The sequence below is a fragment of the Aquarana catesbeiana genome, linkage group LG06, assembly GCF_042186555.1.
Source record: "Aquarana catesbeiana isolate 2022-GZ linkage group LG06, ASM4218655v1, whole genome shotgun sequence".
Classification (NCBI taxonomy): domain Eukaryota; kingdom Metazoa; phylum Chordata; class Amphibia; order Anura; family Ranidae; genus Aquarana; species Aquarana catesbeiana.
This window is the reverse complement of record NC_133329.1, coordinates 390,647,088-390,791,266: the sequence shown is the minus strand read 5'-3', so window position 1 is coordinate 390,791,266 and position 144,179 is coordinate 390,647,088. Positions and strand designations below refer to the sequence as shown.

The window sequence follows — 144,179 nt, the reverse complement described above, 5'->3', positions numbered from 1 at the left end:
GTGCTGAGTGCAGCCCCTCCCAGGCAGGATTGTGTTCTCTCCACAACACACAATGGTGTCACCTGCCCCAGGTTCCCTCCACCTCCCTCCTGTTACTAAGGATGCCACTGTCACTAACTCCTATATATATATGGAGGAGAGGAGAGAGAGGGGACAGTGACCACTCCACACCGAACACCTAACCCTTTGGAACCAGGAGAGACCAACCTTATTCACCATCATGGTGAGCGACCGACCGCACTCTGCCAATCTATACGTCCTCTATGTGTGACTGCACTCTGTCATCCTATACATCCCCCTATGTGTGACTGCACTCTGTCATCCTATACATCCCCTATGTGTGACCGCCCTCTGCATCCTATACATCCCCTATGTGTGACTGCACTCTGTCATCCTATACATCCCCTATGTGTGACTGCACTCCACTCTGTCATCCTATACATCCCCCTATGTGTGACTGCACTCTGTCAAACTATACATCCCCTATGTGTGACTGCACTCTGTCACCCTATACATCCCCCTATGTGTGACTGCACTCTGTCATCCTATACATCCCTCTGTGTGTGACCGCACTCTGCTATCCTATACATTCCTCTACGTGTGACTGCACTCTGTCATCCTATACATCCCCCTATGTGTGACTGCACTCTGTCATCCTATACATCCCCTATGTGTGACCGCCCTCTGCATCCTATACATCCCCTATGTGTGACTGCACTCTGTCATCCTATACATCCCCTATGTGTGACTGCACTCCACTCTGTCATCCTATACATCCCCCTATGTGTGACTGCACTCTGTCAAACTATACATCCCCTATGTGTGACTGCACTCTGTCACCCTATACATCCCCCTATGTGTGACTGCACTCTGTCATCCTATACATCCCTCTGTGTGTGACCGCACTCTGCTATCCTATACATTCCTCTACGTGTGACTGCACTCTGTCATCCTATACATCCCCCTATGTGTAACTGCACTCTGTCATCCTATACATCCCTCTATGTGTGACCGCACTCTGCATCCTATACATCCCTCTATGTGTGACTGCACTCTGTCATCCTATACATCCCCCTATGTGTAACTGCACTCTGTCATCCTATACATCCCCCTATGTGTGACTGCATTCTGCCATCCTATACATCCTTCTATGTGTGACTGCACTCTGCATCCTATACATCCCTCTATGTGTGACCGCACTCTGTCATCCTATACATCTTTCTATGTGTGACTGCACTCTGTCATCCTATACATCCCCCTATGTGTAACTGCACTCTGTCATCCTATACATCCCCCTATGTGTTGACTGCACTCTGCTATCCTATACATCCCTCTATGTGTGACCGCACTCTGTCATCCTATACATCTTTCTATGTGTGACCGCACTCTGTCATCCTATACATCTTTCTATGTGTGACTGCACTCTGTCATCCTATACATCCCCCTATGTGTTGACTGCACTCTGCTATCCTATACATCCCCCTATGTGTTGACTGCACTCTGCTATCCTATACATCCCCCTATGTGTTGACTGCACTCTGTCATCCTATACATTCCTCTATGTGTGGCTGCAATATGTCATCCTATACATCCCTCTATGTGTGACCGCACTCTGGATCCTTTACATCCCATATGTGTGACCGCACTCTGTCAATCTACACATGTAACTGCACTCTGCTGGTCTATGCTATGGGCAACACAGTGGCTGAGTGGTTAGCTCTTCCACCTAGCAGCACTAGGGGTCATCGGTTTAAATCCCAACCACGGCACTACCCGCATGGAGTGTGCAAGTTCTCCCTGTGCCTGTGTGGGTTTAACTGGTTTCCTCCTACTTTCCAAAGACAGGCTGGTGGGTTAATTGGCACTAGTATGTGTGTGTATGAATGAGAGCTAGGGACCTTAGATTGTAAGCTCTTGAGGGCTGGGACTGATGTAAATGTAGAATATATATGTAAAGTGTTGTGTAAATTGATGGTGCTATATACTGTATGTACCTGTAATAATTATATACATTGATGTATATGATTGCCCTATACATCCTTGCCCTGTGTGTGCCTGCACTGCTCTGTCCTAATCCTAACTGCATGTACCATTTACCCCACACAGAGGGAATGCATCTCAGTCCACGTTGGCCAAGCCGGTGTACAGATTGGCAATGCCTGCTGGGAGCTGTACTGCCTGGAACATGGCATCCAGCCGGATGGACAGATGCCCAGTGACAAAACCATCGGAGGTGGAGACGATTCCTTCAACACCTTCTTCAGTGAGACCGGGGCTGGAAAACACGTCCCCCGCGCTGTCTTTGTGGACCTGGAGCCCACTGTGATTGGTGAGTAGGTCGCCTGTTATGTTGTGTGATTAAAAGGTGTGTGAGATGTCCACCAAGTGTTGTCACCTGTAGCAACGTTCTGACCCATTGCCGTCACATTTCTATAGATGAGGTGAGGACAGGAACCTACCGGCAACTTTTCCACCCTGAGCAACTCATCACTGGCAAGGAAGACGCCGCCAACAACTATGCCCGAGGTCACTACACCATCGGCAAAGAGATCATCGACCTGGTGCTGGACAGGGTCCGCAAACTGGTGAGTGGTTTCTGACCTAGACCTATGTTGATTATAATAATAAGACATACAATGTCATTGTTCTGAGCCCACTAGTCAAAGTCTGTCATCAACAGTCATAGTTGTCAATGGACCTTGATAACCATTTTGTTATATTGAATATCTGGCCAAACAAATAAATCATCTTTAATCCTAAGAATTTAGACCCCTTTCACACTGAAGCATTTTTCAGGTGCTTTTGCGCTAAAAATAGCGCCTGAAAAGCGCCTGAAAACTTCTTCCAGAAGTGCATTTGTGAGGTCAGGCACTGATGTTGGATGAGAAGGCCTGGCTCACAGTCTCCGCTCTAATTCATCCCAAAGGTGTTCTATCGAGTTGAGGTCAGGATGCAGGCCAGTCAAGTTCCTCCACCCCAAACTCGCTCATCAATGTCTTTTTTTAAGTTTTTCATAAATAGATCCCAACGTCTTAAGGGGCTAGGTTAAAGCATAGCTAAAGGCATAACTTTTTTTTTTACATTTTGGATGAAGTGGAGAGGGATTAGAACCCCTGTCAGTTTTTATTGCTGTCTGTGCTCCCATTAAGGAGATTCACCCTCTCTGTTTGTCCTGTTTACCATTATCGTTGAAAGTGAAAGTAAAAGAGAATCCCACATTTTAGGTTGTCCCCAGAAAAGCAATAGATGGGGAAATTTTCCAATGGGGACACTAGTTCTGGTGACCTGGGTGGTCCCCAAGGAATTCCCTAATTTGCAGAGATTTCCTCTCACTTCCTGTTTGGCTATGGGACAGGAAGTGAAGGGAAATCTCCCCAATGGAACACAGATGGCAAAAAACAAATCTGACAGGGGTTATAACCTCCCCTTTCTCTATCCAAAATTAAAAAAAAAAAAAAAAAAAAGTTTTGCTTATAGTTCTACTTTAAATTTTAGGAGTTAGGTTAGGGAGTGGTTAAGTGTGAGGGTTGGCTTAAGGGTTAGATCAAGATTGGAAATTAGAGGGTATGAGGCAGTCACTCTATTATTAGACTTGTTTTTGTTGCTCAAACACTTTCACTGGGAACTACCTGGTCCCGGGTTCTATGTTCAATGTTCCAATATTCCATCCATAGTGTAAGGATAGTTGAACAAAAAATTCAGGAACCGTAATTGATCACATGATACCTCTAGCTTTAAAAAATATTATTTTTTTGCATTTTGGTATATTTTTGCAAGGTTTGTACTATTCTCTTGTAACATGATATGTTCCTCTTGTGTGATAGATGTAAAACTTTGCTATATGAATGTAGACCCACCAATATAATTATTGCCTGGCTTTACTTGTATGTTGATGTGGCCTTGCAACCATTCCCTATTATTAATGGCAGACAGTGGCAGAAACTATACATTCCCTAGCTACAGTATATATAGCACGTTAGTCAAGAGTATAAATATAACATTATCCTTAGAGATGTCTGTGTCTTTTCTCAGGCTGACCAGTGCACCGGTCTCCAGGGATTCCTCATCTTCCACAGTTTTGGTGGTGGCACTGGCTCTGGTTTCACCTCCCTCTTGATGGAACGTCTGTCTGTTGACTACGGAAAGAAGTCCAAGCTGGAATTCTCCATCTACCCAGCTCCTCAGATCTCAACAGCTGTGGTTGAGCCCTACAACGCCATCCTCACCACCCACACTACCCTGGAGCACTCAGACTGTGCTTTCATGGTGGACAACGAAGCCATTTATGACATTTGCCGCAGAAACCTGGACATTGAACGCCCAACCTACACCAACTTGAACCGTCTGATTGGCCAGATTGTGTCTTCCATCACCGCTTCCCTTAGGTTTGATGGAGCTCTGAATGTGGACTTGACAGAATTCCAGACCAATCTGGTGCCCTACCCCCGTATTCACTTCCCTCTGGCCACCTATGCTCCTGTAATCTCTGCAGAGAAAGCTTACCATGAGCAGCTCTCTGTGTCTGAGATCACCAACGCTTGCTTTGAGCCAGCCAACCAGATGGTGAAATGTGACCCCAGACACGGTAAATACATGGCATGCTGCCTGCTGTACCGTGGTGATGTGGTGCCCAAAGATGTTAATGCTGCTATTGCCACCATCAAGACCAAACGCACCATCCAGTTTGTGGACTGGTGCCCAACAGGGTTCAAGGTTGGTATCAACTACCAGCCACCAACTGTAGTTCCTGGTGGAGATCTGGCTAAGGTGCAGCGTGCCGTGTGCATGTTGAGCAACACCACAGCCATTGCTGAGGCCTGGGCTCGCCTGGACCACAAGTTTGATCTGATGTATGCCAAGCGTGCCTTTGTGCACTGGTACGTTGGTGAGGGTATGGAGGAAGGAGAGTTCTCTGAGGCTCGGGAGGACATGGCCGCCCTGGAGAAGGATTATGAAGAGGTTGCCACTGACAGCGTTGAAGGAGAGGGTGAAGGAGAGGAGGGAGAAGAGTATTAAATTTTCTGTACAAAGATAGTTAAAGGGGTTGTAAACCCTTGTCTTTTTTCACCTTAATGCTGCATTAAGGTGAAAAAACACCTTGCACTCTCCGTCCCCCCCGAGCCCCCGTTTTACTTACCTGAGCCCCAAACCTCTGTGGGCGCGATCCCGGTTTGCTCTTCATTGGATGATTGATAGCAGTGCAGCCATTGGCTCCCGCTGCTGTCAATCAAATCAATGATGCGGCGCGCCGGGGGGCCGGGCAGAGTGATACAATCGGAAGCTATGGCCGCTGAATGTATCACACGGGAGCGCGCCCGCAAGCTAACCCCCTTGGGAGAGCGTTTCCCAGAGGGGGGTTAGCTCTTGTGGGGAGGAGCCGAGACAGCCTCCCAGGGACTCCAGAAGACGAGGATCGGGGGGCCACTCTGTGCAAAACGAACTGCACAGTGGAGGTAAGTATATGTTTGTTATTTTTTTTTTAAAAAGTCTATGTTTGTTATTTTTTTTTAAAAAAGAAAAATGAAACCTTTACGACCCCTTTAAATAAAGTCTATTTTTCTCAATAATATTGCTTTATGTATTTTTTATTGTGTTATGGCAATTTTACACCTTATTATAATTTTGAAAAATGGAGTACAAGTTTCAATACTGTGTTTATGATACTCATGTAAACACAAGATGTCTCAACAGAAAAAATACAGTTTTCATGGTTCATAGCTACTCTGTGTAGGATATATACAGAGGCGGCTCTAGGCTTTGTGAGGCCTTAGGCAAAACTTAGACATGAGGTTCCACTCACGCCCATAATAGGACAAATAATTAAAGCGATAAAAATTAACTGTGTAAGGAGGGTACAGGGGGAGGGTAAGTGGACACAGTACAGAGGGAGGGTAAGTGGACACAGTACACGGGGAGGGTAAGTGGACACAGTACACGGGGAGGGTAAATGGACACAGTACAGGGGGAGGGTAAGTGGACAAAGTACGGAGGGAGGGTAAGTGGACACAGTACAGAGGGAGGGTAAGTGGACACAGTACATGGGGAGGGTAAATGGACACAGTACAGGGGGAGGGTAAGTGGACAAAGTACGGAGGGAGGGTAAGTGGACACAGTACAGGGGGAGGGTAAGTGGACACAGTACAGGGGGAGGGTAAGTGAACACAGTACAGGGGGAGGGTAAGTGGACACAGTACAGGGGGCAGGAGGGTACAGTACAGGGGGAGGGTAAGTGGACACAGTACAGGGGGCAGGAGGGTACAGTACAGGGGGAGGGTAAGTGGACACAGTACAGGGGGAGGGTAAGTGGACACAGTACAGGGGGCAGGAGGGTACAGTACAGGGGGAGGGTAAGTGGACACAGTACAGGGGGCAGGAGGGTACAGTACAGGGGGAGGGTAAGTGGACACAGTACAGGGGGTAGGAGGGTACAGTACAGGGGGAGGGTAAGTGGACACAGTACAGGGGGCAGGAGGGTACATTACAGGGGGGAGCAGGAGGGTACAGTATAGGGGGGAGCAGGAGGGCACAGTACAGGGGGAGGGTAAGTGCACACAGTACAAGGGGCAGGAGGGTACAGTATATGGACAGTAATGTATAATACAGAGCTGCTCTCGCAGATCCTAGCTATTCTGGCAGGCTGTCACTGGGGAAAGAAAGAAAAGGAAAGAACATCCATAACATAAGTGTGTACCACAATACAATGCTATAGTGTGATAGATATCAAGAATAATTAATATATGTACATTCCAAAGCGCCTACCTTCAATCGGACCCAACAAAAACAAACTGAAGGGGGATCCATTATCCTCTGTCTGAGCTGATCAGAACGAATGCCAGTTGGGTATAAACAGACAGGTGGTCTATTACACCTGAAAGCCCATAGAGCAGTGTGGGCTGTGTCTGTGTCCGCTTGGCATAAGCGGAGCAGACGCGGACCTGTTAACCTCTTGCTCTGCTCAGAGGGTATTCAGCAGACAGATGCCCTGCAAAGCAGAGTCTGTCCCATGTGAAAGGGGGCACATTGATGTTTTGTTTTGTCCCATCACCTTTGCTCTGTCTGTCCCCATGTACTCTCTAACTGCCATCATCTCTCTTATTCCCTTGCTCTGTACGTATATACCCTTCTCTGCCCCATCTATCTCTCCTCTATCTCTCTAGATGGTCCCTATTATGTACATGCAGCAGGCTGTGTAATAAGTACAGTCAGACATGATACAGCACCTTACCTCTACCTTCCTCTGAGGATCCATGCCATTCCTGCTACTGTGTCTGCTGGCCCCTCCCCCTGGTCTCACTTGGCCCCTCCCCCCTCCTCTCACTTACCTCCAGTTCACCAACGAGTATGCTGGAATGGAGGCGGTTCTGGTACCTCCCACATGGGAGGAGATTATCATGGATAGAAGCAGCAACTAAATTCCTGGTCTATGTCATTTCCACTGCTGGTTTTTCGATGGACCCAGAGAAACTTTCGGCATTCCTACAGTGTCCTCGACCCATGGGGTTACGTCCTCTGCAGCGTTTCCTGGGTTTTGCCAACTATTATCGGAAGTTTATTCGTAACTTCTCGTCTCTGGTCAAGCCCCTGACTGATATCCCACAGAGTTGGTCTCCGGAGTCCATTAAGGTCTTTGAAAGTCTCAAGGCTGACTTTGTTTCTGCTCCTGTGTTGGCACATCCTGATCCTACGTTACCTTTTATCCTTGAGGTTGATGCTTCTGAGACTGGTGTTGGCGCCCTTCTGTCTCAACGTCCTACCACTGAGAGTGCTATGCATCCTTATGGCTACTTTTCCAAGAAATTGTCACCTGCCGAGTGCAATTACGAGATTGGTGACAGAGAGCTGTTGAAAATCAGTTTAACCCTGAAAGAATGGAGACATCTCCTCCAAGGTACCACTGTGCCGGTTCTCATTCTTACTGACTATAAGAATCTCACATTCTTGTCTGAGGCTAAATGCCTCTCTCCCAAAAGGGCGCGATGGGCTCTTTTCTTGTCAAGTTTCAATTACATTGTCTCATTCTTACTCAGTACTAAGAATGTAAGGGCTGTCGCCTTGTCACGACAATTTTCCTCCACTTCCAAGTTGGAGTCGGTTCCGGTTCCTATGATTCCTCCTGATCATATTCTGGCTATGGTTCGCACCAGTCTTACTTCTCCTTTGGGTGACAAAATTCTTGCTGCTCTGGTCAATGCTCCTCCTGAGAATCCTTGTGACCTCTGCTTTGTCCCAGAGTGTTTCCGTACTGCCGTGCTCCAGACTTACCATTCTCCCAAGGCAGCTGGCTACCCTGGTAACAATCAACTCGTTTGGGCCATTTCCCAACAATTCTGGTGGCCTAGTCTACGTGCTGATGTAACTGCCTTCATAGCTGCCTGTTCCGTGTGTGCTTAGAGTAAGACTCCACGACACCTTCCAGTGGGCCTCCTACAACCCATACCCAATGGAGAGAGACCCTGGACCCACCTGTCTATGGATTTCATTGTGGCGTTGCCCAACTCCCAAGGCAACACAGTTATCCTTACGGTGGTTGACCGGTTCTCAAACATGTGTCATTGTATTCCACTTAACAACTTCTAAGGAACTGGCTTCAATTTTTGCTCGGGATATCTTTCTCTTACATGGGCTACCCAAGGTGATTGTCTCGGACAGGGGTAGTCAGTTTGTGTCCCGGTTCTGGCAAGCCTTTTAGCTTGCTTTCTCCTCTGCGAATCACCCGCAGTCTAATGGGGCCGCAGAACGAGCCAATCAGTCCTTGGAGCAATTCCTACGTTGCTATATTTCTGACCATCACAACAACTGGTCAGACCTATTACCATGGGCAGAGTTTGCTCACAGCAGTGCCTTGAATTCTTCTTCCCGATTGTCTCAGTTTATGGCGAATTATGGTTTCCAACCTTCCACGTTGCCTGACTCGTTTGTTCCGCAGAGTATTCCTGCGCTAGAGGAGCATCTCTGTGGTCTTCATTCCACTTGGGCACAAGTCCAGGAGGCTTTGCGTCATGCTAATGATAGGTACAGACTCCATGCTGACCGCAGACGCCTGCCTGCGCCTTCCTACCAGGTTGCAATGAAAATATTTGCCAGCACACCATGGAACGACGTAGATAGCGTCCAAACGTGTAATTTATTGCATGATCACAACTCCTTGTGTCGTGATCATGCAATAAATTACACCTTTGGACGCTATCTATGTCGTTCCATGGTGTGCTGGCAAATATTTTCATTGTGACTTGCACCAGTATCCAGCTGGTTGTTGCTGCAGCACCCATATCCGTGAGCTCATCCAGGAATGTGTACGATGGGAATATGAAGTATTCCTACCAGGTTGGGGACAGGGCCTGGCTGTCATCTCGCAACCTCTGACTTCGTGTTCCCTCACTGAAGTTCTCACCTTAGTTTATTGGGCCTTTCCGTATCCTTCACAGGGTTAACCCAGTGGCTTACGCATTGGACCTACCTCCTAGTATGCGCATCTCAAATGTTTCATGTCTCCTTATTGAAACCGTTGGTCTGCAACCACTTTACCACCTCGGTGCCACGTCCTCACACTATACAGGTTGAGAACCATGAGGAGTATGAGGTACAATCCATTGTTGACTCCCGTAGGTTCCATGGGCGCATACAGTACCTGGTGCATTGGAAGAGGTACAGTCCAGAGGAACGCTCCTGGGTCTCATCCTCGGACGTACATGCTCCTGCCCTCCTCTGTGATTTCCATAGACGTTTTCCCCTCAAGCCCGGTGGTCCTCCGAGGGGAAGTGGTCGTTTAGGAGTGGGGGTACTGTCAGGGCTGGCTCAGCCCTTTCTTCTCTGAGCTGGCCACTCAGCTGTCGGCTAATTGCCAGCTCTCATCTCTCTCCACAGTTAACCAGCTGTTGTGGATCTGCTCGTCAGTCCCATCTACTTAAAGATCTCCAGCTCAGTTCATTCCTGCCTTCGCCTTGGTCACATCACAAGAAAACATCTGCGTTCCTGTTTAAAGACTGGCTTTGCTGACATCCCTTCTGGCTCCTTATCCTGCTTGCTGTTCCTCTACATGGATCCCTGACTTCTGGCCTGTCTGACTACCCGATCTGGTTACTGAACTCTGGCTTGGCTGATTACCTGATGTGGTTACTGAACTCAGGCTTGTCTGACTACCCGATCTGGTTACTGGACTCTGGCTATGCTTTGACTACGCTTACTCTATTTACCTTTTATTTTAATTAATAAACAAGTGTGATTTTACTGTACTTCTGTCTCGGTCTGGTTCATGGTTTCTGACAAGCCCTGTGTATACAAAGGAGCATGGGGGAGCTCAGGTCCATAATGGGGGTGGTAGTGACACAGCCCCAAATGATCCACAATGGTTCAAAAGTTATATGGTCCAGAAATATTTAGACAAAATGAAGGTGGATAAAACACCTGGACCAGATGGCATCCACCCACGGATCCTACAAGAATTGAGTTCTGTAATTTCAAGGCCATTGTTTCTCATTTTTAGGGACTTTTTTTAGGGACTCTTTAATGACTGGAATGGTACCACTGGATTGGCGTAGGGCCAATGTGGTGCCTATATTTAAAAAGGGATCAAAGTCTTTACCAAGTAACTATAGACCTGTTAGTTTAACTTCTATAGCTGGGAAGATACTGGAGAGTTTAATAAAAGACCACATAGATGAGTTCTTGATGGAAAAAAATATTTTCAGCAACAGACAGCATGGATTCATGAAAGACAGACGTTGTCAAACAAACCTGATTTCTTTTTATGAAGAGGTAAGTAAAACCTTGGACAGAGGGGTGGCTGTGGATGTGATATACTTGGATTTTGCAAAAGCATTTGACACAGTTCCCCATACACGGCTCATGTGGAAGGTAAAGTCTACAGGCTTGGAAAGATCAGTTTGTAAATGGATAGAAAACTGGCTAAAAAAACGAATTTAGAGAGTAGTGGTGAATGATTCTTACTCTGAATGGTCTAAGGTTATCAGTGGTGTACCCCAAGGTTCAGTGTTATTAGTGGAGTACCCCAAGGTTCAGTGTTGGGACCCTTACTTTTTAATACTTTTATAAATTATATAGGGTCTTGGAATAAAAGTACCATTTCAGTGTTTGCAGATGACACCAAGCTATGCAGTGGAATAACATCCTTGCAGGATGTCTCCAATTTACAAGCAAGGTATAATGTTTACAACAAGGTGTTGGAAACATTCCTCAGAGATTTTGCTCCATAGTGACATGATAGCATCACACAGTTGCTGCAGATTTTTTGGCTGCACTTCCACGATGGGAATCTCCCGTTCCACCTCATCCCAAAGGTCCTCTATTGGATGAGATGTGGTGAGTGTGGAGACCATTGGAGTACAGGGACCTCATTGTCCAGTGGTGAGATGATTGGAGCTTTGTGACATGGTGCATTATCCTGCTGGAAGGAGCCATCAGAAGATGGGGACACTGTAGTCATAAAGGGATGGACATGGTCAGCAGCAATATTCAGGTAGGCCGTGGGGTTTAAACGATGCTCAATTGGTACTAAAGGACCCAAGGATACACCACCACCAGCCTGAATCATTGATACAAGGCAGGGTGGATCCATGCTTTCATGTTGTTTATGCCAAACTTTGACCCTACTATCTAAATGTCGCAGCTGAAATCGAGACTCCTCAGACCAGCAAAATTTTTTCAATCTTCCATTGTCCAATTTTCGTGAGCCTGTCCGAATTATAGCCTCAGTTTCCTGTTCTTACCTGACAGGAGTGGCACCCGGTTTGGTCTTCTGCTGCTGTAGCCCATCTGCTTCAAGGTTCGATGTGTTGTGCATCCAGAGATGGTATTCTGTATACCTTGGGTGTAACGAGTGCTTATTTGAGTTACTGTTGTCTTTCTATCATCTGGAACCAGTCTGTCCATTCTCCTCTGACCTCTGACAGCAACAAGCCATTTTCCTCCACACAACTGCCACTCACTAGATATTTTCTGTTTTTCGGACCATTCTCTGTAAACCCGAGAGATGGTTGTGTGTGAAAATTCCAGTAGATCAGCAGTTTTTGAAATACTCCGACCAGCCTGTCTGACACCAACAACCATGCCACGTTCAAAGTCACCTAAATCCCATTTCTTCCCCCTTCTGGTGCTCGGTTTGAACTTCAGCATGTTGTCTTCACTACGTCCAGATGCCTAAATGCATTGAGTTGCTGCCATGTGATTGGCTGATTAGCAATTATTGTTACCAAGCAATTGAACAGGTGTACCTAATAAAGTGTCCGGTGAGTATATATTGCGCCTTCAACCTTTTTTCCCACGTACCTTTCTGCTACTTTCTGTGCACTTCAATTCATATTTGTGCCAGTTGTGCACTCACAGTCATCCATGACAGAATAATTACTGGCATTTTCACTGTCATGCTAATTAAAGTGTATATATAAACACATTTTCTTTGTCTTGAATACAGTAGCAAGGGGTTAAAACTGCTGCCCATTATTTTTTTTTTTACTGTCTCTGTCCCATTGGGGATATTTCTTTTCACTTCCTGTCCCGGAGACACCAACAGGAACAGATGAAAAAATCTCCACTATGTGAGAGGAATTCTCCATTTAGACCAGTGATAGCGAACCTCTTTGGGCCCCAGTGCCCAAACTGCAACACGAAACTTATTTTTTTCAAAGTGCCGAGTGGCGCTATGAAAAAGGTATATACCGGTCAGTGCAGGGATAGGCATGGACCAAGGCTGTGGCAGACAATGTTTCCCAATGACACTAATAATGAGGTTCAATGATGAGGCACAATGTTTCCCAATGACACTAATAATGAGGTCCAATGACACTAATGATGGGGTACAATGTTTCCCAATGACATTAATAATGAGGCTCAATGACACCAATGACGGGGCACAATGTTTCCCAATGACACTAATAATGAGGCACAATGACACCAATAATGGGGCACAATGTTTCCCAATGACATTAATAATAAGGCCCAGTGACACCAATGATGGGGCACAATTTTTCCCAATGACAATAATAATGAGGCCCAATGACACCAATGATGGGGCACAATGTTTCCCAATGATATTAATAATAGGGCCCAATGACACCAATGATGGGGCACAATGTTTCCCAATTATACCAATAATGATACCAACAGGGGCGGACTGACAACTCATGGGGCCCCCGGGCAATAGGAGATTATGGGGCCCCCGGGCAATAGGAGAAGATTATGGGGCCCCTGGGCAATAGGAGATTATGGGGCCCCCAGGCAATAGGAGATTATGGGGCCCCCAGGCAATAGATTATGGAGCCACACAGTATACACACATACAGTATACACACACAGACACACAATATACACACACAGTATACACACACAGAATACACATACACACACTGAAAAGGTACTGGAGGGGTGGGGCAGCTATATTCTTGGGATTTTTTAAAAAACACAAATTTTTACATACTGTTCCTGGTTTTATTGAGGCTGGCAACCCTGATGGGGCCCCTTAGTGGCATGGGGCCCTCGGACAGTGCCCGAGTGCCCGAATGGTCAGTCTGCCCCTGGATACCAATAATGAGACCCAAGGACACCAATGATGAGGCACAATTCCCAGAATTGCTGTTTAAAATGTATTTTTTTTTTTTAGAAAAACTATAAATTTAATCCAAATTTTGGGGGTTAATCTGGATCCTGACCTAGAGACAGGGCCAGGATGAAAGAAGTGAAACCGGACAGGAAGGAGTTGAAAGGGGAAGGTACCCACCAGCAGGTGAGCAGCTTGAGCCTCTGCCTCTAATGCCCTGTACACACGAGTGGACTTTTCGACCGGACTGAATCCGGCGGACAATACGTGTGTGGGCTTCATCGGACCTTCAGCGGACTGTTTCTGTCAAAAATCTGACGGACTTTAGATTTGGAACATGTTTCAAATCTTTACATCGGAACTCCGCCGGACCCAGTTCCTATAGCGAAATCCACTCGTCTGTATGCTAGTCCGACAGACGAAAACCGACACTAGGGCAGCTATCCCTATTGGCTATGAACTTCCTTATTTTAGTCCGGTCGTACGTCATCACGTACAAATCCGTCTGACTTTGGTGTGATTGTGTGTAAGCAAATCCGTTCATTCGAAAGTCCGTCGGAAATCTGTCAAAAGTCCGTCGAAAGTCTGTCAGAAAGACTGTCGGACCTTTGTTGCAGAAAAGTCCACCCGTGTGTACAGGGCATAAGAAGCGGGACACCACGGACTGATAAGATACTCAAGAAAGTAGCTGGGCGGCCGCACATCGAATTAACAGCTTTATTGTGCAAAATTGAGTGAAATCCAGAACAGTCAATCCATGGACAGAAGAGGTACAAAAAGAACAGCTAGCTATAGCTAGTTGTTCTTTTTGTACCTCTTCTGTCCATGGATTGACGGTTTGGGATTTTACGCAATTTTTCATAATAAAGGTGTTAATTCCTCAATGTCCTTTGTGTACCTCTTTTGTCCATGGATTGACTATTTTTGACTTTGCTCAATTTTGCACAATAAAGCTGTTAATTCGGGGGGCGGCCGCCCGGCTACATTTCTTGAGTATCTTATTCAATGTTGCACAATAAAGGTGTTAATTATTCAATTTTGCACAATAAGGGTGTTAATTCGGTCCATGGATTGACTGTTTTGGATTTTACTCAATTTTGCACAATAAAGGTGCTAATTTGGTGTGCGGCCGTCCAGCTACCTTTCTTTGTTGTCTGCACGTTTGCAGAGCTAGCACCTGATGTCTGAGAGTGGAAGAGTGGTCTGTGTCAGCAGCGCTGAATTAAGGACTGCTTTTGGCTAATCTATGCTAATGTATCCACAGTCTACTACAAACTGGTTCATTTTCCACAAATAGTCCTTTCCACCACTATTGGCCTCCTGGACTAATTTACTTAGTACCCACGTCCTTGTTGCATACATACCATATTCCCCAATTGGGGGTAGTTGGTAGACAGTGTGGTGATATGTGCATATCCTGAAGGTACGTGGTACCAGGACCTACAGTATGTGCCTATCACAATTCTACTCTCTGCCTCACATGCTGTTATATTCTATACCTGTGCATATTATGTGTGCTCATAGTCTGATCTGATGTGATGTTCTTAATAGACAATGTTGTCTTAGTTTTAATATTATTCAGATGTTGGGGACTGGTACCCAGTTTCTGCATACCTACTAGCAAATGTATGTAGGCATAGGACACACCCCCTGCCACACCCCCCCTTAAAGGAGAATTAACCAAGAAAAAGGTTAATTAAATCTACAAGGGCTTTTTTACCACTACTATTCCTTTATATTGGCTTTTAAAATTGACAAATGCAGCAATTTAGAATTTGGATGAAAAGTTTAGCACTGGGAAACACGTTCTGAAAGATAAAAAGTGCATTTTATATATATATATAACTATATAGATCAGATCAAAATGAGGGGCAAATGAGGAGGAAAGAGGGACAGAGGGACATTGCTCCAAATCAGGGACAGTCCCTCGAAATCAGGAACAGTTGGGAGCTATGGTTTCTGTATTTTGATATTTTTGTGCAATAAAGTATTTTTTTCCTATTTAAGCTGCTTGGTCTGCCTGTGACTTCCTTTTCAGGGGTACTTTACCCCTGAAAAGGAGAGATTTGCAGATTTCTGCCCGCACGTCACCGCCGCTTCTTCTTAGTCACGCTGGGAGATGTAGTTTGCGATGGGCGGTGCGGTGTGGACGATTGGATGTCAGTGTGTGCTTTTCTAATTTTTTCCTGGTGTGCCCACAGAGAGGGCTCGGCGGGCCAGCTATGTGTCCTAATAAAACAAAAAAGATTTCCTGATTGCAATTAAATATTTTGAAATGAATATAGAAAAATAAAAACAAAAAAAGTGTGCCCAGCATTAATGAACTACATAGGTGTGTGCAGCCTATTGCATTAGGGTGTGCACTCCAAAGCTCAAACACACGTGCCTTTCTCTGCAGCCTCAGGTGCACAGGGCAGGGAACAAATGGTAGGTGCTCTGTGCTTAGCGGCTTCCTGTTCATTCAAAAACACAGTTTACTATGCTTCAGTTATAATGGAACACAGTGAGTATGTTCACTGTGTTCATAAAGAAAAGGAAGGGGCCGGTATATCATATGATTAGCCCCTCCCCCCACTCTCCATCCTGAAACATCCCCGCCGCAGCCGGTGGGAGAGGAGAAGAAAGGGGGGGGGGGACATCACAAGGGGAAGCCTGGGTGAATTGGCTCTGCTCAGAGTGATTAGGGTGTGCCCAGGCACACCTGGCACACCCCCTACGCACGCCTATGATGAACTGTTTAAAATCCAGAATACCTTTAGTTATGTACACAGCTCAGAGTGACAGAAGTGATCTCAGTGTGTTTTGTATATTTATAAATAAATAGTTACAAAGAAAGTGTAACAGTAAATATTGTGTTTCTTCTTTCCTGTTTATCATCACATATGTAACATTCTCTTCAACGTTCCCAGTGATCTTCCCTCCATGTAATCAGCTGTGTCCCCTCTTCTCTGGGGGGTGGGGGGGGGGTCACTCTCTGTACCTGGTAACAGTTGTATTGTGCTGAGTGCAGCCACTCCCAGGCAATGACCAGGCAGGATTGTGTTCTCCCCACAACACACAATGGTGTCACCTGGCCCCTCCCCTCCTGTTACTAAGGACGCTGATGTCACTAACTCCTATATATATGAAGGAGAGAAGAGAGAGGGGACAGTGACCACTCCACACCGAACACCTAACCCATCGGAACCCGGAGAGATCAACTTTATTTAGCATCATGGTGAGCGACCGACTGCACTCTGCCATCCTATACATCCTTCTATATGTGACTGCACTCTGCCATCCTATACATCCCTCTATGTGTGACTGCACTCTGCCATCCTATACATCCCTCTATGTGTGACCGCACTCTGCTATCCTATACATCCCCCTATGTGTGACCGCACTCTGCTATCCTATACATCCTTCTATCTGTGACCGCACTCTGCCATCCTATACATCCCCCTATGTGTGACCGCACTCTGCTATCCTATAAATCCTTCTATCTGTGACCGCATTCTGCCATCCTATACATCCCCCTATGTGTGACCGCACTCTGCCATCCTATACATGCCCCTATGTGTGACCACACTCTGCCATCCTATTCATCCCTCTATGTGTGACCGCACTCTGCTATCCTATACATTCTTCTATCTGTGACCACACTCTGCCATCCTATACATCCCTCTATGTGTGACCGCACTCTGCTATCCTATACATCCCTCTATGTGTGATCGCACTCTGCTATCCTATACATCCTTCTATCTGTGACCGCACTCTGCCATCCTATACATCCCCCTATGTGTGACCGCACTCTGCTATCCTATAAATCCTTCTATCTGTGACCGCATTCTGCCATCCTATACATCCCCCTATGTGTGACCGCACTCTGCTATCCTATACATCCTTCTATCTGTGACCGCACTCTGCCATCCTATACATCCCCCTATGTGTGACCGCACTCTGCCATCCTATACATGCCCCTATGTGTGACCACACTCTGCCATCCTATTCATCCCTCTATGTGTGACCGCACTCTGCTATCCTATACATTCTTCTATCTGTGACCACACTCTGCCATCCTATACATCCCTCTATGTGTGACCGCACTCTGCTATCCTATACATCCCTCTATGTGTGATCGCACTCTGCTATCCTATACATCCTTCTATCTGTGACCGCACTCTGCCATCCTATACATTCCTCTATGTGTGACCGCACTCTGCTATCCTTTACATCCTTCTATGTGTGACCGCACTCTGCTATCCTATACATCCTTCTATCTGTGACTGCACTCTGCCATCCTATACATTCCCCTATGTGTGACTGCACTCTGCTATCCTATACATCCCCTATGTGTGACTGCACTCTGCTATCCTATACATCCCCTATGTGTGACTGCACTCTGCTATCCTATACATCCCCTATGTGTGACTGCACTCTGCAATCCTATACATCCCTCTTTGTGTGACCGCACTCTGTCATCCTATACATCCTTCTATGTGTGACCGCACTCTGCAATCTTATCCTATACATCCTTCTACGTGTAACTGCAATCTGCAATCCTATACATCCCCCTATGTGTGACTGCACTCTCCCATCCTACTGTATACATCCTTCTATGTGTGACCTCACTCTGCCATCCTATACATCCCTGTGTATGATTGCACTTTACAATGCTTTATCTCCCTTACCTCCCCTCACATTAGCAGAGACCCTAGAGAATAAAATGTCGATTGTTGCAATTTTTTATGTCCCATGGTATTTATGCAGCGGTTTTTTAAATGCAATTTCTTTGTAAAAAATATTTTTAATGTATTTTAATGCAAAAAAAACACAATATATAACCCATTATTTTGGTAAAATTTAAAAGATGATGTTACGCTGAGTAAATAGATACCTAACACATCACGCTTTAAAATTCCGCACGCTCTTGGAATGGCGACAAACTATGATACTTGAAAATCTCCATAGACGACACTTTAAAGTATTTACAGTTTACCAGTTTAGAGTTACAGAGGAGGTTTTGTGCTAGAATTATTACTCTTGCTCTAACGTTCTCGGTGATACCTCACATGTGGTGCGAACACCATTTACATATGTGTGTGCGACTTACGCATGCGTTCTCTTCTGTGCGTGAGCACGGAGGGATGGGGGCACTTTACAATTTTTTTCTTATTTATTGCATTTTTTTACTTTTATGCCCTGTACACACGGTCGGACATTGATCGGACATTCCGACAACAAACTCCATGGATTTTTTATGACAGATGTTGGCTCAAACTTATCCTGCATACACACGGTCGCACAAAGTTGTTGGAAAATCCAATCGTTCTGAATGCGGTGACGTAAAACACGTATGTCGGGACTATAAACAGGGCAGTAGCCAATAGCTCTTAATTTATTGTGAGCATGCGTGGCACTTTGTGTGTCGGATTTGTGTACACACGATCGGAATTTAACCGATCGGATTTTGTTGTCGGAAAATTTTATATCCTGCTCTCAAACTTTGTGTGTCGGAAATTCCGACGGAAAAAGTACGATGGAGCCCACACACGATCGGAATTTCCGACAACACAATCCGATCGCACTTTTTCCGTCAGAAAATCCGACCGTGTGTACAGGGCATTACACTTTCCCTTTAATTTTCTTTTACTTTTTGATCACTTTTATTCCTATTAAAAAGAGTGTAAACATCCCTTGTAATAGAAATAAGGGATGATAGGTTCTGTTTATGGAGAGATCTGGGGTCAATAAGACCTCAAATTTCTCCTCTACCTTTAAAAGCAAAAGATAAAAAAAAAAAAAAGTTTACTTCCGCCCTTGTCCGGTGTTCTGCCGAGAAAGTTCCGCTCGGCGGATAAGTTCCCCCCTCTACTGCGCCTGCGCAGTAGGATCCGGCGGAAATAGCTGAAGCGGAACAGCTGAAAATCAGCTGTACACGGCGCCTGTAAGAGGGCCCCTCGCGGGCTCGCTTCGCTCGCCACGCTTCGGGCACGGCCTCGCTGCGCTCGGCACTTTTAGATTCCCCCTCTAGGTCCACTTGGATGGTGGGGAAGGAACCTGGACCCAGAGCGCAGGCGCCGTGTACAGCTGATTGAAGCATTTGAGCTTTGGCTATCTCCGGCGGCTGACAGTAGTACGTACTGCGCAGGCGCTGCGCCTGCGCACTACAGGGGGGGAACTTATCCGCCGAGGGAACTTTCTCGGCAAGAGACCGGAAGTGATGTCATGACGTCTCTCCAGTCCTCCAAGATCATAGAGGCAATCAAAGAATATCTGGTCTCCGGTAACCTCTATAGCCAGCCATGTAAACGATTGGAAACACCGGCCAGCGGCAGTAGAGGGGGGAGACCCCTCCCGTTGCTTCTGAAAGTGATCCAGCAAGTAATTAGCCACTCTGACTACTTTCATGAGAAAAAAAGAAATACCAGCGTTATGGCTGATGCCTTATACATGCTGCATGTGACTGCATTTTGCCAATCTATGTATTTCTGTATGGTACTGTGCTCCGCCAGTCTATACATATCTGTATGACTATACACTCTGCCTGTCTGTACATCCCTGTGAGTGACTGTACTTTGCCAATCTATACATCCCCCTATGTGTGACTGTGCTCTGCTGATCTTTACATTCGCATATGTCACTGCCCTGCCCTCTACCAGTCTATACATCCTGACCCTGTGTGTGCCTGCACTGCTCTGTCCTAATCCTAACTGCATATACCATTTACCCCCCACAGAGGGAATGCATCTCAGTCCACATTGGCCAAGCTGGTGTCCAGATGGGCAATGCCTGCTGGGAGCTGTACTGCCTGGAACATGGCATCCAGCCGGATGGACAGATGCCCAGTGACAAAACCATCGGAGGAGGAGACGATTCCTTCAACACCTTCTTCAGTGAGACCGGGGCTGGAAAACACGTCCCCCGCGCTGTCTTTGTGGACCTGGAGCCCACTGTGATTGGTGAGTAGGTCGCCTGTTATGTTGTGTGATTAAAAAGCGTGTGAGATGTCCACCAAGTGTTGCCACCTGTAGCAACTTGCTGACCCATTGCTGTCACATTTCTATAGATGAGGTGAGGACAGGAACCTACCGACAACTTTTCCACCCTGAGCAACTCATCACCGGCAAGGAAGACGCCGCCAACAACTATGCCCGAGGTCACTACACCATCGGCAAAGAGATCATCGACCTGGTGCTGGACAGGGCCCGCAAACTGGTGAGTGGTTTCTGAACTAGGCCTATGTGGATTATACCAGTGTTTTTCAACCTTTTTTTTAGCCAAGGCACCCTTTAGAATCGCAAACAATCCCAGGGGACACCAGCCTGAGGGTTCGTTCACACCAGGAGGTGCATCTGAGCACACACGCTTCTTTGCACGTTCCCATCCTAGCACAACCCCCCCACCCCCACACACACACACACACAAATCCCCCTCCCAGCACAAACCACCACAAATCCCCCCTCCTAGCACAACCCTCCCCCCACACCTGCTCCCAAATCCCCCAAATAGCACAATTACCCCTTAAAACCCCCTCTTACTAGCAGTAGTGGCAACAGCCAAGAGGGAGAGAGCCTTCCTGAGATCCTCTGTTAACTGTTAACAGGAGGGAGAGCGCACAGTTAATTCCTGTGTACAGAGGAGGCAGAGAGCTATGCCCGCACCTACCCCCCCCTCCTCTGCTCCTCTCTGTACCCTTCCCGGCAAGACCTTAGCAACCGATAATGTCATCGGTTGGCAGGACGCGGTCGGGCGGCCAGCTCAGCTTTCTTTTTTGCTGATGGGGGGGGGGGGGGGGTGCGAGCATAGCTCTCTGCCTCCTATTTGCACAGGAGTTAACAGTGCGGTCTCCCTCATGTAGCACAAGAGCTAACAGAAGATTACTCTGATTGGGCTGTTTCCATAGCACCCCTAAAGACTCCTCACGGCACCCCAGTTGACAAATACTGGATTATACTAATAAGATATACAATGTCATTGCCCTGAGCCCACTAGTCAAAGTCTGTCACCAACAGCCATAGTTGTAAATGGACTTTAATATTTGTTCAAACAAATTAAAAAGTTTATTATCTTGAATCAGTTAAAATGCAATTAATGTAAGTGCTAAGGGCTACATTCCAGGTTTAGGCTGAGGGCTAAATGTAGCTTAATGTGTATAGCCCCATTTTTTTTTTAGCTTTGGATGGAGTAAGGAAGGGTTAAAACTTCCATCTTTTTTTTAAATCCAGAAGTGACAGAAAACCAATCAAGTGAGGAGAATTCATCCCTTAGATGGTTGTCACTGGAACAGGTGTCCCCATTGGAAGGTTTAAAGTGGTTATGCATTAAGGTAAAAAAAAAACCTTCTGCACTACAGGATGCCCCCTCTCAAGTGAGACTGTTTCTTGGACATCAGGCGCTCCTCTCCAATCACCCAATTGTATCAGTGGGAGGAAAGGTGCCCCAAGGGCCAAATAAAGGCAAGCAAAGGGCCCCAGTTTGGAGACCCCTGTTTTAGGACAGGGGTCTCCAAACTTTCCAAACAAATGGCCATTTTTTGTCCTTCAGACTTTAGAGCGGCTGGACTGTGGCCAACAGAAATTTTCCTGGTATCAGTGGGGGTAAAGATCACATTTGGTATTAGGTGGAGGAACAGTGTCCTATTGTTGGTATCATTGGGAATAATAGTGCCCCATAGTTGGTGTCAGTGGGAGAAATGGTGCCCCATTGTTGGTGTCAATGGGAGAAATGGTGCCCAATTGCTACTGTCAGTTGGCAGAATAGTGTCTCATATCAGTGGGAGGAATAGTGCCCCAAAGGCTGAATAAAGGCAAGCAAAGGGCAGCATCCGACCACAGGGACACAGTTTGGAGACCACTGTTCTAGGAGATAAAAACACCAAAGTTCATTTATTTCATCCATAGTGTAGGGGCATCTCTAAAAAGTCCTGAGCCATAATTAGTCACCTGATACATTTTCCTCTAAAATTTTAAAAGCATTAGAATTTGATACAGAGTATATTTCTACAAGGACTGTGCTATTCTCTTGTCTATATGAATGTAGACCCGCCGATATGATGATTGCCTGGCCCTTTTTGTGTGTTGAAGTGGCCTTGCATCCTTCTCTTATTATTAATGACAGACAGAGTCAGAAACTATATATTAGCTAGGTGAACATAGCATGATAATTGAGAGTATAAATAGTATAAGCATTATCTTTAGAGAAAAGTTATCGAACCCTGTGTTTTTTGCTTTTTCTCAGGCTGACCAGTGCACCGGTCTCCAGGGATTCCTCATCTTCCACAGTTTTGGTGGTGGTACTGGCTCTGGTTTCACCTCCCTCTTGATGGAACGTCTGTCTGTTGACTATGGAAAGAAGTCCAAGCTTGAATTCGCCATCTACCCAGCTCCTCAGATCTCCACAGCTGTGGTTGAGCCATACAACGCCATCCTCACCACCCACACTACCCTGGAGCACTCAGACTGTGCTTTCATGGTGGACAATGAAGCCATTTATGACATCTGCCGCAGAAACCTGGACATCGAACGCCCAACCTACACCAACCTGAACCGTCTGATTGGCCAGATTGTGTCTTCCATCACTGCCTCCCTTAGGTTTGATGGAGCTCTGAATGTGGACTTGACAGAGTTCCAGACCAACCTGGTTCCCTACCCCCGTATCCACTTCCCGCTGGCCACCTATGCTCCTGTAATCTCTGCAGAGAAAGCTTACCATGAGCAGCTCTCTGTGTCTGAGATCACCAATTCTTGCTTTGAGCCAGCCAACCAGATGGTGAAATGTGACCCCAGACACGGTAAATACATGGCTTGCTGCCTCCTCTACCGTGGTGATGTAGTGCCCAAAGATGTCAATGCTGCTATTGCCACCATCAAGACCAAACGCTCTATCCAGTTTGTGGACTGGTGCCCAACTGGATTCAAGGTTGGAATCAACTACCAGCCACCAACTGTGGTTCCTGGTGGAGATCTGGCTAAGGTGCAGCGAGCCGTGTGCATGTTGAGCAACACCACAGCCATTGCTGAGGCCTGGGCTCGTCTGGACCACAAGTTTGATCTGATGTATGCCAAGCGTGCCTTTGTGCACTGGTACGTGGGTGAGGGTATGGAGGAAGGAGAGTTCTCTGAGGCTCGGGAAGACATGGCCGCCCTGGAGAAGGATTATGAAGAGGTTGCCACTGACAGCGTTGAAGGAGAGGGTGAAGAGGAGGGAGAAGAGTATTAAATGACTGTATAATAATACTGAAATAAAGTCTATTTTTATGAAAAAATTATTGCTTTATGTATTTTATTGTTATTGTGATTTTGTGCTTTATTAGAATTCAGGTAAAGTACAAAATTCAGCACTATGTTTATGTTTCTTATGTGAACACAACTCAATAGAAACACAATACAATTTTCATGGTTCACAGCAACTAATTATATTTACATTTTCAGATTTTAATTGCCAGATGGTATATGAAAGTTTAAAACATAGGTGCCTATTATGTGGATAGGGACAATTAGGCGTCCTTGACAGCAGATTTGTTCCAGGTCTAAATACCTTAAATCAAGGTATTGAAACAAGAGGATTAGCAAGACAGTCAGAAAAATAGCATTTTTAGGTCTGCACTCTTTCAGTAGCCAAATGGGCTCCCAATTCTCCTTTTAAACTATCTAATAAATACACAATCCCCGCTCTTCTCCCACTTCTTTCTGCAGCATTTCCAGGGTGGATCAGAGTGATGCTCTGGGCTGGCGCTGACCAATCAGAAATGCTCTGATCTTTCCCAGAAGCACTGCAAAAAGAAGAGCGAGGAGAGCAGGGGTTTAAAATCCCTCAACCACCACGCACCCATGGAGGTAAGTACAGCGAGGACCGGAGTGGGGGAGGGTGGATAGCGTTAGTTCAAATTTTTCTAAAAAGGTGAATTACACTTCGAAGAAACCTTAGGGCTCTACAGAACCTTGGTTAAGAGCAGCTGACACTCTAGTGCAAAGCACAATTTAAAGTGTTAATAAACCCACAACAGTAAAATCAGTCTGTAAATGTAGTAAAGCGTGCTTGTTATACTCACTGTGGAACCTAAGGGGTTAATCCTCTGCATTGTGTAAAAAGGGCTGTTTGATCCTGCCTTCTATGATCCTCCCCTTCTTCCACTGTCCCCAATCCATCTGCTGATAGAACAGAGCCCTAGGAGGCACTCTGCACATGCTCAGTTTGATGTGCATTGCTAGAGATTTTTTTTTTTGGGGGGGAAAGTGCATGTGATCAGCACAGGGCCAATCAGCACTGTTCAGACAGGGGGTCAGGGGTCCTGCAGCCACATAGGACAGTCAGAGGAGAATGAAAACTCCTCCTACAAGCTTTAACCAGACACTGATAGAAGTCACAAGACTGCTATATACTGCTGATGAGAAAAAGGTATTTAGCAGTTTATATGTAATAAAATAATTGCATTTCCATGTTCTGTTTTATTTTCTTTAGCTTTTCCCTCTGTTTTAACCTAGTGATCTGGCCAGTAACACCTCCTGTATTAGTGGGACACAACTTTGGAGGAAGGAGCACATAAAGCACAGCAGACAGAAGCATTGTCAGTCCGGGGGGGTTTAAACATATTAGCAGAATTACATACACTAAGAAATTAAAGCTAAACTCCAGCTCACACTTTATAGTCAGTTATATAAAACAGTTTTTTTTCCTTTTGATATAAATGATTGTAAGCACCCCTGTCAGTGTTAAATGGTTTGTCTCATTCTTGTAAACTGATACATTCTGTTGGAGAGTTTGTGCAGACTTGCTGGCTGAATCACCAGATGAAAACAGAAGAAAGTCTATGAAAAGAAAACTAATGCAGCAAACACATCAAAGAATTGGTAATCTGCAATAAAATAAATATTTGCTTTTGGGTTTAATACCGCTTAAGGCTCGGTTCAGACCAATGTGTTTTTTATTACTTTTGTAGAGACGCACTACAGTCCATTTAACATGGTTTCCTATGGGATACGTTCACATCTTTGCTTTTTTTTCAGCCGCTGTATTTTTGGAAAGGATCAGGGACTTTTTTAATAGCAAAATGGTGCGTTTTTGGTTCAATAAACATCAATGGAGAAGCAGCAGAGTAGCATGTAGTGCTTTTTTGCCGTGATTTGCATTTTGCATTCTTTTAATCCACCCAACAATAAATTGGCCAAAAAAAAAAGCATATAAAATGCGAAACGCAAAACGCATTAAAAAACGCATAAAATTGTGTAAAAAACGCAAAATGCACCACAAACAGCACTGCAGAAATGGATCAAGAGCAAACTGCATAGGTGTGAACCAAGCCTTAAGAGGCTTTCCACTTTAGGAAACAATATAAGGATGTAAAGGCAAATGATCATCAATCTTTGATTTCCACCATCCGGCTAACTGAGGCTTTACTTTAAAAGAGGAGCCAATGACAGTAATTGAGTTTAAAGTGGAACTAAACTTTCTCAATCAACATTACCTATTATTATTTCTTTTCTTTTTTTTCATATTTAATATTATTTTTATTTTAAGATAAAAAAAAAAAAACACTTTCCATAGAAATCTATAGACAAAAAAAAGAGAGGCCTATCACTCGTTATATACCTTTCACTTAAGGGGGGGTTACAATCCTGGTCTATGCTGGCGTGGTATTCTCCTGCAGTAGGACTATGGTAGATGATAATGGCAAATATATTTTTCTACAATGCAAGCTGGATGATCTTGAGTTGATTCTTGCCGCTATATATATACCTCCCCCATATATTCCAGAAATAATTTGTCAGCTTATTTCCTTTGCAGGGGTCTCTCCTCAGATACCAATATTTGGTACTTGGGGATTTCAATAGTGTTGTCGATATGAGGTGGGACAGATGCCCAGCTCCAAGGTCAATGACCAATGGGCGCCTCTCCCCCTTTGGACGACTATGTCGGGAGGTAGGACTGTATGATATGTGGAGGAAGCTACACCCTGAAGAAAATGCCTATAAATGCTATTCTAAAACACATAACACACTATCAAGAATAGGTTTGGCTCTGTGCTCGGCTGATTTTATACCATATGTGTTGGATGTGAGTATCGAACCTCGAGGTATCTCAGACCATTCTCCTCTGTTAGTTACTTTAATATCCGGGCGTCAGGCGTCTAATATGTCTTGGCGGCTGAATCCCTTTTGGTTGGAATTGTTTCCTAAGGAGGACGTCATTCCTAACCGTATCCTGGATTTTTGGTCCCTCAACTTAGGCTCCACTTCCATTCAAGTTGTATGGGATGCGCTAAAGACCCATCTTCGGAGATTGTTAATCCAGAATATAAGCATTATCAAAAGTGCTTCCCATAGAGAGCTCAAGTTGGCGAAGGCTGACACCTTGGCGGCGAAAGCCATATAGATTCAAAATCCTTCTTCCGATATCCAACAGAAATGGCTTTCATCTCAAAATAGGCTGAACGAACTATTGGAATCTAGGGCCAGGAATAAACTCTTTTTTCAGAAGAGACTTAGCTGGGCAGAGGGAGAAGCGAACGGTAGATGATTGGCTCAGATAGTAAGGTCCCAATCTAAGCCTACACATGTTTCAGCTTTAATGAATGTAGAGGGGGGGAGGTTAGTAACCAGACTAGTTCAATTATATCTATCTTTAAGTCCTATTATCAAGATTTATATACTTCCAGGTCAGAATTTACCCTTGCAGAGCTATCTAGTTACATGGCCAGTGTTGATCTCCCAGCTATTTCAATAGAAGAGAGAGAAATTCTCAATGCCCCGCTCACTTTAATGGAAGTAGAAATTGCAGTGGCTAGTTTTCCCAATGCCAAGGCCCCAGGGACCGATGGCCTCCCTATTGAGACCTATAAAAAATACAATAAAGGATTGCTTCCAGCTCTTCTTAGCACACTAAATGAGGCTTTTCATACAGGCCAGCTCCCAGACTCTATGGGACAATCCGTAATAGTAGTCATACCAAAAAAGGATAAAAATTTTCTACACCCTAAATCTTATAGACCAATTTCTCTATTATCTACAGACGTTAAAATTCTTGCGAAGATACTTGCAACTAGACTAAATACGGTTATTAACAGTATAATTAATCCAGATCAAGTAGGATTTATGTCCAACAAATCAACTGCATTTAATATCAGAAGTTCATATTTAAATATGCAGGTTTCGGCCCCGGGCCATTTAAACCGTGCTTTCTTAGCACTAGACGCAATCAAGGCCTTTGATTGTGTCGAATGGCCATATTTGTGGGCCATTCTTGATAAATTCGGGCTTGGCTCTGGTTTTTGTAAGTGGGTCCGTTTGTTATACACTGCTCCGGGGGCATCGGTTAGGATGAATGGCTTTCAATCTCCTAGTTTCAGACTTTTCCGGGGCACTAGGCAGGGGTGTCCGCTGTCTCCCCTGCTTTTTACCCTGGCCATAGAGCCTTTGGCATGTCTTATACGGGCCTCTCCTGATGTTACTGGTCTGATTAGGGGAGACATGGAGGAAAAGATATCACTATATGTGGATGATCTTCTCTTTTTCATGTCTAATGTCTGTTCATCACTGCCGGTATTATTGGAACACGTTAAAGAGTTTGGAAGGTTTTCCGGTCTAGGTATAAACTGGGAGAAATCCATGTTAATGCCCTTAGACCCCCTTTCGGATCCACTACCACCTATACTTTCTCATTTTAAGGTTGTACCATCTATAAAATACTTGGGTATAACTATGTCGGACTCCCCACAGTCATATATTGTAGATAATATATTTCCATTACTTATTAGATTTCAAAATCAGAGTAAAACCTGGACTAAGCTCCCTTTATCGCTATTAGGTCGTATCAATTTAATAAAAAATGATATGGATGCCTCAGCTTCTCTATTTTTTACATAATGCCCCGATTTGGATGCCTATCCGGATCTTTATTAAGATAAACACTATATTTAGGCGATTAATATGGCGGAACTTGAGACTTTACAGCATCCGACAAATGCTGGCGGCCTGGCAGTTCCTAATCCAAGGCTATATTTTCTCGCCTCCCACTTACAGTATTTTGCCGGATGGCAGTCTGAACAGATATCCTTTCCTGCTCGACGATTATTTTCTTTTGCATTTAAGGGTCGGTCTCCACTCTTTGTCCTCGATGGTGCAAGAGGGGGTGCCTCGCTTGCTGATATGCCTAATTGTATGTTAATTTGTAAAGTATGGGATACAGTTAAAAAAATGTTGGGTGTCTCATATCCCACTAGATACACTCCCATTTGGGAAAATTATAGACTTTCTCAAATTTCGGCTCTTAGAGGCTTTCAGAGATGGGCAAAACTAGGAATAACTACTTTTGCTCAGCTATATCAGAATGGTATACTTAAATCCTTTGAAGATCTGAGGCTAGAGTTCTCTGTAGAATCCAACTGGTTTTACCAACTCCTTCAATTAAGACATGCTCTACATGCCCAGTTTTCTTCTGCTAAGATATTTTTCCCCTCTATCCCTGTCTTAGATAAAATGGTTCGGGCAGGGTCAACAAAGGGTCTTACCTCAGTTACTTATAGGGTGGGCAGGGTCAACAAAGGGTCTTACCTCGGTTACTTATAGGGTGGGCAGGGTCAACAAAGGGTCTTACCTCGGTTACTTATAGGGTGGGCAGGGTCAACAAAGGGTCTTACCTCGGTTACTTATAGGGTGGGCAGGGTCAACAAAGGGTCTTACCTCGGTTACTTATAGGGTACTGTCAGATGGGTTCCTATTGAACTTACCCATCCGTTCTCGGGTTGGCTGGGAGAAAGATATTGGTACCATCTCTGAGGAGGTTTGGGACGATGTCCTCCAGTCCCCGTGCAGGGTGTCTCTTTCTCTATACAGACTGACCCAGATTTTTATTCTCCATACGGTCTATAGAACTCCGCAGTTTCTCTGTGCAATTGGACTGAAATCTGAGCCAGCCTGTGCTAGATGCGGTAACACAGGTACATTAATACATCTTTTGTGGCGATGTCCAAAACTTCAAAGATACTGGGTGGAGGTGATTGGTACCTTAACCCCTTCCCGCCAACTGTACGCAGATGTGCGTACTCGGCTTTCGGGGGTTATACCGGGATGATGCCTGCAGCTGCTGTACTGTTTTTTAGAGATGGCGATCGGCTTTCCTGGTATAACAAAGCCGTTCGGCTTTCGGGAGGCCCGATGACCAATCCGCCGCCTCCGGCGGCTAGGGACAGACTGGAACGAAGCCGCGAGTGGCTTCGTTTCAGCCTCCTAATAGTAAACACAGAAGCAACGTCATGACGTCACTTCCTGTTTACTCGGCTGCCAATGGCGCCGGTTTTAAGAAAGTATACAGTATTCAGAATCGCCAAAAATGGCGATTTGAACACTTTCAAGTGCAAAGGAGGGATCGGGGGTCTAAAAGACCCCCGATCCCTCCATAAAGAGTACCTGTCACCACCTATTACCGTCACAAGGGATGTTTACATTCCTTGTGACAGCAATAAAAGTGATCAAAAAAAAAATATTTTTTTTAAAAACACAATTTATTAATATAAAAATAAATAAAATAAATAAGAAAAAAAAAATTCCGCGCAGCAAAGAAAACGCATACGGAAGTCGCGCCCGCATATGTAAACAGTGTTCAAATCACACATGTGAGGTATCGCCGCGATCGTCAGAGCAAGAGCAATAATCCTAGCACTAGAGCTCCTCTGTAACTCTAACCTGGTAACCATGAAAAAAATTTGAAGCGTCGCCTATGGAGATTTTTAGGTACCGTAGTTTGTCGCCATTTCACGAGTGCGTGCAATTATAAAGCGTGACATGTTAGGTATCTATTTACTCGGCGTAACATCATCTTTCACATTATACAAAAAAATTGGGCTAACTTTACTGTTTGTTTTTTTTTTTTAATTCATGAAAGTGTCCCTTTTCCCAAAAAGTAAGTGGTGATTGCGCTGTGATAAAAGGGGAAGGAAGGAAGGAAGAGGAAGGGGAAGGGGCTAGCTCAAATGTATAGAGAGGTAAATGAAAAATGAGAAAATCATACAAAATATAAAGGTATAATGAGCATGAGGGCTAGTATCATACTAGTACATAAAAAATATTGTAAATACTGAAACAGAAGAAAAGAAAAATCTCAGTGCAAAAGGGCTAGTATCATACTAGCACATATGTGGTAACTCAACAAATACTTATCAAAAGAAAAATCTCAGTGCAAAGGGCTAGTATCATACTAGCTCATATGTGGTAGCTCAGCAAATACTTTTAACGGTGACTCCAAGTAAATAAATAAATGGTGAACAGTCCCACCGCCTTGTAGTACAAAGTGCTCAAACAATGAGTCATCAGTTCCAAAAGGCAAAATAAAAAAAATTATACAAAATATGAAAGTATAATGAAATGTAATAAAGTGCAGTCTCATGAGCACTAAATCCGAATAAACTGAAGAGACAAAATTGCCTAAAACGTGTAAAAGGCTATCGAATGAGTGACAAATACAGTGTGGGTACAAAAAAAAATAATTGAACCAAATAAAAATATATAAATCAAACAAAGTCCATGTGCATGGGGGCTAGTGTCATACTAGCACATAAAAAATATAAATCAAACAAAGTCCATGTGCATGAGGGCTAGTATCATACTAGCACATAAAAAATTGTAAATACTGAAACAAAAAGAAAAGAAAAAAAAAAAGAAAAAATCTCAGTGCAAAAGGGCTAGTATCATACTAGCACATATGTGGTAACTCAGCAAATACTTATTTTACAAATTCCTAAATACACTGTATTGTACTGAACTTATTGAACTTATTTTAGTCCAGTCGTACGCAGAGGCGGCTCTCCAATTAGGCAAATTAGGCGATCGCCTCCGGCCTCGCCATCATAGGGGCCTCGCCATCGCCGAATTTGCCGGCAAATGACAGGAGCGGGTCCGAGGAGACCTCCTTCACCCCCCTGCTCGAGCCGCTGCTAAAAGACTGCAGGGCATTCCCTCTCTCTCTCTGCTTCCTGCCCATCCCCCCTCCTTCCTCCTGTCAGAGTTGAGCAGAGCAGCAGAAAAAAGGAGCAGCTGTCTGTGTCTGTGTGGAGAGAGAAGCTGCTGAGGGCTCTTCTCCCCCCCTCTCCTCCTCTCAGCACTGTACTGTGTTTCTTCCCCCTCCTTCTTATTGGACAAGGGGAAAAAAACACTAAAATGAAACAGAGGAGGATTGTGGGAAATGTAGTCTCGAGTGGTGGACATTGCAAAACTAAGGGAAGAAACTGCAGCCCCCAGCATGCCCAGCTGAAGAGGAGGGAGAGAGATCCAGAATCCCGGGGGAATTTTGGGGAAGTGCACCCAGAACTCCATCAGAGAGAGAGAGAATCCCACTGCACTGCACCACCACAGAGAAATCCACACTGCCTATCACCATCACTTCTGAAGAAAGGCATGAAGTTATTTCCAGAATACAGATCTGGGCACCACCCACCGGAGTCGCCACAGGCAACCCAGAATGAGCTAACTCCTGATCAGAGGAACCATTGTTGCTGTATCCCCAGGTCAGGTAAAAAGGCCAGTCGGCCATTATCTTCTGCCATCTATAGGAACTTCCCACCCTGGTATTCTTTGGCCCTAACGCTCGATTCACACATGGGCAACACGACTTCAACGCGACTTTGCAACGCGACTTCAACCCGACTTCAACACGACTTGTGGATCCGACATTCAATGAACGGGGATCCGACTTGGATCCCCGCCACTGTGTTTGGTATGAATCTTTAGGGGGAACTCCGCGCCAAATTTTAAATAAAAATCCGGCATGGGTTCCCCCCCCAGGGGCATACCAGGCCCTTGGGTCCGGTATGGATCTTGAGGGGAACCCCCCTACGCCGAAAGGACGGCGTGGGGGGTCCCCCCAATCCATACCAGACCCTTATCCGAGCACGCAGCCCGGCCGGACAGGAATGGGGGTGGGGACGAGCGAGCGCCCCCCCCCTCTTGAACCGTACCAGGCCGCATGCCCTCAACATGGGGGGGTTGGTGCCTTGGGGGAGGGGGGCGCGCTGCGGACCCCCCACCCGAATGCACCTTGTCCCCATGTTGATGAGGACAAGGGCCTCTTCCCGACAACCCTGGCCGTTGGTTGTCGGGGTCTGCGGGCGGGGGGCTTATCGGAATCTGGGAGCCCCCTTTAATAAGGGGGCCCCCAGATCCCGGCCCCCCACCCTATGTGAATGAGTATGGGGTACATGGTACCCCTACCCATTCACCTAGGGGAAAAAAGCGTCAATAAAACAAACAGTACACAGGTTTTTTAAAATAATTTATTAGGCAGCTCCGGGATCTTCTTCCGACGGGGGTCTCTCCGCCGTCTCCTCCCGGTGTCCGCATCTTCTGCCGGCTCCTCCGCTATCTTCTGCAGCTCAATTGCTAGCGGTGGTCCGGACTTCTGCCTTCTTCTTTTCTTCCAGAGATGTTGACACGACGCTCTCTCCAGCTGGAATGGTCTCTGAACGCTCCGCAACGGACTTATATAGGCGGTGACCCCGCCCCCTTATGAGGTCACTGTCCCAGGGCATGCTGGGGCTGTGCCGTCATAAGGGGGCGTGGTCATCACCCGGTGACCACGCCTCCTAAAACGTCACAGACCCAGCATGCCCAGGGACTGTGACGGCATAAGGGGGCGGGGTCACCGCCTATATAAGTCCCTTGCAGAGCGCACAGAAACCATTCTGGCTGGGGAGAGCGTCGTGTCAACATCTCTGGAAGAGAAGAGGGAAGAAGATGATCCAGAGGTCCGGACCACCGCTGGCAAAAGAGCGCCAGAAGATAGCAGTGGAGCCGGCAGAAGATGCGGACACCGGGAGAAGACGCCGGAGAGACCCCCGGAGTCGGAAGAAGATCCCGGAGCTGCCTAATAAATTATTTTAAATACCTGTGTACTGTGTTTTTTATTGACGCTTTTTTCCCTAGGTGAATGGGTAGGGGTACCATGTACCCCATACCTATTCACATAGGGTGGGGGGCCGGGATCTGGGGGCCCCCTTATTAAAGGGGGCTCCCAGATTCCGATAAGCCCCCCGCCCGCAGACCCCGACAACCAACGGCCAACACTTAGGCTCGGTTCACACTGGTGCGATGTGAGAACCCTGTGAATCCACTGCCGGTTCCTGCATCGCACCTGACTCGGTTCACACTGCCTTATGCGAACCGCTGAAAGTGTCAATACAAAGTTAATGACACCCCCAGATCGGTTCACATATTGCTGTGTAAACTGTCAATTTAGACATGAATCGGGAAGAGGCCCTTGTCCTCATCAACATGGGGACAAGGTGCTTTGGGGTGGGGGGGGCCGCAGCGCGCCCCCCTCCCCCAAGGCACCAAACCCCCCATGTTGAGGGCATGCGGCCTGGTACGGTTCAGGAGGGGGGGGGGCGCTCGCTCGTCCCCACCCCCATTCCTGTCCGGCCGGGCTGCGTGCTCGGATAAGGGTCTGGTATGGATTGGGGGGGACCCCCCACGCCGTTTTTTCGGCGTAGGGGGTTCTCCTCAAGGTCCATACCAGACCCAAGGGCCTGGTATGCCCCTGGAGGGGGAACCCATGCCGGATTTTTATTTAAAATTTGGCGCGGAGTTCCCCTCAAGATCATTTGAGCACAAGTCGCATGCCGAAGTCGGATCATGCGAGACGGCGATCCGACTTCAATGATAGTCAATAGGCTGAAGTCGGATCAAAGTCGGATCAAAGTAGTACAGGGAGTACGCTCTGAAGTCGGAGCGACTTCAGTAGTGTCTATTAAGACGCTAGCGTTAACTCCCATTGAAACTATTTCTGGAGCGACTTGGGGCGACTTGAGGACGTACAAGTCGGATCCCAAGTCGCCCCAGTGTGAACCGAGCCTAATACTGCCCGCAGGCCCTATTCACAGCTGCAAGAGATGAAGATTTAGGACTTAGTGCTAGTTCACACTGCAGCGATGTTCAACATCGGATGTGATTTGTACCACACTGCAGTGCAAATCACATGCGACTTCTATGCGATTTCAGCCATACACATTGTATGGCTGGATTTGTATCGCATTCGGACCAAACTCGCACAGGACCTCTTTTCTGATCTGCAGCAGAATCGGAACGCATGGGTGTTCACATCCACGTGATCTGATTCCTGTCCGAATTCGCAGTTTACACTGCGATATGCAAACTGATTTGGGGGTGTCATTAACTTTGTATTGACCCTCCAAGCAGTTCGCATAGGGCAGTGTGAACTGCCACCGGGAGACATGCGATGCAGGAACCCGCAGCGGATTCGCAGGGTTCCCACATCGCTGTAGTGTGAACCAACACTTAGGCTCGGTTCACACTGGTGCGATGTGAGAACCCTGTGAATCCACTGCCGGTTCCTGCATCGCACCTGACTCGGTTCACACTGCTTTATGCGAACCGCTGAAAGTGTCAATACAAAGTTAATGACACCCCCAGATCGGTTCACATATTGCTGTGTAAACTGTCAATTTAGACATGAATCGGATCGCATGGGTGGGAACACCCATGCGATCCGATGCTGGTGTGGACCAAAAAAGGGTCCTGCATGACCTTGGTCCAAATGCGATGCAAATTCAGCAATACTATCTGTATGGCAGAAATCGCATAGCACAGTGTGGTGCGAATCACATGTGAACCGAGCCTAAAGACTGCCTTATAACTGTAGTGGCCCTAGGGCTATGGCCAGCACTACCATATGGTGGCTTAAGCAGCCACCTCAGGGCACCAGGATAGGGGGGCAGTAAAATCCTAATCCCAAGCCAACATAGCAGCTCGAAGTGTGTGTACTATAGTAAAGCTGACTGTCGCCTTTCATCTGGAAGTGTTACAAGTGGCTGGGAAGCCGCCTATCACTTCCACCACTGACACAATGTGCAACCCCCTTCACCATGTTTACCGGGCACCACTGTCCCACCTGCGGGCTCGGTGCTGTCATGATGGGTGGCACTGGGAAGGGCGGCCGTAGCTCAGCAGACCTTCATCCACTCAGCCACCCTCCTGTACACAGACCGTGAAGTGTCATGTATGACGTCAGGGGCAGGCTGGGCCGGGGGGGGGGGCAGAGTGCCCCCTAGGCCACTCTAATCTATGTTGAAAACAGCTGGCAGCTGCTGCCCGCTGCCTTTTTTTTTTTCTTCTGTAGGAAATTGGGCCGGCGGCCCATCCGGCTGCTGTTGCATTCCAGGAGTTGTAGTCCGCGCTCAAGCTCCCGAGCAGGGCAGAGGAAACTACAACACTGGTGAGTCTGCATTGATGGGCACTGATGAGGCGGCACTGGTGAGGCTGCATTGAAAAACCAGGTGGGCATGGATGAGCTGATTTGGTGGTTCAATTGGCCACTTGACTGGACAGGCTGCCAGCCCTCCCCTGTATGACATCACTTCTTGGACCAGGGATAAGTAAACAAAAATCCTTGCACTGGCCCTGCACAGTTTGTTGTTGCCATTTAAAGGGGGACCCCACCTTCTCTCATTTTTTCGAGTGCACTCGAAAACAATTAGGAAACTGCTATTCCTTTAAACATGTTTAGATTACAGTTGTGTTGCTAAATATTGATTTACCTTTTCTCGTATTGATTTTTTTGCTATTGATATAGAGCTGCTTTTATAGATATATTTGTTTACCTTTATTACCTGAGGGTAGTTCTACTCTGCTTTGTGAACTGGATTTTTTATCATTTATGCAAGTTCCTAATTCTAGACAAATAGTGTCTACCACTAAACACGTGTGTAATCCTTTATTGCCTATATCCTACGGTAAGGTGAAAGGTACTATACGCTATGTGTGTCTGTAGTGATTCAATCAACCAGGTGTGTCAGAGGGGCTGAAGGTGTTCTTGGAGTTGAGGCGCAGAACAGGGAACCCAAAATTACCAAGCGGCTCCTTCAGGGGTAGTGCAACACACATTACCCCAGTTTTGATTGACAGGGGACCTTAACACTGCTGTGCTCAGGCAGCATTAAGAGCCCTGTCTCACTTAAGTGTGCCGAACATCTGATCTGCGCCCTTTATTTTAGAGATGACAGGACATCTTAATGCCTCTGTATGCAGGCAACGTTAAAAGCCCTGTTACACTCACTTCTCGCGTAACCTAAGACTCCTGATGTTCTGCCTACCACCCAATGAGGAGTGATGTTGCGTCTGCGCACGCCACTTTTCCCATCCACCGCACGAGCATCTCAATCTGGGAAGGACTGCTGCATAGTTCAAGGGCATCAGTGGGACCTCATGTCGAAGTTTTGCCTAAGGCCTCACAAAGCCTAGAGCCGCCTCTGGTCGTACGTCATCACGTACGAATCCGTCGGACTTTGGTTGATTGTGTGTAGGCAAGTCTGTTCATTCGAAAAGTCAGTCAAAAAGTACGCCGGACAAAGTCTGCCGTAAAGTCCGCTCGTGTGTACGCGGCATAATTGTAAGGAGATATGTAGAATAAATGTGTAGCGCTAAAAGGATGTCTTGATCGTGGTCACCTGATACTAATGATAGACAGGTAGCAACACAATCTGTAAACACAGTGACGCATCACTGGTGTGCAATAATGAAGTTATATGCAACTAAAAATAGTGAGCATATAAATATAGATGATAAACCCATATGTGATCCCAAATTGCAAATTATCGTGTCAAAAGTGTATACACACTAAAAAGGTGAAAAAGGAAAATGAAAATGGACAGGTGATCATATACTGACATATCATCAGTGTCCTCATTAATTGCAAAAAGTAATACAATACAGTGACATAAATAATGTGCAAATGAGTATATCTTAAATGTAAACCATACAAGCATACATATGAGGTAAAATGTTCATAATACATACACAGTGATGTGAATGAATGAAAAATAGTAAAGGTGAAAACAAACAATAGCAATCCACCACAAAAAAGTTAAGACAGTGGTCTTATAGGCAATGGTTGTGCTTCATGCAGATGTCTAATGATCTTAGAAGTAATCAAAACGATCAGCTGTTATGACAACACCCGGGATTGTGCCTCCACCTTCTGGGAATGGGGGGATTTAGTACTCTTACCCTGAGTATTGGATCCACACGCCAGCAGCGGTGAATCAAACAGGCATAGACAAGGATGCAGCAGGCATGAACCAAATTCCAAGGACGAGGCACTCCAACTCCTTCTCTGATGACCGATAGGAATCAAGGGTATGCCTCACCAGCCACGCTGTCAGGGCTGGGCTCAGCCCTTCCTTCTCTGAGCTGGCCGCTCAGCTGTCGGCTAATTGCCAGCTCCTTTCTCTCCACAGTGACTCAGCTGTTGATGATCTGCTCATCAGTCCTGCCTACTTAAAGTCGTCCAGCTCACTTCATCTCTGCCTTCGCCTTTGGTCACATCTCAGAGACTTTCTCCTGTGTTCCTGTTGAAGACTTGCTTGGCTGACATCCCTTCTGGCTCCTGATCCTGCTTGCTGTACTACTACGTTGATCTCTGGATCCCTGACATTGGCATTGGCTGACTACCCGATCTGGTTACTGAACTCTGGCTATATATTGACTACGCTTACTCTGTTTACCTTTTTATTATTATTAAACAAGTGTGATTAATTGTACTTCTGTCTCGGTCTGATTCATGGTTTCTGACACACGTTTCTCCAAACAACGATGATTAGGGTATAAAAGAGAAAAAAGGCCTCCACATAGTGTAAATCAAAATTGATGGGGTTTATTTAGGTAAAAAGTCCAACATCCAGACAGATGGGTACTATAAAAAGTGGTTCAATTGAACAGATCAAATGGCGCGTTAAAAGTAGCTTGACAAGCGTAATAACCCTACGCGTTTCGTCCACAAGGACTTCAACTGGAGTGTACAAATGCCAGCCACCACTGTGCTTATATATTAGAACTGTAATTACTACATTGAATAAACCGCCATCCTGTATGTCCAACATGGAAATTCACATCCTGGAAGCATCAGCGTGCGTTCCAAACCTCATAAGGAACAGCCAATAGGGAAGAGAGACTAGGTGTGCGCAGGTGCAGGGGTGCACCATGAAATCCAAGCCTCGTTTTTAACAGCCAGTCAATATCGAAAATACTAAGCACGTGGCGCAAACGTCATGGAAGGGCATCCAGGACTCTCTTGACGACTTTATGATGAGTTTGAATAGTAACAATATTGGTATTAAGTTGTCATATGAAGCCAGCCCTTCCAATATACATTTCCTAGATTTGGAAATCTCAGTGGTTAATCAGCAATTGGTGACCAAAACCTTCTTTAAACCTACTGACCGGAATGGTTACATTCCGGTCGATAGTTGTCATCACTTAATATGGTTAAAGTCAAAATTCAGCCAAACTTTTAGTTCTCCATGTCGACACCAATCTATCAAGCGACCCAAATGGGCCGCTTGGTAGTATTTATATAGACCGGGGGGACAGCCAGACCACCAATACAATTGGGAGGAATCAACAAAGACCTCCTAATCCTTGGATGTTTATACTCCCAAATAAACCCATTAAAGAGTACATTGGCCTTTTTAAAGAAGTTCATAGGTATAACAATAGGCAGGGCACGAAATAAATACAAAAACTTCGGTAAAATACTAATTTTGATAATATTACACCTCCCAAACCAAGAATGCAATTCCGTGTGCCACTTTTCCAACTGAAGACCTACTCTATGAAGAAGTGAGGGAAAATTAAGGTCAAAAGTATGCGAAAGTTCCGCAGGAATTGAAGGTACCCAGATATTTCAAGGCTAAGTCCATCCATTTGAAATTACAACTAAGTTATTAATTCTTATGCTGCTAGCATTAGTAGATAGGAAGGTACTGTATATTATATTTACTTGTTTTAAACTTTTTTTTTTGTTTTTTTTTTACATTTCTTCAGTTGTTTTCTGGTTTCTGGCCAAGGTAAAAATGATATTATACATCCCTGGAGTCTTCGTGGACAATTTTTTTTCTTTCATCTGAAGGGGGGAAGGAGGGGCTTTCTCAGCTAAAGACACTCTCCTGCCTGCAAGGGCAGATGAATTCTGGGAAGTAAATGCTGCATGAATCATCTGCCCTTACTCAAGATGGCCGTGGCTAGAAATGCTAGAGAGGTGTTTTGCAAAGTGATTTCTCAACAAAATAAAGCATGGAGACATGAATGGATGGGTGAGATTGCTTTGAATATTGAATATGAATGAAATAGAGTTTTCAGTTTGTGGTGCTCAGATACAGTTACATTCCGCTTTAACACTACAGGGATAAGCCAGGACTATGGACAGTTAACGTGTCCTGGATGGCCTACCTCTGCTTTACTCAATCATATCCAGTCCAAGAATAATGAATAGAAAATCTAGTTAAGACTTGAATCTGTGCGCCTGGTCCCGCACCACCACCATCTTCCTCTTTTACATCATTGGAACCTGGATATTTCTTTCTAGTTATTTTAACTGACCACCCGATGAAGATTGTGCTGTGGTGCATCACCAGGTGGCAGGCTACAAGAACCAGGAAGAGACAGCTGGCCCCCTGATTATGCTTTGCTCCATGATGCTCCTTGCTGGCCCCCTTGATGATGCGTTGGCGCTTTGCCTCCTGGGATAGTCATGTCATGTATCCCAAGAGTCTGGGGGGCAATCTACAGGACATGTGCTGTGATGCATCATCAGAGGGTTGAAGGCAGTTGGGGGTATGTCATTTTTTTGCTGGGGCAAGAAATTTATTTTATTTTTTAATTATTCATTACAGGTACTTATATAGCACCGTCAATTTACACAGCACTTTCCATTTATAGATTATAGATAAAAAAAACATATTTACAAAAAATTATATATATATATATATATATATATATATATATATATATATATATATATATATATATATATATATTTAAAGTAGTTGTTAAGCCACTTTATCTACTTTATCCCATCCTGTTTGTTGAATAATCCTATGTGCCCCTGTGTCTGTGTTTTTCTTTTGCACCGATCACCGCTCATGTGACCCATGCTCTCTCGTTTCCCCCGTCTGACAGCTGCAGTGGATGGGGCAGAGGATTCCCGCTGATTTCAGTCGGGAGGGGAGGAGGAGGCGGGGAGGAGAGGAGGAGAGAGGCGGCCAGTCATGTGAGTGGCGATTGACGCTCTGAGATATGGTAAAGAACAGCTTATTTTAATAAAACACAGACACAGGGGCACATAGGATTATTCAACAGACAGGATGGGATAAAACATTAAATGAAACTTCAGCAGTAGGAGGGGAGGGGGGCGGTAACTGACACAGGAGCAGACAGGCAGGGAGGGAGGGGGGAGAGACTGAGAGAGCACAGAGGAGGACATGAGAGCTGCAGATGACGGAGGCACGTAAACCACAGTGTTAGGACTCAGCAGCCATGATTCACCATAGTCAGTTTCCGGGGGGGGGGGGGCTGAACCAGGCAGGATCAGCCAGATTTCTTTAGGTGATAGAAGGAGCCAAATGACACAGCACAAGCACTGTGCTGTATAACATGCTTTAAGGGAAGGGGATCAATATTTTTTTTTTTAGGTTAGCAAACGCTTTAACTGATTGCCGACCGTATACTGTATACCATATACAGTATATATATGATGGCAAAGCAGCTCCTCTGCGCAGGATCACATACCTGTACGTGATCCTTCACTTCTGGGGCTGGGGCACGCACGCACTCTGCCGGCGACCCGATCCTGCTGTGATTGGACGCAATGTCTGCCAGGACCCGCCGATCATTCCCGGGAGAGACAGAATGGCGGTCTGCCTATGTAAACAAGACAGATCGCTGTTCTGTGAGAAGGGGAGGTGGTGATCAGTGGCATCACTAACGTGGGGCCAGAGGGGGCCCTGACCCCCCCAACATAATGCTGTGCCCCTCATGTGCCCCCCCAATTAAAATGCCTTTTGTTGCAATGGGTGCCCCGAGGCCCTCATCTTGCTCAGGCCGCCGTCAGAATAAAACAGGCGCTCCTGAGAAGGAGAGCATCCTGTCACTCCTGCAGGAGATCCCCCCCCTCCCTTCACTTCCTCCCTCTCCATCCACGCTGACACTCTGCAATCTGCAATCTCTCACCAGCCACGGCCGCCAGACTATAGAGCAGCCCTCAAAAAATCCACTCGCCTGCTCGCATTTTGCGAGTGGATTTTGAGGGCCGGCGAAGAAGGGCTGCCTGGGAGCGGGGGGCGAGCCGGCAGCCTGTGTGGAGTGGGAGTCTTTCTCCCAGTGATCATGGAGCGGTAGAAAGAGAGAGAGAGAGAGACGCCCAGGTGTTCAGAGTGCAGCATGCGGAATACAGCTATAACAGCTTTCATTTCAATTGCCGTGTTCCCCGCTGCTCGCTGTCAGATACAGCCCCTCCTCCTGGTCCGTCCCAGTGACGGGTGATCTGTCAATCAAAGTTCCCCGGCCAGAGGGCGGGGCTGTATATGACGTTGCGCGGCGGGAACACGCAATTGAAATTAAAGCTGTTATCGCTGTGTTCCCCATGCTGCGCTCTGAACACCTGGGCGGCTTTCCTGTTCCTCTCCTCCCTGCACAGGTAGGCTGCATGGTGGACACAAGACTGCATTGGTGGGCACAAGGCTGCATGTTGGACACAAGACTACATTGGTGGGCACAAGGCTACATGGTGGGCACTGAGCACAAGGCTGCATGGTGGACACAAAGCTGCATTGGTGAGCACAAGGCTGCAGGGTGGGCACAAGGCTGAATTGGTGGGCACTGGGCACAAGGCTGCATTGGTGGGCACAAGGCTGCATGGTGGAAACAAGGCTGCATTGGTGAGCAGAAGGCTGCATTGGTGGGCACTGGGCACAAGGCTGCATTGGCGGACACTAGGCACAAGACTGCATTGGTGGGCACAAGGCTGCATTGGTGGGCACAAGGCTGCATTGGTGGACACAAGGCTGCATTGGTGGGCACTGGGCACAAGGCTGCATGGTGGACACAAAGTCGCAGAGGAAGACGGACAGGACGAGAAGGGCAGGTGAGCTTACACTTTAATGGCCACTGGAGCGATACTAAAAAAAATCCATTTAGTTAAATAGGCAGAGGGATTTGGGATAGTAACTTTCTCCTTTGTTTTTTATTGCATGTATTGGGGCATTGTTGCAGGAGTACAGGGCTTAATATTGTATATTTGTATGCATTTTATACCCATTGTCATGATATATAAAGTGATATACAGTCAGGTCCATAAATATTGGGACATCAACACAATTCTAATCTTTTTGGCTCTATACACCACCATAATGGATTTGAAATGAAACGAACAAGATGTGCTTTAACTGCAGACCTTCAGCTTTAATTTGAGGGTATTTACATCCAAATCAGGTGAACGGTGTAGGAATTACAACAGTTTATATATGTGCCTCCCACTTTTTAAGGGACCAAAAGTAATGGGACAATTGGCTGCTCAGCTGTTCCATGGCCAGGTGTGTGTTATTCCCTCATTATCCCATTTACAAGGAGCAGATAAAAGGTCTAGAGTTTATTTCAAGTGTGCTATTTGCATTTGGAATCTGTTGCTGTCAACTCCCAATATGAGATCCAAACAGCTGTTACTATCAGTGAAGCAAGCCATCATTAGGCTGAAAAAACAAAACAAACTTGTCAGAGAGATAGCAAAAACATTAGGTGTGGCCACATAAACTGTTTGGAACATCCTTAAAAAGAAAGAACGCACTGGTGAGCTCAGCAACACCAAAAGACCCGGAAGACCACGGAAAACAACTGTGGTGGATGACTGAAGAATTCTTTCCCTGGTGAAGAAAACACCCTTCACAACAGTTGGCCAGATCAAGAACACTCTCCAGGAGGTAGGTGTATGTGTGTCAAAGTCAACAATCAAGAGAAGACTTCGCCAGAGTGAATACAGAGGGTTCACCACAAGATGTAAACCATTGGTGAGCCTCAAAAACAGGAAGGCCAGATTAGAGTTTGCCAAACAACATCTAAAAAAGCCTTCACAGTTCTGGAACAACATCCTATGGACAGATGAGACCAAGATCAGCTTGTACCAGAGTGATGGGAAGAGAAGAGTATGGAGAAGGAAAGGAACTGCTCATGATCCAAAGCATACCACCTCATCAGTGAAGCATGGTGGTGGTAGTGTCATGGCGTGGGCATGTGTGGCTGCCAATGGAACTGGTTCTCTTGTATTTATTGATGATGTGACTGCTGACAAAAGCAGCAGGATGAATTCTGAAGTGTTTCGGGCAATATTATCTGCTCATATTCAGCAAAATGCTTCAGAACTCATTGGACGGCGCTTCACAGTGCAGATGGACAATGACCTGAAGCATACTGCGAAAGCAACCAAAGAGTTTTTTAAGGGAAAGAGGTGGAATGTTATGCAATGGCCAAGTCAATCACCTGACCTGAATCCGATTGAGCATGCATTTCACTTGCTGAAGACAAAACTGAAGGGAAAATGCCCCAAGAACAAGCAGGAACTGAAGACAGTTGCAGTAGAGGCCTGGCAGAGCATCACCAGGGATGAAACCCAGCGTCTGGTGATGTCTATGTGTTCCAGACTTCAGGCTGTAATTGACTGCAAAGGATTTGCAACCAAGTATTAAAAAGTGAAAGTTTCATGGATGACTGTTAATCTGTCCCATTACTTTTGGTCCCTTAAAAAGTGGGAGGCACATATACAAACTGTTGTAATTCCTACACCGTTCACCTATATTTGGATGTAAATACCCTCAAATTAAAGCTGAAAGTCTGCAGTTAAAGCACATCTTGTTCATTTCATTTCAAATCCATTGTGGTTGTGTATAGAGCCAAAAAGATTAGAATTGTGTTGATGTCCCAATAGTTATGGACCTGACTGTGTGTGATATATATATAATCTTAAATTGCGTTTTATAGTTGGCCCCCCTACTTTTGTCCCTGTCCCCCAATGTGCCCCCCCTAAATATGAAAGCGGAAGATGCCACTGCTATTGATCCTGTGTTTCTGCTAAGCAGGAACATGGATCTCTGCCTTCCCTACTATGGGAAGGCAGAGATCCATGTTCCTGCTTAGCAGAAACACAGGATCAATAGCAGTGGCATCTTCCGCTTTCATATTTAGGGGGGGCACATTGGGGGACAGGGACAAAAGTAGGGGGGCCAACTATAAAACGCAATTTAAGATTATATATATATCACACACAGTCAGGTCCATAACTATTGGGACATCAACACAATTCTAATCTTTTTGGCTCTATACACAACCACAATGGATTTGAAATGAGCGACTTAAGGCATGACTGCAACATTGCTGCGGACAAATCAGACACTAACTGACACTTTGTGGGAACCGACAATACAGTAATACAGTGATCAGTGCTAAAAATATGCACTATCACTGTACTAATGACACTGGCTGGGAAGAAGTTAAACATCAGGGGTGTTCAAAGAGTTAAATGTGTTCCTAGGGAGTGCTTGCTAACTTTGTGGGAGGTGCTTGTACTATCAAGCACCTCCCACAAAGTTAGCAAGCACTCCCTAGGAACACATTTAACTCTTTGAACACCCCTGATGTTTAACTTCTTCCCAGCCAGTGTCATTAGTACAGTGATAGTGCATATTTTTAGCACTGATCACTGTATTACTGTATTGTCGGTTCCCACAAAGTGTCAGTTAGTGTCTGATTTGTCCGCAGCAATGTTGCAGTCATGCCTTAAGTCGCTGATTGCCGCCATTACTAGTGAAAAAAAAAATTCCATAAATCTATGCCAAAGTTTGTAGACACTATAACTTTTGCACAAACCAATCATGATACGCTTATTGGGAGTTTTTTTTATCAAAAATGTGTAGCAGAATACATATTGGCCTAAATAAATGAAGACTTTTAATTTTTTAATTGGATGTTTTATAGCAGAAAGTAATATATCTCTATCTATCTATCTATCTATCTATCTATCTATCTATCTATCTATCTATCTATCTATCTATCTATCTATCTATCTATCTATCTATCTATCTATCTATCTATCTATCTTTTAATTGACAGTCTTTTTTTAGTTTTGATAATAGCGCAAAAAATAAAAACCGCAGAGGTGATCAAATACCATCAAAAGAAATCTCTATTTGTGGGGGTAAAAAGAACATCAATTTTATTTGGGTACAGCGTCTCACGACCGCGCAATTTTCAGTTAAAGTAAAATAATAATAAAAACAAAAAATGTGTGCCCAGCATTAATGAACTGTTTAAAATCCAGAATACCTCCACAGCTCAGAGTGACAGAAGTGATCTCAGTGTGTTTTTAAAGAGGAGTTCCACCCAGGGGGGCCATTAAAAAAAAAAAAAATTAAAAGTCAGCAGCTACAAATACTGCAGCTGCTGACTTTTAATTGGACACTTACCTGTCCTGGAGTCCAGCGAAGCGGGGGATTGAAGCCCCGCTCGTCTCCCCCTCCGTTCAGCGGCGCCGGCACTGCAACTGTGGGCGCCGGGCTGTGGCTTCACAGCCTGGCACCCACTGCGCATGCGCGAGTGTCGCCACTCGCCATGATTGGCCGCTCAGTCACCTGGGACCTGTAATGGGTCCCAGATGATTGACAGGAGGGAGGGAGCAGAGCTGAGCCCTTCCTGTGCCGAGGGGGAAGTGATGTCACCAGCCCAGGCAAAGGAAGGGGCAGACTATGAGGGACCACCTAGCAACAGGCATTTAGAGGTAAGTGAAAAAAAATATCCAAATTTTTTTTGTTTTTTTGTTTTTTTTAGGATTTTTTATGTATTTTTGTTTTTTTGGGTGGAACCCCACTTTAATACCTATAAATAAATACCGGTAGTTACAAATAAAGTGTAACAGTAAATATTTTGTTTTTTTCTTTCCTGTTTATCATCACATATGTAACATTCTCTTCAACGTTCCCAGTAATCTTCCCTCCAACATTCCCAGTAATCTTCCCTCCATATCTGCCCTCTTCCCTCCTTCCTTTCCCTCTCTATCTCCCTCCATGTAATGATCTGTGTCCCCTCTCTGGGGGGGTCACTCTCTGTACCTGGTAACAGTTGTGTTGTGCTGAGTGCAGCCCCTCCCAGGCAGGATTGTGTTCTCTCCACAACACACAATGGTGTCACCTGCCCCAGGCTCCCTCCACCTCCCTCCACCTCCCTCCTGTTACTAAGGACGCTGATGTCACTAACTCCTATATATATGAAGGAGAGAAGAGAGAGGGGACAGTGACCACTCCACACCGAACACCTAACCCATCGGAACCCGGAGAGATCAACTTTATTCAGCATCATGGTGAGCGACCGACTGCACTCTGCCATCTTATACATTCCTCTAGGTGTGACCGCACTCTGCTATCTTATCCTATAATGTGTGACTGCACTCTGCCATCCTTTACATCCCCCTATGTGACTGCACTCTTCAATCGTATCCTATACATTCCTCTGTGTGTGACTGCACTCTGCCATCCTATACATCCCCTATGTGTGACTGCACTCTCCCATCCTACTATATACATCCTTCTATGTGTGACCTCACTGTGCTATCTTATCCTATACATCCTTCTATGTGTGACTCTCTGCCATCCTATACATCCCTGAGTATGACTGCAATTTACAATTCTTTATATCCCACCCCCCCCCCCCCCCTGTGACTGCACTCTGCCAGTCTATACACCTCTGTGTGCATATATACATTCCTGAGTGTGACCACACTCTGTCTTCACATCCCTATGCATGATTGCACTCTACCAGTCTATAGCCACTTGCCAGCCAGGCCTTTTCTGGAACTTTTTAAATCAGTATTTTTTGCTAGAAAATTACTTAGAACCCCCAAACATTATATGTATTTTAGCAGAGACCCTAGAGAATAAAATGTAGATTGTTGCAATTTTTTTATGTCCCATGGTATTTGTGCAGCGGTTTTTCAAAGGCAAAAAATGTCTTTTAATGTATTTTAATGCAAAAAAAACACAATATATAACCCATTATTTTGGTAACATTTAAAAGATGATGTTATGCTGAGTAAATAGATACCTAACATGTCACGCTTTAAAATTGTGTACGCTTGCGGAATGGCGACAAACTTACGATACTTAAAAATTACCATAGGCGACGCTTTAAAATTTTTACAGGTTATCAGTTTAGAACTACAGAGGAGGTCTAGTGCTAGAATTATTACCCTTGCTCTAACATTCGTGGCAATGCCTCACATGTGGTGCAAGCACCCCTTTATGGAGAGATCTGGGGTCAAAAAGACCTCAAATCTCTCCTCTACCTTTAAAAGGAAAAGATCCAAAAAAATAAATGTTTACTTCCGCTCTTGTCAGGAAGTGATGTCATAAAGTCGCTCCAGTCCTCCAAGATCATAGAGGCTATCAGAGTCTCTACCTCTATGGCCAGCCAAGTGAACCATCGGAAACACCGGCGAGCGGCAGTAGAGGGGGATGACCCCTCCCGCTGCTTCTGAAAGTGATCCAGCAAGTAATTAGCCACTCTGACTACTTTCATGAGAAAAAAAGAAATACCGGGGTTATGGCTGATGCCTTATACATGCTGCATGTGACTGCAATTTGCCAATCTATGTATTCCTGTATGGTACTGTGCTCCACCAGTCTATAAATATCTGTGTGACTATACACTCTGCCTGTCTGTACATCCCTGTGAGTGACTGTACTTTGCCAATCTATACATCTGCCTATGTGTTACTGTGCTCTGTTGATCTTTATATTCCTATATGTCACTGCCCTGCCCTCTACCAATCTATACATCCTGACCCTGTGTGTGCCTGCACTGCTCTGTCCTAATCCTAACTGCATATACCATTTACCCCACACAGAGGGAATGCATCTCAGTCCACGTTGGCCAAGCCGGTGTACAGATTGGCAATGCCTGCTGGGAGCTGTACTGCCTGGAACATGGCATCCAGCCGGACGGACAGATGCCCAGTGACAAAACCATCGGAGGAGGAGACGATTCCTTCAACACTTTCTTCAGTGAAACCGGGGCTGGAAAACACGTCCCCCGTGCTGTCTTTGTGGACCTGGAGCCCACTGTGATTGGTGAGTAGGTCGCCTGTTATGTTGTGTGATTAAGTGTGTGAGATGTCCACCAAGTGTTGTCACCTGTAGCAACTTTCTGACCCATTGCTGTCACATTTCTATAGATGAGGTGAGGACAGGAACCTACCGACAACTTTTCCACCCTGAGCAACTCATCACCGGCAAGGAAGACGCTGCCAACAACTATGCCCGAGGTCACTACACCATCGGCAAAGAGATCATCGACCTGGTGCTGGACAGGGTCCGCAAACTGGTGAGTGGTTTCTGACCTAGATCTATGTGGATTATACCAGTGTTTTTCAACCTTTTTTTTTTAGCCAAGGCACCCTTTAGAATCGCAAACAATCCCGGGGCACACCAGCCTGAGGGCTCGTTCACACCAGGAGGTGCATCTGAGCGCACACGCTTCTTTGCGTTTGTTCCCCTCCTAGCACAACCCCACCAAATCCTCCCTCCTAGCACCACCCTACAAAATCCTCCCTCCTAGCACCACCTTTCCCACCTAAATCCCCCTCCTAGCACAACCCCCACCACACACACACACACACACCCAAATCCCCCCCCCAGCACAAACCACCACAAATCCCCCCTCCTAGCACCCTCCCCCCCCCACCTGCTCCAAAATCCCCCAAATAGCACAATTACCCCTCAAATCCCCCCTTTTACTAGCAGTAGTGACAGCAGCAAGAGGGGAGAGAGCCTTCCTGAGATCCTCTGTTAACCGTTAACAGGAGGGAGAGCGCACAGTTAATTCCTGTGTACAGAGGAGGCAGAGAGCTATGCCCGCACCTACCCCCCCCCCCCGCTCCTCCCTGTACCCTTGCCGGTGTCTTGTCGAATACTGTCCCCTATCCAAAAGTGTCCGCCCTGTACTGCACAGGCGCAGTACAGAGGACAAACGAGAGCCGAAAGTCTCCGAAATTCAACAGCTGATTGTCAACTGCACACGGCGCCTGCACTTTTATTCTTACCCTGTGTCCAGGTTCATTCCCTACTATCCAAGTGGACATAGAGTAAGAATAAATAGATGCCGAGTGCAGCGAGGCCGTGCCCGAAGCGTGGCGAGCGAAGCGAGCCCGTGAGGGGCCCTCTTGCAAAGCCATCACTAATAAGTGCCCAAGCGCCATGTACAGCTGATGGTCAGCTGATCAACTTCGGACACTTTCGGCATCTCCTTCTTCTCCGTACTGCACAGGCACTGCGCCTGCGCAGTACAGGGCGGACACTATCTGATAGGAGGACACTTCTCGTCAGAACACCGGCAAGCCCTTAGCAACCGATGATGTCATCAGTTGGCAGGATGATAAGTGGGGGGAGGAGGGGGGGTAGTGAGCATAGCTCTCTGCCTCCTATTTGCACAGGAGTTAACAGTGCGGTCTCCCTCATGTAGCACAAGAGCTAACAGAGGATTACTCTGATTGGGTTATTTCCATGACAACCAACAGCCATAGTTGTAAAAGGAATTTAATATTCGTTCAAACAAATTAAATAGTTTATTATCTTGAATCAGTTAAGATGCAATTAATAAGTGCTAAGGGCTACATTCCAGGTTTAGGTTGAGGGTTCAATGTAGCTTAATGTGTATAGCCCCAATTTTTTTTTTTTAGCTTTGGATGAAGTAAGGAAGGGTTAAAACTGCCATCAGTTTATTAGATCCAGAAGTGACAGAAAATCAATCAAGGAGAATTCACCTCTTAGATGGTTGTCACTGGAACAGGTGTCCCCATTGGAAGGTTTAAAGTGGTTATGCATTAAGGTAAAAAAAAAACCTTCTGTACTACAGGATGCCCCCTCTCAAGTGAGACTGTTTCTTGGACATCAGGCGCTCCCCTCCAATCACCCAATTGTATCAGTGGGAGGAAAGGTGCCCCAGGGGCTGGATAAAGGCAAGCAAAGGGCCCCAATTTGGAGACCACTGTTTTAGGACAGGGGTCTCCAAATTTTCTAAACAAATGGCCATTTTTTTGTCCTTCAGACTTTAGGGGGCCGGACTGTGGCCAACGGAAATTTTCCTGGTATCAGTGGGAGTAAAGATCACATTTGGTATTAGGTGGAGGAACAGTGTCCTATCGTTGGTATCATTGGGAATAATAGCACCCCATAGTTGGTGTCAGTGGGAGAAATGGTGCCCCATTGTTGGTGTCAATGGGAGAAATGGTGCCCAATTGCTACTGTCAGTTGGCAGAATAGTGTCTCATATCAGTGGGAGGGATAGTGCCCCAAGGGCTGAATAAGGACCGCATCCGACCAACGGGATGCAGTTTGGAGACCACTGTTCTAGGAGAGAAAAACACAACACAAGTTCAATTATTTCATCCATAGTGTATGGACATCTCTAAAAAGTCCTGAACCATAATTAGTCACCTGATACATTTTCCTCTAAAATTTTAAAAGCATTAGAATTTGATACAGTGTATATTTCTACAAGGTTTGTGCTGTTCTCTTGTAACATATGACTGTGTACAGAGGAGGCAGAGAGCTAGGCTTGCACCTCTGCTCCTCTTTGTACTCTTGTCTGTATGAATGTAGACCCGTTGATATGATGATTGCCTGGCCCTTCTTGTGTGTTGAAATGGCCTTGCGTTCTTCTCTTATTATTAATGACAGAAACTATATATTAGCCAGGTGAACACAGCATGATAATCAAGAGTATAAATAGTATAAGCATTATCTTTAGAGAAAAGTTATCGAACCCTGTGTTTTTTGCTTTTTCTCAGGCTGACCAGTGCACCGGTCTCCAGGGATTCCTCATCTTCCACAGTTTTGGTGGTGGCACTGGCTCTGGTTTCACCTCCCTCTTGATGGAACGTCTGTCTGTTGACTATGGAAAGAAGTCCAAGCTTGAATTCGCCATCTACCCAGCTCCTCAGATCTCCACAGCTGTGGTTGAGCCCTACAACGCCATCCTCACCACCCACACTACCCTGGAGCACTCAGACTGTGCTTTCATGGTGGACAACGAAGCCATTTATGACATCTGTCGCAGAAACCTGGACATCGAACGCCCAACCTACACCAACTTGAACCGTCTGATTGGCCAGATTGTGTCTTCCATCACCGCCTCCCTTAGGTTTGATGGAGCTCTGAATGTGGACTTGACAGAGTTCCAGACCAACCTGGTGCCCTACCCCCGTATCCACTTCCCGCTGGCCACCTATGCTCCCGTAATCTCTGCAGAGAAAGCTTACCATGAGCAGCTCTCTGTGTCTGAGATCACCAACGCTTGCTTTGAGCCAGCCAACCAGATGGTGAAATGTGACCCCAGACACGGTAAATACATGGCTTGCTGCCTGCTGTACCGTGGTGATGTGGTGCCCAAAGATGTCAATGCTGCTATTGCCACCATCAAGACCAAACGCACTATCCAATTTGTGGACTGGTGCCCAACTGGATTCAAGGTTGGAATCAACTACCAGCCACCAACTGTGGTTCCTGGTGGAGATCTGGCTAAGGTGCAGCGAGCCGTGTGCATGTTGAGCAACACCACAGCCATTGCTGAGGCCTGGGCTCGTCTGGACCACAAGTTTGATCTGATGTATGCCAAGCGTGCCTTTGTGCACTGGTACGTGGGTGAAGGTATGGAAGAAGGAGAGTTCTCTGAGGCTCGGGAGGACATGGCCGCCCTGGAGAAGGATTATGAAGAGGTTGCCACTGACAGCGTTGAAGGAGAGGGTGAAGGAGAGGAGGGAGAAGAGTATTAAATGACTGCACAATAATACTGAAATAACATCTATTTTTATGAAATAAATATTGCTTTATGTATTTTTAGTGCTATTGTGATTTTGTGCTTTATTAGAATTCAGGAAAGGTACAAAATTCAGCACTATGTTTATGTTTCTTATGTGAACACAACTCAATAGAAACAAAATACCATTTGCATGGTTCACAGCAACTAATCATATTTACATTTTCAGATTTTAATTGCAAGATGGTATATGAAAGTTTAAAACATAGGTGCCTATTATGTGTATAGGGAAAATTAGGTGTCCTTGACAGCAGATTTGTTCTAAGTCTAAATACCTTAAATCAAGGTATTGAAACAAGAGGATTAGCATGACAGTCAGGAAAGTAACATTCTCGGGTCTGCACTCTTTCAGTAGCCAAATGGGCTCCCAATTCTCCTTTTAAACAATATAATAAATATACAATCCCCGCTCTTCTCCCACTTCTTTCTGCAGCATTTCTAGGGTAGATCAGAGTGATGCACTGGGCTGGGGCTGACGAATCAAAATTGCTCTGATCCTTCCTGGAAGCACTGCAAAAAGAAGAGAAAGAAGAGCAGGGGTTTCAAATCCCTGAACCACTACACACCAATGGAAGTAAGTACAACGAGGACCAGAGTGGGGGAGGGTGTATGGAGTTAGTTCACATTTTTCTGAAAAGGTAAATTACACTTCAAAGAAACCTTAGGGCTCTACGGAACAATGGTTGAGAATAGCTGACACTCTAGTGCAAAGCAAAATTTAAAGTGTTAATAAACCCACAACAGTAAAATCAGTCTGTATATGCAGTAAAGCATGCTTGTTATACTCACTGTGGGACCTAAGGGGTTAATCCTCTGCATTGTGTAAAAAGGCTGTTTGATCCTGCCTTCTATGATCCTCCCCTTCTTCCACTGTCCCCAGTCCATCTGCTGATAGAACAGAGCCCTAGGAGGCACTCTGCACATGCTCAGTTTGATGTGCATTGCTAGAGATTTTTTTTATTTTTGTTGGGAGGGTGCATGTGATCAGCACAGGGCCAATCGGCACTGTCCAGACAGAGGGTCAGGGGTCCTGCAGCCTCATAGGACAGTCAGAGGAGAATGAAAACTCCTCCTACAAGCTTTACCAGACACTGATAGAAGTCACAAGACTGCTATATACTGCTGATGAGAAAAGGTATTTAGCAGTTAATATTTAATAAAATAATTGCATTTCCATGTTCTGTGTACTGTGAGAGAGCAGATATAGTGAATGCAGGCTCCTGGGTTTAGTAACATGTTAAGCACTGCAGTCTTGTAGTGTACAGTCAGGTCCATAAATATTGTGACATCAACACAATTCTAATCTTTTTGGCTCTATACACCACCACAATGGATTTGAATTGAAACGAACAAGATGTGCTTTAACTGCAGACCTTCAGCTTTAATTTGAGGGTATTTACATCCAAATCAGATGAACTGTGTAGGAATTACATCAGTTTGTATATGTGCCTCCCACTTTTTAAGGGACCAAAAGTAATGGGACAGTTGACTGCTCAGCTGTTCCATGGCCAGGTGTGTGTTATTCCCTCATTATCCCATTTACAAGGAGCAGATAAACGGTCCAGAGTTCATTTCAAGTGTGCTATTTGCATTTGGAATCTGTTGCTGTCAACTCTCAATATGAGATCCAAAGAGCTGTCACTATCAGTGAAGCAAGCCATCATTAGGCTGAAAAAAACAAAACAAACCCATCAGAGAGATAGCAAAAACAGGTGTAGCCAAATCAACTGTTTGGAACATCCTTAAAAAGAAAGAACGCACTGGTGAGCTCAGCAACACCAAAAGACCCGGAAGACCACAGAAAACAACTGTGGTGGATGACAGAAGAATTCTTTCCCTTCACAACAGTTGACCAGATCAAGAACACTCTCCAGAAGGTAGGTGTATGTGTGTCAAAGTCAACAATCAAGAGAAGACTTCACCAGAGTGAATACAGAGGGTTCACCACAAGATGTAAACCATTGGCGAGCCTCAAAAACAGGAAGGCCAGATTAGAGTTTGCCAAACAACATCTAAAAAAGCCTTCACAGGTCTGGAACAACATCCTATGGACAGATGAGACCAATATCACCAGAGTGATGGGAAGAGAAGAGTATGGAGAAGGAAAGGAACTGCTCATGTTCCAAAGCATGTTCCAAAGCATACCACCTCATCAGTGAAGCATGGTGGTGGTAGTGTCATGGCGTGGGCATGTGTGGCTGCCAATGGAACTGGTTCTCTTGTATTTATTGATGAAGTGACTGCTGACAAAACTGAAGTGTTTCGGGCAATATTATCTGCTCATATTCAGCAAAATGCTTCAGAACTCATTGGACGGGCTTCACAGTGGAGATGGACAATGACCCGAAGCATACTGCGAAAGCAACCAAAGAGTTTTTTAAGGGAAAGAAGTGGAATGTTATGCAATGGCCAAGTCAATCACCTGATCTGAATCCGATTGAGCATGCATTTCACTTGCTGAAGACAAAACTGAAGGGAAAATGCCCCAAGAACAAGCAGGAACTGAAGACAGTTGCAGTAGAGGCCTGGCAGAGCATCACCAGGGATGAAACCCAGCATCTGGTGATGTCTATGTGTTCCAAACTTCAGGCTGTAATTGACTGCAAAGGATTTGCAACCAAGTATTAACCACTTGACAACTGGGCACTTAAACCCCCCTCGTGACCAGACCAATTTTCAGCTTTCAGCGCTCTCACACTTTGAATGACAATTACTCAGTCATGTAATACTGTACCCAAATTAATTTTTTGTCCTTTTTTTCATACAAATAGAGCTTTCTTTTGGTGGTATTTGATCACCTCTGGGTTTTTTATTTTTTGCGCTATAAATGAAAAAAGACCGAAAATTTTGAAAAAAAAACAAATTTTTCTTAGTTTCTGTGATAAAATTTAGCAAATTATTAATCTTTCTTCATAAATTTTGGCCACAATTTATACTGCTACATATCTTTGGTAAAAATAACCCAAATTAGTGGATATTATTTGGTCTTTGTGGAAGTTAGAGAGTCTACAAGCTATGGTGCAAATCATAAACAATTGATCACACTTGATGTGCTGGTGGTAAAAACAAAAATTGCGCTTACACTAATATATATAAGCAGCGACTAAAAAGTAGTAAACCATAAATCATATATATATCAAAAAAGTCGCGCTAAAAATTAGAGGTAAAAAACTTCATAAAGATATGAAGGTGAATAGTGATCATTAGGTAGATGAGTTTCATAAGAGTGCTGAGCAATGTAAATACACGCTTTAAAAATAAATGCTGTTGGTTAAATAGGACACAGAAATCATTGACTATGTCCGTATGAAAAGATCAATATTGCATGACCCAATCGGTGACAAGTGAATATCTCAAATAACTGTAGGGATAATAATGTGACAAATCTGTGACTAAAAAACTGAACCGTGATGAATGAAGAAAAAAAAAAAAATATAAATGAATAAAAAAAAAAAAAAATAAAAATACAATAAACCCAAAATCAGTCCGTGACTCAACAAAAACAATAATAATGGAAGTCCATCCGTGCTAGATTGATATGCAAAGAAAATAACTTGTCTCCCAGTGCTCTGTGAAATAATGTAACAAAATCTTGCTGTGGTAAAAATTAGAGTGCGTAGACAGACCTCCACCTCTTGGAAAAATTGCTGCCTCTTACCAGACAAAAATGGTCTCTTAATTACAGGAGACCCAGGGAGCGGATGGCTGCAACCCCAGCCAGGGATCTTAAAGGCAGGCACTCAGCATCCAGATCCAGGGACTCTCTCCCACCAGCCTCCGCAAACAAGGAAATGTCACCATGCAAAAAACAGAAGTGCTTTGTGGTCTAGTAAGGCTGCGCTACACCAACGATGACAACCCATAAAGTATCTTCATATCTCTCTGATACCAGCTCGGCGAGGACGAGCGGTATCAGAGAGATATGAAGATACTTTATGGGTATCTTTCTTGCGACCCGAGCAAGTCAGGAAAGTACAAATACCCCCCAAATGACCCCCTTTTTGAAAGTAGACATTCCAAGGTGTTTGGTAAGATGCATGGTGAGCTTTTTGATGTCATTTTTTACCCACAATTCTTTGCAAAAATGAAGATTTTTTTTTTCCCCACAAAATTGTCATTGTAATAGGTTACTTCTCTCACATGGCATGTATATACCACAAATAACACCCCAAAATACATTCTGCTACTTCTCCTGAGTATTACGATACCACATGTGTGGGACTTTTTCACAGCCTGGCCACATAGAGAGGCCCAACATGCAGGGAGCACCATCAGGTGTCCAAGGAGCATAAATTACACATCTAACTTGTTGACTACCTATTACATTTTTGAAGGCCCTGGAACACCAGGACAATGACACGTGACACTGACGTGGCACTGATGACAGATGGCACTGATACGTGGCACTGATGATACGGATGTGGCACTGATGATAGATGGCACTGATACGTGGCACTGATGATACTGATGTGGCACTGATGACAGATGGCACTGATACGTGGCACTGATGACACTGATGTGGCACTGATGATAGATGGCACTAATACGTGGCACTGATGACAGATGGCACTAATACATGGCACTGATGACGGATGGCACTAATACGTTGCACTGACAGATGGCACTAATACATGGCACTGATGGCACGTGACACTGATGACAGATGGCACTAATATGTGGCACTGATGACAGGTGGCACTGATGACAGATGGCACTAATACGTGGCACTGATGACACGTGGCACTGATGACAGATGGCACTAATACGTGGCACTGATGACAGATGGCACTAATACGTGGCACTGATGAGAGATGGCACTTATACATGGCACTGATGACACGTGACACTGATGACAGATGGCACTGATACGTGGCACTGATGACATGTGACACTGATGACACGTGACACTGATACGTGCCACTGATGGCACGTGACACTGACAGGTGGCACTGATGACAGATGGCACTAATATGTGGCACTGATGACAGATGGCACTAATATGTGGCACTGATGACAGATGGCACTTATACGTGGCACTGGGGACAGATGACAGTGGGGACAGATGGCACTGACGTAACTTTTTTTGTACTCCCCGCTGCAGCGGTTCGCTCTCCCTCCTCACACGCTGTCTCTGTGTGAGGAGGGAGAGCCGGCGATGAGAGATGATCTCATATGTTTACATATGAGATCATCTCTCATTGGCACCGCCGATCGCGCTGAAAACGGCCGCTGTGATTGGCCATTTTCAGAGATCTGTGACTGGCTGTGTCCAAGGGATGCGCGCTCCCGCTCCAGGGACGGCCTCCCGGCAATTAGCGTAGCCGTCTTTCGGCTATAGCGCGGGCGCGAAGAGGTTAAAAAGTGAAAGTTTGATGGATGATTGTTAATCTGTCCCATTTTGGTCCCTTAAAAAGTGGGAGGCACATATACAAACTGTTGTAATTCCTACACCGTTCACCTGATTTGGATGTAAATACCCTCAAATTAAAGCTGAAAGTCTGCAGTTAAAGCACATCTTGTTCGTTTCATTTCAAGTCAATTGTGGTGGTGTATAGAGCCAAAAAGATTAGAATTGTGTTGATGTCCCAATAGTTATGGACCTGACTGTATATCTATGTTGACAGCTCTCCCGCTGACTGTCCTTGTGTCTGGCGTACATTATGTGAAGATCAATTACATATTCTTACAGCTGCTGCAGCTGGCCAGGGAGGGGGATACATGGGGTGACACCGGCCATGCAGCACCCAGGTCAGTGACAGTCCCTGTTCTGTATAGAAGGGCATACGAACTTAGGTGACAAGTTCAGAGCAGCATCACTGTTCACAGGTTGGGACTAGGGATGAGCCGAACACCTCCCGGTTCTGTTCGCACCAGAACATCCGAACATGCAAAAAAGTTTGTACGAACACCGTTAAAGTCTATGGGACACGAACGTGAAAAATCAAAAGTGCTAATTTTTAAGGCTAGTTTTTGCCCTAAAAAGTGTTTGGGGACCCAGGTCCTGCCCCAGGGGACATGTATCAATGCAAACAAAAGTTTTAAAAACAGACGTTTTTTCGGGAGCAGTGATTTTAAGAATGCTTAAAGTGAAACAATAAAAATGAAATGTTCCTTTAAATATCGGGCCTGGGGGGTGTCTATAGTATGCCTGTAAAGTGGCGCAGTTTTCCCGTGTTTAGAACGATACCACACAAAAGGACATTTCTAAAAGAAAAAAAGTAATTTAAAACTGCTTGCGGCTGTAATGTATTGTCGGGTCCAGGCAATATACATGAAAATCATTGAGAAAAATGCCCCCCCCCCCCAGCCCATTACAAGGCTCTTTGGGTCTGGTAAGGTTATTAAGGGGAACCCCACACCCACTTTTAAAAAAAAAATGATGTGGGGGGGCCCCAGGCACTATATACTCTGAACAGAAGTATATATACTATACGGCCTGCACTAAATACTCTGCAAAAAATTTGACCTTAGGTGTTGGTGGTGCCAGAACACTGTAACCCCTCACAGTTACTCTTGTTGGGTGCAGGAACGGGCCCTGCTGTGAAATATTTGATCAAGAATTGTAATTACATGCCCCTGTTAAACAGGGGCAGAAAAATTTGGCCTTAAGCAGTGGTGGTGCCACAACACTGTGACCCCTCACAGTTACGCTTGTTGGGCGCAGGAATGGGCCCTGCTATGAAATATTATATCAAGAATTGTAATTACATGCCCCTGTTAAACAGGGGCAGAAAAATTGGGCCTTAGGCAGTGGTGGTGGTGGTGCCACAACACTGTAAGCCCTCACAGATACTCTTGTTGGGCGCAGGAACAGGCCCTGCTATGAAATATTATATCAACAATTGTAATTACATGCCCCTGTTAAACAGGGGCAGAAAAATTAGGCCTTAGGCAGTGGTGGTGGTGCCACAACACTGTAACCTCTCACAAATACTCTTGTTGGGCGCAGGAACGGGCCCTGCTGTGAAATATTTGATCAAAAATTGTAATTACATGCCCCTGTTAAACAGGGGCAGAAAAGTGGGGCCTTAAGCAGTGGCGGTGCCACAACACTGTAACCCCTCACAGTTACGCTTGTTGGGCGCAGGAACGGGCCCTGCTGTGAAATATTTGATCAAAAATTGTAATTACATGCCCCTGTTAAACAGGGGCAGAAAAATTGGGCCTTAAGCAGTGGTGGTGGTGCTGCCACAACACTGTAACCCCTCATAGTTACGCTTGTTGGGCGCAGGAACGGGCCCTGATATGAAATATTATATCAAGAATTGTAATTACATGCCCCTGTTAAACAGAGGCAGAAAAATTGGGCCTTAGGCAGTGGTGGTGGTGCCACAACACTGTAACCCCTCACAGTTACGCTTGTTGGGCGCAGGAACGGCCCTGCTGTGAAATATTTGATCAAAAATTGTAATTGCATGCCCCTGTTAAACAGGGGCAGAAAAATTGGGCCTTAGGGAGTGGTGGTGGTGCCCTAAACCAAAAATATTGTTGGAAGCTAGCATCATCAAGATTGAAGAGGAATAGGATAGTCACTCAGCATAGGCAGTCTTCAAGGGATCCCACATCCATAGAAAAATCAATCAGTTACATCAGCATCAGGTGCTTGATAGCTGCTGCTGATCCAAGACTGATTCATTTTTATGAATGTGAGCCTATCAAGGGAGTCTGTGGACAGGCACACCCTATGATCCGTTACAAACCCTCCAGCAGCACTGAATGTGCGTTCAGAAAGAACGCTGGATGCAGGACAGGCCAGTAGCTCAATTGCATATTGAGCAAGTTCTGGCCAGTGGTCCATCCTCAAGACCCAGTAAACCAGTAGATGGTCTGTTGGAAAGGTCTCCAAGTCTGCTCTTGCCCCAAGATATTCCTGCACCATGTAATGCAGATGATGGCGATGGTTGCTGGAACCGATCAGACCTTGGCGCTGAGGACTTAAAAAATTGTCTAAAGGCATCGGTCAGCCGGCCACCTTCTCCACCGCTCTTCTCTGACTGAACAAAGCCTCAGCAACACGTTGTCCAGCACCAGGAAATTGTAACCTCCCAGGGTCTGGAAACGCATTGCACAAACCTTTCTTCATGGCCTCCTGAAGATGTTTCATCCTCTGCTCCCTCTGCGAAGGCAGGATGAGTTCTGCAACCTTACCCTTTGTAACGTGGATCAAGAAGGGTTGCCAGCCAGTAATGATCCCTCTCCTTGATACCACGAATCCTAGGGTCATTTCGCATGACTTTGCAGAATCAGGGAGGCCATGCAGCATAAGTTTGCAGACGCATTTGATTTTGAGTCCTCTGGGTCACTGAGGATGATGTTGTCAGGAACTACCACCTCCCAACCACGTACAACTCCTTGGGTTTCTGTGGACTGAAAACCATCCCAAGACTGCTGCTGAGTGTTATCCTCTACATCCATGCTGACACAATCCTCCTCCTCCTCTTCTTCCTGTTTGTTTGGAAGGCCCACAGGTATGCTATCTGGATAAAGGGGGCCTTGAGAGGTAAGGAAGTCGCTGAGCATGTGGATGGCTGGGACCAAATTTCTTTTTACCGTTTAGCAACTGGGGTAGGGAAATTTGCCTGCTAAAATCAGATGGAGGTGTACTGATAGCAGATTGGCTACAAGTACTTGGGACACCTATTGCTATACCTTCATTCCTCTCAGTGCAGTTTTTTGAAAGGACTAGAGGTATAGTGGGGTTGGAGATCCCAGATGAGGAGCAAGGAAAAGTCCGCCTTTTTCTTTGATGTGGGTCTTTCAAGTGTTGTTGTCAACAGACTGCATGGGAGGTCGTCATATGTCTGGTCAAGCATGTGGTGCCCAAGTGGCTGTTGTTCTGGCCACGCTTGATCTGCTTCAGACATAGGTTGCAAACAGCAACGGTGCGATCTGCTTCACACATGTCACAAAAGCCCCACACCAAGGAACTTTTCAAAATCAGCGGGGAGTCAGTAGCACCCTGCACCAGTGGAGCTCTGCGGTGTGATGCAGTAGGCTGGCTGCCCTTGGCAGTATGCTGCGGCTGGGAGAACATGACCGCCAGTTTCTTTTCCTTCTTGGGCACCCCCCTCTCTCTAGGTTCAGCAGAAAAAAAGGACAAGCATGCCCCATAGCCACCTGCAGAGGATGCACCGTGTCCACAACCAGCACTGTTGACTGTAGACACAGAGCCTGCTTGCCCTCTTTTAGTGGCCTGTAAGCGTCTGCCTCTCCTTGGTGGCCTTCCGGACATATTTTGTTTGGCAACACCACACTGTACTGTATTGTGTACTGTGTACACCACCAGAAAAGTAGTAGCAGCTGCACTACGGCTGCTGTCAGAGAACTATCACAAATGCTCGTTCCCGTGAGCCAGTCAGACGCAGGTACGAGCGAGCCCCGGGCCAGGCACGCACGTTAGTACACTCTTACGAACGAGTGCAGGACAGTACGGGCACGTTGCACATCAACGAATCACGGCGCAAGGCGCCCTATTTAAAGGATCAGCATACTAGTGTCAGTGCTGGATTGCCTCAGCTAGTTCCTGGATCCTTGCTGCTGTTTTGATTGAACCTTGATCCTGAACCCTTGGCTTTCCTGACTACTCTTTCGGATTATCCCTGCAACTCTGCCTGCCTCTGCTTCCTGTACCGAACCCGGCTTGAACTTCTAACTACGGCTCTGTCTTCCGGTCTTGTACTTCTCTGCCAGCTCGTTGCCAACCACCGCCAGCCCCTGACTACGAACCTGCCTGCCGATTGTGTACCTTCCTGCCAGCACGTTGCCGACTCCTGCCTGTCCCCAACCCTGCAAGTACTCCTATTGGACTTTTCCTGAACCAATCCAGGATCGGCATCCCACCAGCTCCACTAAGGCTCCAGTGTTCCTGATCCTGCCAGCAGGCACCTGCGCCCTTCCGTTGCCCTAGCAGCCCTGTCTCAACCTCCAGGACCGGAACCGTGCAAGAGGCCACCCTCGTCATTTCGGACTCCGCTGTAAGGTACGTGACAGTACAATCCAGCCATATGGAGTCCGAAAGGGGGGCCTCAGCTATGGATGCTCTGTGCCAACAGATTGCAAACCTCACTCAAGCAGTGCAGGGCCTGCAGGATGGCTACCAGCGACTCGAGCAACGAGTGGAGTCTGTCTTTCCAAGCACCTCAGCACACCAGACAGCTGCAGCACCTGCATCATCGATTTCAACTTCTACTCCCACAGTGGTGGTGCCACCCCCAGAGCCACGAGTCCCTGCTCCAGAAAGATTAATGGGAGACCGCAGAAAATTCTGCGCTTTCAGAAATGCCTGCCATCTGTTTTTCCTGCTACAACCTCGCACCTTCTCTTTGGAAAGTACCAAGGTGGGATTCATCATTCATTACTAGAGGGAGAACCCCAGACCTGGGCTCACCATCTATTGGAACAAGCTAGTCCCTTGCTAAATACCATGGACTCTTTTCTGGATGAAATGGCTAAGCTTTATGATGACCCTCAACGTACCACCACAGCTGAGGCCAGTCTCCACGCCCTCCAGCAGGGTCGTAGGCCCGTGGAGGACTATGTCACAGACTTTAAACGGTGGAGTTCCGACACACAATGGAACGACGCCGCTCTCAGTTTTCAGTTCCGTTTAGAACTTTCAGAAGCACTTAAAGATGAACTAGCTCAGGTGGGAGTCCCCAATTCTCTAGAAGAGCTGATTCAGCTATCTATTCAGATTGATCGCCGGCTGAGGGAGCGAAGATCTGAAAGGACCAGCCAGTACCGGCCCATGTGGATGTTACCCAGGGTACCCAGCCACCCACCTATTCCTGCAACCCCACTACCTGCTCCAGTCCCTGAAGCTCCAGAGCCAATGCAATTAGGCCTGCTTCGTGCACCATTGACACCAGAAGAGAAGCAGCGCCGCCTTGTGAATAATCTCTGTCTTTACTGCGGAGGAGCCAGTCATTACGCCAACATGTGTCCCAACAAGACTCGTAAGTGTGACTCTCCTCCTCTTGATCCTTGTGCTTTGGCTCTAGCAAGATCAACTCACATTGCTGTTCCTGTCTCCCTACAGCTTCCAGAAGGGGTACTCCAGGTCCAGGCCATAGTTGATTCAGGTGCCTGTAGTTGCTTCATCGATCATGCCTTCGCCCTGCAACACAAGATTCCTCTGCGATCTAAGCAACATAAATTGTCCATACGACTAGATGATGGGTCCAACATCAAATCTGGGCCCATCATTCAAGAAACTCAACCTTTGCCCGCTGACATCTCACCCAACCAAAAAGAACTGTTGTGCCTAGACGTTATATCCTCACCGCTCTTTCCAATCATTCTGGGAATGCCATGGTTGCAAGCACACAACCCACAGATAGATTGGACAACCAGCAAGGTGGTTTTCCAGTCATCCTATTGCCTCCATAATTGTCTCCAGACCCTCCACCACTCAGCCCCAGTTGTTGGCTGTCTAAAATCAGCATCCGAATCCCAAGATCTTGTTCGATCCGTATACCATGATTTCCTGGATGTCTTCGATAAACAGAAAGCAGACACTCTTCCCCCCCACCGGGCCTACGATTGCCCGATTGAACTTTTACCAGGGGCAGAAATTCCCTTTGGCAGAATTTTCCCCCTCTCGGAACCTGAACTCTTGGTCCTGAAAGACTATGTGAACGAAAACCTCAAGAAGGGGTTCATCCGTCACTCTACTTCTCCAGCTGAGGCAGGAATATTCTTTGTTGAAAAGAAAGACCACTCAGTCCGTCCATGTGTGGATTATAGAGAATTAAATCGGATTACTGTTAAAAATCGCTACCCCCTGCCTCTAATTCCAGAATTGCTCCAGAGACTCCGCTCTGCAAGGAAATTCACCAAGTTGGATTTATGAGGTGCTTACAACTTGATCAGAATCAGAAAGCGTGATATGTGGAAAACGACCTTCCGGACTCGGTTTGGCCACTTTGAATATCTTGTTATGCCCTTCGGGTTATGCAACGCCCCGGCAACCTTCCAGCATTTCGTAAATAACATCTAACAACTTCTCCAATTTTTACAGGAAATTTATTAAAAACTTCTCTGCTATCATCATGCCCATCACTCAACTCACCAAGAAACAGAACCGCTTTCAAAGGACTGTTCACCTCTGCCCCGGTATTAAAGCACCCTGACCCCGCTCTTCCATACATACTGGAAGTAGATGCCTCAGAGAGCGCTGTAGGGGCCATCCTGTCTCAGCGCCAAGGACCTAAAGCTCTAATGCACCCTGTGGCCTTTTTCTCAAAGAAATTAGGGCCTTCGGAAACCTCTTAAAGGGAGCAACACACCCAATACTGATCTTCACGGATCACAAAAATTTAGAGTATCTCAGGACTGCCAAACGCCTCAGACCCAGGCAAGCAAGATGGGCTCTTTTTTTTCTCGCTTCAGTTTCCATATAACCTACCGGCCCGGATCCAAGAATGTGAAACCAGACGCGCTATCGCGTATGTTCACGGATGTCGAGGTTCCACCCCAAACGGATACCATCCTACAGGCTGGAAATGTTCTGCTTACACAAACCGATTTAATGTCACAGATTCGTCAAGCATCCAGGGGAATCTTTCTGCCTCCAGATTTAAGAAAACGTTTAAGATTTAGATTTAAGAAAACCTTTAAGAAAACGATGGGCTCTATTGGCAGGGGAATAAAGTTTTCGTACCACAGAATCTGCGCACTACTGTCTTACAAATATGCCATGACTACTCGTTGGCCGGCCATTTCGGGGGATACAAGACCATGGATTTGATCCAGAGACATTTTTGGTAGCCCAGCTTAGCAAGAGACTGCAGGAAATATGTTGGCTCGTGCTCAATCTGTCTCAGGAACAAAAACAGCAAAAGCAAAGCATGGGGATTATTAAGACCACTACCCATTCCTGAAAGACCCTGGGATAAAATCGCGATGGATTTTATTGTAGAGCTCCCTCCATCGGAAGGGTTTTAATCTATCTTTGTAGTGGTGGATCGCCTCTCCAGGATGTCACATTTTGTCCCTATGAAAGGGACCCCATCAGCAACAGAAACTGCTAAAGTTTTCATTAAAGAAATTGTCAGGTTGCATGGAATTCCTAGTGACATTGTCTCAGACCGTGGAGTGCAGTTCACTTCAAGATTCTGGAAAGCACTATGTGAAGCACTGGGCATCAAACTCAATTTCTCTTCGGCTTACCATCCCCAGTCCAATGGACAGACTGAGCGTACCAATCAAACGCTAGAACAATACTTGCGCTGCTTTACCTCATTTTCCCAAGAAGATTGGGCCTCACTACTGCCCTTGGCGGAAATTGCATTTAATAACTCTACCCATACAGCCACCAACCAATCTCCCTTCTTCTCAAATTATGGGTTTCATCCCTCTTTCTTGCCAACATTAATTCCGGATTCCCCTTTGCCAGCTGTTCAGGATAGACTAAATTTCTTGCTACCAATAACCAGGTGCTGAGGGAGACCATTTCCAGGATGCAGGAGACTAATAAAAGGTTCTTTGACAGGAAGAGGAGGGGGGAACTGGATTTGAAGGTTGGTGACCGTGTGTGGCTTTCAACAATAAATTTGAAATTGGCCTGTCCATCCAGGAAATTGGGACCCAAATGTCTGGGACCTTTCCCGATCAAGAGAAAAATCAACCCAGTGGCTTATGAACTTGAACTCCCCGACTCATTCAAGATCCATCCTGTATTTCATACTTCCTTGTTGAAACCTGACGTGGTTAATCCCTTTCCAGGTCGTGAAGTGGGGCCCCCAGAGGCTATAATGGTGGATGGAGAGGAAGAGTTTGAAATCGAGACCATTATAGATTGCAGGAGAAGACAAGGACAGAACCAATATCTAATTAAATGGAAAGGTTTTGGTCCAGAAGAAAATTCCTGGGAACCAGAGGCAAACCTCCATGCTCCAAGACTGGGGTACATCGTACTCCTACCCATTCACCTGGGGAAAAAAAGTGTCAATAAAAAACACACTACACAGGTTTTTAAAGTAGTTTATTAGGCAGCTCCGGGGGTCTTCTTCCGACTTCGGGGGGTCTCTTCCGACTTCTCCGCTCTCTCCGGCCTCTTCTCCCGGTGTCCGGTTCTTCTCCCGCTCTCCGGCCTCTTCTCCACTCTCCGGTTCTTCTCCCGTTCTCCGGTTCTTCTGCCGGGCTCCCCTGCTATCTTCTGCTCTTTTGCCGATCTCTTGCTAGCGGTGGCCCGGTCTTCTCTGCCGTCTTCTTCCCTCTTCTCTTCTTCCGATGTTGACACGAAGCTCTCTCCTGCTCTAATGCTGTGTTCGAGGTGCGCAACGACTTATATAGGCATGGTCACCGGGTGATGTCACCCGGTGACCCCGCCCCTTATGATGTCACAGTCCTGGGGCATGCTGGGACTGTGCCGTCATAAGGGGCGGGGTCACCATCCAGTGACCACGCCCCATGGCTATATAAGTCGTTGAGCACCTCGAACACAGCATTACAACGGGAGAGAGCGTCGTGTCAACATCGGAAGAAGAGAAGAGGGAAGAAGAGGGCGGAGAATATTGGGCCACCGCTAGCAAGAGAGCGGTAAAAGAGCAGAAGATAGCGGAGGAGCCCAGAAGAAGAACCGGTGAGTGGGAGAAGAACCGGACACCGGGAGAAGAGGCCAGAAAGAGCAGAGAAGTTGGAAGAGACCCCCCCGAAGTCGGAAGAGCTGCCTAATAAACTACTTTAAAAACCTGTGTAGTGTGTTTTTTATTGACACTTTTTTCCCCCAGGTGAATGGTTAGGAGTACGATGTACCCCATACTCATTCACATAGGGCGGGGGGCCAGGATCGGGGGGCCCCCCTATTAAAGGGGGCTCCCAGATTCCGATAAGCTCCCCGCCTGCAGACCCCGACAACCAAGGCCAGGGTTGTTGGGAAGAGGCTCTTGTCCTCATCAACATGGGGACAAGGTGCTTTGGGGAAGGGGGGTGCCCTGCGGCCCCCCATGTTGAGGGCATGCGGCCTGGTACGGTTCAGGGGGGGGGGGCGCTCGCTTGTCCCCACCCCTTTTCCTGACCGGCCGGGCTGCGTGCTTGGATAAGGGTCTGGTATGGATTTTGGGGGGACCCCTACGCCGTTTTTTCGGTGTAGGGGGTTCCCCTTAAAATCCATACCAGAGGACATTGTCGCCTCTTTCTCTTTCTCGCTGCAATAGGAAAATATGTTTTTCCTATTGCAGCGAGAAAGCGAGATTATACCCTGTCGCCGAGAACCAGCGCGATAGGATCACGCTGGAAACATTCTCGCGGGCAGGTGCTGTAGCTGCCCTTGCGTCGTATTTGGTCCGTCGGACCAGCATACAGACGAACGGGCTTCCCGATAGGAACTGGGTCCAGCGGAGTTCCGGCAGAAAGATTTGAAACATGTTTCAAATCTAAAGTCCGGCGGATTTTCGATGAAGTCCGATGAAGCCCACGCATGGTAGGATTGTCCGACGGATTCGGTCCGTCGGACCAGTCCAGTCGAAAAGTCCGCTTGTGTGTACAGCGCATTAGACTAATTGTAAGGAGATATGTAGAATAAATGTGTAGCGCTAAAAGGATGTCTTGATCGTGGTCACCTGATACTAATGATAGACAGGTAGCATCACAATCTGTAAACACAGTGACGTATCACTGGTGTGTAATAATGAAGTTATAAATATAGGTGATAAACCCATATGCGATCCCAAATTGCAAATTATCGTGCCAAAAGTGTATGCACACTAAAAGGGTGAAAAAAGGAAAATGAAAATGGACAGGTGATCATATACTGCATATCATCAGTGTCCTCACTATGTGCAAAAAGTAATACAATATAGTGACATAAATAAATAATGTGCAAATGAGTATATCTTAAATGTAAACCGTACAAGTATACATAAGAGGTAAAATGTTCATAATACATACACAGTGATGTGAATGAATGAAAAATAATAAAGGTGAAAACAAACAATAGCAATCCACCACAAAAAAGTTAAGACAACATAAGTCCATGTAATTATAACGCCACAACAGAAATTCAAAGTGGTCTTATGCCGCGTACATGTGACTGGTTTTTCGGTCAGAATAAACGCTGACATTTTTTCTGACAGAATTCTGCTGAAATGGACTTGCGTACACACGATCACACCAAAGTCCGATCGTTTAGAACGCGGTGACGTACAACATGTATGACGGGACTAGAAAAAGGAAGTTAAATAGCCAGTAGCCAATAGCTGCCTTTGCGTCCTTTTTGGTCCGTCGGAATAGCATACAGACGAACGGTTTTCCCGATAGGAATTGATTCCGTCGGAAAGATTTAAAACGTGTTCTATCTCTAGGTCCATCAGTATTTTAAAAAGAAAAGGTCAGATGAAGCCCACACAGGATCGGAATATCCGATGAAATGATTCCGTCTGACCTTTTCTGCCGGAAAAGTCCGGTCGTGTGTACGCGGCATTAGAGGCAATGGCTGTGCTTCATGCAGATGTCTAATGATCTTAGAAGTAATCAAAATGGATCAGCCGTTATGACAACACCTGGGATTGTGCCAGACCACCAATACATTTGGGAAGAATCAACAAAGACCTTCTAATTCTTGGATGTTTATACTTCCAAATAAACCCATTAAAGAGTGCATGGGCCCTTTTAAAGAAGTTCATAGGTATAACAATAGGCAGAGCTTGAAATAAATACAAAAACTTTGGTAGAATGCGAATTTTGATAATATTACACCTCCCAAACCAAGAATGGAATCCTGTGTGCCACTTTTCCAACTGAGTACCTACTCTATGAAGAAGTGAGGGAAAATTAAGGTCAAAAGTAGGCGAAAGTTCCGCAAGAATGAAGGTACCCAGATATTTCAAGTCCGTCCATTTGAAATTACAACTAAGTTATTAATTCTTATGCTGCTAGCATTAGTAAATAGATAGGAAGGTACTGTATATTATATTTACTTGTTCTTAACGTTATTTATTTATTTTTTTTTTTACATTTCTTCAGTTGTTTTCTGGTTTCTGGCCAAGGCAAAAAATTATATCATACATCCCAGGAATTTTCGTGGACAATTTTTTTTTCTTTCATCTGAAGGAGGGGAGGAAGCTCTTTCTCCGCTAAGCACACTCTCCTGCCTGCATGCCTGAGCTAAGGGCAGATGGATTCTGGGAAGTAAATGCTGCATGAATCATCTACCCTTACTCAAGATGGCAGTGGCTAGAAATGCTAGAGAGGTGTTTTGCAAAGTGATTTCTCAATAAAATAAAGCATGGAGACATGGATGGATGGGTGAGATTGCTTTGAATATTGAATATGAATGAAATAGAGTTTTCAGTTTGTGGTGCTCAGATACAGTTACATTCCGCTTTAACACTACAGGGATAAGCCAGGACTATGGACAGTTAACATGCCCTGGATGGCCTACCCTTGCTTTACTCAAGCATATCCAGTCCAAGAATAATTAATAGAAAATCTAGTTAAGACCTGAATCTGTGCGCCTGGTCCCGCACCACCACCATCTTCCTCTTTTACATCATTGGAAGCTGGATATTTCTTTTTGGATCCTTCAGATGACCCCCTGATGAAGATGTGCTGTGGTGCATCACCATGTGGCAGGCTACAAGAACCAGGAAGAGACAGCTGGCCCCCTAATTATGCTTTGCTCCCTGATGCTCCCTGCTGGCCCTCTGATTATGCTTTGCTCCATGATGCTCCTTGCTGGCCCCCTTGATGATGCGTTGGCGTTTTGCCTCTTGGGATAGTCATGTCATGCATCCCATGATGCATCCCATGATGCGGGGCAATCTACAGGACATGCGCTGTGATGCATCATCAGAGGGTTGAAGGCAGCTGGAGGTACGTCATTTTTGCTGGGGCAAGAAATGTATTTTATTTTTTAATTATTTATTACAGGTACTTATATAGCACAGTAAATTTACACAGCACTTTCCATTTATATCAGAGAAATATAGATTATAGATTAAAAAAAAACATATTCACAAAAAATTATATATATATATATATATATATATATATATATATATATATATATATATATATATATATATATATATATATATATATATATATATATATATATATATATATATATTTAAAGTAGTTGTTAAGCCACTTCTTCTACTTTATCCCATCCTGTCTGTTGAATAATCCTATGTGCCCCTGTGTCTGTGGTTTTATTTTTTGCACCGATCGCCACTCACGTGACCCACGCTCTCTCGTTTCCCCCGTCTGACAGCTGCAGCGGACGGGGCTGAGGATTCCCCGCTGATTTCAGTTGGGAGGGGAGGAGGAGGCAGGGAGGAGAGAGGCGGCCAGTCATGTGAGCGGCACTCGGCGCTCTGAGATATGGTAAAGAACGGCTTATTTTAATAAAACACAGACACAGGGGCACATAGGATTATTCAACAGACAGGATGGGATAAAACATTAAATCAAACTTCAGCAGCAGGAGGGGAGGGGGGCGGTAACTGACACAGGAGCAGACAGGCAGGGAGGGAGGGGGGAGAGACTGAGAGAGCATAGAGGAGGACAGGAGAGCTAGGGATGACGGAGGTCCGTAAACTGACCACGGTGTTAGGACTCAGCAGCCATGATACACTGTAGTCAGTTTTCATGGGGGAGGCCTGAACCAGGGGGGTCTGCATTGAGGGGGGTGTTTATACTGAGGGGGGTCTGCATTGAGGGAGGGTGTTTATACTGAGGGGGGTCTGCATTGAGGGGGGGTGTTTATACTGAGGGGGGGGTCTGCATTGACCGGGGTGTTTATACTGAGGGGGGTCTGCATTGAGGGGGGATGTTTATACTGAGGGGGTCTGCATTGAGGGGGTGTTTATACTGAGGGGGGTCTGCATTGAGGGGGTGTTTATGAGGGGGTCTGCATTGAGGGGGGATGTTTATACTGAGGGGGGCCTGCATTGAGGGGGATGTTTATACTGAGGGGGGTCTGCATTGAGGGGGGATGTTTATACTGAGGGGGGTCTGCACTAAGGGGGTCTATACTGATGGGGGAATCTGCACTGAGGGGGGGGTGTCTATACTAATGGAGGGGGTCTGAACTGAGATGGGGGGTGTATACTGATGGGGGGAGGTCTGAACTGAGATGGGGAGTGTATATACTGATGGGGGGAGGTCTGCACTGAGGTGGGGGAAGGTCTGCGCTAAGGGGGTGTCTATATGATGGGGGGGTCTGTATTTAGTAAGGGGTGGGTCTATACTTATGGAGGGGGGTCTGTACTGAGGGGGAGGTCTATACTTATGGAGGGGGTCTGTATTTGGGGGGGAGTCTGTACTGAGGGAGGGGGATCTATACTGTGGGAGGAAGATCTGTGCTTAGTGGAGGGGGGTCTATACTGAGAGAGGGGGGTCTGTACTGAGGGGGGAGTATAGTTGGTGGACACCAATTTTTTCCGCACCGGGTGACACCAACCCTAGTGACGCCACTAGCTATAAGTCGCTGATTGCAGCCATTACTAGTAAAAAATAAATAAATAAATAAAATAAAATTCCATAAATCTATGCCAAAGTTTGTAGACATTATAACTTTTGCGCAAATAAATCAATATATGCTTATTGGGAGTTTTTTTTTTTTTTTTTTTATCAAAAATGTGTAGCAGAATATATTGGCCTAAATATATGAATACATTAAATTTTTTTTATTGGATGTTTTATAGCCCTTTTATAGCATTGAGGGGGAATGTTTATACTGAGGAGGGTCTGCATTGAGGGGGGATGTTTATACTGAAGGGGGTCTGCATTGACAGTCTTTTTTTTTTTTATAATAGCGCAAAAAATAAAAACTGCAGAGGTGATCAAATACCACCAAAAGAAATCTCTATTTGTGGGGGTAAAAAAGAACATCAATTTTATTTGGGTACAGCGCCGCTCAACCGCACAATTTTTTAATTAAATTAAAATAATAGTAAAAACAGAAAATGTGTGCCCAGCATTAATGAACTGTTTAAAATCCAGAATACCATTAGTTATGTCCACAGAAGTGATCTCAGTGTATTTTTAATATTTATAAATAAATAGTTACAAAGAAAGTGTAACAGTAAATATTTTGTTTCTTCTTTCCTGTTTATCATCACATATGTAACATTCTCTTCAACGTTCCCAGTGATCTTCCCTCCATATCTGCCCTCTTCCCTCCTTCCTTTCCCTCTCTATCTCCCTCCATGTAATGATCTGTGTCCCCTCTCTGGGGGGGTCACTCTCTGTACCTGGTAACAGTTGTGTTGTGCTGAGTGCAGCCCCTCCCAGGCAGGATTGTGTTCTCTCCACAACACACAATGGTGTCACCTGCCCCAGGCTCCCTCCACCTCCCTCCACCTCCCTCCTGTTACTAAGGACGCTGATGTCACTAACTCCTATATATATGAAGGAGAGAAGAGAGAGGGGACAGTGACCACTCCACACCGAACACCTAACCCATCGGAACCCGGAGAGATCAACTTTATTCAGCATCATGGTGAGCGACCGACTGCACTCTGCTATCCTATACATCCTCCTATCTGTGACCACACTTTGCTATATTATCCTATAATGTGTGACTGCACTCTGCCATCCTTTACATCCCCCTATGTGACTGCACTCTGCAATCTTATCCCATACATTCCTCTATGTGTGACTGCACTCTGCCATCCTATACATCTTTCTATGTGTGACTGCACTCTGCATCCTATACATCCCTCTATGTGTGACTGCACTCTGCATCCTATACATCCCTCTATGTGTGACCGCACTCTGCATCCTATACATCCCTCTATGTGTGACTGCACTCTGCATCCTATACATCCCTCTATGTGTGACTGCACTCTGCATCCTATACATCTTTCTATGTGTGACTGCACTCTGTCATCCTATACATCCCCCTATGTGTTGACTGCACTCTGCATCCTATACATCCCTCTATGTGTGACCGCACTCTGCATCCTATACATCCCTCTATGTGTGACTGCACTCTGTCATCCTATACATCCCTCTATGTGTGACTGCACTCTCCCATCCTACTGTATACATCCTTCTATGTGTGACCTCACTCTGCTATCTTATCCTATACATCGTATGTGTGACTGCATTCTGCCATCCTATACATCCCCCTATGTGTGACTCTCTGCCATCCTATACATCCCCCTATGTGTGACTGCACTCTGCCATCCTATACAACCCTGTGTATGACTGCAATTTACAATTCTTTATATCCCCCTACCTGTGACTGCACTCTGCCAGTCTATACACCTCTGTGTGCATATATACATTCCTGAGTGTGACCACACTCTGTCTTCACATCCCTATGCATGATTGCACTCTACCAGTCTATACCCACTTGCCAGCCAGGCCTTTTCTGGCACTTTTTAAATCAGTATTTTTTGCTAGAAAATAACTTAGAACCCCCAAACATTATATGCAGAGACCCTAGAGAATATAATGTAGATTGTTGCAATTTTTTATGTCCCCTGGTATTTGTGCAGCGTTTTTTCAAATGCAAGTTTTTGGGAAAAAATCCTTTTAATGTATTTTAATGCAAAAAAAAAAAAAAAAAAAAAAAAAACACAATATATAATCCATTATAATATTTTGGTAAAATTTAAAAGATGATGTTACGCTGAGTAAATAAATACCTAACATGTCACGCTTTAAAACACTTTAAAATTTTTACAGGTTATTTTACAGTTTAGAGTTACAGAGGAGGTCTAGTACTAGAATTATTACTCTTGCTCTAACATTCGCGGCGATACCTCACATGTGGTGCAAACACCGTTTACGTACGTATGCGTTCGCTTCTGTGCGTGAGCACCGAGGGATGGTGGAGCTTTACATTTTTTTTTTTCTTATTTATTGTATTTTTTTATTTTTACACTTTCCCTTTAATTTTTTTTAATTCTTTTATCACTTTTATTCCTATTACAAGGAGTGTAATAGAAATAAGGGATGATAGGTCCTCTTTATGGAGAGATCTGGGGTCAAAAAGACCTCAAATCTCTCTACCTTTAAAAGCAAAAGATCCAAAAAAATAAATGTTTACTTCTGCCCCTGTCCGGAAGTGATGTCATAAAGTCACTCGAGTCCTCCAGTGTCATAGAGGCTATCAGAGAATATCTGGTCTCTGGTAACCTCTATGTCCAACCAAGTGAACCATCGGAAACACCGGCGAGTGGCAGTAGAGGGGGGAGACCCCTCCCGCTGCTTCTGAAAGTGATCCAGCAAGTAATTAGCCACTCTGACTACTTTCATGAGAAAAAAAGAACTATTGAGGTTATGGCTGATGCCTTATACATGCTGCATGTAACTGCAATTTCCCAATCTATGTATTCCTGTATGGTACTGTGCTCCACCAGTCTATACATAACTGTGTGACTATACATTCTGCCTGTCTGTACATCCCTGTTAGTGACTGTACTTTGCCAATCTATACATCCGCCTATGTGTTACTGTGCTCTGCTGATCTTTACATTCCCATATGTGCCCTGCCCTCTACCAGTCTATACATCCTGACCCTGTGTGTGCCTGCACTGCTCTGTCCTAATCCTAACTGCATATACCATTTACCCCACACAGAGGGAATGCATCTCAGTCCACGTTGGCCAAGCCGGTGTACAGATTGGCAATGCCTGTTGGGAGCTGTACTGCCTGGAACATGGCATCCAGCCGGATGGACAGATGCCCAGTGACAAAACCATCGGAGGAGGAGACGATTCCTTCAACACCTTCTTCAGTGAGACTGGGGCTGGAAAACACGTCCCCCGCGCTGTCTTTGTGGACCTGGAGCCCACTGTGATTGGTGAGTAGGTCGCCTGTTATGTTGTGTGATTAAAAGGTGTGTGAGATGTCCACCAAGTGTTGTCACCTGTAGCAACTTTCTGACCCATTGCCATCATATTTCTATAGATGAGGTGAGGACAGGAACCTACCGGCAACTTTTCCACCCTGAGCAACTCATCACCGGCAAGGAAGATGCTGCCAACAACTATGCCCGAGGTCACTACACCATCGGCAAAGAGATCATCGACCTGGTGCTGGACAGGGTCCGCAAACTGGTGAGTGGTTTCTGACCTAGATCTATGTGGATTATACCAGTGTTTTTCAACCTTTTTTCTTTAGCCAAGGCACCCTTTAGAATCGCAAACAATCCTGGGGCATACCAGCCCTCGTTCACACCAGGAGGTGCATTTGAGCGCACACGCTTCTTTGCACGTTCCCCTGCTAGCACAATCCATCTAAATCCCCCTCCCAGCACAACCCCCCCCCCCACACACACACACACCCAAATACCCCTCCTAGCACAAACCGCCACATATCCCCCCTCCTAGCACAATCCCCCCCCCCACCTGCTCACAAATCCCCCAAATAGCACAATTACCCCTCAAATCCCCCCTCTTTCTAGCAGTAGTGACAGCAGCCAAGAGGGGAGAGAGCCAGAAGGAAGTGTAAGTTGTGCTATTTACCCCACCCAGCCCCTCTCTTTCCTGAAATTTGAGGGAGAGCGCACAGTTAATTCCTGTGTACAGAAGAGGCAGAACATTCCCCCCCCCCTCTTCTTTGTACCCTTGCTGACAAGTCCTTAGCAACCAATGATGTCATTGGTTGGCAGGACGCGGGCAGCCAGCTCAGTTTTCTCTTTTACTGACAAGAGTACAGAGAGGAGCAGGGGGGGGGGGTGAGCATAGCTCTCTGCCTCCTGTTTGCACAGGAGATAACAGTGCGTTCTCTCACATGTAGCACAAGCGCTAACAGAGGATTACTCTGATCGGGCTGTTTCCATAGCACCCCTAAAGACTCCTCATAGCATCCCAGTTAACAAACACTGGATTATACTAATAAGATATACAATGTCATTGTCCTGAGCCCACTAGTCAAAGTCTGTCACCAACAGCCATAGTTGTAAATGGACTTTAATATTCGTTCAAACAAATTAAATAGTTTATTATCTTGAATCAGTCAAAATGCAATTAATGGTAAGTGCTAAGGGCTACATTCCAAGTTTAGGCTGTGGGTTAAATGTAGCTTAATGTGTATAGCCCCAATTTTTTTTTTTTAATCTTTGGATGGAGTAAGGAAGGGTTAAAACTGCCATCAGTTTATTAGATCCAGAAATGAGAGAAAATCAATCAAGGAGAATTCACCTCTTAGATGGTTGTCATTGGAACAGGTGTCCCCATTGGAAGGTTTAAAGTGGTTATGCAGTAAGTTAAAAAAACTTCTGTACTACAGGATGCCCCCTCTCAAGTGAAACTGTTTCTTTGACATCAGGCTCTCCTCTCTAATCACCCAATTGTATCAGTGGGAGGAAAGGTGCCCCAGTGGCCGCATAAAGGCAAGCAAAGGGCCCCAGTTTGGAGACCCCTGTTTTAGGACAGGGGTCTCCAAACTTTCTAAACAAATGGTCATTTTTTTGTCCTTCAGACTTTAGGGGGCCGGACTGTGGCCAACAGATATTTTCCTGATATCAGTGGGAGTAAAGATCACATTTGGTATTAGGTGGAGGAACAGTGTCCTATCGTTGGTATCATTGGGAATAGTAGTGCCCCATAGTTGGTGTCAGTGGGAGAAATGGTGCCCCATTGTTGGTGTCAATGGGAGAAATGGTGCCCTATTGCTACTGTCAGTTGGCAGAATAGTGTCTCATATCAGTGGGAGGAATAGTGCCCCAAGGGCTGAATAAAGGCAAGCAAAGGGCCGCATCCGACCATTGGGATGCAGTTTGGAGGCCACTGTTCTAGGAGATAAAAACACCAAAGTTCAATTATTTCATCCATAGTGTATAAGCATAGGGTAAAAGTCCTGAGCCATAATTAGTCACCTGATACATTTTCCTCTAAAATTTTAAAAGCATTAGAATTTGATACAGTGTATATTTCTACAAGGACTGTGCTATTCTCTTGTAACATATGACTGTGTACAGAGGAGGCAGAGAGCTAGGCTTGCACCTCTGCTCCTCTTTGTACTCTTGTCTATATGAATGTAGATCCGCCGATATGATTATTTTCTGGCCCTTCTTGTATGTTGAAGTGGCCTTGCATCCTTCTCTTATTATTAATGACAGAGTCGGAAACTATATATTAGCTAGGTGAACATAGCATGATAATCAAGAGTATAAATAGTAAAAGCATTATCTTTAGAGAAAAGTTATCAACTCCTGTGTTTTTTGCTTTTTTCTCAGGCTGACCAGTGCACCGGTCTCCAGGGATTCCTCATCTTCCACAGTTTTGGTGGTGGTACTGGCTCTGGTTTCACCTCCCTCTTGATGGAACGTCTGTCTGTTGACTATGGAAAGAAGTCCAAGCTTGAATTCGCCATCTACCCAGCTCCTCAGATCTCCACAGCTGTGGTTGAGCCCTACAATGCCATCCTCACCACCCACACTACCCTGGAGCACTCAGACTGTGCTTTCATGGTGGACAACGAAGCCATTTATGACATCTGCCGCAGAAACCTGGACATTGAACGCCCAACCTACACCAACCTGAACCGTCTGATTGGCCAGATTGTGTCTTCCATCACCGCCTCCCTTAGGTTTGATGGAGCTCTGAATGTGGACTTGACAGAGTTCCAGACCAACCTGGTTCCCTACCCCCGTATCCACTTCCCGCTGGCCACCTATGCTCCTGTAATCTCTGCGGAGAAAGCTTACCATGAGCAGCTCTCTGTGTCTGAGATCACCAACGCTTGCTTTGAGCCAGCCAACCAGATGGTGAAATGTGACCCCAGACACGGTAAATACATGGCTTGCTGCCTCCTGTACCGTGGTGATGTGGTGCCCAAAGATGTCAATGCTGCTATTGCCACCATCAAGACCAAACGCACTATCCAGTTTGTGGACTGGTGCCCAACAGGATTCAAGGTTGGAATCAACTACCAGCCACCAACTGTGGTTCCCGGTGGAGATCTGGCTAAGGTGCAGCGAGCCGTGTGCATGTTGAGCAACACCACAGCCATTGCTGAGGCCTGGGCTCGCCTGGACCACAAGTTTGATCTGATGTATGCCAAGCGTGCCTTTGTGCACTGGTACGTGGGTGAGGGTATGGAGGAAGGAGAGTTCTCTGAGGCTCGGGAGGACATGGCCGCCCTGGAGAAGGATTATGAAGAGGTTGCCACTGACAGCGTTGAAGGAGAGGGTGAAGGAGAGGAGGGAGAAGAGTATTAAATGACTGCATAAAAATACTGAAACAAAGTCTATTTTTATGAAATAAATATTGCTTTATGTATTTGTATTGTTACTGTGATTTTGTGGTTTATTAGAATTCAGGAAAAGTACAAAATTCAGCACTATGTTTATGTTTCTTATGTAATACAACTCAATAGAAACAAAACACAATTTTCATGGTTCACAGCAACAATTCATATTTACATTTTCAGATTTTAATTGCCAGATGGTATATGAAAGGTTAAAACATAAGTGCCTATTATGTGGATAGGGACAATTAGGAGTCCTTGACAGCAAATTTGTTCTAGGTCTAAAGGTATTGAAACAAGATGATTAGCAAGACAGTCAGGAAAATAGCATTCTCGGGTCCGCATACTTTCAGTAGCCAAATGGGCTCCCAATTCTCCTTTTAAGTTATTTAATAAATACACAATCCCGGCTCTTCTCCCACTTCTTTCTGCAACATTTCCAAAGTGGATCAGAGTGATGCTCTGGGCCGGCGCTGACCTTTTAGAATTGCTCTGATCCTTCCTGGAAGCACTGCAAAAAGAAGAAAGCATGCTTGTTATACTCACTGTGGAACCTACTGGGCTCAGCATTGTGTAAAAAGGCTGTTTGATCCTGCCTTTTCTGATTCTCCCCTTCTTCCACTGCCCCAATCCATCTGCTGATAGAAAAGAGCCCTAGGAGGCACTCTGCACATGCTCAGTTTGATACGCATTGCAAGAGATTTTATTTGTTTTGGGAGAGTGTATGTGATCAGCACAGGGTCAATCAGCACTGTGCAGACAGAGGATCAGGGGTCATGCAGCCTCATAGGACAGTCAGAGGAGAATGAAAACTTCTAGGAGCTTTAACCAAACACTGATAGAAGTCACAAGACTGCTATATACGGCTGATGAGAAAAGGTATTTAGTTTATATTTATGAAAATAATTGCATTTCCATGTTCTGTGGAAGACCAGATATGGTGAATGCAGGCTCCTGGGTTTAATAACACTTTAAAGCGGTATTAAACCAAAACCAAAAATGTACAGTAATACTGTATATTGTAGCTTACCAATCATTAGATGTGGTGGCTGCATTGGTTTTCTTTTCTTTGGCTTTTTCCCTCTGTTTTCACAGAGTGATCTGGCCAGTAACACACCTCCTGTATTAGTGGGACACAACTTTGGAGGAATAAGCACATGAGGCACAGCAGATAGCAGCATTATCAGTCTAGGGGAGGAGGAGTAGTGTTAAAATGTATTAGCAGATTTACATACACTAAGAAATTGAAGCTGAATTACAGCTCACACTTTATAATCAGTTACAGCAAACAGTTTTTTTCCTTTTGGGATAAATCATTGTAAGCACCCCTGTCAGTGTTAAATGGTTTGTCTCATTCATGTAAACTGATACATTCTGTTGGAGAGTTTGTGCTTTTAAAAAAACAACAGAATTGCTGGCTGGATCACCAGATGAAAAAAGAAGAAAGTCTAAGAAAAGAAAAGAAATGCAGCAAACACATCTAAGAATTGGTAAACTGCAATAAAATAAATCTTTGCTTTTGGGTTTATTACCGCTTAAGGCTCGGGTCACACCTATGTGTTTCTTATTGCTTTTTGCAGAAATGCACTACAGTCCATTTAACATGGTTTCCTATGGGACTCGTTCACATCTGTGCTTTTTTCAGCCGCTGTATTTTTGGAAAGGACTTTTTTAATTGCAAAACTGTGCCATTTTGGTTCAATAGACATCAATGGAGAGCTGCAGAGAAGCATGTAGTTTTTGCGTTTTTGCCGTGATTTGCATTTTGCATTTTTTAATCCACCCAACAATAAATTGGCCAAAACAAAAAGCATATAAAATACGAAACGCAAAACGCACAAAAAATGTGTAAAAACCGCAAAATGCACCGCAAAAAGCAACGAAGAAATGGATCAACAGCAAACTGCACAGGTGTGAACAAAGCCTTAAAGAGGAGGTCCGGTTAGAATGTATTTTTTTTTAAAAGTCAGCAGCTACAAACACTGTAGCTGCTGACTTTTAATAAGCACACTTACCTGTCCAGGGTACCCGTGATGTTGGCCGCTTCGTCCATCGGATCGGGTCCCGGCGCCACCATTCGAAGTAAGGGCAACAGGCGGTGGAGCCTTGTGGCTTCACTGCCCGTTTCCTACTGCGCAAGCGTGAGTCGCGCGGCGCTTTGTGAATGGCCGGCTGTGTTCTGGGACACACACAGTTCCCAGAATACACCACGCCACCTTCCCCAGAAGACAACACGACCAGAAGACTGAAGATCACTACGGTGTAGGAAGTGGCAGATTAGGACGATCTGCCTAACAACAGCCATTTCTGGTAAGTAAAATTTTTTCTTTTTTTCTTTTTTTTTTTTTCATATTTTTAGGAGCATTTTAATGCAATTTTTTTTAGGTTGGACCTCCGCTTTAAGAGGCTTTCCTCTTTAGGAAACAATATAAGGATGTAAAGGCAAATGATCATCAATCTTTGATTTCCACCATCCGGCTAACTGAGGCTTTACTTTAAGACGCCTTTCACACTGGGGCGCTTTTCAGGTGTTTTAGCGCTAGAAATAACGCATGTAAGGCGCCTGAAAACTGCCCTGTCACCCCAGTGTGAAAGCCCCAGTGCTATAGAGAGCCGGTCACATTCTCCTGCTATGCGAATTGGATGCGGAGAAACCTGCATCCAATTAGCATAAGTGTGAACACAACCTGAATGAAACTTCAGCAGCATGAGGGGAGGGGGTGGTAACTGACACAGGAGCAGACAGGCAGGGAGGGAGGGGGGAGAGAGCACAGAGGAGGACAGGACAGCTGCGGATGATGGAGGCACCTAAACTGACAACGGTGTTAGGGTTCAGCTGCCATGATACACCATAGTCAGTTTACAGGGGGGAGGGAAGAACCAGACAGGATCAGCCAGGTTTTTTTAGGTGATAGAAGGGGCCAAATGACACAGTACAAGCACTGTGCTGTATAACATGCTTTAAGGGAACAGGATCAATATTTTCTTTTTTTTTTTAGGTTAACAAACGCTTTAACTGATTGCCAACCATATACTGTATACCGAATACGGTATATATACCATGGCAAAGCAGCTCCCCTGCGCAGGATCGCATACCTGTACGTGATCCTGCACTTCTGGGTCTGTGGCGTGCAAGCGCGCCGACGGCGACCCGCTACTGCTGTGATTGGACGCGAGGTCTGCTGGGACCCGCCAATCGTTGCCGAGAGAGACAGAGCGGCGGTCTGCCTATGTAAACAAGGCAGATCGGTGTTCTGTGAGAAAGGGGAGGTAGTGATCCTGTGTTTCTGCTAAGCAGAAACAAGGATCTCTGCCTTCCCATAGTACAAGCACCTCCCACAAAGTTAGCAAGCACTCCCTAAGAACACATTTAACTCTTTGATTGCCCCTGATGTTTAACTTCTTCCCAGCCAGTGTCATTGGTACAGTGACAGTGCATATTTTTTAGCACTGATCACTGTATTAGTGTCACTGGTTCCCACAAAGTGTCAGTTATGCCCCGTACACACGGTCAGATTTTCCGACGGAAAATGTGTGATAGGACCTTGTTGTCGGAAATTTCGACCGTGTGTGGGCTCCATCACACATTTTCCTTAGGATTTTCCGACACACATAGTTTGAGAGCAGGATATAAAATTTTCCGACAACTGATTTTGTTGTCGGAAAATTCTGATCGTGTGTACACAAATCCGACGGACAAAGTGCCACGCATGCTCAGAATAAATAAAGAGATGAAAGCTATTGGCCACTGCCCCGTTTATAGTCCCGACGTACATGTTTTATGCCACCGCGTTCAGAACGATCGGATTTTCCAACAACTTTGTGTGACCGTGTGTATGCAAGACAAGTTTGAGCCAACATCCGTCAGAAAAAATCCATGGATTTTGTTGTCGGAATGTCCGAACAAAGTCCGACCGTGTGTACGGGGCATTAGTGTCCGATTTGTCCGCAGCAATGTCGCAATCCTTCTATAAGTCGCTGATCGTCACCATTACTAGTAAAAAAAAAATTTTTTTTAAATAAAAAATTCCATAAATCTATGCCAAAGTTTTTAGACGCGATAACTTTTGCGCAAACCAATCAATGTACACTTACTGGGTTGTTTTTTTTTTAAATCAAAAATATGTAGCAGAATACATATTGGCTTAAATTGATGAAGAAATTCGAATTTTTACATTTTTTATTGGATGTGTTTTATAGCAGAAAGTAAAAAAAAAAGTTTTTTGTTTTGTTTTTTTAATTGACGGTCTTTTTTAGCGCAAGAAAATAAAAACAGCAGAGGTGATCAAATACCACCAAAAGAAAGCTCTATTTGTGGGAAAAAAAGGACATCAATATTATTTGGGTACAACGCAGCACGACCGTGTAATTTTCAGTTAAAATAACGCAGTGCCGTATCGTAAAAAATGGCCTGGTCATGAAGGGGGGTAAATCTTCCAGTGGGCAAGTTGTTAACCTTGATTCATGTGTTGCACATATAATATAATATAATACAATATAATATAATATAATATAATATATTATAATATAATATAATATAATATAATATAATATAATATAATATAATATAATATAATATAACGTGCACTACATTTAAATTGTAATAAATGTATGAAGGGTAATATAAAATGTTGCAGGTCACGTTGTATTGATAGGTGTGATTGGACAGTGAGGTGGATGTGATCAGAATACAATGTATCCTCTCCCTGCACTGTTTGTATCCCAGGTGGAATGTATCACAAGGGTGACCACGCCCTCGGCTCCTCCCACACAGTCCGCACAACAACTCTGCAGTGTGCGGCACTGACAGCCCACGCCCCGCCCCTCCCTCCGGTCTAGTCCAATCAGCCTGCACCCTGGGACGGCTGGGTTCGGCTGATTGGTCGCCGTGTAGATAGGCTCTCCTGGTATATTCTGGACCTTTCTTCTCAGCTGACGTTGACATCACGGCAGAGCTGATAAACCGTCCGGGAGAGAGAAGAGCCGGAGAGCAGCGAGGAGTCCGGTGAGTACGGGGGGGGCCCTGAGTGACGTCATTACATGGCAAGACAGAATCGAGGGGCAGGAGGGCACAAAACACACAGAACACTACATGGGATGGACAGACAGACATCACTACATGGGATGGACAGACAGACATCACTACATGGGATGGACAGACAGACATCACTACATGGGATGGACAGACAGACATCACTACATGGGATGGACAGACAGACATCACTACATGGGATGGACAGACACACATAGCACTACATGGGATGGACAGACACACATAGCACTACATGGGATGGACAGACACACACATCACTACATGGGATGGACAGACACACAGAAATTGGGGTTATCAGCACATGTTACCTAGTCAGACATTAGAGGAATAGGATGACCAGACAGACATGGGGAGTTCTGTTCAGACATACAGACAGGACAACCAAAGCCGACTGTAATACACTGGACAGACATAGGGACACCATATCCACCTATGTCTGCAAAAGACATACAGACATATGAACAGCACCATTTATGGGACATACATGGACATCAACCTATGTAGAATATCTATCTATCTATCTATCTATCTATCTATCTATCTATCTATCTATCTATCTATCTATCTATCTATCTATCTCATACAGACATCATCAATACAATACAAGTAGAAGACAGAAATAATGATGTCACCAGACAGACACGGGGAGAGCTGGTCATATAGACAGGACATGGTAGGGTAACAATAGCCATAGCAGCCCATGCAGAGGCTATGGGCCCCCGGGGTAGGAGGGAGGGAAGGGGCCCCCATTAGGGAGGCTGTAAAACTGTAAAGTTTCCAATACAGAAGGGCTGAAGCCTCCAGGAACATTGCTGGTCACTGATCCCCCCCCACCCTGTGTAGTAATTTCCTCAGCTGTCACTGCTCAGTTGACATTGTAGATTTACTGTCCTCCAAACTTCTTCTACAGACTGACCTGAAGCTGGTCTGCCTAATGTGGTCACAAATCCCAGAGTGTCTCCTCTGCTAAAACCTGATGGGACAGCTGGGATTTGTAGTTCTACAAAAGAAGTTTAGAGTATATAGAAGTTGGGGTTGGGTTTATAGAGGAATTGTATGCAAAAGTATAAAGTATCATCATATAAAATAATATTATTGTTGTTATTATTATTATTATTATTATTATTATTATTATTATTATTATTATTATTACAAATGTTATATCTTGTATTCAAAGCACTGCTCCTTAGTAGTTTTTTTTTGTTATTATTATTATTATTATTGTTATTGCTGCTACAGTTATACCTTGTATCTTAAATTGTTACTAAATCCACAACCGTAAAATCAGTCTGTATATGCATTAAAGCATGCTTGTTATACTCACTGTGGAACCTAAGGGGTTAATTCTCTGCATTGTGTTGAAAAAAACAAACAAACACCGATCCAGTCTTCTCTGATCCTCCCCTTCTTCCACAGTCCCCAAACCATCTCCCGATCAGACAGAGCCTTTGGAGTTGCTCTGCACATGCTCAGTTTGGTGTGTATTGCTAGGGAGGCAGGGGCGGATCCAGGGGGGGGGGCAACGGGGCAATTGCCCCCTCCGAGAAATGAGTGCAATGAACAGGCCAGTCAGGGCCCAGGGACGAGTGTGCGGGCGGGCCAGTCAGCGGGAGTTGGCAGGTGAGTGAGCTCTTAGCGTGGGGGGTGCCGCGGCCCCGGGCGTGACATTTAGGGGGTGCCAGTATGTGTCACTGTCTGTCTCCTCCTAATTTTAACTTCCGGTGTCCCCAGGCTCCGGCCGCCATGTTCCGTGTCCGGCGCCCTGTGATTGGGCGTATGGGGGTCACGTGAGGTGTAGAGCTGGCCTGTTCGCGATTGCTCCTGAAGTCCCGCCTCCGCACATGACCCCCATACGCCCAATCACAGAGCGCTGCGCTGGACACTGAACATGGCAGCTGCAGCGCGGGGGGAGAGAAGCAAAAATATGAGCCGCCGCTGTCGTCTCCTCCTCCGGACTGATGCAGGCCAGCCAGACACGAAGGTGAGTGAGACTCCCTCGTGACAGTCCTGTTACTGGCGCGGGGGGGGGGGAGAGAAAGTCAGTTAGTGTAGTATGGGGGTCAGTTAGTGTAGTATGGGGGTCAGTTAGTGTAGTATGGGGGTCAGTTAGTGTATTTTCTGCCAGTGCCCCTCCCGAGACTAGGCTCTGGATCCGCCCCTGTAGGGAGGTGGTTTTTTTTTTTTTTTTTTTTTTTCTTGGGAGAGTCTATGTGATCCAGGGACGAGCGGTGAGGTCAGTGACTGGTGAGGTACTGGCTATTAAGCCAGATACACACAGGTTACATATGCCGTGATCGTTAGAGCGAGAGCAATAATTATAGCACTAGATCTCCTCTGTAAAAATTTTTAAAGTGTCTCCTATGGAGATTTTTAGGTACTGAAGTTTGGCGCCATTCCACAAGTGTGCTCAAATTTAAAGTGTGACATGTTGGGTATCTATTTACTCAGCGTAAGATCATCTTTCATAGTATACAAAAATCAGGCTAATGTTCGTAGGTTTTTTTTTTTTTTTTTTCATGAAACTGTTTTTTTCCAAAAAAAAAAAATTGCTGCGCAAATACCGTGTGACATAGAAAGTTGCAACGACCACCATTTTATTTCATAGGGTGTCTGCTAAAACAAAATATGTATGTGTTCTGAGTAATTTTCTAGCAAAAAATGATGATTTTTACATCTAGGAGAGAAGTGTCAGAATTGGCCTGGGTGGTAAGGGGTTAATTACCATAAGTAATATACAAATAATTATTATATATTGTTTTTAAGGTAATTTACTACATTTTCAAAAACTGTACTCAAGCATAATGGACAAATTACTGAAGTTTGAAGTTATAACTTCCAACCAGTAATTTCACAGTAAATAGATAAATTATTATGTTATAACATATAGCATATAAATGATTTAGCTTAATTATAACAGTACCTTTTCAGCAGGCAGCAGATTCTCATTCTCCCTCTTAACTGTGTGATAGTGGGTAAATCTTATACGCATAAACCCATGGTTTTCCTTGTAGTTAAGAGGGCTGGAAGGGAGCATTTGTCTTTTAGACACATGTCCCCTTCTATGACATTGCAGTGAGAGGCGTGCCTCCACTGCAGCATTTTTATTGGACAGCTGGGACCAATGGTGCTTTACTATTGGTCCAAGACTCCAGGCTGTTTATTGAGCTTAGTGCCTCTGACAAGACGTGAGAGGCACTTTGAGTTCAACCTCTGTCTGCTGCTAACAGAGTGTGGCAACTTGTATTTAAAGTGTCCGCTCTGTATTTAGTTTGACAGACTGCACAAGGAGCCCCATATCTCTGGAACCATAGGTCGTAGGAGCCCCAAATTAGGACTTAGGCTACATACCCCTTTCTGTGACCTCAGGTCACCGAGCTATGACCCTCAAAGCTCTTATGTTAATGGCAGGTGAGGCCCTGCCTCCCCTGACTGCACGTCCCTGATGTGATCAGCACAGGGCCAATCGGCACTGTCCAGACAGAGGGTCAGGGGTCCTGCAGCCACATAGGACAGTCGGAGGAGAATGAAAACTCCTCCTACAAGCTTTAACCAGACACTGATAGAAGTCACAAGACTGCTATATACTGCTGATGAGAAAAGGTATTTAGCAGTTTATATTTAATAAAATAATTGCATTTCCATGTTCTGTGTACTGTGGGAGAGCAGATATAGTGAATGCAGAGTCCTGGGTTTAGTAAGATGTTAAGCACTGCTGTCTTGTAGTGTATATCTATGTTGACAGCTCTTCTGCTGACTGTCCTTGTGTCTGGCGTTCATTATGTGAAGATCAATTACATATTCTTACAGCTGCTGCAGTTGGCCAGGGAGGGGAATACATGGGGTGACACTGAAAAAAAGTGTGCTTACTACCCTTTATTTAAACATAAATCAAACACATTCCTTCGCTACCAGTGAATAATCAAATTAAATATCATACATAAATGTAATAAACTGAGTATTAAAACGTTATTAAATCAATCCAAAAAAAAAATCGAGAAAACTCCAAAAATAAATGTATATATATATCCACAATAATCAAACAATTCTCAACTTGCTCCACCAACTAGTGCAAAAATAAATCTCAAAAAGTGCAAGTGTTTGCCCCCCACCAGTGTGCTCTGGCCGCTCACCTCACAATCTGACCCCTGTTTCATCAGTGGATCAGAATAAGCAGGTCCCTTTTTAAGGTTAGTCAAGGGATCGCTCTGGTGTAAAACAGTTCACTATGCTTCAGTTATGAATGAACACAGTGAGTGATTGATCACTTACTGTGTTCATTCACTAAAGGAAGGGGCCAGTAAATGTCCATCCTGAACAGCCCTTATGTGAATGACCCCCCCAAGACCTCATTCACACACACAGCTTTATTACAGTTTTATCCTTTTAGATTTTGCAGGAATTTTGTAAGTTATGATTATGTCTGCTAATAATGATTTTTAGTGGTGGGGTTTTTTTTTTATATTTTTTGTAAAAAATATCTTTTTGATATTTTTGGGGGGGAGATCTTTTTTAGGTAGGCTGTACAGGATTTATAATAGCAGCCCTGATGACATGCCGGGGGGGAATATTTGATCTCCCTGCTGATTTTATACATTTGTCCACTAACAAAGAAATGATCAGTCTATAATTTTAATGGTAGGTTTATTTTAACAGTGAGAGACAGAATAACAACAAAAAATTTCCAGGAAAAAAAGTTATAAATTGATTTGCATTTTAATTAATGAAATAGGGGATCAAATACTTATCAAACAGCAAGATTTCTGGCTCCCAGGTGTCTTCTTTACAGGTAATAAGCTGAGATGAGGAGCACTCCCTTAAAGGGAGTGCTCCTCATCTCAGCTTGTTACCTGTATAAAAGACACCTGTCCACAGAAGCAATCAATCCATCCGATTCCAATCTCCCCACCTTGGCCAAGACCAAAGAGCTGTCCAAGGATGTCAGGGACAAGATTGTAGACCTACACAAGGCTGGAATGGGCTACAAGATCCTCGCCAAGCAGCTTGGTGAGAGGGCGACAACAGTTGGCGTGATTATTCGCAAATGGAAGAAACACAAAATAACTGTCAATCTCCCTCGGTCTGGGGCTCCATGCAAGATCTCACCTTGTGGCGTTTCAATGATCATGAGAATGGTGAGGAATCAGCCCAGAACTACACAGGAGAATCTTGTCAAGGATCTCAAGGCAGCTGGGACCATAGTCACCAAGAAAACAATTGGTAATACGCTACGCCGTGAAGGACTGAAATCCTGCAGCGCCCGTAAGGTCCCCCTGCTCAAGAAAGCACATGTTTAGGCCCATCTGAAGTTAGCTAATGAACATCTGAATGATTCAGAAGAGAACTGCGTGAAAGCTCTTTGGCATCAACTCAACTCCCCGTATTTGGAGGAGGAGGAATGCTGCCTATGACCCAAAGAACACCAACCCAATCGTCAAACATGGGTGGAAACATTATGCTTTGGGTGTGTTTTTCTGGGACAGGACAACTTTGCATCAAAGGGACAATGGACAGGGCCATGTACTGTCAAATCTTGGATGAGAACCTCCTTTCCTCAGCCAGGGCATTGAAAATGGGTCTTCCAGTACGACAATGACCCAAAACACACAGCCAATGCAACAAAGGAGTGGCTTAAGAAGCACATTAAGGTCCTGGAGTGGCCTAGCCAGTCTCCCGACCTTAATCCCATAGAAAATATGTGGAGGGAGCTGAAGGTTCGAGTTGCCAAATGTCAGCTTCGAAACCTTAATGACTTGGAGAGAATCTGCAAAGAGGAGTGGGACAAAATCCCTCCTGCATAGCTCCCAACTGTCCCTGATTTCGAGGGACTGTCCCTAAATTGGAGCAATGTCCCTCTGTCCCTCTTTCCCCCTCATTTGTCCCTTATTTTGGTCATATAGCTGTATATAAAATTAACTTTTTATCTTTCAAAAAGTGTTTCCCAGTGCTAAACCTTTCTTCTAAATTGCTGCATTTTGTACATTTTAAAAGCCAATATAAAGTAATAGTAGTGGTTAAAAAAAAAAAAAAAATGCCCTTGTGGTTTTAATTAACCTTTTTTTTTTTTAGTTCATTCTTCTTTTTAAGGGGGCGTGGCAAGGGGTGTGTCCTATGCCTACATACGTTTGCTGGTAGGACACCTCATTCCCATCTAAAAATGTTGGGAGGTATGCTCCTGAGTTGTGTGCAAACCTGGTGGCCAACTACAAGAAACGTCTGAGCTCTGTGATTGCCAACAAGGGTTTTGCCACCAAGTACTAAGTCATGTTTTGCAATTCGGGTCAAATAATTTATGTCACTCATTAAAATGCAAATCTTACAAAAGTTTTTTTTAAATCCATTTTTCTGGATATAAATGTTCTGTCTCTCCATGTTAAAATAAACCTACCATTAAAATTATAGACTGATCATTTTTTGTCAGTCGTCAAATGTACAAAATCAGCAGGGGATCAAATACTTTTTTCCCTCACTGTATACAAGACAGGAGAAAACAGGTCCTATGTGCCCCTCCAGCAGTGCTGACGGCTCCCCCCCCCCCCCCCGTACTGGGTTGAAAAGGTTGCACTTGTGACTTGGCCCTGGTCTTCTGCCACCGTGAGGGGTCCCCAGGATGGCAGGAAGGTGGCCGCTGCCGAACTGTAATAAAGGGTCCCGCGATGGGTGTAAAGACCTCCAGGATCAGTGGGAAGTGCTCCGGTTGGGGGCCCTTTATGGTTTCTTGCACTGGGGGGCCCTGAAGATTCTAGTTGCACCTCTGACAGAACACATTTTATGACATCCAGACAGGGGGAGAACTGAGGGTGACCTATACAGGTTAGGGGACACATTCATATGACAACCAGAAACCCGAGGTCCAAGCATGATGTACACGGGGAAGGAGGACACATTCATATGACAACCAGACAGGGGAAGAACTGAGGGTGACATATACAGGATAGGGGACGCATTTATAGGACAACCAGAAACCAGACGTCTAAGCATTATGTACACGGGGAAGGAGGACACATTCATATGACAACCAGACTCGGGGAGATCAGTAGAAGACTGAGGGGCTTTAGAAACTGCTTAACCGTTGCAGATTATCGGCCTAACACGCTGGAATTATCTGTATTTGAGATTAGCCTTTACTATGGGCTGAGTGCCACAGAAGGTGGCTGTGTTTTAAAGGAAAGATAGAGGGTGGGTGTGGGGTCATTAGATCTCACATGTATCCTATCTGTGTCCTCCAGTTACATTTATAATACGTCTCTATATTCAACTTTCAGGAACTACAGAGAACTGCAAATAGAGGAAACCCCGCTCAGACGAGGAGTGTACTATGGCTTGAGTCTGTAATCCTGACCACCAGGAGGCGCTACATTTACATTCCAAACTTTGTTTACAAAACAGTTACCAAAAAGTTTCCGTTCTTTTGCCGGTGATCTCTGGAAACCGTTTTTTTTTCTGCCTTTTGATTGCTGTGAACGTGACAGGAGGGTAAGTGTCTCTCTTTGCTTTTTTTTTTTTTTTTTGCTATTATGACTTTTTTTTTTATATGTAAAATTCTAAAGTTGTCAGGCTTGGCAAAATAGATCAGACAGCGTTCAAGAGGATCATCAGTCCCCCCAAAAAATTAAAACAAATTCTGTAGCTGATGACTTTTTTTAATTAAAGGACATTCACCTGTTTGGGGATCCAATGTTGTTCTCACCTGGGCCAGTTCTTGGCTGGTCTTCAGATCCCTGACGCCGCCATGTCTAGTGTGGGAAGCTGACTTTGACACCTTGATGCCTCACAGCCCAAGCTCCCATTGCACATGTGCAAGACGCACTTTAGGAATGGTCCCACAGCCTATTGGGACCTGTGATGTGTGTCCCAGAAGGGGCTGAACTTCTGCTCAGATTGCCTAGGCAGAGTGGGAGCGGGTACCTAACAACAAAACTAGGTACCCACTCCCCCCCAAGAAATAAAAAAGTGCCTAAAAGTAAAGAGGAAGGGGGAGAAGGCGGAAAGGCAGAACTTCTCCTTTTCAGCAAAGTTCCGCTGTAAAGCTACTTTGCCAATTGTCCAAAATATCTTCGAACATAGCTAACCTCCCCAGATAATGAGATTCTATATTGCAATTTAGATAGGATGGCTGCATTAGTTATCTTTTTTTCAGGATTTTTTTCCTCCTATTTTCATCTGGTGATCCTATGAATAACACACTTCCTGCCTCCTCATGTCTACATTATTATATATATATTTTTTTTCTCCGCTGTATCTATGGAGGGACCCGTGGTTGTCCCAGAAGTTGAACTTCATATACAGTATGTCTGCCTTTTGTTCATCTCCATTATGCAGTGGATAGATGGGACTAGGGGGGGGCTATTATTGCTGGCTGCTGGAGTCTATTGATACTGGGAGATCTATTGTTGCTGGGGATATTTTCTTGTGGAGGGATCTATTGTTTGCTGGGGGGATCTGTTGCTGCTGGGGTGGGGGGTCTATTGTTGCTGACTTTCATTAGCAAACTACTTGGACCAAATATTTAAACTTTTCTGTATTCTCTAGGTAAAGGGTGGAACTGAGGGACAGTGCTCGAAGGTGGGTAGGGGCAAAGAAAAGGGTTGAATCAGAAAGGGGGAGTACCTGTCCCTGGGACTCGGTGGTGCTCCGCCTCAGCGGCCAATACGATCACTTCTCCGCTCGGCTAATCAGGTCTCAGGACCTACTTCCTGATTGGCCAGGAGGAGAATCAGGAAGACTTTAGCGACGCAGGTCCCTGAACTTGAATGGGTTGTGTTTGGCAGGTAAATGCAACAGGGGGGTAATTTGTGCATGCATCTTGCCTGTAGCATTTGTACAGCCCTGGACAGCTGTCTTTTCAGTATGGGGGAGAGGAGGAGGAGGAAAAGGAGAAGCAATAATAGAGTTCAACTGACTGTTTTTACCACCCCCCAACTGCAAGTGTGAACCAAGCCTAATGGAAATTGCCTGCAGTAGAAAACAGATTATACTCACCTCTCAGTTGCTCCTTGTCTCCTTCCTCCCTTCCATTCCAGTGCAGCTTCCATCGACATTCAGCATTCCAGGTATTGCTGGATTTCCTAGGTGCATAATTGGCTTACATACCCAAGCAAGGTATGTGCATAGAAGATCCAGCAATACCTGTTTTCTTTTTATATAGAAGATCTGTACCGCGACACTCCTCCCTATGTCATTACTTTTATTAGTAACGTTTAACGAGCGCAAATTTCAACCTACTTATCCTTTAAAGCCCAACTCTGGGAAACTTGAGCATGATCCCTTCCAATGGTGCTGCTCCGGCACTGCAAGTGTTAATTGCTTGTTTTAGGTCCAGGGGACTTGTTAAAATAGATTTACTTACCTGATCCTCCGCTCCTCCAAGCTGCCAGACTGGTCCCCACAGAACCTTCTCCTCTACACTCCAGCGGTCTAAGGTCCTGACGTCATCAAGACCAATGCAGGATCCATGGCTTTGTGTTGGACATGATGATGATGCTGAGGGACAGCCCACTGCCAGATCATGGGGGAGCACCGCCTGCCGAAGGATTGAAGGATCAGGTAAGTAAAAGTGCTTTTATTCTCTTTCAGACCAAACTGGAAACCCTTGCAGTGTGTGAGGGCAGCCCCAATGTATGGAAGAATTTTTGACATACCTGGAGTTGGGCTTTAAATACTTCCACTATAACTTCCGATTGGAGGAAATTTACACCTTTTTATAGATGTATGGGTTGTATATACACAGAAGATGAAATAGCTCACATCCATACAATGAAATGGCTCATTGATATGTGCAGAACTGAAAAATTAGTTTTAATTTTAAGATAGAATCGTTCTGTTACTAATTTTGTTTAGTTTTGTTGACTCATATCAGAATTAGTTTATTTTCAAACTAGTTCCAAATCCTGGGAAATATTTGGATCGGTCGAAAAATGAACGACCAATTCGAATTCCGTGTGACAAATAGCTGGTTGTTAAGGAGCGGGCTGGGAAGCCGGCCACCGCGCCCTTAACAACCAATGACTTATCAGCTGTCAGTTAAAAATGTAAACAAGAATGCCGGCAATAGAAAAGTCAGGAAAAAAAAAACAGCGTGAGCCCCCCCCCCCCATATTGGGCCCTTTGGGTCTGGTATGAATTTTAAGGGGAACCCCACACCAAAACGAAAAAAAAGGGTGTGGGGTTCCCCCCAAAATCCATACCAGACCCTTATCCAAGAATGCAGGCTAGTAAGGGGGAGTGAACACCCCCCCCCCCCTCCCCTCCTGAACCATACTAGGCCACATGCCCTCAACATGGGGGGGGGGGGTGCTTTGGGGTAGAGGGACTTAAAGTACCTTGTCCCCTTGTTGATGAGAAGGGCCTGGGCTGTGGTTATGGGGGTCTGCGGGTGGGGGGGGGCTTATCCGAATCTGGAAGCCCCCTTCAAAACCCGAAAAATGGTGGCCCCGCCTTCATGTGACATCATCGACTGAGGCATGCCGGCGACAGGGTCTCTTTAGGAAATTGTGTAAAAGCTTAGTCCGCTATTCAGACCAGATTTCATGTGACATCCATGCTCTCTTCTCCCACACACTTTCCTGAATAGCAGGGTTCCTCTCGCTGAGTCTGTACCTCCCTGTGTGGACCTTGGGCTGCGGTGTAACTCATACAGGAGCCTGTGCATTCCACCCCAGATGCAACTGATCACAGTTGCAAGGCTTGAATGAAAATGCAATAAATATATACAAAAATGTAATAAATGCATACATTTTATATTATTTTATTAATGTGGGAACTATTGTAGCCAGTAGCTGCAGCCTAATGTCTTTCTCACTGTGTAGCCAATCAGAGTGCAGCCAGATCAGGAGCTCCGCCTACCGAGCCTAATTATGGCTCCAGCCAATGTAAAGGGGTTTTTTAAGAGTTGAACTGGGACTTTAAAGGTTGTCAGATGCAGTGTAGATTCTTCTGTAGGTGATGCTGTCTAGATCGTGTTTACAAGCAAAGATCAAACAATGGTCATGTATTTAGGGCCATGGTGGCTCCTCAGTGACATTTAAAGCACCGGAGACTTGTGCCAGATCTCCGTGTTCTGAATCCCGTCCTTCTGTCTGTCAGCAGTTTTCAGGACATTTTTTTTGGCAAGTCTGAACAAAGCCTCTTACAGTAGTGGTATGCCTGCGCTCAAATATTCTGGTGTCATCAAATATTTGACTTTTTAGTTCCCTGATACACGCTTATTAAACGCGGCTTTTAGCAAATAGCAGCTGACTGCTTGTAGCCAGCGGGAAGAGTGGAGGAGGAGGTAACCTATTAGCCATCCCACTTTATAACTGGTTCTAGAAGTTACTCTAAAGTGCATATTTTCTTTTTTTTTTTTTTTTTTTTTTTTTTATTAGAAGTATAAATGTATTACAAATTTTCCATATTTTATTACACATTTTTAAATTATGGAAAATAATACATATTATGTTATAACAATATTATATTTTATTATATTTATAATATAAAATCTATTATAAAATATAAAATATTTATTATATATAGCGCCAACATAATTATAAAATTATGGTGATAATATAAATATTTTATAAAATATAATATTGTTTAGAATATTAAATAATTATATTTTATAATATTATATTATTTTATAATATTTATATTATCATCGTGATCATCATTATATTATGTATAATATTATATTTTATAATATTTAATATTTTAAATGATTTAAAAAGATAGTATAACAATATTTTTTTCTAATATTACTATCCCCATCATTATCATCATTTTTGTATCAATTCACCCTCCCTTTTAGATTGTAAGCTCAAATGAGCATGGCCCTCTGATTCCTCTTGTACCAAATTGTAATGTCTGTCTTCATTTTGTTAAGCGCTGCACAAACTGTTGGCACTATATATAATAATTATAATAATAATAATAATAATAAAAAAAAGAAAACCCATACTTTTCTTAAGAAAGTTGTCCATCACAGATCTAGCATATTCTGTATCCAGGTGTTATAGATGGTATGTTCATTTCTGGAATTCAGCTGTATTTGAGCACCACAAACCCATGTAGCATTTACTTCCTGGAACCTATCTGCCCTTAGCTCCTCCTGGGATGTATGACATCATTTTGGCCTAAAAGTTATTTCAAGGGTTGCTCCATGTTAAAAAGGTTGAGAAAGGCAGTATAAGAGCAATGTTCTATACAGCAGAAGGGCATTTCTCACCCTTTTTGTATTTGTACAGGTCAGGGCAGCATTTCACTGTTTCTATCATTTATGCATGTAAGTATAGTATGCTATGCTCTTTTAGGTCTCCTGCTGGTTCAGTGTCTATGCTGTCTTTGGGGTGGATTTACTAATTCAAAAAGACTGTGTAGTTGCTCCAGAGCTTAGTAAATGAGCAGAAGCTCTGCTGCCTTCCATCATCCAATCATGTGCAAGCAAAAAAATATTTTATCATTTATTTTTTCCTTGCACGTAATTGGGTACTTTTTTGCTAAGTGACGCCTTACCTAATTTACTAAGCTCTGGAGCAACTGCACTTTGCAAATTGCACAGTCTATCAGCCTTTAGTAAATAAACCCCATGGTGTCAGTGATCGTGGTCTCCGGGTTTCCTGTCTCTGCTGTGTCTGGCTGGCTGGTGTTTGGGCTCTCAGGGTGGGGAGACGTTCCAGAAATAGGGTCTTGGCCGGAGGGTCACATGGTCTGCTTGGCATCTGACTCAGCCGAGGGCAGACTATGGCATTGGCTGACGTCACTCGGGAATGTCTCTGTAGAACTTTCCTTTCTGTTATATCTTCCTGCATTACACAGGGGGATCCGGTCACTTTGCCTCATTTCAAGAATGATACCTTGAGGACTGTAATTGGGTTTGGTAACTCAGACCTTCCTTCATTCTTGTATCCCTTTCCCTCCCCCTGGACATGTAATAGGTCTTGGCTTCATACATGGTCTGTTATCTAATGCATTGTTATGTTTCCTCCATATTTCCTGATGAAGCAAATTGGAATCTGGGAAATGCGTTGATTGCTTTTCCTGTTAACTATGGTTGAAAGTATAGGTTGTTCAGCATTATAAGAATATAGCAGGGGCAACATAATGCTCAGTATTTCTGCCTTGCAGCACTGGGGTCCTTGATTTAGGTTTTGGTCAGGACACTATCTGCATGGAGTTTGCATGTTCTCCCTGAGCTTGTGTGGGTTTCCTCCAGCATCCCAAAGACCTGCTGGTAGGTCAATTGGCCCCAAGCAGCCAAGTGATCATCCACCCTAAAAGCAAATAAAGCGATTTTTTTTTTTTTTTTTTTTGTGTGCGTGTAAACCCTAACAATACATTTCTGGTATTTGCTGCCTTTTTGTTTTGTTAAATCTGCCATTTAAAAGCGTTTTATATCTGAACAAAGCAAAAACAATCTGTGCATCTGGCCAGAAATCTTGTGAGCTGATAACTCCATGTGGTCTCTGGCTATAGACTGCTATCAGTTATCATTGTTCCCTGTTAGGTTTACACTAGTGCAGCTGTGACATGATCTGTGTGCGATTCTGTAGTGTATGCGATGGCGTCCCAGAAAAAGAGCCGCGCCACCCCGCCGTCATTTGACGGTGGGCGGGCAGCAAGCATTTAAGGTTGCTATATGGAATAGAATCTCTTTTCTTTTTCTGTGTTTTCCGTTTTTTAAACAATTTTCTGAACAGGAGATTTTATAAAAGCAAAAAATGCAATCTGGCTGTGTTCTGTACACATGGTGTACAGACGCCCCCCGGAAATGTAATTTCCCTGCTTGTGTGATTGGCTCACTGCTTTTCCCAGAAGTCTGCACTGAGATACAAGTCAGATTTTAGGCCTCCCCTGCAACAAAAGTGTCATTTTTGAGATACTCCCAATAGGAAATCACATATAAAGGGATGTAGACCCTGCAGGTTTCAGCATCAGAGCCCTGCAGGTGCAGCAGCTGGCTGGTAATTATTAAACCATTCCCATTACATTCCTGCACATGGGCACAGACAACACACACACAGGGATTACTGTATATACTCGAGTATAAGCCGACCCGAATATATGCCGAGACCCCTAATTTTAAAACAAAAAACTGGGAAAACTTATTGACTTGAGTATAAGCCTAGGGTGAGGAATGCGCAGCTACTGTAAGTGGAAAAGAGGGTCAACAATGTCCATTTGCAGCCTCACTGTGCCCATTTGCAGCCATAGGTCCCCTGAACTTCAAACTCAGTAGTTAAGGGTTCCTTGATGCCGCCTAGCTGCAGCCAAAATTTGGGGTCTCTGGACCCAAAGGGTCCTGAAATGACATTGCTGCAGATGGACACAGTTGACCGACTTTGGGGCCCCGTATCTCGGGGCCACTTGGTGCTAGGAACCCCAAATTTGGTGTGCAAACCCAGTGGAACTAGCACCACAATATATCCAATGTCAAGCACTTTTCTGCAGCAGAGAATGACATTTTCCAAACCGAATTTGGGGCCCCGTATCTCGGGGCCACTTGGTGCTAGGAATCCCAGCTTTGGATATGTTGTAGTGCTAGTTCCACTGGGTTTGCACACCAAAGGGTTCCTAGCACCAAGTGGCTTGACTCGAGTATAAGCCGCGGGGGGCATTTTCAGCACAAAAAATGTGCGGAAAAACTCGGCTTATACTTGAGTATATATGGTACTTCAGAATAACAAAAGATAGGAACCTGCAACAAAGTTTGTTAAAAATCCCTGCAATGTACATAGATCAAGTAGAGGGGAATGTTTTGTTTGTGGGGGGGGGGGGAGAGTTACTCTTTAAGTGAACAGAAATGCTCATATAACCCTTCGGCTAGTAATTATCCAGGTCTGAGGAGGTGACTTTGTTATGTGTTGGGGAGCGAGCAGCTGACGCCTGCCGAGTGCTCACATTTGCATATTTCCGTATTCATTTCAGACCATCAGACAGTCCGCTCTCCGTCAGCTGCTGTCAAAGGGAGATTAGAATGATCTGACGCCACACAATGCCAGTTTCCACCACAATAGACGCCACTTGCCTATTTGATTATGTAATTGGCATCATATAATAAGCACAGAACAATTCAGAGGTGACCTATTCTCTTTATAAACTCCCCTATTGTACTTTATACAGCTCTTTATTACATTATTAATATAATATTGCTCTTTTTCTATTTCCAAGCATACAAAAATAAGAGGAATGTGGAACATCAGGGCCAAAAGTATCAAGGGAACATTTTCTTGTTCAGACTGTCCCTGGTAGAACTGGAGTCATAATCTACCCATACACGGACAGTAACAGGTTTATATGCTGTATACTGCCGGGACAGTCTGTGTACCCGGCATAGACCCTGCCGGGACAGGGCCGTCTTTTCGCATGGGCACGCTGAGCAGATGCCCGGGGGCCCCACTTGCCTGGGGGGCCCCGCCTGCCCAGCGACCCCAGCCAAGCATCATTCAGATGTCCAGTGGTGTACTAAGTGGGGGGGCGGGCCGCCCCGGGTGCCACACACTGGGGGGGGGGTGTCAGGCCGGCGCCCCCCGCTCCGCGACTGAAGCGGACTAGCGGAGATAGCGGGCGGGTTAAAGCAGTGACAAGGACTAGCGGAGATAGCGGGCGGTGGCAGGCACACAGAGAGCCTGAGGCGAGCTGCAGTGGCTTTGCAGGAGGGGGGAGGGTGCGAGCCGCACCCGAGTGACACCCGTCGGCACACCCGGGACCCGGCCGCAACGATCCTCTTCTCTCGTGGCCGCGATCAGTCTCTGCCTGGCTGTCTCACACAGCCGAGCAGAGATGAAGCCGCCTCCCCCTCCTTAATGTTTACACATGGGGAGGGGACCCGACCAGTGCTGCGCATGTCCCGCCTGATCATCTGAGGACTGAGGTACATTATGGGTCTGAAGGGGGGTCTGTATTGTAGGAAGGGGGGTCTGTATTGTAGGAGGGGGGGGTCTGTATTGTAGGAGGGGGGGGTCTGTATTGTAGGAGGGGGGGGTCTGTATTGTAGGAGGGGGGGGGTCTGTATTGTAGGGGGGGGGGGTCTGTATTGTAGGAGGGGGGGTCTGTATTGTAGGAGGGGGGGGTCTGTATTGTAGGAGGGGGGGTCTGTATTGTAGGGGGGGTCTGTACTGTAGGGAGGGAGGTCTGCACTGTAGGAGGGGTCTGTATTGTAGGCAGGGGGTCTGTACTATAGGCAGGGGGTCTGTACTGAATGGGGTGGTCTGCACTGTAGGGGGGTCTGTGTAACATGCAGGGGGTCCAGAACTGTTAGGGGGAGTGTCTGTAACATACAGGGGTCCAGCGGTGCAGGGTGCTGTGTAATGTAAAGGGGTGCAGGGTGCTGTGTAATGTAAAGGGATCCAGAGGTGCAGGGTGCTGTGTAATGTAAAGGGGTCCAGAGGTGCAGGGTGCTGTGTAATGTAAAGGGGTCCAGAGGTGCAGGATACTGTGTAATGTAAAGGGGTCCAGAGGTGCAAGGGCTGTGTAATGTAAACGGGTCCAGAGGGTCAGGGTGCTGTGTAATGTAAAGGGGTGCAGAGGTGCAGGATGCTGTGTAATGTAAAGGGGTCCAGAGGTGCAGTGGAGGAGAAGGGGTACACAGTAGTGACAAAGAGATATTGAAGGATGCAGGGGGCACAGTGGGGTGTTTTTACATTTTAAGGTGGGGGGGGTGCCAGATATAGGATCCGCCCCGGGTGCCAAATGCTCTAGGTATGCCCCTGCAGATTTCACAAAGTTCGCTGCCGCATTTTGCCAATGCTGTGCGGCTCCCTCACAGAGACAGAGTGCCGTGCAATCAATCCCAATATCAGTCAGTGGTGGGCAGCGGGCAGCGTGAGTCAGCTGTCACTGTGAAGAACGGAGCCAATGCTTTCTGTGTAGTTCCGGTGATATGAAATGCACTCCGCCTCCGTGTGTACATCTATAGTTATTTAGTTTTTTTTTTTTTTTTTAGTTGTATGATTTAGTGGTGAAAGTTAGTGCCCGGGCCCCCCCCCAAGTTTTGTCTAATATCTTATGTGTCCCCCTTATATATCAATCTTAGAGTTGCCATTAGTTCGAGGAAGTGTAAGAAAGGTGAGGAAAAAGAAACTTTATTACGTGTTGGTGAAAATAACCTTTAGAGCAGAGCTTGTGTTATATTGTCCAAACGTTGTGTTAATGTTTAAACACTGATTTTGTTGGAAGTACCAATAAATATAGCCTTATTTATTTTATTTATTTATTTATTTCAGTTACTTATATAGCGCCATCAATTTACGCAGCGCTTTACATATACATTGTACATTCACATCAGTCCCTACCCTCAAGGAGCTTACAATCTAAGGTCCCTAACTCGCATTCATACATACTAGGGACAATTTAGACAGGATCCAATTAACCTACCAGCATGTCTTTGGAGTGTGGGAGGAAACCGGAATACCCGGAGGAAACCCACGCAGGCACAGGGAGAACATGCAAACTCCAGGCAGGTAGTGTCATGGCTGGGATTCGAACCAGTGACCCTTCTTACTGCTAGGCGAAAGTGCTACCCACTACACCACTGTGCTGCCCTTATTGATAATTTGCATTTTTATTCTCGTGCGTGATTGTGTAGACAGGGCCCCAGTGCACTGTATTGCCCGGGGGCCTATAATGCTCTTAAAATGGCACTGTGCCAGGACAGTCTGTGTACCCGGTATAGACGCTGCCGGGACAGTCTGTATACCCGGTATAGACGCTGCCGGGACAGTCTGTGTACCCGGTATAGACGCTGCCGGGACAATCTGTGTACCCGGTATAGACGCTGCCGGGACAGTCTGTATACCCGGTATAGACGCTGCCGGGACAGTCTGTGTACCCGGTATAGACGCTGCCGGGACAGTCTGTGTACCCGGTATAGACGCTGCCGGGACAGTCTGTGTACCCGGTATAGACGCTGCCGGGACAGTCTGTGTACCCGGTATAGACGCTGCCGGGACAATCTGTGTACCCGGTATAGACGCTGCCGGGACAGTCTGTGTACCCGGTATAGACGCTGCCGGGACAGTCTGTGTACCCGGTATAGACGCTGCCGGGACAGTCTGTGTACCCGGTATAGACGCTGCCGGGACAGTCTGTGTACCCGGTATAGACGCTGCCGGGACAGTCTGTGTACCCGGTATAGACGCCGCCGGGACAGTCTGTATACCCGGTATAGACGCCGCCGGGACAGTCTGTATACCCGGTATAGACACTGCCGGGACAGTCTGAATAGTCTAGAAGAAGTCATTCCCCCCCCCCTTCTGGTTGCTTATTGATGGTGATATAATCTGGCCAATCTCTTGTCACTGTATAAATAGAGCCGGGTGTGCTGTGTCTGCGGTCAGGTTTGCATGTTCCAGTTCCAGTTTCACTCATTAATAAATTAATAGGAAATGGAAATGCTGCGGGCAAGAGTGCCGGGATATCAGATCACACGATGGGACAGAAAGGCATTTACAGTACTGTGTAACGAAATGCTGCTACGTAAGAATGCTTTAAAAAATGTATATTTTGTTTTCATCGATTTAGAAAATGCAAACTGAGTCAAACAGAAGAAAGTCAAATAGATCTAAATCAAATCAATAGTTGGTGTGACTATACTTTGGCTTCGGGTGTATGATTAATCAATTATACTAAGCAGGTCCAAATGATCATCCATATCATATGCAGGTTGAAACAGTCAATAGGTGAAACAGAAACAGCTGTGTAGGAGGCTTAAAACTGAGTGAGGAACAGCCAAACTCTGCTACTAAGGTGAGGTTGTGGAAGACACAGGTCATACACCATGGCAAGACTGAGCCCAGCAACAAGACACAAGGTAGAGAAAGATCTCTCCCAGGCACAGATTTCAAAGCAGACCGGGGTTTCAAGGTGTGCTCTTCAAGCTCTTTTGAAGAAGCCCAAACAGGCAACGTTGAGGACCATAGACACAGTGCTTGGCCAAGGAAACTTAATGCAGCAGATGAAAGGCACATCATGCTTGCTTCCTTTTCATTGCCTTCTCACCACCTGTCAAATGAATCTAAAAGCGATTTTTTTGGATTGCTTTTCAGAGGTGTGGCAATAATAGCCAAATGGCTAAATGTGGCCTTCAAGTGTATGTATAGTAAAAACCTTTATCTTGAATACAATAGGGGTACCATTGGGAAAATTCCCTTCACTTCCTGTCTCAGTGACAGCGGTCATCCGTACAAATACGGTGCCTTGAAATTATTCATACCCCTTTAAAATTTTCCACGTTTTGTCATGTTACAAAAAAATTTACAAAAAATGTAAATGTATTTTATGTGATAGACTAACACAAAGTGGCAGATAATTGTGAAGTGGAAGGAAAATGATAAATGGGTTTTCAAATGTATTTACAAATATGTGAAAAGTGTGGGGTACATTTGTATTCAGCCCCCTTGAGTCAATACTTTGGTAGAACAAAAGGGGAAAGGGGCAGTATAGTTGACCGATAGGCTGGTCCTACATCCCAACAAAGTCAGTAAAGTGGAGAGGAAGCTCCCCCTTACGGGACTTTAACCAATTGCCGACCAGCCGCCGCAGTTGTATGCGTTTATATGTGAGTTTAATTACTATGTTTTTTATGTGGAATAAATGTTTTAAAAACGTTGCTGCGCAATGAGGCTTTTTCTGTGATTTGCATGAGGAACATCTACCCCATACACTAGTATATAGAGGAATGAGGCCCTCTTTATCATATCCAGTCATATGAGGAAGTATCGATCCCGAACCACATCAGTCCACAGAAAATCCACGGGGACTGCCCCACATGCGTGTTTGATCAAACTAGAAATAGTTGGTCCATTTGGAGGGGTGAGTTCACATCTATGTGGGGGCACTGTCCTGCGAGCACATATCAAGCACGGATTCAGATCCACTTTGTAGAGAACAAGCACTTTAATTGGGCTTTGGAACTTTTTATTGCTTCAAGTTTATTGATGTTTGCAACAAATCTTCTGTATGGGACTTTCTAGTGATTTTTTTTTTTTTTTTGTGATATATATTTAATATTTGTGGCACTTAGCGTAAATTATCTGCATAGGACTTTTTAGCAATTTTTTTTTTTTTTTCAAATTTGCATTCGTTTTCATATGTGATATTTATTCAATGTGTGTGGCACTAAGCGCAGTATATTTATTTATTATTTTCATTATTAGTACCATTTTGCACTTGCAAGGTCTTATTCACTGCAGCTGGTAAATTATATGGTATCACTTATTCATACCAATAGTTAGATTCCCTTTTTTTTTTTTTTTTTCTTTTTTTTTAATTTAATCTTTATTGAGACATTTTTCTTACACAATACACACAATTCTATACAATATTAAAATCTTTCATACATCTCCTATTTTTCCCCCCTCCCTCCCTCTCCCAATCCCCGCCCTCTCCCAATCCCAATCTGTTATCCTCATTTCTTTTTCTTCCATTACTTCTATCTATTTTCAGTTATGCCCTGTACATATTTCTCTGACGTTTTAAAGGCCTATCATTTCTTCCAGGTTAGTTAGATTCTTTTGGCGCTTTGGATTTTTTTATTTTTAAATCGAACACTAACACTTTTTTGGGGAACCAGTAACACCAATACAGTGATCAGTACTAAAAATATGCACTGTTCCTGTACTAATAACACTGGCAGGGAAGTGGTTAAACCTCAGGGGCGATCAAAGGGTTAAATGTATGCCTAAAATGTGTTTGATGTTGGATTGAAAAAAAATAAATGCTTGGTTACTGTGGGGGAGGTGCTTGTACTGTGGGAAGGCAGGGATCCATGTTCCTGTTTTGCAGAAACACAGGATCACTACCTTCCCTACTGATACGATGGTCTCAATGCATAATAAGTTTACAAAAAGGTTTATTAAAGCTAAAATAATGCACTTAAAGCAACTAGGATACATTTTATGCCGCGTACACACGGTCTGACTTTTCGTCTACAAAAGTCCGACGGACTAAAGCTGGCTGACAATCCGATCGTGTGTGGGCTTCCCCGGACTTTCAGCTGACTTTTCCAGCCTCAAATCTGACGGACTTTAGATTTGAAACATGCTTCAAATCTTTACGTCGTAACTACGCCGGACCCAGAAATCCGCTCGTCTGTGTGCTATTCCGACGGACAAAAACCCACGCTAGGGCAGCTATTGGCTACTTGCTATCAACTTCCTTATTTTAGTCCGGTGTACGTCATCACGTACAAATCCGTCAGACTTTTATGTGATCGTATGTAGGCAAGTCCGTTCGTAAGAAAGTCTGCCGCAAGTCTGCCGCAAGTCTGCCGCAAGTCTGCCGCAAGTCTGCCGAAAGTCTGTCGGACAGGCTGTCGGGCTTTTGTAGACGAAAAGTCCGACCGTGTGTATGCGGCATTAGAGATCCTCCATTCCCAGAAGAAGCCTATTAAGGGGAAACATGTTGGAAGGAGATGGGAGCTGTGATGTGGTGATCCATACTTGATGGTCTCTTGGTTGGATTACCCCCTGTCCTGCCCACATCCTTTATGCTGTAAGTGCATTATTTTAGCTTCAATAACATTTTTTTGTAAACTTATTATGCGTTGAGTCTTCCCTATGTTTAAACCCCACATATACACCAAATGGAGAGCATCAAGCGAGCCCAGGCTGGAGTGTGCAGGGCTGAGAAGCTAATTGGGAGGCTGCAGAAGTGATCCATGGAGGAGGTCGGGTTACATACAGGAGGAATCCACATATCTGTTCACCCCTTGCGATATATGATCTCTTATAACTTGGAGATCATTGGGATCTGGTAAGCCGCACACTTCATTATATCTGGAAAAACAAATTGAAAATATTCTTTCACTGGAAGTGTTTAACTTGATTTTATAGAAAGATTTGAACATGGACTAAAATTAAAACACCAGGACACTTTATAACTTTATATGTGTGTGTATGTATGTATATGTGTGTGTGTATATGTATATGTATATATATATATATAATATAATATAATATATATATATATATATATATATATATATATATATATATATATATATATATATATATATATATATATATATATAATATTTTTTTTTTTTTTTGATGAACAATTTTCCGATGAATTTGGTTTCACATTATGTTATTATGTTCGTTTAATCACATGGTGGTAATTTTTGCGTTTTTGTTCACTTTGATTCACATGAGACAGAGCATAACTTTTATATTTGAGCACCACAATAAACATTTACACTCAATATCCAAGGAGAAAGGTTTGCCCGGCCATGACTAATGCTGCTGACTTATAGGTTGAGCATTCTCATGTGTTCCTTCCCAAAATAATCCAGAGGGAGGGATGGGGAGAGGAAACTCCAAGGGGAATTCGGGAGCCCAGAAGACCATTGCTGTAATGTACTATTCTTGCACATGTGTCACCTCCTAGACAGTTATATATGTTACACCCTTCCTTGTCTGTGACTAGCAACACTGTACCATGGTGAACGTCAACTCTCCGTCTTGCTTCTTCCAGAAACTTCTCAGAACACAGAATCATGGGGGATTATTATGATATTCTCGGAGTGCCCAGGAATGCCACCCAGGATGACATCAAACGGGCGTAAGTCTTCAAACAATGCAGAATCTGTTGTCAAAGTGATGTTATGGCATAACATATATTTAAAGGGGTTGTGCTGGAAGGATATAGAACACACTCAGGAGTGTAGAGAGGGTTTCCATTATGGAAAGAGATGTGTTTTACCCATTAGTGGCTTTTGGAGTATGCGTTCAGCTATTCCTACCTGTCGTTAATTGGAGTCATATGTAGTTAGCTTTTGCATTTTATTCTTTAGATTCCCTTTCATTGTTTTATCATGGACTAGGTTATCTGTTCCATAGGCGTGCACAGGGGTGTGCCTGGGCACACCCTTATCACTGTGTGTGGTGCCAATTTCCCCTATTGCTGCCCCCTGTATTTTGCCCTCCCCCCTCACAGTGCTGCTGGCTTCCCTCCTCCCCTCTACCCCTTGCTTCTGCGGAGGATGTTTCAGGATGGAGAGCGGGGGAACAGGAAGCCACTTAGCACAGAGCACTTCCCATTCATTCACTGTCCAGTGCAGCTGAGGCTGCAGAGAAAAGCGTGTGTGTTTGAGCTTTGGGGGTGCACACCCTAATGCAATAGGCTGCGCACACCTATGATCTGTTCACATTAATTAGTGTAACCTAAAGAGAAGTTCAAGTCCGGTTTGCATGCGCCAAAGTGAGATCGATGGTGAGATGTTTGAAAGTTTCCAAATTAAAAACCATTTCATTCATGCTAAGGCTGGCCATAGATGAGACTGATTATTTTATTTTTTTTTTTTTTTTTTAACAAAAAAAACAACGACCAGATTCCCATATCCATACATTCAAGATGAATGGGGGAATCCTCCCCACTGTGACTTTTATATTCTAACAGTGGGGAGACTCCCCACCCATCTGAATACACAGATCCGCACTGTGGCCTAGAGCCTCCAGTGCTGATCGAGCAAAGATTTTCCAACAGGGTGGTTGAACAGAAGTCCGTTGTCAAGTTCTGTTCAACCACAGTGGCCATACATGGGTTGAAATTTAGCCGGTCCCTGCCGGGCCACATTTCAATCCATGTTGGCCAGCTTTAGGCAGGTGCTCGCTTAGTAAGAGCAGATGATATCCAGAGAATCCGATGTATTTGGTGGGACCCAGGGAGTGAAGGTCAAATGGGATTTTTATTTCTTTAACCATTTTAAGATTTTAAAAGTAGGAGATGGTCTGCAAGTGTCCATTGGGGGGGGGCGCTAAACTCAAATTGATACTCTATGACTTAAAATGAATCATAAAGTGTTAAGATATAAAAATACAGTGTTGAATATTCATATTGGTGCAAAATAAATATGGAATTGCAAAGAAGTAGGAAATAACTTTCAGAAAACAGATGCATTTCAGTTAAAGTTCATAAGTGTTCTTCTAAACCAAAAGCTTCCTAATTCTTCAATGAAAGTATCTTTGATGTACCACCCTGATGCCATCACCGATTTTCATTTCCAGCCAACGTGCTTTATTGGACTGCCACTCACCAGATGACAAGGGGTCATGGTCATCTGGTGAGCGGCAGTCCAATAACTAAAAAAGAAGACTTTACTATCCCATTTTTCTTTTGTTTTAGTCGTTATTTGAGTATTGATTTGAGCTTAGCGCCCCAAAAGGTATATCCTCCAAAAAAAAAAAAAAAAATCTTCAAAAAAGTTTCTAGGAGTTTCTCCCTCCTTGAGCACTGCGATAAAAGATAGAATGAAAAAAGGTAAAACACACTGCAAGCCTCATTTTACACAGAAGCAGTTATGTAATGCATTGCAACTCCTGGCTGTCATTTAAATAATTGGTAAGCAACTCTGCCAGTAGCAACAGGGGAAGAGGTGCTTAAAGTGTTACTAAACCCCGGAGCCTGCATTCACTATATCTGGTCTCCCACAGTACACAGAACATGGAAATGTAATTATTTTAATAAATATAAACTGCTAAATACTTTTTCTCATCAGTAGTATATAGCAGTCTTGTGACTTCTATCAGTCAGTGTCCGGCTAAGCACTGGCTAAAGCTTGTAGGAGGAGTTTTCATTCTCCTCTGACTGTCCTATGAGGCTGCAGGACCCCTGACCCTCTGTCTGGACAGTGCTGATTGGCCCTGTGCTGATCACATGCACCCTCCCAAGAAAAAAAAAACCTCTCCAGCAATACATACCAAACTGAGCATGTGCAGGGTGCCCCCAAGGCAATGTGCTATCGGCAAATGGATTGGGGACTGTGAAAGAAGGGGAGGATCAGAGAAGACAGGATCAAACAGCCTTTTTTTTTATTATTAATGCGCAGAATTAACCCCTCCAGGTTCAACAGCAAGTATAACAAGCATGCTTTACTACATATACAGACTGATTTTACTGTTGTGGGTTTAGTAACACTTTAAGGAAGGAGATCTGTTCCAAAAAAAAAAAAAAAAATCAAAAATCATCAAAAAAGGTTCTAGGATATAACTCCTTCATTTAACTTCTCTTCCCTGTCGCTGCTGTTACTAGCAATTACCAGCTGTTTAAATGACGGCCAGCAGTTGCTGCGTATTACATAGGAGGAGCTGCTGTCAAAATGCAGCTGCTCCTGTTTTAAATGACACTTGCTGATTCGTCTTAAAAGTGTCATTGAGTAATACAGTGTAACTGAGGTGTTGATTTACTAAAACTGGAGAGTGCAGAATCTGGTGCAGCTGTGCATGGCAGCCAATCAGCTTCTAACTTCAGCTTGTTCAATTAAGCTTTGACAAAAAACCTGGAAGCTGATTGGTTACTATGCAGAACTGCACCAGATTTTGCACTCTCCAGTTTTAGTAAATCAACCCCAGTGAGTTTTGCCTTTTTTTTTTTTCCTATCTTTTATCTCAGTGCTGCTGCAGTGGATTAGCATCTTACAGTCGCTTCCCATCTACATGCACTCACTCCAGCAACTGCTACAAATCATTGCTTTGGACTGGTTACAGTAAACCATGCCTGTGCAATGTGTGTCAGCGCAATCGCTTGTAGCCACCACCAGGGGCACATGAGACAGGGTGACAACACAGGAGCACAAATGGTGGATGGTTGTCACCCTGCTGGGGGTGCTAGAACTTTATGAGAAGATCACCAGGTAATATTTTAATTGGAGCTGCAAATACAAAAAAAAAAAAAAAACACATTTAGAATCTCCATGATAAAAATTTCTATGAAATGATAGTGTTTGGTTTAGATTTACTTTAATGCCCCGTACACACGGTTGGATTTTCCGACGGAAAATGTGTGATAGGACCTTGTTGTCGGAAATTCCGACCGTGTGTAGGCTCCATTTTCCATCGGATTTTCCGACACACAGAGTTTGAGAGCAGGCTATAAAATTTTCCGACAACAAAATCCGTTGTCGGAAATTCCGATCGTGTGTACACAAATCCGACGGACAAAGTGCCACGCATGCTCAGAATAAATAAAGAGATGAAAGCTATTGGCCACTGCCCCGTTTATAGTCCCGACGTACGTGTTTTACGTCACCGCGTTTAGAACGATCGGATTTTCCAACAACTTTGTGTGACCGTGTGTATGCAAGACAAATTTGAGCCAACATCCGTCGGAAAAAATCCATGGATTTTGTTGTCGGAATGTCCGAACAAAGTCCGACCGTGTGTACAGGCATAAGAATTAAAATTTCAGAGCACAGGATATTTTTAAAATTTTTGGTGCTGATCTAATTATGACACTGCAATCAATTTTGCCTTATGTACTTCTCACCTCCACAGATATAGGAAGCTGGCACTAAAGTGGCACCCCGACAAAAATCCTGACAATAAAGAACTGGCTGAGAAGAAGTTTAAAGACATCGCAGAAGCCTACGAAGTTCTGTCAGATGGTAATAAATATGGCATTGTACTCCTTTCCTATGGGAGGACTAAAACAGATGACATAATATACTGTGACAATAACACAGTAACAATCTGTGTTTTTTTTTTTTTTTGTCCATCAGCGGAAAAGCGAGAAACCTATGATCGATATGGGAAAGCAGAATTCTCAGGACCTGGTGAGTATTCTATGGATTATGATCTTGATTACATCTTTCAGGGTTGTGTCATTCAAAGTGACAGGAGATGGTCGGTAACTTCACTGATATCCAGGAAATGAGACCAGAAACTTCACCTCCTTCAGAAAGGGGCCACCTGAGACCACATTTTCAGCTTCTGTAGGGCGGTGTGAAAAGCACATGACGCTTATGTTTTAAACTGAATCCCCCACACTTGACATTCCACCTGCAAAGATTTAAAACCCAACTCCAGGCTGTTTTTTGTATAAGTATCCCTCCAGTTTTCAAGCACCTGTGGCTTCAAAACTCACGATGTCCACACCTGGTGTCACCCAATCTAGAAAACTGAAGATTACAGGGCTGTGAGTGGTGGATGTCAAGGATCCACTCCCATAACTCCCAACTTGTTGAGATGTGAATGAGGGGCACCTACCAGCGAACATATGCAGGCATAGGACACACCCCCTGCCACGCCCCCTTAAAGGGGGATTGTACAAAAAACAAGATTGGTTAGACCCACAAGTGCTTTTTTTTTTTTTTTTTTTTTACCACTACTATTCCTTTATATTGGCTTTTGGAATTTACAAATGCAGCAATTTAGAAATCAGTTGAAAGGTTTAGCGCTGGGAAACACTTTTTTGATAATTAAAAAGTGCATTTTATATACATCTATATAAAAAATTTAAGTAATACAGCGGTGCGAAAAAAATTGGAAGTAAATAGCAGCCAACACACCTATAGACCCAAGTATTAGAAAATATACAAAAAAAGTGTAGCGCTATAAACTCCAAAAATTAAGTAAATGATATTTTAAACACAATTCAAAGTGTATATCATACAATTCAGTGTTAGCATAGAGAACTATGATGTACTCTATAAGGTACAAATGCTGTGTACATACTATAAACAAAGTGGAAAAAACAATGCAATATTAGTATAAACTAAGTATGATACACTGTGTACATATATATGCAAATAATAGAAAATAAAAATAATAATAATAATATAAATATAGTAAAGCCCAAAAAGTCCAAATGGGGTTGACACCACCCAGAACTCTTATAACGAAAGTCCACCAATGTTGTTGGAAAAAAATAAGATTAAAAGTGAAAAAGCCACCACCAAGGGTCTTTAGGGGGCTTACCAAAGACAAATGACTAGGAAAGACCTATGTCAACCTAGATGCTAAAACTGAGGGATCAACTGGATCAAATAGGCAAGTAGAGGTTTGGAAGCAACAAAGGTGAGCAGGAAAGCTGTTGGTGGTTCAAGAACTATCACCGAAGGCATCGAGAGGCTTACCAGAGGTTGTTGACTTAAGAGGACTTGCGTCATCTATACATACATCTATATGGATCAGACAAAAATGAGGATGAAAGAGGGACAGAGGGACATTGCTCCAAATCGGGGACAGTCCATCAAAATCAGGGACAGTTGGGAGTTATGCCCACTCCTTAAGAGGGCATCACCAGGACACCTTGCCTGCATTTTGTAAGGTCTGTTTCACACAGACTTCAGCTTGTATAGGAGCGGTGTGAACAGCAAGCTTTGTTGAATCTTTTAGAGCACCATTCAGCTCCAGTTTGTAAATATTGAACACAGAGCCTAAAAATAACAAACATGTTGTACTTGCTTGCACTGTGTAGTGGTTTTGCGCAGAGCAGACTGGCTCCTCCTCTTCTCGGGTCCCTCTTCGCTGCTCCTGGCCCCTCCCTCCTGTCGGGTGCCCCCACAGTAAACAGCTTGCTATGGGGGCACCCGAGCCGAGCTGCACCTCCGTGTGTCCATTCAGACACAGGGCCACGTTTTGGTCTCTCGCTCTCTCTTTCTCTCTTTCTCTTTCTCTCTTTCTCTCTTTCTCTCTTTCTCTCTCTCTCTTTCTCTCTCTCTTTCTCTCTCTTTCTCTCTCTTTCTCTCTCTTTCTCTCTCTTTCTCTCTCTCTCTCTCTCTCTCTCTCTCTCTCCTCCTCCTCCTCCTCCTCCTCCTCCTCCTCCTCCTCCTCCTCTCTCCTCCTTCTCTCCTCCTTCTCTCCTGGAAGTACAGGGGCTGCTATTGTTCATCTCCAGCTGTTGCCTGGCTTTCAGACTTATCCATTGGCATTTACAGTGAATATAGAGTCCCCTCCCCCACCTTTTAAAATAATCACATTTTGTTGCTTTGCAGCCTGAAATGAATACAGTGTTTTTTTTTGTTTTTTTTTATCCAGCTGTATTTACTAGTGCTGCTTATAACCCCCCCCCCCCCCCCCCCCCCATACAAGCCACATTGGTGCAGGGGCAGATCCAGAGTCTAGTCTTGGGAGGGGCACTGCCAGATTTATTTTTTTTGCAGGCATTTTATCGGCGAAATGACTGGTGTTGGCGCTTCAATCATCCCGGCACCATGGTTGTTATGGTGTTATGGTGTCAGGATGAATGAAGCACATTATTTCTATTATTACATTGTTATCTAAAATGAAATGGTTCAACTCATAATGCAGAATCAGTGGGAGCCCTGAATGTGTCACTTGCCACGTCACCTGCCACAAGTTGCAGATTGTCTTTTGCTGTGTCACTTTCCTGCTAAGGTGGGGATTGTCTCTTGCTGTTTCCCAGAGTCAGGCAGCCGGCACAGTGAGGGCGGAACTGCAGGGATGCCCGACCCGCCTGCCCTCTCACCAGCCCAGCTGTCCGCCCACTCTCTCACACGCCCTCTGGATACAGATGGCTAGCTCGGGAGTGAGCATGCAAGCGGCTTGCTATTGGGGCACTCTGCAAGGGGGAGGGTCCCAGATCGCTGGTGGGATACCCAAGAAGAGGAGGATCGGGGCTGTTCTGTGCAAACCCACTGTACAGAGCGGGTGTGTCTGACATGTTTGCTATTTTATTTTTTTTTTAAATAAAAATGTATCCTTTACAATCACTTTAAATATTCTCACACATGTTTCTTTGATTTGTCTCTTGCACAGAACCCAGATCCAGCTCAGGATCTCGCTTTCATGGCTTTGCCTACACATTCCGTAGCCCAGAGGAAGTATTTCGGGAATTCTTTGGTGGACGAGACCCCTTCTCTGACTTCTTTGGTAAGACAGTCCATAGATACCAGCCAAAGATTGTGTGATGGAAAGATGCTGCATGTCAACTATCCAGAAGTGTCCAGAATTAAAGATTCTCTTTAAGGCTGGGTTCATACTAGCTGCGGCCGCGGGTCACAGCAGGGGTTCCGGTGTGTCTCTGTTCTTCTTTTTCAGGTAGGAATCAGGTCTGAATTTTTTCCTGAATTTTTTTCCTGAATTCGAACCTGAAACAGAGCCAAAGACGCAGAGGACCCTTTTCCAGTACGCTCCACGGTCCCCCCGGAACGGTCACACTCTCCCCTGTCATGTGAATTGGATGTGGAGAAACACACATCCAATTCACATCAGTGTGAACCCCGTCTTAAAGGGCCCAGTTTAAAAAAATAAAATATATGAAATGTACAGTATATAGATTCCTATACTGATTTTTTTTTTTTTTTACAAAATAATATAATCAAAGTAAAATAATAATGTAAAATCTACACTTCAAATGTCAAATAGATCTAAACATGGCAGACTACTCTCGCATCAATACCACCCCATTGTTCCTATAGAACACAACATCACTTTTAGGGCGGTTGTGAAATAATACCAGTGCAAATTAATAAATGTACATTGAGATTGCCACCTAATGTTTCCAGTGAGTGACAGATATTCAATTGCCGTGTCTAAAAAAAACTCATTCACACATATATAATGTAATAAAAGTGGCTGTGGGGATATAGCTGTTCCTATCGGTCTCTTTGAAGAAGGTCTTGGTGTTGATCAATCCATCACGTTTCATCAAAACCACGTCCAGGAAAGTTCTTGTGAATGCCAACTAGCAGGGAACTTGAGTCCGACAGTTGTTACTATTGGATAAAAATGCTCTTAACTTTTTTTTCTGTGCCATCCCATAATATGATTATATCGTCAATGTATCTTTTATACAAAGATATTTCTGGTATAGTTTTATCAAAAATACTGGTTTCCTCCCATTGACTCATTGTTATATTGGCCACACTTGGAGCATACTTTGCTCCCATGGCCACTCCACTAATTCTGGTTATAGTGAGTAGTACCCTCATGCCAAAAATAATTATTAGACCTGCTGAGACGGACAAAGGGAACATCTTGTATCCACTTGCTGTATATGACTCCTGTAATAGGCTGAGTGATCGGTGTTGGTGGAGGAAGATTTTCAGTCATTTGATTGATCCATGAGATCCTTGCACTACTGGTGAACCATTTGATGGACTACTTTTATTATATTTTTGAATGAGTTTTTTTTTTGGACACTGCACTTGAATATCTGTCACTCACTGAAAACATGAGAGGCAATCCCCATGCATGTTTATTAATTTTCACTTTATGAAATTGTACCACATTTGTAAAACACATTTATACAATTCATCTACTAGGGACATCTAGTGGTTGTCTACGATATTGCACTTTATTGTATATTTACAGGGCGTCTGGTTCATCAAAAATTTTCACTTAATAGGTTTTAACAACGAGCAGCCCCTATATTAATATTTTAAATTACACATTTGCGCAAGTAGGGAACAACATCTAGGTCCTCCCCTACTTTAAATTTGTGAAATACACTGAGCAAAATTTATAAACGCAACACTTTTGTGTTTGCCCCTATTTATCATGAGCTAAATGCAAAGATCTATGACTTTTTTTTTTTTTTTCTATGTACACAACCCCTCTTTGAACCGATTTATGGCCTGGGCCCAGTACAGGAGGGCTGGCTGGTAGTGCCTTATCATTGGCCCTGTCTCCCTCCCAGCATGAATCGTCCTACCACCCTTCCCTCCTGACACAAATCTCCCACAGCCCTGGTTCACACCAGTGCGACTTTTCACGCGACTTGACATTTCAAAGTCACATGACAAGTCACACCCCATTTGTGGCAATTTAACTGTTCAAATTGCTGCGACTCAAGTTGCAGCGATTTTGAAAGGTTCCTGCACTATATCTGTGCGATTTCAGTGTGAGTTGCATTGACATCTGTTAAATGAAGTTGCACAGACATCAGCAAGCTGCACATGAAATCGCATTGCTTTGAAGTAGCGCTGAAGTAGCGCGACTTTAAAACCGCACTGGTGTGAACCAGGGCTAAATCGCCACTCTTGGGACACGCACCCACATTTCCCCTCCTGGAACAATACTTGCCCCCCTGCTGCCCCCCAAATTCCCTCTTCCAACACAAATCCCCTCTCCCTCCGATCTCCTTGAGGCACCCCCCACCTCACATGATACCACAGTGCTCAGAGCAGCCACCCCTCATGCCCAGCCCTGGTCCTCTGAATGGCGCCTATGCTGGGTGAGCGGCATCTGGATTCCCAATGCAGCAGGACAGCCACTCGGCACAAGAGCCCAAAGCTACTGAAGATCATTGTAGTAGCATTGCCTACTACAGTGATTTTAGGCTGCCACAGGTTTGGCACATACATAGTTCCATCGGTCCAGTTTGGACCAATGTGAATATGTAAAAATATCCATGCCTGAAACTCAACTTTAACCTTGGTGGATGCGGTGCGAATTCCCAGTGAATTCACTGAAGAGTCCGAACTGCATCAAAATCGCAACCTGTTTATTCGAACCAATTGCGGAGTGTATGTTAAGTTAAAGGATCTCCTGAAATCGGTTTGCAAAACGCAACGTGGTTTGCAGAATCCGATTGCATAGGTGTGAACACCCATTCGATCTAATTCTGGTCAAAAAAAAAAGGGTCCTGCGCGAGTTTGGTGTGAATGCGGTGCCATACAAATCCATTGCTTAAATTGCACCCCCTGAGTCACCACATGTACTTTTCACAGGAATGTGCTGCAATTTCTGTGCGAATTACATGCCCTGCATTGCCGCAGTGTGAACCCGGGCTCAAGGGCCCATTCATACCAGATGCATTATGAACTGCATTCCCACTGCATACAGTCAAATCCTGGTTATCCTATGGGGATAGTTCACACCATTACAGCCCAGTAAAAAAGACAGCAAGCTGCATTTTTCCACACTGCAAATGCATATAAATGTGCACAATGCACCACAGTGCATATAAAAGCCCGAAGAAAGAAGGAAGTGACTTCAAAGAACACATGCTTAGGGAAAATTGCACTGCAAATGCATGTAAACATGCAGAAAACGCGTCAAACGCATGCAAAAACGCACCGTTTCTGGTGTAAAGGGGCCGTAACTCAATTTGATCTGATACAGAACTGGAATATAGGAAAGGATAATCCAATAATACTTACGCCGGCCATACAATATGCGAAAAATTGGCCGAAATTCGGTCATTTAGACCGTTCGTAGACCGAATCGATAAATTGAAAGGTTAATGTGTTTCCCATTCAAACTGTTTGCACTAGGTATATGTAAAAAAAATGAAAAAATGCATTCATTAATGTCCACTGAATGATTTATCAGTCATTACACAGTGGCACTATTGTTTGCGGTCACGGCCAAATGTTCGTTTTACGTAAATGGGTTCGGCCGATTTTTCGTATAGTGTACAGCCAGCATTGGTCTCTTTCAATTTCCAGAGAATTGGTGGACAAAACATGGGAGATGCGCATGTACTGCAGAGATGTACTTAATATCATTTATATTTTTAAAATTTTCCCCAGATATACACTTCCACATGCAGTTATGAAATGATGGCTATTAAAAGATATGAATATTTGCTTGTTTTTTCACCATCTGTTTCTTTCTTTGAAGGGGATGACTTTCTGTTTCCCGAAATGCGTCACACTCACTCCTCTCAATTTTTTTCAGAATCTTTTCCCACTGCTAGAGGTAAGATCTGCTGCCCTGAACTGTTAATACTATGGGGTTGCCTTCTGAATGGAGATCTCTGCACCTTCAGACATTCAGGGAGGGTGGGGTGGGGGTGGGGGGGGTGGGGGTGCAGGCCAGCAAAACAAAAGGAAAAAAAAAAGGCACTTCTGTTGAGGAGGGGATTTTTAGGAAGATTAGGAAACCAATTTTATAACAGAAAGCAGATAACGCTATTTGCTTCCTGCTAAATACCGCAGTATTTCCGCACAACATGGTCTGAGTTTCATGGTGTAAAGTAGACATGTGCACTGACAAAAAAATGTGTTCGTCTTAGTTTCATCCGTTTTTTTTTTTTTGCTTTTTTTCAAAATTCGGAAATCCGAAAATTCGGATTTTCGAATTCCGAATTTTCAGATCCGAAATCTGAAAAAAAGAAAATCGGTAAAATTCAAAATAATGACTAATAACTATTAAATTATCGGTATTGGAATTTCCTTTCAAATTTGTCTGTTAGTGAACGTAACGAATACAAATTTATCTGAAGTTACGAATTATCCGAAATAACAAAAGCCGCATCTAAACAAATGGAATGGAACAAATTAATAATTAATATTAATAATAATAAGGTTTTATTATTGTTGTTTATTATTAGATTGTTACGTTACGTTCGTTTAGCTACGGCATTCGTTATTTCAGATAATTTGTTCAAATACATTCACTAACAGCCAAATTTGAAAGGAAATTCCAATATCTATAATTTAATATTTATTATTGGTTATTTCAGAGTTTCGGGTTTTCAAATTTTCAGATTTTCATTCTTTTGAATGTTCAGATTGTCATTCTTATTTTTGGATTTTCAGTTTTGCAGAAACACACTACAGTCCATTTAACATGGTTTCTTATGTGTCACGTTCACATCTGTGCACTTTATGGAAAGGGCCGGGGACTTTTTTTTTTTTTTTCTAGTTTTTGGTTCCATAGACTTCAGTGGATGAAAAAACGTGTATTGAAAAAACGCAGACTGCTCCTGGAATATGCAAACTGCAACCTGCATAGGTGTGAACCAGGCCTTTACAAGGTGGGTGGGGCTTAAGAGCACATGACCACCGTGATCAGCTGCTACAGCGCTCACGGCAGTCACGTGATCCGAAAACTTCCGATCGCAAGCAGCAATAAGAAGCTTTCGCTTAGGCGCCGGTAACTTTGCCGGCAGCGCACACCATGCACGCTCTCGGCACAGCTGTATAGACAGCAATTCAAGCAAATATGTGGCGCCAAGGACCAAGCGCCGAGAGGCCACATATTTGCGTGCGGCCGGTGCCAAGGGGTTAAAACACAAAAAAAAAAATCCTTTAAGTTGGGTAAATATGAAATATTGCATATGTATAATTTGTAATTGCATAAAAAGTCAGCAGGTGGAGCTTTGGTTTCCTTTTCACATGTTTTTATAGTTTGTGCTTGCCTAATGCTGCAAAATTCCTGTTTTTTAATAGAGCTCAATAGCTAAAGCTGATATTTATGAACAAGTCACAGCAGTGGCTCTGCCCCCTCCCTCTCCATATGGCAATAGTCGAGGTTTCAGTCAAACAGAATGCCTAAAGGACATCATTCCCACTGTGCTCTTTAGAAAAACAATCAGTTCTCTGGGGTTCCCTTTGTCATGCATTAAATGTTTATTTGTAAAAAAAAGGATGTACATATTGTATATACTAACCAATAATATTAACCACTTGACCTCTGGAACATTTACCCCCCCCCTTCATGACAGGCCATTTTTTGCGCTACGGCACTGCGTTATTTAAAATGACAATTGCGTACGTGATCTGACTCTTCCAGGTCTGGGGTGGAATTTTAAGGGTTTGTGCTAGGAGGGGTGATTTGTGCTGGGGGGATTTCAGCAGGGGAAGCAGATTTGTACTGGGAGGAGGGGGGATTTATGCTTGGAGGGAGATTAGTGCTACACCTCCCTTTTTTTTTTTTTTTTTTTTTTTTTTTTGGGTGGTGGGGTTGCAGAACACTTAATAATGATACATGTTGGGGGTGCCGTTTGGCATACTCGCCCTGGGCTCTAGATGACCTTGTCCCTGCACTGATGCTCAGGCATGGGCATAGTCACATAGGTAAGGCCTCATGCTTCTCCTAATAGCTAACAACCTTTGCTAGTGACTAGTGGTTGCAAACTTTGCAATTTGGGGTAACTATACATGTCTATGAGGATGGAGGATAATTGGAGGGATGTAAAAACCTCACTTCCAATGTATCTTAGAAGTTTTGTGGACACTGGCATTCCCTAACCTGTGTCCATATCTCCCGAGTCCTCTTGCGTTAACATTCGCTCGGTTTTCTCTCTGCAGTGTTCTCATCTTTCTCATCTTTTGGAAGTGATGGATTTGGAATGGCCGGGAACGTCCGCTCTGTTTCCACCTCAACTAAATTTGTTAATGGCAAAAGAATAACAACCAAACGGTGAGTATCATGTGAGTGGGGGGGTGTCTTGTGCATGGGTTGAACCAGGGCTAGACAACCTTGGCATTCCAGCTGTTGTGGAACTACAAGTCCCTTAGAGGCATTGCAACTCTGAGAGCCACAGGCATAAATAAAGTGACGGTATAAAAAATAAATAGAAAAAAAAAAATAACGCACCACCATCCCTCTGTGCTCACGCGCAGAAGCGAACACATATGTAAGTTGCACACGCATGTTTTCACCACACATGTGAGGTATCGCCGCAAGCATTAGATCAGGGGTAGGCAACCTGGGGCCCTCCAGTTGTTGCAGAACTACAAGTCCCATCATGCCTCTGGGAGTAGTTGTAACTGCCAGCCTTGCAATGTCTCATGGGAAATGTAGTTCTACAACAGCTGGAGGGCTACTGGTTGCCTACCCCTGCATTAGAGCGAGAGCAATAATTCTAGCACTAGACCTCTGTAACTCTAAACAGGTAACCTGTGAAAATGAGTAAACCTAGTCTGTGGAAATTTTTAAGTATTGTAGTTTATAGCCATTATATATGGATAGATATAGATATGCGTTTGAAAAACAGCTGCACAAATACCGTTTGACATAAAAGAATTGCTACAATCGCCATTTTATTTACTAGGGTATCTGTTAAAAAAAAATAATTAATGTTTGGGGGTTTTAAGTCATTTTTTTTATAGCAAAAATACAGATTTTTACTTGTAAACACCAAGTGCCAGCAAAGGCCTGGTCGTTAAGTGGAACTCTTGGCATATAAAAGACAGACTGCTAGATAAAACTGTGCCCATCATATGCAGCCTCACTGTGCCCATCATATGCAGCCTCACTGTGCCCATCGTATGCGGCCTGTACAGTATTTGGAGGGTGTCCAGTATCTGTATATAGAAGGGGTGGATGGTATTAGTATATACAGGAAGGTGTATATATTCCCCTCAGGAAGAGAGCTCAGGGCTCATCAATTTTGGGAACAGCTCTACCCTACAGGCAGGTGGCCTGGTGTAGGAACCGGGAGGGCTTTCAGGTGGAGGCGGCTCCACGAAAGAGAGACCAGCGGTCTCTAGTGCCGCGTACACACGGTCGGACTTTTCACCTGCAAAAGTCCGACGGACGCCGCCGGACCAAGTCCGGCGGACAATCCGACCGTGTGTGGTCTCCATCGGACTTCCGACGGACCGTTTCGGGCGGAAATCCGACGTACTTTAGATTTGAAGCCTGCTTCAAATCTTTACGTCGTACCTCCGCCGGACTCAGTTCCTGACGGAAAGCCCGTTCGTCTGTATGCTAGTCCGAAGGACCAGATACGACGGAGGAGCAGGTTACTGCATCTCGCGCTCGCTGCAATAGGAAAAACTAATTTTCCCATTGCGGCGAGCGCGGGGGGCATCCCAGGCCCTTAGGTCTGGTATGGAACTTTAAGGAGAACCCCCTACGCCGAAAAACCGGCGTGGGGGTCCCCCCAAAATCCATACCAGACCCCGATCCGAGCACGCAGCCCGGCCGGTCAGGAAAGGGGGTGGGGACGAACGAGCGCCCCCCCCCCCTCCTGAACCGTACCAGGCCGCATGCCCTCAACATGGGGGGGTGCTTTGGGGGAGGGGGCGCCTTGCGGTGCCCCCCACCACAAAGCACCTTGTCCCCATGTTGATGAGGACAAGGGCCTCTTCCCGACAACCCTGGCCGTTGGTTGTCGGGGTCTGCGGGCGGGGGGCTTATCGGAATCCGGGAGCCCCCTATAATAAGAGGGCCCCCAGATCCCGGCCCCCCCACCCTATGTGAATGAGTATGGGGTACATGGTACCCCTACCCATTCACCTAGGTAAAAAGTGTCAATAATAAAACACAACACAGGTTTTTAAAATAATTTATTAAACAGCTCCGGGGGGGGGGGTCTTCTTCCGTCTTCGGGGGTCCCTCTGGTTCATCTTCTCCCGGCGTCCGGTTGGTTCTTCTCCGCTCTCCGGCCTCTTCTCCCGGTGTCCCAGGTCTTCGGCCGGCCCCTCCGCTGTCTTCAGGTAGCTCTATTGCCAGCGGAGGTCCGGACTTCTTGGCTTCTTGTGTTCTCTTCTCTTCTCGACCACGCCCCCTAAAACGTCACAGTCCCAGCATGCCCAGGGACTGTGACATCATATGGGGGCGGGGTCTCCGCCTATATAAGTCACAACGCAGCCCTCAGAGACCAGTCCAGCCGGAGAGAGCGTCGTGTCAACATCTGGGGGAAGAGAAGAGAAGAGAACACAAGAAGCCAAGAAGCCAAGAAGTCCGGACCTCCGCTGGCAATAGAGCTACCTGAAGACAGCGGAGGGGCCGGCCGAAGACCTGGGACACCGGGAGAAGAGGCCGGAGAGCGGAGAAGAACCAACCGGACGCCGGGAGAAGATGAACCAGAGGGACCCCGAAGACGGAAGAAGACCCCCCCCCCCCGGAGCTGTTTAATAAATTATTTTAAAAACCTGTGTTGTGTTTTATTATTGACACTTTTTACCTAGGTGAATGGGTAGGGGTACCATGTACCCCATACTCATTCACATAGGGTGGGGGGGCCGGGATCTGGGGGCCCTCTTATTATAGGGGGCTCCCGGATTCCGATAAGCCCCCCCGCCTGCAGACCCCGACAACCAACGGCCAGGGTTGTCGGGAAGAGGCCCTTGTCCTCATCATGGGGACAAGGTGCTTTGTGGTGGGGGGGCACCGCAAGGCGCCCCCTCCCCCAAAGCACCCCCCCATGTTGAGGGCATGCGGCCTGGTACGGTTCAGGAGGGGGGGGGGGGGGGCGCTCGTTCGTCCCCACCCCCTTTCCTGACCGGCCGGGCTGCGTGCTCGGATCGGGGTCTGGTATGGATTTTGGGGGGACCCCCACGCCGGTTTTTCGGCGTAGGGGGTTCCCCTTAAAGTTCCATACCAGACCTAAGGGCCTGCGACGGGGCTCGCAAGGTTTCAATCTCGCCAAAAAAAGCGGCGAGATTGAATTCCTTTTCTAGTCCCGTCGTACCCAAGTCACGTTCAAAATGAACGGACTTGTCCGTGTGTGGGAAAGTCCGTTCATTCTGAAAGTCCGGCGGAAGTCTGTCGGGAAGACCGGATTCTGGAAAGTCCGGCCGTGTGTAGGCAAGTCCGGCCGTTCAGAAAGTCCGGCGGTAGTCCGCCGGAAGTCTGGCGGCAAGTACGTCGGACCTAGCTTTCTAGAAAGTCCGACCGTGTGTATGTGGCATAGGAGTTTGAGCGTGTATGTCTGCAGGAGGCAGATGTGGCCCGTGACCAAGCAGCACGCAGCTGAGCAAGTAAGCCCCAGGAGGGAGTTTGACTAAACAATGCCACGTACACACGGTCGGATTTTCCGACGGAAAATGTTCGATGGGAGCTTGTTGTCGGAAATTCCGACCGTGTGTAGGCTCTATCGGACATTTTCCATCGGAATTTCCGTCACACAAAATTTGAGATCTGGATCTCAAATTTTCCTACAGCAAAATCCGTTGTCGTAAATTCCGATCGTGTGTACTCAATTCCGACGCACGAAGTTCCACGCATGCTCGGAATCAAGCAGAAAAGCCGCACTGGCTATTGAACTTCCTTTTTCTTGGCTGGTCGTACGCGTTGTACGTCACCGCGTTCTTGACATTCGGACTTTCCAACAAGACTTGTGTGACCGTGTGTATGCAAGACAAGTTTGAGCCAACATCGGTCGGAAAAAATCCATGGATTTTGTTGTCGGAATGTCCGATCGTGTGTACGGGGCATTAGAGTGAGTGAGCCAGGAGGCTGAAGTTTTCTGTTATACAATGATGGTGGAACCCCCTGCAAGGGAAGATTTTCTGTGAAGTTTGTTTCGTTTAAATAAAACTGGGCTGCCACGCCCTTAAAATTACAGTCTGGACTGACCGGTGACCTCGATCTCCTATTTACACTAGAATGCAATAAAAATAAAATAAAAAATTAAATGTAATTTAAAAATAAAAAATTAAATAAAAATGTCTCTTTAAGAGCTATGGGCTTCCGTCCTGCAATGGTATGTAGACGGGTGGGGGCCATCTTCCCCTCTCCATACCGAACAGGACCTCCGCCGCTGCCGGTGGCTCCGGTAAGCGGCGGAAGGCACTGGAGCGCGGTGGGAGGGCCCTCTCCCGCCACCGATTAAAAGTGATCTTGCGGCGAATCCACCGCAGAGACCACTTTTACCTGAAAGCAGACCACCTGCTGAAGAAGAGGATACCGGTGTTATGGTAGCTAGCTGCTGCCATAACGATACCTCTCTTCAAAGTGCCGACTTATAACGAGGACGGGCGGTCTGTAAGTGGTTAAAGGGGGTATTAAGAACTTTGGTATGTAGACTTTTGATCAGGAAGAAACCGGAAGTGGCGCCGCAGACTCACAACCAGGCCAATGACAAACAAGCACGGGAGGAATCCTTGTAGAGTGGGACTGTACATGGGCGCATCGCTTTCACCCTGAACACTCTCTAAAGACAGCCCAATGAAGCTTCTCAGCCACAATCAGGTGACTACAGCACATCACACTCCCCATAGGCAGTTGTGTCCGGCGCCAAGATTCCTCCTCCTCCTCCTTCGGGGGAGGCGGGCGGCGCCCCCTATTGACGGGCTGCCACTGCTCTGGAGAAGTTAGGAAAGATTTAAGCACACCTCTGTCTTCCAGAGAGACCGGCTACATGTGGCAGTCTCTCCCCTTGTAAGTCCCTGCACCAACCGTGATGTAGTACCCACACTGTCCTTGCTCCCGCTGCCTCTGGGCAGGCTCCTCAAGCTTTTCAAAGCTGGACTAGGGGGTTCGCCTCAGGGAGCACTAACTGTCTCCTCAGCACTCCATCTCCATTTTCCACCCTGCTCCCTTCCCATCATGACTTATTCCTATTAACTTAGTCCCCTGCCAGGCCCATCTCCTGGGAATTGGCTGAGTATCCAAAAAATGCAGAACAGCCCTCCTAGCCTCCACCCTCCTAGTTTCCAGAATGTTCTTCAACCTTCCAGAACCAGGGGGACGGACCAGAGAGCTGTCTGTATGATTTATGCTGCCCTGATAATAACCCTGACCCAATTACAGACTCACTGGTTTAAACATGCGTCGGGGTATACATTTCCCTACTCTCACACTAGTAGCACACTAGAGTGTGCTACAGAGGCCTGCTTCAGTTACGATGAAGATCAAGCACACTCAGAATGTTAGGCTGGAATGTCTTGGATATAAGACCAACCAATAAAATGGTTGTCTTCACTTTGTTTGGGTAACGTGTATCTCTCTTGATGGTCCAAGTCATTGTTCTACTAACTCTGTGTTCTTTTCCCTGTACAGGATAGTAGAAAATGGAGTGGAACGGGTGGAGGTGGAAGAGGATGGCCAGCTGAAGTCCATCCGGGTCAATGGTAAGGTTACGGAAGTGCGCCCTTGAATCCCATATTGATTAGAACAGAAGATCTAACAGCTACAACAGAACGTTTGGTCATAAGTCACCAATCCAATAAAAATAGTTTGTACTCACTGTTTGCTTTGTAGTGTAGTCAGTGCTTTTCGGTTTAAAAATCCTATTCTCTTTGCACATTTTTTTTTTTAAATTCCCTTTTATATTTACCTTAACAACTAATTCAAGACATGGCTATATTATACATGGTTACAATGATCCATGATCCATCTGGAACCAGTGTAACTGTGTATGGGCAATACCTGGCCGATCCCTCCAAAAGCTGGAAATCCCTGAAGACCACACTACTCCAGTGATCTCCACTTGCTTTGCTGTGCTTTGTTGGGGTGTTAGTTCGCTAGCTTTTGAGGCCCAAGCCTATGATGCATCCAGGGGCTAGTCTTCCTGGAAGTTGCCATGCTGGACCTTTCCCGAGGGACCCTGAGCTTCCGTTGTTACCAGGTTCTCTAGTACGTGGCCTCTCCCCCTGACTTGGTTTGCTTTGGCTCCGGTAAAAGCTAATCTTTTGGGCATCAATGGGGCTACATACCAGCCCACAACTACTTAAGGGGCCCTACATCTCCCTTTGTATACCCTTATCCGAGGGCCAACTGACTTCAGAGACTGGTCCCCGGGTTTCCATGGTTTGTAGTTGCCTGGACCCAATATGTGCTACAATGAACTGGGTGTTTTTGTTAACTATGCTGTTCCTCTTGTTTGCTAACATTTCCTGGGGGCACACGGGGGGAACCTATGTTTAGTTGCTAATGGTCTGTGGATAGGCTCCATGCCCCCCCACTCAGAACTCACTTGACCAGTTTAGATTTCAGTTGTCTAGCTCCATTGTGGTATACCAATAAGGGTATCCCGTTACTTGAGTGTAACACATCACTGTGGTCCTTCTCCCTCTGTTTATAGTATCACTAAACCTTCTGGCTATGGGGCCTGTCTACCAGACCCATTTACTGCTGGGATTGTATATGTTCTGAGATTTTCTTGCTGTATAAACGATTGTGCCTTCCTACCTGTGTAAATCCCAGGTGTGTATTATGTTCTACTGCCATGGTGTTCTGGGGTTTGATACGGGGGGCTGTGCCAAGTTTATCTCCCTTCTTTAGCCAGCTGCTCCGGGGCCATTTCTGTGCAGACGCCCCCCCCCGGTACCCCATCTGCAATTCTGTTTGTGGCATGCCTTTTCTAAATCTGGTGATTTTGGTTTCGGTGAATACATGTTTCTCACTGCTACGAGTCCGTGCATCTCCAAATGTGTTGTGTTTTATAAACCCCACTACCTGTTTCAGGTCGCACACAGCACCTCATCCACCCCCAGATAGGGTGGACTCTTGCGTGGGCTCTCTTCGTGCCCTGTTAAGGTCCTTACTTAATTTATATTGTAGTTAGACCACCATACCCCCCCCCCCCCTTTTTTTTCTCCTCTTCTTCCCCTCTTTGCTCCTCCTGTCCTTTCCATTCTTTATCGCCCTTCCCCTTTCTCCTCTCTCCTCCCCCTCACCCAGAGAACACTAGTGGTGAATATGTCATGGCCTCTCTGGATAGAGATTAGGCCAAGAGGCTATCATGGGTGTCCTCAAGTTTACCTCCTCAGTGCCCCTGAGAAGTGCTTTGAACTTCTGGCTAACTTGCGGAAAAGTAAAACCTAAGTCACTTTCCTGCAGGAGACACACTTCAGGGGCGACCCTTTAGATCCCTAAACTGACTAACGGGGCCTTTTTGACGGTGTATCACTGTCCCTCACCGATTGCCAGGTCTAAGGGGGTAAGCATCTTGATTGCCAAAACGGTCCCTTGGACCTTTGGGGTCAAGGTCAACAAGATCTCCCTTTTTTAACATCCATAATGGGCGGACCCGGGTGTAGTAGGTTATCGAAAGGCGTCCGAGCTGCAAAAAAAAAAGTGGCCACGTTTGCAGATGACCTGATCCTTTTTTTTTTTTTCGAACGTTTCGCTCATTTCGCTGCAAAAGCTGGTTCCCTCTCCTATTTCCAAATGAACCTTTCCAAGTCCTCAGTTCTGAACATCACGGTTGACAGAACCATGGCCCTATCTCTGCAATCTTCTTTCCCTCTCCGTTGGGCAAGTGACTCGATCCACTATTTGGGGGTTGACATTACTTCGGACCTCTCTGCTCTTTATTCAGCCAACTTCGCCCCATTGTTTCTTTGTCTGAAGGCTGAGTTACTTCACTGGCACTCAAGATGACCATGCTACCCAAGGTGCTATATTTGAGGCAGACACTGCCTATTCGCCTCCCCTTGCAATTTTTTAAACGTGAGTTCTATATTTAGAGAATTTATTTGGTCCCATCGGAGACCACGACTCAAGCTTCAACTCCTTCATCTTACAAAGTCTCAGGGTGGAGTGGGATTCCCAGACATACGGGCCTATTACAGAGCAGTACACCTTACCAGGGCAGTGGGCTGGCACCGCCATGGGGCCGAGAAACAGTGGGTTGCCATAAAACTTGAGGACTCCAATGCCATGACAAAGAGCTGGCCGTGGATCACCTCCTCCTTACCAAAGGCTCTCAGCGACCACCCTACCCTCGGCAGCACATTGTTAGTGCCCAGGGATGCTTTTAGACGCTGCTCATTGTCACCTACTCCCTCCCCCTTGGTGCCTGTATTGGGTAATCCAGAATTCACATCTGGCCTCCAGAACCCTGACTTTCAGCATTTGGCTGTCAGTGGGCGGCTTCATCTCTGTGACTTTCTAGGGCCTGATGGACAGCTCTCCCCCTCATGCATGCGAGACAACCGCAGACCCCCCCCTCTTGACTTAGTTACATAGTTACATACTAGGTGAGGTTGAAAAAAGACACACGTCCATCAAGTCCAACCTATGTGTGTGATTATGTGTCAGTATTACATTACATATCCCTGTATGTTGCGGTCATTCAGGTGATTATCTAATAGTTTCTTGAAGCTATCGATGCTCCCCGCTGAGACCACCGCCTGTGGAAGGGAATTCCACATCCTTGCCGCTCTTACAGTAAAGAACCCTCTACGTAGTTTAAGGTTAAACCTCTTTTCTTCTAATTGTAATGAGTGGCCACGAGTCTTATTAAACTCTCTTCTGCGACTTCTGGTGTGGTATACAGATGCGTAACTTTCTCCGATGCTCGCGCTCCCCGGGTATATCTTGACAGCTTGCGGAACATATTTGCCACAGGAAGAAACCAATCTGGCACTGCCTTTTGTTGATCTGACCGGCAACAGGGTATGAGCCTGGGTTTCTTTTAAGATCGGACCTTGACACCAAATTCACTGACACAGAGGGAGAAGATTCTTCACTTTGCGCAGAAGTCTTCCATAGCCATAAAATCCAAGAGACTGGATAAAAGATTTTGACTCTCTGGTACAGGGTCCCTGCCGCTCTACACAGTTTTTATCCTCAGGTCTCCAGTACATGCAGTGTGGTAATGCAGATGGAACGATGCTCCACATCTTTTAGGCTTGCCCCAAACTTAGACCCTTTGGCAAGAGATGATCGGTATCATCAAGCAATTGACTAATGTAGACCTAGAGGGGAGCCCCCCTACTTGTCTGCTGCATCTCTCGAACCATCTAATTAAGAAGTATAAGGCTTCTCTTACGATCCAGTTACTGAATGCGGCTAAAGCATGCATCCCCTTATGTTGGAGATCCGAAAGCCGCCCTCAAAATCCTTGTGGTTTTCCAAGGTTAATGAACTCAGGGACATGGAGGATCTCACTGCTACCTTGCATAACCGAGAGGACACCTTCTGAGACACTTGGAGACCGTGGCAACACTTTATTTCCACTGATGTCTACCTTCAAGGGGCCCCGCTGTCGGGCTGAACCCCTGGGGTCGGCCACGTTCCCTGGGCAAGGGGCCCCCCCCCCCTCTCTCTCCACTGGAGTTCCCTTTCTCTCGCACCTGAGATACTCCATTTTCTTTCTCCTTTCCCCCGTTAATGCCTAATGCCTTCCTCTCCCTTTTCCCCTGTGATCCCTACCCTTCCCCCTATTCTGAGCCCAGTTCTGGGTGCATTCTTTTTCTGGATATCCGACTGATTATCCTGTTATACATTAACTCAGTTACCTAATTCCCACTCTGGGTCCACTGGTCACTGGGAAGCTTGCTGCCCGGTACAATTTATAGTCCCACTTAAAACATAGTTGCATGGCTTTACATCTACAAATTGGTGTGTGTGGTCTCTCGAATTGTTACTCCTACCTGTTGTATATACCTGGTTAAATGTAGTGCATTCTCATATTTAACTAATTTATTTGACTATTCAGGCTGTGTTCTGAAAAAAACTGGAAGCTGATTAGTTTCTATGCACAGCTGCACCAGTTTTTCGCTCTCAAGTTTTAGTAAACCAACCCCAATGCATAGAATTTTTTATTTTTATTTTTTTCATGAAAAATGTATTGAAGGCTAAAGTGACAAGCAAGTACAGCATGATACAGAAAGTTGGGAATACAGAAAAACAAGCATATCATAATACTTCCACAGGTAGTAGCAGAGGAGAGAAACTGGTGAACTGTACATATACATAAACAGTGAACAATTAGTTATGGGTAGGTTAGGTATGTTTTCTTCCATAAATCGTACCTCCTGTATGAAATGTGCGGTATAGTCTGATCATGCCTACAGATACAACAGAATTGTTCAAGCATATTTTGTTTCTAGACAGGAAATGAAACTATTAAGAGTATGTTAATCACGGGAGACCTGTAGGCCACGTTCTAAAAAATAAATACAAAAACAAAGCAGGAGATCTAAGGTACCAATTTTCTTTTCAAAGGCCAATCATTTTTAACATTAAGGTAGTGATTCATTGGGTATACCAAAATAATTATATTTAATTCAAGAAGGTGGTAGGGTGTGCCAGTAGAAGGATGGAATCATTGTGGAAAGAAAGAAGAGAGAGAGAGAGAGAGAGAGAAAGAACAAAAGAGAGAGAAAAGAGAAAAAGAAAGAGAAAGAAAGAAGCTCTCTCACTTCCTCTGTTGGATTTAGGAGCAGGTGGGGCCCATTTTTTGGTCTGGTGTTGGGTAGGGTAGTCCTTGGAACGGGTTAGACGTATGTTTGCAGCAAGTGTTCATTTTTGGCATCGGATCAATGTGGGGCTGAGAGAGAGGGTTAATCAGACAAAGGTATTCAGCCATTGTTTGAAAGTGATTCAATGAATGCCCATTTGATCGAGAATTTTGTGGGTGCCAATGTATAGTATAGCCATTGCTGGAGTTATTCTTTAAATCAGGCTGTCTGCTGGCAGGTCACATGAAATCTTTGGTTGTTTGTTCTTCCTTTGGTGGTGCGTGGTTTTTACACCTCCTTGGGGGGGGGGGGGGGGTGACCATGCCATCCCAAGCTCACAGGAAGTGAATTGAGTGAAATATATTCAACATGCAGCAGTGTTTTTGCGAGGGACAGTTTTGGGGACAATATTGCCTAAAGAACGGTTTATTTTTATTTTGTAACATGGCTGCTTATTTATTTTTGAAACTGAGTTCCGCTTGAAATTTAGCCCAAGGTAGCAGAAGGGACATTTCCTGCTTTTAAACTGATGAAACTAAAGTGGGTTAAAATCACATTTTCACTTAGGCGTTAAGATGTTTTCAATGGCAATGTTGAATAATACCATACGTTGCAGATTATGATTTATTACCATACACCAGGTGTAGGCAACAGCAGAGCAGAAAACTGGATATTCAGCATTTAGAATGTGAGCAGAAAACTTTCTCTTTATGGGCAATTATGGGACACAGAACCATATGTGGCATGTGCCAAGTAGACTACCACTGAAAAATGTACTCTTTCTCTGGACTATGCACTCATTGAAGTATAACTACACCTTTGGTGTTCCCCCAGCCCCCTCTGCCACTACTCCATCTTTTTCTGCAGAGCCGCTTGTCAAAATCCTTTTATTAGAGCCCACGAATGCTTCTGCATTCCCATTCATTCCTTTGGAGAGTTAGTCCCTAGTACAAGCTTGTTGCTCTAGAGCAGGGGCCTCCAAACTTTCTAAACAAAGGGCCAGTTTACTGCCCTTCAGACTTTAGGAGGGTGGACTGTGGCCAATTGGAGAAGAAAGGGTCTCGACGTCAGTGTGAAAAAACAATGCCCCATCTTTGGTGTTAGTGGGAGGATTAGTGCCCGATCATTGTTATTAAGGGAAGGAATAGAACCCCATCTTTGGTATCGATGGGGGGAATATTGCCCCATCGTTAGTGTCATTAGGAGGAATTGTACTGCTTCATTGATGTCCTTGAGGCCCATTGTTGGTGTCATTGGGAGGAATTGAGCCCCTTCAATGGTGTCGGTGGGGGCAATTATGCCCCATTGTTGGTATTAGTGGATGAAATATTGCCCCAAGGGCCAGATAAAAACACACAAAGCATGGCATCTTGCCCCTGGGCTGCAGTTTGGAGATTACTGCTCCAGAGGAATGAATGGGAGCATTTGTGCTAACCTGGTTTAGAAAATGTAAACAACTTGTTCTTTGGCCTGATTTACAATATTTTGCTGGATCTTGGAAAGGTGAGTATAATAAGGATGAGGTTGGGAGAAATATTAATGTAGTTAGTGGTCTCCATATCCAGAGACATGAGGCTCCTCTATGTAAATTGTCACAAAACGTTTCAGCTGTAGAACATTCATCACTGCTGACCTCTCAAAATGAGGCTGTCATAGAAACAAGAGGAACTGGTAGATGGTAGAATGCATATCATGAAAGAAACACAAATTGTACAAATTGTAGGTGAGACACAAAAGAAGACTGAGAAGTGAGTGAGACTGTGAGAGGGATTGGAACTTGGCTTTGTATTCACTCAGTCACCTCATACGCCAAAGTATTGTTAAGCTAAGCAGACTTTTGGACTGTTTTTGTTTTAAGAATTCTACAGTTGGACACTGAACCTCTGTCTCACTAGCATTATGGAATAAAAAAAACAATTTTGAGAAGGTGTTTATATAGCTTGAGGGACATTCTACACCTTACATTTAACAGTTCCACCTTTTTTCATAGGTACATAGTCAGGTTCAGAAAAGATACATCTAGTTCAATCAACTGTGTGGGAGCTAGATGGAGATTGACCGTCTGGGCAGTGTGTCAGGAGACCAACTGAACCAACCAGGTCTACAGGAGTTGTTCAAAGTGCACCTGGCCTTGCTAAAAAGCTCAGGAGGTTACCTCTTGACCAGCTTTTGGTGGTTAATAAAGTGCATCCAAATTTTAGGGCACAGAAAAAAACAGTGCTGTTAATTTTCCCTTTGACATATTTGAACTCTTGTTTGCGAAAGCCCCAAAAGGCATACAATCAGAGGCATAGCTTGAAGCTTGTGGGCCCCCGATGTACAAGCTGACCTGGCCCCCCCACTACTTCCAACGTGCCTGCAGATACATCCACCGCACGCCAAGATACTCAAAGTGGTTTAAGAGTTTTGAGTTCCCAGAGTTCCTCTTTACATCAGAGGACAGGGATTACCGCTGGAGAATGGGAGGACAGGGATTAGCGCTGGAGAATGGGAGGACAGGGATTAGCGCTGGAGAATGGGAGGACAGGGATTAGCGCTGGAGAATGGGAGGACAGGGATTAGCGCTGGAGAATGGGAGGACAGGGATTAGCGCTGGAGAATGGGAGGACAGGGATTACCGCTGGAGAATGGGAGGACAGGCATTACCGCTGGAGAATGGGAGGACAGGCATTACCGCTGGAGAATGGGAGGACAGGCATTACCGCTGGAGAATGGGAGGACAGGCATTACCGCTGGAGAATGGGAGGACAGGCATTACCGCTGGAGAATGGGAGGACAGGCATTACCGCTGGAGAATGGGAGGACAGGCATTACCGCTGGAGAATGGGAGGACAGGGACCCCTGGCAGGTCACTTGGCAGAGCTCCTTTCCCATCCCAGCACTGTATACAGCTTCCCCCCCCCCCCCCCCCCCCCCAACTACACAGGGCTGAAATCACATTCCTTTACACACAGTCTGTCAGTCTTCACAGGGTGTATCTGTCTTTCTGACCTGTGAAATTCTCTGGTTGGAACGGCAACGTAGTTGCTGTAGGCAGATACACCCTGTGCAGATCTTGGCTGACTGGCTGTGTTGTAAAGGAATGTAATTTCAGCCCTGTGGAGGAGGAGCAGTATAGAGTGCTGTAATGGGAAAGGAGCTCAGCAGCCGGGCATAGCATGCAGGGTGGAGGGGGTTGGCTTTGGGGGGGGGGGGGGGCAACTTGGATCTGGGAGGGCAAAGCCATGTGACACAAAATCTAGAGCCACCAGCCCTTCAGGGGCCCCCCGAGGAGGTGTTGAAGGATTTATTTTAGCAATTTCTGAAGGTTTCTCTATCAGTGTTGGCAGATGCTGGGGGAAGGTCACCTCCCGGAGGTGTGTGACTTTTCCCCAGTTTTCAGGGAAGTAGGGTAAGTAGACATCCCCGGGTGGGGGGGGGGGGGTACAGAGAATCCCAGCTGGTGACTAGAAAACACTGAGCAGTGTCATACCTCACCAGTGACATCAGTTCTATCGTGGCTACAGGACGGCACTCTCCTCCTCTTGCCTCGCTGAGCTCGCTTACCATTCCATGTTGCCAGCACACAGCACAGACACTTCCCCATCCTGGGCTGTCATTACCTCGTGCGCCTCTCCATTCAGAAAATGTCTCACAGCTTCTCCCCAGCCAATGGGAACAGAGGGGTGTGGACTATGGAAGGCAAAGTAGAGGCCCAGTGCTGGAGCATGACTGTGGGGCCCTAGGGCAGATGGGAGCTGGATTTTGTGGAGGATATGATAATATGACAGGAACGCTGCAGGGGCCCCCTGGAGCTAGGGGTGGGGTTGCGATTGTGACCCCTGCAACCCCTTATGCTACACCCATGCATGCAATATTATAGTTTATTTTAGCCTTTCTCAACCTTTTTAACATTGAGAAACCCTTGAAATATTTTTTTGGGCTTTAGGGAACCCCTGCTAATAATTCTTATATTTACAGCTCACAGTACATTAGTGTGATGGTCAGTGGGAAAATTAACCTTACCTTTTGTAGTCATTGGGAAGATATCTAAAAAGATCATTGGTGCCAGTGGTTACGCATCTGAGAGGCAGAAATCAATCAATTATTGCTCAAGGAACTCTTGGCAACCTCCTGGAGGAACCCTGGTTGGTTTTTATGGCACAAGTTAAAATGACCAAGACTTCCAAGACATGAATATTAATACTAACCCATAGTTGTGCCACTTTACTTCTATGGCTTTTCTTTGTAACAAAGATGCTAGACAAAACAGCTGGCACATTCTTCTTCCAATAAACTCGTAAAAGCCCAGAGGAGCTATGAGGAGACCCGGGGAATCTTGATGAGCAATTTAAGCTGAATTGCAGTTTGCTACTAAGCATGGACGTCTCCTTTTTGTCTAACGTTATTTCGGCAGAGTCCAGCATTCTCAAGGCACCATGCCTGGGGAAAAAAGGTCAAACAAGGGAAACCAAGAATTTTAGATTGCAGGCAGTGAGAGAGGTTTGTCATGATTGGGGTTACTGGTTGTAATGAAAACCTTCTGGGCAATCAAACCTTCCCTACATTTTAATAATTAAACATTTTTGGGTGGAATTCTCAAACTTGAGCGGCTTCTTTCTTTCAGAGGGAAGAGTTGAGAGTGTAACTAAAAAAAATTGGGTGTGATTCCACCCTCGTGTAGCGATGTTCTTTACCTAAAATGGAACTCTAAGTAAAACTTTAAAGTTTTTTGGTGTGTTTGTTTGTGTTTGTGTGTGTGTGTGTGTGTGTGTGTGTGTGGGTTTAATTGCTCATGGTCTCTCCATTGGGAAGATATGTCTTGTTTCCTATCCTGGTGACCACGAATGGAATACGCATACCATATCATACCATAATAGACATGTGCGATTCGTTTCACTATGAATCAAAATTTTCATTCAGAGATTTGGTTGTATCCGGATTTCCATATTACAATAGTAACAAATTTCAATGAATAAGAAATAAATTATAATGAAACAATTTTCCGAATTCATATTTGAAAATGAATTTTAAATGGAAAAATATTGAAATAAACACAAGTGATAAAAGTGAAATAAAATGATTTCTACTTAGGCTAAGAATAGAATAGAAAAGAGTTGAATGGAATGCAGCAGAAAATAAAAGAATAGAGTTGGAAAAAAATAGAATATAAAATAAAAGAATAAAGTAGAATGAAATAGAATATTTTTCATTCTATTCCTTTATTTTCTATTTTATTCTATTATATGCTATTCTATCCTATTCTGTTTTATTCAATTCTTTTCTATTCTATTCCATTTTTTTATTCTGTCCTGTTCTGTTCTATTCTATTCCTTTTTATATTCTATTTCATTCAGTTTTTATTCTAGTCTATAAAGCAGCCTAAGTAGGAATCATAATCTTATTTCACTTTTATGACTTACTGTATTTATTGCAATATGTTTCCATTTCAAATTCATTTTTAAATTTGAATAGAAAATAACGAATATACGAAATAAATTCTGAAAATGAATCATTCTAACATAATGATTGTGACGAAACAAAATTAATAACTTGACAAACGAATCCGAAATGAACTGAAACAAATTTTTCCATCATGCAGATCTCTAGTCCATAATGAGAAGATTTCTGTTGCTTCTACTGTGGTCATGGAGACAGGAAGTGAGAGGCAAGCTATTCAATAGGACCAAAAAATGGGTTCTGATCCCTTTTCACTCTCTCTCACATAAAAATAAAGTTTTGATTGAAACTTCATCTTAAGGATAAGAGAATGCTTAAGCCATTTAGAGCAATCCTGGAGGTATATGTCCTGGCAGACACCTGTGGCACCTCCCTAACCTCGGGACAATGGTAGTTGCCTGAAAGCGTGCATTCAGATCGAACCCCAGACTGGCGGTTCAGAGTGTGCCTATTGTGTTAGTTGACATTCACTTGCATTTTTTGATTGTTGTCACAGATTGGACAATGAACATCGAACAACTGTTGGTTGGTAGTCTTGGCTTGTAAAAGTTTGAATCAATTAATTTGCAATGAATCCTGATGCCACTGTTGTTTTTTTTGCAGGGGTAGAAGACGAACTTGCCTTGGCCTTAGAGATGAGCAAACGAGATCACCAGACAAATGTGCAAACCCCCACCAGCCGTGTCAGGGGGTCACCAAACAACCTCCAGCGATCTCAGAGTGCCGCCCCTGCTTACATGGTACTGGACAGCGACGACGAAGATGAGGATCTGCAACTGGCCATGGCCTACAGCCTCTCCGAGATGGAGGCTGCCGGGCAGCACCGAGCAGGTGTGAGAATTAAACAGAGAGCGGGGAAAGGGCAGGCGCAGGAGGTATTGAGGCAGCTGAGGGCGCAGGGCCAGGCAGCACATCTGCTGAGACGCCATCCTTTGACTGCAGAGCAGCTAAGGCAGCAACAAGCGGCAGCAAACCAACTAAGGCTCCATCAGGTGACTGTAGGTCAGCTAAGGCAGCAGCAGGGGGCTGCAGACCAAGTGAGACCTCATCAGGTGACTGCAGACCAAGTGAGACCTCATCAGGTGATTGCAGACCAAGTGAGACCTCATCAGGTGATTGCAGACCAAGTGAGACCTCATCAGGTGATTGCAGACCAAGTGAGACCTCATCAGGTGATTGCAGACCAAGTGAGACCTCATCAGGTGATTGCAGACCAACTGAGACCTCATCAGGTGATTGCAGACCAACTGAGACCTCATCAGGTGACTTCAGACCAACTGAGACATCATCAGGTGACTTCAGACCAGCTGAGACATCATCAGGTGGCCATAGATCAGCTAAGGCATCAGCTGGGGGCAGCAGACCAACTAAGACCTCATCAGGTGACCATAGATCAGATGGGGGCAGCAGACCGACTAAGGCATAATCAGGTTATTGCAAATCAGCTAAGGAACCAGCAGGTGATGGCAGAGCAGCGGAATCATCAGTCACAACAGATGAAGGATTTTCAGAGCCCAAACAGCGATGCAGTAAAGCAGCAGCCGAGGCCGAATCAAGATCTTCAAGAAGGCAAAGTTAGCGAGGAGCTGATCAGCTCAAAGAGAGACCAGAAAAAGAGAAAAAAAAGATGTTACATCTGTTAGCAGCAGCCAAGATTTTTACTCATCACCTTAATAACAATTTTGTGTTGGCAAAAAAAAAAAAAAAAGGGATTGTTTTTGCTGAAGAGGTCTCAGAGATCTGTTGGCATCCAGTGCCCCGGCGTATGTTGGCGTCCCTCTCTGTGCATCACTGCACCTCCTGCTCCTACAGCAACTAAATGGTTTAAAGCAGCCCAGTGCTGACCTATGAAACTGATGAGCTGGCATTTTCTAAAGCCACTTAAGAGACAAGCTTTGTTTCTGACCTTTTGGCTGCTCTGGTTAGTGGCTTAACACAGCCTCTTCTATCCGGATCTCTGCTGAACACTGATTGGAATAACCCACTGGAAGCCTCTCTCCAGCGTTCTGCATGTAGTGGTCTGTCTTCCTTCTTTGCTGGGCTCTGTCCTCCTTTTCCTCTGTTCATCAGGGACAGATTTCCTGCTAAACCGCCAAGCCACTTGGACTTTTTATTATGAAAACACTTACATGCCTTGAAAATATAATTTCCGGGGATGCTGGAACCATTTGCGATGTCGTTTTGTGACATCCTAGCGGCCTTGTTGTTTTGTGCCAAAAAGTCCTTATTTACTCAAGTTCTTCCCTTTAATTTTTTTTTTTTTGGGCTCATGTATAAATTTAATCAGAAATTTAAGAAGCGCTTAAAGTGTTACCTAAACCCAGGACTCTGCATTCACTATATCTGGTCTCCCACAGTACACAGAACATGGAAACGCAATTATTTTAGTAAATATAAACGGCTAAATACCTTTTCTCATCAGCAGCATATAGCAGTCTTGTGACATCTATTAGTGTCTGTTTAACCACTTAAATAATGTGTCATCCAAAATACAGGTCACAGCAAAGTGGACCAAACTTACGCGTTTCGCACTACAAGGAGTGCTTAGTCATAGCTATGACTAAGCACTCCTTGTAGTGCGAAACGCATAAGTTTGGTCCACTTTGCTGTGACCCGTATTTTGGATGACACCTTATTGAATAAAGGGAAATATCTTTGGAGTGCGGCTGTCCAGAATTTCTTTGATGTCTAACTGCCATAGCATTGCCAGCACCTGGACTTCTAGACTGAAGGAGATGCCTTTTAACTTGATCTGACCCACCTGGAGTGGTGATACTCTCTAACCACTTCAATACCGGGCACTTTCACCCCCCCCCCCCTTCCTGCCCAGACCAATTTTCAGCTTTCATTATTTTATTTTCTGCGATATAAGTGAAAAAATACTGAACATTTTTTGAAAAAAACTCCCAAAATGACCCCTTTTTGTAAAGTAGACATTCCAAGGTATTTAGTAAGAGGCATGGTGAGTTTTTTTTTTTATTTTTTTTTTTAAGTTGTCATTTTTTCCCACAATTCTTGGGAAAATGAAGAAATTATTATTTTCACTGGATCGGTGTGTGTGTGTGAGGGGGAGAACCTGGTAACTGCTAGTTACCGCCGTTTGTTGACATTTGTGATCGGCTGTGATTGGACACAGCCGGTCAAGTTGTAAAGAGCCAATTTCATTGGCTCTTTACCCTGATTGGGGTTGGGCTGTGTCAGAGTGACATGCCTCATCCCTGATCGCCACGTTGTGCGCCCCTGCGGGTGCGCAAGAATGGTGTGCACACACAGTGCATGTGATGAGCTGTGATTGGACACAACTGGTCACATGGTAAAGGACCATTTTCATTGGCTGTTTACCCTGATCGGGGATGGGCTGTGTCAGAGTGACACTCCTCATCACTGATCGCCATGTTGTGCGCCCCCGGAGTCACCCGGCGCTCACGTGTGATGTAACCGTGACCTGACAAAGTGCATGCATGCGAAATGCGTTGTTACAAAAACTGCTCCCTCTTCATTCTAGCCTGGTTTGATCGACAACCCAATCTGGCTGACTCCGGCTCAACTCGCGGGCATCTGTGGCTCTGCAGCAGTGTTGCTGCACACTGTGGCAGATTCCTCCTTGCCTACTGGCGAGTGCTGGTGGCCTCTGGCTCGGCTCACGAGTGATTGTGGGTTTGCTTAGCGGTGTTGTACATCACGGCGGATCCTTCCCATCCTTATGATCACCGGACCCAGTGGTTGTCAAGCCATCTACACTTGACATACCAGCTTGGTATAGTATTAACTTTGATTTGAAATGCTTTTATGTGAACTTTATTACTCATTTTGGACAATAAATCAATTTATTAGCCTTTATCATCAGCTTGGTGCTATTCCTTCGGAGGATTCCATGTCATCCACACACATTCAGAGAGCACTTTTCATTTGCTTTGTTTGCTATTACAGGGCCATTCAGCACTGTCCAGACAGAGGTTCAGAGGTCCTGCAGCCTCATAGGACAGTCAGAGGAGAATGAACACTCCTCCCACAAGCTTTAACCAGACACTGATAGAAGTCACAAGACTGCTATATACCGCTGAGGAGAAAAGGTATTTAGCAGGTTATTTACAAAAACAATTGCATTTCCATTATTTCCATGTTCTGTGGGAGACCAGATATAGTGAATGCAGGCTCCTTGGTTTGGTAACGCTTTAAGATTTACTGTTGCTGAAGCAGGAAGAAAGCAACAGGAATGACAGACTGTGTGAAAAGCAGGTGAGGTGACAGGACAAACTCTGGTGCCAGGGAGACACAAAAAAGTAAAAACTTATAAGTATAGTGTCTTATCTTCTCTCCCTGATTCTCTATCCCTTCTCCCTCATGGCAGCCTGTGAACTTCAGCACTGTAAAAGCTTCTGTCAGCCTTCCTGTCTAGCTGAGCCAAGGCATACAATCAAGGCTGGAAATGTACTTTTTCGAGACCAAGGGTTGGTGTGAATTTCCAATAAGGAAGTGACAGCTCTGGGCTTCAACAAAATGGCAGCCTCCAGCAAGAAGAAACAGAAGCGATGCTGGAGGAAATTTATGTCACAAGCTAATTTTGGCAGCATAATTTTTTTAATGCGCAATGTATGTTCTTCTGTTAAAGAGCATAACTTTTTATCAAACTGTTATGGGTAAAATTCCAGTTTAAGATACACAAAGATATATCTTACATTTTGGATAATTCCCCTCCATTTCTGATATTTTTAACACTGTATCAGTTTTATACATGAGCCCTGGGGAATTACAATGCCTTTTTAAATGGATGTCCACATAGCTGCCTAAGAGCCTCCATCTGTTCTACTATTTACATCCGATTCATCCTTTCTCTGTCTTTAGGATTAACAAATTAAGAATGTGAAGAATAAGGTGTCTGTTAAACCGGAAATGTTACAAGTTATAGCTGAACTCTAGGCAGATCTAGAAAGATACATTTTAAATTTTATGTATTTATTAAAAGTAATTAAACATATTATAGCCAAATTCAGATACATCTAGATAGTAACTGTAAATGTATCTAAATTGGACTTTGTATCAGTCGCTTGTAATCCTTTGTACGCTAGCACAAAGTATTACAAAGGGGGGGGGGGGGACTAGGAGTCGGTCAGCTGTGCTGCATGCATATGTCCTGTCTGGAAGCATGCTAGCAGAAGGAGAGAGCAGAGGGATGAGCTCATCAGAATGCTGCTGTTCCTTCACTGTCCAATCACAGGCTGTGTGTGGGGAGATGACCACATGCTGCAGTAGAAAAAGTTGTTCTCTGTGTCCCTGCATTGAGATTGCCTTTGATCGGTGTAGGTGGTATTAATGAGCTCTTGGCCATTAATCTGCAGAAAATGTATCCCCTGGTCTGGTTGAGGGGGGGGGGGGGCGATTTAAGAGACATCTGTGTGGGTTCCTGCACAGATGTCTATTGAAATTGCCCCTGAAGTCACCAAAGTTTGGAAGTCAGTGGGGGGTATGTGTTCAGTCACATTTCAAGAAGTAGAGTTATGTGGGCCTTAGAGCAGAACTGCAGTCAATGATAAAATAAAACCATGAATAGCCCATTCACACACAAATAAAAAAAAAAATGCAGCTTTTTCTGCAATACTCACCTTTTTAGGCCCGTACACACGATACGCAAATCGGATTGTCTGACTTTTTTCGCTTAATAGTCGCAAGTAGAAATTGAATAGGTTACTAAAGTCTCAAATTCTCGTATGACAGAAAAAAAAATTATGTAGTTATGTCACGTGTTGTAATGTATTTGTATTTTTATTTTCGGATGACAACTGTACTGACTAAATGAAAATCGTACGATCTGGTATTGTACGAGGAAAATTTTAATAATGATAATATCGGATGAATTGTCGTGATCAGCTCTCAAAAGCTCTTTACTTACAATTCGATTATCATATGATTGCGTCGAAAGCAATATAATGCCATGAAAAACAGAGAAAGCCCCTGCACTAATATGGTACATAATAAAAATAATACATATATATATATATATATATATAAAACACACATAATAAGAATATATATATGTGTATGTATGTGTGTGTGTGTATATATATATATATATATATATATATATATATATATATATATATATATATATATATATATAATCTCTATCTATCTATCTATCTATCTATCTATCTCTATATATCAAAGAAGCAGCTACCACCTAACTGTGCAATCACTACACTGTACCATCAAAAATATATATCAGTTCAACTAGTGAAGTGCTTCTAATGTGTTCTTAAATTGCAAAAAACTAATTGGATAAATACAATTCATAAATAGTCCATCCCAGTCCATTTCATGTGATCCTCCAAAAAGTTCTAAATTTTAGCATCCACTTTACACAGGATGATTCAAAGTCCCATACACCATACAATCTTTGTGCAATCTTAAAACACAAAGTCCAGTTTTTTCCAATATAGCTTCAATGTGAAATCACACCACCTCCGTGCTCTTCAAATGACTTCATAGGTATCTTCTCACCTCAATTCCAGGACCCCACTATCAAAATTGGAGGTCAGCCTCACTTGTTTGATACATTGTACCAATACTGCTCCTCTCCAAGCTCTCCTGTCTCTGTGGTCCCGATCTGCCAGGAATTGAGGCAGCCAAAAGGAAGCATAGAAACTCCAATAGTGTAGAGCGCTAATTTTATTTACGGTATATTAGAAACACTTTAAAATACACTCACATGTAAAAGGATTATAATGGGCAATTCGTACAGAAGTGACATAAAATCTGACTTTCCAACATGGCATTCTAGTTCCACCCAGCGTGATGACATCACTCCCTGCCTTACGTGTTGCGGTGGCCACGGCTTTCTCAAAGGCCTTTGAGAAATCCGTGACCGGTGCAGCGCGTTAGACACCTTTGAGAAAGCTGTGATTGGTGCAATGCATAAGGTGCCTTTTGAGAGAGCGGTGACTGACGTAGCGCGTATGGTGGGCCTTTTAAGAAAGCTGTGACCAGCGCACCATGTAAGTTGAGCCTTTGAGAAAGCTGTGGCTGGCGCAACGCGTAGGAAACCTTTGAGGGCGAGGTGACAGGTGCAACGCGTAGGAAACCTTTTGAGAAAGCTGTGACAGACGCAACATGTAAGCCACCTTTGAGAAAGCTGTGACCCGTGGAAATTGGGCCTTTGAGAAAGCTGTGACTGGTAGAGAGAGGGAGTGACATTATCACGCTGGTGAGAGCTAGAACACCATCTTGAATTGATATACATTTTAATGGTACAGTGTAGTGATGGCACAGTTGGGTGGTAGCTGCCCATTCCTAGCCTGTAGCTGGACAGTGGAAGGAGAAGCAGCTCATCTCTGTCACTCTGCTCTCTCCTACTATCAGCTTATGTCTGCTAAAGTTCAGCTTTAACATTGACTGGTGAATGCACTGTACAGGGAGTTACAACTTTATCGGACGTATCCTTTACCTGTATGCTGATTGTTTGTTTACACGCACACCTGTGAATTTTCTGCCTACTGAATGTCTTGCTTTTCTCACTAGGTGTGTTCTGAGATCGGAGTCACATACACTTCTGTTACCGTCGCTGGCTGGGATGGGGGTGCTGGGGGAGCACAAGCAAGCTTTCCTCCCCTCCCCCAACACAATGCACCTTCCCTGCGAGCTGGTTTTGGCATGTGATCTGTACCATCTTGAAAGATTCAGGGGAACCCTTGTCCACTACACTGGAATAAGACTTTAAATTGCGGATGCTCTGGGGTGGGATATAGCACTTTGTTGGATTTTAAAGGGGCTGGACCCAAGGGACATGTGTGTGTATATATATATATGGATGTGGGACTGCGTGGCTGAGAGTGTCATACATATTTATATGAAAGACAAGCTTGTGGATTGTAAACATATCGCCTACTTATTAATGCTTTAAGATGAATGATGCTAAGGAACTGTGATTGTGATAACAATGGATCTCAATGGATAGAATTCAGCATTGTTGTATCACATTAAAATCTCTCATCAGAAAAGAGGAATATGTGTGTACCATGCAAGGACTTTACTCCATTAAAACAGAAAACATTTTAATAAAGGTCTCACTGTGTGTAATGTCTTTCTAAAGTGTTTGATACAAGGAACTAATCAGGGCTGGATCTAGCCTGTCTGATCTGGGGGTCAGAAAAGAAAAAGTCGGGGGGGGGGGGGGGCATAATGTGGGCAGTAAAGAAAGTCAGGGCGGGCATAATGTGGGCAGTAAAGAAAGTCAGGGTGGGCATAATGTCAACACATCTTTTTATTTATTTATTTTTTATCCTTTCCTCTCCCCTTCTAGTTCCACACATCTATATAAGTAGCAAAGAGAGAAAAATATCACCGCTTTGAAAGAGGTCTGTGAGGAACAAACATTTTCTCCATGCTGGAAGTAACAGGTGCAGGCAATGCTGGTAATTGAGAGGTAAACGAGAAATCCTGGACAGCCGCACTCAAAAGTAATCTTCGATCTTTATTAAAGTATAATCATAAAAATACCTGCCACAGCATCACAAAGCAGGAAAGTTGACGCGTTTTACACTAGTCAGTGCTTAATCATAGCTATGATTAAGCACTGACTACAGTGTGAAACGCGTCAGCTTTCCTGCTTTGTGATGCTGTGGCATGTATTTTTATGATTATACTTTAATAAAGATCGAAGATTACTTTTGAGTGCGGCTGTCCAGGATTTCTCGTTTACCTCTCAAAGTATAATCATAAAAATACCTGCCACAGCATCACAAAGCAGGAAAGTTGACGCGTTTTACACTAGTCAGTGCTTAATCATAGCTATGATTAAGCACTGACTACAGTGTGAAACGCATCAGCTTTCCTGCTTTGTGATGTTGTGGCATGTATTTTTATGATTATACTTTAATAAAGATCGAAGATTACTTTTGAGTGCGGCTGTCCAGGATTTCTCGTTTACCTCTCCACACATCTCTATGTTGCTGCAATACATGAATTAGGTCACTCTTTAGTCATGGCACTCTTGACAAAACAGTGCTTGACAAATTTGCTTTGAATCTAGGACACCGCTAAATAAGTTTGGAGCCAGTTTCGTTTTTTTTTTTT

At 44.8% G+C, this 144,179-nt stretch overlaps 5 protein-coding genes across 6 annotated transcripts; all 5 read left to right on the top strand.

Annotated features, from left to right (window-relative positions):
* The first annotated feature begins 78 nt into the window (after positions 1-78).
* Positions 79-5,567, top strand: LOC141147176 (tubulin alpha-1D chain-like). Its single transcript, XM_073634334.1, has 4 exons — positions 79-223; positions 2,107-2,329; positions 2,437-2,585; positions 4,033-5,567. The coding sequence occupies exons 1-4, from the start codon at positions 221-223 to the stop codon at positions 5,014-5,016; spliced, it is 1,359 nt and encodes a 452-aa protein (XP_073490435.1). The 5' UTR covers positions 79-220; the 3' UTR covers positions 5,017-5,567.
* Positions 5,568-16,639: 11,072 nt separating this feature from the next.
* On the top strand, positions 16,640-23,767 carry LOC141147175 (tubulin alpha chain-like). The gene is made up of 4 exons (XM_073634333.1): positions 16,640-16,769; positions 20,271-20,493; positions 20,601-20,749; positions 22,772-23,767. The coding sequence occupies exons 1-4, from the start codon at positions 16,767-16,769 to the stop codon at positions 23,750-23,752; spliced, it is 1,356 nt and encodes a 451-aa protein (XP_073490434.1). The 5' UTR covers positions 16,640-16,766; the 3' UTR covers positions 23,753-23,767.
* A 22,794-nt stretch (positions 23,768-46,561) lies between these two features.
* On the top strand, positions 46,562-52,238 carry LOC141147174 (tubulin alpha-1D chain-like). The gene is made up of 4 exons (XM_073634331.1): positions 46,562-46,711; positions 48,254-48,476; positions 48,581-48,729; positions 51,194-52,238. Exons 1-4 carry the CDS (start codon positions 46,709-46,711, stop codon positions 52,175-52,177), a joined length of 1,359 nt encoding a protein of 452 aa, XP_073490432.1. The 5' UTR covers positions 46,562-46,708; the 3' UTR covers positions 52,178-52,238.
* A 20,279-nt stretch (positions 52,239-72,517) lies between these two features.
* Positions 72,518-78,404, top strand: LOC141147173 (tubulin alpha-1D chain-like). The gene is made up of 4 exons (XM_073634330.1): positions 72,518-72,667; positions 74,758-74,980; positions 75,088-75,236; positions 77,360-78,404. The coding sequence occupies exons 1-4, from the start codon at positions 72,665-72,667 to the stop codon at positions 78,341-78,343; spliced, it is 1,359 nt and encodes a 452-aa protein (XP_073490431.1). The 5' UTR covers positions 72,518-72,664; the 3' UTR covers positions 78,344-78,404.
* Positions 78,405-83,220: 4,816 nt separating this feature from the next.
* Positions 83,221-143,166, top strand: DNAJB2 (DnaJ heat shock protein family (Hsp40) member B2). Of its 2 annotated transcripts, XM_073634328.1 has the most exons (11): positions 83,221-83,377; positions 90,688-90,898; positions 105,869-105,955; positions 109,666-109,775; positions 109,890-109,943; positions 112,891-113,004; positions 116,701-116,778; positions 119,115-119,226; positions 124,540-124,610; positions 135,714-135,941; positions 142,626-143,166. In XM_073634328.1, exons 3-11 carry the CDS (start codon positions 105,891-105,893, stop codon positions 142,634-142,636), a joined length of 843 nt encoding a protein of 280 aa, XP_073490429.1. In that variant the 5' UTR covers positions 83,221-83,377; positions 90,688-90,898; positions 105,869-105,890; the 3' UTR covers positions 142,637-143,166. The 2 variants fall into 2 exon arrangements, with proteins under 2 accessions (XP_073490429.1, XP_073490430.1); XM_073634329.1 differs by lacking the exons at positions 83,221-83,377; positions 90,688-90,898 and adding an exon at positions 92,944-92,968.
* The last annotated feature ends 1,013 nt before the right edge of the window (positions 143,167-144,179 follow it).

Coding starts and splice junctions, on each gene's coding strand:
- LOC141147174 (XM_073634331.1), top strand. Junction 48,477..48,580: donor CCTGGAGCCCACTGTGATTG/GTGAGTAGGTCG, acceptor ACATTTCTATAG/ATGAGGTGAGGACAGGAACC. Junction 48,730..51,193: donor TGGACAGGGTCCGCAAACTG/GTGAGTGGTTTC, acceptor GCTTTTTCTCAG/GCTGACCAGTGCACCGGTCT.
- DNAJB2 (XM_073634328.1), top strand. CDS start 105,891: ATGGGGGATTATTATGATATTCTCGGAGTGCCCAGGAATGCCACCCAG. Junction 109,944..112,890: donor AGCAGAATTCTCAGGACCTG/GTGAGTATTCTA, acceptor TCTCTTGCACAG/AACCCAGATCCAGCTCAGGA. Junction 124,611..135,713: donor GAAGTCCATCCGGGTCAATG/GTAAGGTTACGG, acceptor TTTTTTTTGCAG/GGGTAGAAGACGAACTTGCC.
- LOC141147175 (XM_073634333.1), top strand. Junction 20,494..20,600: donor CCTGGAGCCCACTGTGATTG/GTGAGTAGGTCG, acceptor ACATTTCTATAG/ATGAGGTGAGGACAGGAACC. Junction 20,750..22,771: donor TGGACAGGGCCCGCAAACTG/GTGAGTGGTTTC, acceptor GCTTTTTCTCAG/GCTGACCAGTGCACCGGTCT.
- LOC141147176 (XM_073634334.1), top strand. Junction 2,330..2,436: donor CCTGGAGCCCACTGTGATTG/GTGAGTAGGTCG, acceptor ACATTTCTATAG/ATGAGGTGAGGACAGGAACC. Junction 2,586..4,032: donor TGGACAGGGTCCGCAAACTG/GTGAGTGGTTTC, acceptor GTCTTTTCTCAG/GCTGACCAGTGCACCGGTCT.
- LOC141147173 (XM_073634330.1), top strand. Junction 74,981..75,087: donor CCTGGAGCCCACTGTGATTG/GTGAGTAGGTCG, acceptor ATATTTCTATAG/ATGAGGTGAGGACAGGAACC. Junction 75,237..77,359: donor TGGACAGGGTCCGCAAACTG/GTGAGTGGTTTC, acceptor CTTTTTTCTCAG/GCTGACCAGTGCACCGGTCT.